Source organism: Lemur catta, chromosome 14, assembly GCF_020740605.2.
Source record: "Lemur catta isolate mLemCat1 chromosome 14, mLemCat1.pri, whole genome shotgun sequence".
Lineage (NCBI taxonomy): Eukaryota > Metazoa > Chordata > Mammalia > Primates > Lemuridae > Lemur > Lemur catta.
This window is the reverse complement of record NC_059141.1, coordinates 17007924-17152102: the sequence shown is the minus strand read 5'-3', so window position 1 is coordinate 17152102 and position 144179 is coordinate 17007924. Positions and strand designations below refer to the sequence as shown.

Here is a 144179-nt window from a genome sequence, read left to right as displayed (position 1 = left end):
CCCTCTTGACTTTGGCAGAGAAGATCAGAGTGATGGTATGTAGGTCCAGGAGGAAAATATCATCTCTGGTGCTAGCCCCAGACACTATGTAACCTGCTTTGACTCTTTGGATGAGGTGTGAGCAACGCCTTCCATTAGGAAATGGAATTGTGATCTGAAGGCTGAAGAAGGTGAGGTGTTTTATTAAACGTAAGGAGCCATGCTAAGACCCACCAACACAGTGGTCATAAAAAAAGTGGGATGGCTTGAAAAGAAACAGAACTATAATGGCCTTGGCAAGCTGTGTTTCCCTCCACCCATCTTCACTCTAACCCAACTAGATGACCCAGAATGATGCAGCCAGTCCACAGGAAAGGACTGGATCTGGCAAACAAAAATGTAAAGGAGAACAGGATATAGCATGTCTTTGTTCCTTATCTCTGTCTCTATCCTTATCTATCTCTATCTCTCTCCACTCCCCACCCAGATATGTCTTAATGCTACTGAGTTCACATGGTGGCAGAAGACAGTGGCCCCCAGCTCTAATATATCATTTTATAAGTACAAACACAGGCAAAGACTGGTTCTGTACAAATCTCTAAATTACAATTTCAAATTTCTAGGAGACAGAAAGTTGTTGATTCAAATCAAGTAGCAGTCAGTCCACTGTGACCAGAGGGGTCAGGGCCACAAACGTGGTTACCAGCCCCTCCTCTGGATCAGTGAACCAGTGCCCATGCGGGGGCCTGAAAAACAAGTGCTACAACCTGGGCCATGAACTGCAGCGAACCCACCCACCTTTCCCAATACCCAAAGGACTGTCAGAACTCCACACAAATGTTCCCACGTCCGCCTCCGGTCAGGTGAAATGGGGTCAAGGTGGCAGTGCTGGCTCAGAAAGGACTAACCTGGAGGTGGTTAGAGGAAGGACAATATCCAAGCCTGTGTTCCACTGACCGCTAGGTCAACGGAGACTCTTCCACCTCTCATCCCTTACTTGCATTCACCTCTTAAAGCGTTCTATTTTTAATTTGATTAGGAAGTTTCCTAATCAAAGGTCACACACAAATATCATGATCCAGACGACAATGCTGTAAATCTTAAAAACCATGCATCGATTGATAAATCTTTTCTCTCTATAATTTCTCCTTGAGAGTTTATCAGCCTTCCCATAAGTGAAATAATGAATGCAGGAATATTTCTCCACCCGTTAAAGCACACTGCCAGCTGACACTCTTTGCAGTATCCACCCCACCCAGTCACACAGATAAATTCTGCTGTCACTTTTACAGCAGCTCTTATATAAATCTGGATATTTTATTATTTGAGATTTTGCATTGACAAATTTCCAAAATTAGCTCATTTTATGTTCTTGCAAATCATCACACTGGGGTAATGAAGAATGAGTGTTCATGACAGGAAATGGCTTAACAGATGCCACAGAGTACATCAGTCATTTTTGTTTTGTACTCTTTGTGCCTGCCCTAACCCCCTCCTCCATTCAATGTCTTCCTTGAACTATGACAATATTATTAGACTGAGTTTCTAGAAGAAGGGTGGCAAATGGGGCACCTCTTGTGAACTGACTGTAGTTAACAGTGCTGTCCTGACACTGTGTGTTAAGAAGTCTGAGGCTGTGTCTGGGCTCAGCTGGAGAGAGTGCTGGGGTCCATTAGTGATGATGGCCCTTGGTACAGGAAGGAAGAAGTGTTGGCACATGTGCCAGATATTTCCTATCCCTGCATCTTTCGAAAGAAATCGGGGGCAAGTAAGAGTTTATCACACATACTATGGCTCAAATGTCATGAAGCCTGGCATCTAAGAGAGTGTCATTGCTATTATATTGGCATGAAATTACATGGAATATGGTTTGACCTTGACATTCTTCAGGGTTATATTAATAACTAGAGAGTTTTGCAAACCCACAGTCTTTGAAACAATCCTTAGTATTTATTAAACATGTAGTTTAATTCTAAGTATGTTTCTTTTTGGTTTCTACAATAGTCCTATGAACTAGGCACCATGATTATATCCCTTTTACAGAAGAGGAAACAGAGAAGTTAAGTAACACGCCCATGGTCACAGACCCAAGGAGGGTTGAGCTGGAAACCTAGGCCAAGTGGTCTATGCCCAGTGCTCTTAATCCCTGTGCTGCATGGGCCCCAGAGTTTGGGGAACAGACACTAACTGAGGCGTGCATGCAGAACTTCCAGGTAGGGATGCTCATTAGCTGCCTAATGTGTTCCTTCACACCAGCCTCACAGCTAACCCTTTTCAATGGCACTTTCCATGCACTGTCTCATCTAAGCTCAAAAAAAATTCTATGGGATTGCTGTGATTATTCCTGTACACACACCTTCAGGGTTGCAAGCAAGTGGTCAAAATTGTGAATACTGTTGACACAAGCTCCAACAGGCAACTAGTGCCAAGTAACTCTTACCACTACATTTAGAAGATCAGGTTATGAAGAAAAAAACTATAGAGACAAGTAGGAAAAAGAAACCCATGTGTAAGTCCCTATTCCTTCCCAATGATGAGGCCTTTTAATAAAAATGCAAAAATGTGGTGTGCTATAGGGAATTTGTATGTAGTAGTGAGCTAAACTTGTTTCTTTATGTTCGGATAGCATCCAATCCCCCATCAGTGCAGGAAAATATTTTATGGAACTCATTTGTATAATATTTATAATTATTTATGTATCTCTTTTTTTCTATTCAGTTATCTCTGGTTTATCTTAAAGTATATACCTTAGGAGCTCCATTCTGAAGGAGCTGGTTAATCAGGACATTGGCTCATAATAAAAAGATGAAAGCCTCTTTCTAGCAGTGGAGGAAATTGCTGAGAAAACATACACTGGACACTTTATGAAAAACTAGTTAAGTCATTTTAGACCAAGGAGAAAAACTGCATTCTTAGAAGGGGGTTTGAACTAAAGGTGATAGAGTCATTTAATTTGAGATTTTTTATTCAACCCCCCCAAAAAAGGTATGTGCTACAGCCTCTTTTTCCTATACCAAATCCTTAAACATTCATGAAATTATATTTTTAAAACTATAATTCTTGAATATAAGAAAAGAGGAACCTCAAAAGATTAGAAACCACCTGACATTCTAAAAAGATGGAAAGTAAAAAGGAAGGGATTAGAGAAGTAAACCGCAGCCCTTGTGGACTGCAGCAGAGGTGGGAGCTTCACCAACAGTTTTCCGTCCCTGGAGGTGGTGGATGCTGGAAGCACGAGGGACCCAGGAGTGTTAAACCTACTAAGCCTATTTCTTCTTATTGAGGTAAAATCCACATAACATAAAACTCACCATTTTAAAGGGAAAAATCCAGTGGCATTTAGTACATTCACAATGTAGTGCAGCCATCACCTCTAAGTAGTTGCAAAACATTCCATCACTCCAAAAGAAATTCCGTCCCCATTAAGTAGTCATTCCTCATTTCTCCCTCCCCATAATCCCTGGCAACCACCAACCTGCTTTCTATCTCTACAGACTTGCCTACTATGGATATTTCATGTAAGTGGAATCATTCAATGTGTGTATGATTTTTGTGTCTAGCTTCTTTCACTGAGCAAAATGTTTTTAAGGTTCATCACACTGTAGTAGGTATCACTACTTCATTCCTTTGCATAGCTGAGTAATATTCCATTGTAGATATCTACCACATTTTTTTAATCCATTCATTCATTGGTGGACATTTGGGTTGTTTCCACCTTGTGGCTGTTTGTTGTGAATAGTGGTGCTGTGAATATTAGCGTACAAATATTTGTTTGAGTACAGGTTTTCAATTCTTTTGGGTATATATCTAGTCATGTAATTGCTATATCATATGTTAACTCTATGCTTAACTTGTAGAGTAAATACCAAATTGTTTTTGCCAGTGAATATGCCATTTTACATTTACACCAAAAGTGTATGAGGGCTCCACTTTCTCCACATCCTCACCAACACATGTTATTTTACACTGTTTAATTATTATTATCATTATTATTATGGTCATCCTAGTGGGTACAAACCAGTATTTCATGGTCTTGATTTGCATATCCCTAATGACCAAGAATGTTGAGCATTTTTTCATGTGCTTGTTGGCCATTTGGTTATCTTCTTTGGAGAAATATTTATTCAAGTTCTTGGTTCATTTTTTAATTGGGCTATTGTCTTTTTGTTGTTGAGTTGTAAGTATTCTTTATATATTCTAGATACTAGAACCTTGACAGATATATGAGTTGCAAATACTTTCTCCCATTCTGTAGATTGTTTTTTTACTTTCTTATTAATGTTCTTTGATGGCAAATGTTGTTAATTTTTATTGGGTTCAATTTATTTATTTTTCTGTCTTCACTTGTGCTCTCAGTGTCTTGCTAAGCCTTTTGATGGCTGCGCATAGCTCAGTTGTCCCCATTTCTGTGTTTTCCTGACCTACCAGTCTTCTTGCCTTCTGCTCCCTCTTGAGCCTATTCAATACAGCTTCTCGTGGGCTGATCTACCCTCTACATCCTACCCTGGTGCCTTCCTATGATTATTTTCCCTTGTCCTTGCCTATCAGAAGTCCTTTCTTTTTTCCTTTTTCATCCTCACAATCTCCATATTTTCAAAATACCTTTCTTGATTCCCTAAGCTATAAATAAGTCCAAGATACTTACCTTCAGAAATCAGAAGCAAAGAAATTCCTCTGCAGATATTCTGCAGTCTTCTCTAAAGAGCTCCCTGCCTCTATTCCCCCTATCAATGAAACCCCGTGAGACACTTACATTGATGTTCTCCAGCTTCTCATCAGTTTGTGAGCGAGCCTTGGCCATACCACTGAAACTGCTCTAGAGAGGCCAGTTTGCCAAATTCCAAGGACAGTTTACAATTCTATTGTGGCTGTTCCCCTCTAAAGCATAAGACATAACTTGTCAATTCTTTCTTCTTCAGTTCTTTTTCTCCTTTTTGATTTCCACGATGCAAACTTCAGAAGGCAGCAACATCTGGAAAATAGCTGCAGGTCCCTACCATTTAGCGAGCACTCACCATAGCTACATTTCACCAGAACAAAAAAGGATGTTATCATTTTGAGCATTTATTTTATTCCCATTTTATAATCTGACTTATGGCTATGGCCCTGAGGTGTACAAATATAAAGCTTCTTTGACATGGTTTGATGTGAAAAATCAATCTGATATATAAATATTACAATGCTACAAGGAGTACTAAGGATTAAGGAAATGGGTGTTACATGTTTCAGTGAGTAAGTAGCTTTCCACGTCTCTTTCAGAAGGTGATTGATGGCTGCAAGATCGGGAGCACCACCTCCCAGAGCTCAGAGACGAGCAGGTCTTAGGAGTGGTACTTGCTCAAGCAGATGAAACACAAAATCTGCAAAGCTGTTACATTAAAGGTGGCTAACAATTTACAAAAGGATTCTCTGATTTATGATGGGATTTAACTACGAGGTTCTTTAAGTGGGCAGCTTTTCTCGTGTTGCTAAGTGTTTATTAATAGCGCATTAGCTAGAAAAGAATTGAGGAAGCTTGAAAGAGCTCGCAAATAAAGTATGATTATATTGATCCACTGAGATTCAATATAAAACAAAGAGGTAGTATTTCTAAAGTGGTCAATGAATGTCAAAAGAAGCAAATGCTTTGACTTAGAATTCAGCATACAACCCAACCATAAAGGGCTTAAGCATAATAAGACTTTATATTCTCATGGAAACAAAAATTCCACAGGTAATATTTATCTCCCTGGGTGGCTTGACTCAGTCTTAGCTCAGCTTGTTATTGTCCTCACAGTCTCTCTTCTCTGTGATGGCTCCTTTCCATCTTGTTGTGACAAGATGGCCACAGGAGTTCTAGCAACATCTCTCAAATCCAGGAGAAAGGAAATTGCATGTCTCTCCTGGCCACACCAACCAAGCCATAAGATTAGTTCTCATTGGTTCATATTAAGTTCTAGGACTATCCCTGCATCCCTTTTTTTGTTGTTGCTAAGGGAATGGAGTGTGCTAACTGGCTCAGGCCTACGGTCATGTGCCTACTTCTGCAGCAGGAGATGGAATCAGCCTCATCCAAGCCACACTCACTGATAGCAGGGCAACTTCAGCTCTCCAGAGGGAAATGGAGGTGTTTTTTTACAAAAGAAGGGAAAATAAGTTTGGGGGAGCTACAAAAAACAAAGAACAAGTATTCATTATACTCAACATATTCATAAACTTCCTGGGTTGCAGCTGTGATGAAAAAAGCTAGAACCAAGCAGGCTTCTCACACCAACACCAGGGACAGATGCTTTCATGCCTTCCACTAGCAGTGGAGTGTTCAGCCTCACTACAATACAGCTGCCAGAAACCTCTTCCATATACCAAATGCTTCCAATTGCCAGGGCATCTTCCTTCCACTGAGAATCCCAAGCAAATCCTTTATAGACTAAACCTGTATGTTCACACATACCTACCTAATATGCTACCTTACCACCCAGTGCCATCCCCTAGCAGTGCACATGAGCAATAGTGACCTAGTTACTATTAGGACATGGAAAGAGGAAGGGAAAAACCTTTATTTTTCCAATGTTCCAAGGGATAGGGGCAGGAAATAAGCTAGTCTTGTATGGGTTTTCCAAATAATCTGGGGTCTAGCATAAGAATAATTCAACTTGATAATTAATGCAACCAGAAAAAAATGTAATTCTATATTTTAGTCTTATTTAAAATCAATGAGGCCACCAATTCCCATTTCAGCAACAGTATTTTAAAAAACTAAGCTTTGTAGGTGAATCCTGCCACACACGTGAATTACCATAGAGGGATGGCTCAGGTTTCCAAGAGCAGAAGAATGGCCCTTTGAAACCAGATTAAAAAGACAAGTGGAGGCAGGTAAATCTCTGGCTCTTGTCTTACTTGCCTCCTTTTCACTTCTTCCTTCTCTTTGTGCAGAGTTTTGGCTGTTCTCACAAATCACAAATTCAGTCTTATCTCGGTTTATCATCATCTTCTGCCTAAAGTAGAGCCAGTCTACACACTTCCAGGCCAAAGTCTTTGATGGGGAGAAGAATCTCTGAAGGTCAAATGTCCCAGCATCTATACTGTTCTAGAATTAATTAGGTGCCTCTAAGACAGATAAAGAAATTTTTATCTAAGACTCCACAGTGCAGCATTGAGAAGCAGGATCTCAGGTCTTGCCTTGACTCCTCTTAGAAGTAACACAAATTTGTAAATTTTTCTCCTTGATCCACCCATCCCATTCATCTCTAGATATCCTATCTGTTACCATCTCTTCACATTTACCTATACTGCCCCCAACCTGGAAAATTCTTTTTTTCCCCAAGTGTCATTCTATTAATACATCCTATCCATATTATTTCCTTCTCACGTATATCATCTCCTTCCCAGATCATTCTCTTCTACACTGGTCACTTCATTCCTGAACTCCCATAGTTCTCCTGAACTCCCATAATATGGGCAATCATAAGTGTTACCATCATGATTACCCATATTAATACTTAATCATGTAGTTTCTTGTTTTGCTTCATGTTTCTTATGTTTTTTACCTATTTAGGGTCAAAATTACATACTCCAAAAGGACTGGGCCCATCATTTGATATCCTGGTTCACAGCAATACCTATTGCTAGAATGACTGCAATTCGTCTCTAAACTCTACAACAGTTCTCAGTTGTCATATGTCCCCAACCACTGATTTCTGGATCCATTTGTACAGTAATCCTCAAACTTCAGTGCCATCAAGGGCACTTGTTATGAAGGCCCATCTGTTTCAGCAGATCTTCAGAGGATTCAGAAATCTGCCTTTGTGAATAATTGCCGCTATGTGATTCTGAGGCAGGTGAGCCAAGGACCAAATTCTGAGAAATGCTTCTAAAAAAGCTTCTCAATTAATATCCATGGGACTCCTTGGGTATCAGGAAGTATCATCTCAAAAAACGGAAGCCTCTCTGCCCCTCCAGTCTGAATTTTTCTACTGCCACACTTGGCAATAGCCCCCAAAAGTCTACCATAAGAAATAGATAAAAGGACCACAACTGGAAAAAGAAGAGCTTTGTTGAGAATATGCAGTTTTGCAACAGCTGGCTGCTTCTGCTTCTGGGGACGATTGATTGGCCTTTGTTTCTGGAACAGGTAAAACTTCCAATGTGATGATTCAGCAGAGGTAAAAGCCACACATTTGGATGGCTAATCAATTGTGCAGGGCCCTCATCATGATATAAGAAGGGCATCAGTTGGAATCCCATGTCCATTGATTTGTCTAGTAAAACATGAAACGTGATTACCTTCATCTGATTGGGCAGGACATTGAGGCAGTTCAGTGGCTTGTGTAGAGCTCATCAACCCATGAGGCGGTCCTCATCAGTGGAGCCCATTAGATCTTTAGTTTGTGATGCTCCAGGAATTGGGAACAAAAAAAGGCACATGAGCCAAAGTGGATGTGGCAAATCGCAGGAGCCCATACTCAATGTCAGAAAGCCTAGATGCTTTTTCCTAGTCTGCAAGAAATATCAATAGCTAACATTTGTTAAGAATGCTGCCAAAAGATTTTTTACATTTTCTCACTGAATTCTCTCAACAATGCTAAGAAATAGACACTGCCAACATCATCATCTTCATTTTAAAGATAAAGAAATCAAGTCTTAAAAGTGTTATGCATTTCTTGTCCAATGCTGTACAACTTTAAGTGACCAAATGGGGATTTGAAGCCAAGGGGTTTGACCCTAGAAGTCCAGAAAGCACTGCACTACACTCCCCTGCCTGATGTGTGTTAGGGGACTTCTACATACAACTAAGATGTGTAAAAGGATGAATTAATGCCTTTTGCAGCAATTTGGAAGGAACTGGAGACCATTATCCTAAGTGAAGTATCTCAAGAATGGAAAAACAAACACCACATGTACTCCCTAATAAATTGGGACTAACCAATGGGCACACAAGTGCACAGAGGAAAGTAAAAGTCATTGAATTCAAGCAGGGGAGAGGGAGAGGAGGGGAAGGTCAAAAACCCACCTAACGGGTACAATGAATACTATTCGGGGGATGACCACATTTATAGCCCTGACTCAAGCCATATATCAAAAAAACCTGTACCCCCTAATATCTTGAAATAAAAAAAATAAAAGAAGTAGAATTATACCAGTTCTACCTATTGCATTAGATTGACCTAAGGGTTCATGTAAAAGGATAGATATATGAGTGCTTTAAAAGCACATGATACCAAAGGTGTTGTGGCAAATGCAAATGTCTGCAAAGGCCAGGTAGATGGTGTGGACAGTGTGAGTCCCACAGAGCTCAACCTCCTTATTGCTCTATAGCAAGGCCAAGAATGGCGAGATTTCCATTATTTCAAAAGAAGCCATAAATCCATAGTATTATGTGAAATATTTTAACTTTTTAAATATTGGCTTATATTTTAAAAGCCTTTGCAGATCAATAAAATAGGCCTAGAAGACCTTGGTTTGAGACATATGCATATATAAGTAGGAAGTCTTGTAGTTAAAAGGATGCCTTGTTAAAAGGACATAGGAGGTAGATACTATTTACATGCACTTGGGTAATTATAGTGACTTCCTGGTGCCTTAATGTCCTAATCAATAAAATGGTTCTGATGAAAGGAAGTCAGGATAGGTGTTGTCTTGACTCCCTTGCCTCTATCTCACTCCTATAACTAAAAATCTTGTATTCTCGTATTAAAAGTCATGGTCAGGGTTTTGAGCAGCTTGCATTATGTTTGAACAGATGGAAAGCACTTAGACGAAATATGTGAGATTCCATTTGATGCATCTTACAGACAAGAGTGTCTTTTGTCCATACTTGCCAAGAGAAGGCGTGACTGGAAGAGGGGAGTGCAAAGCTCCAGAGGTGGGTCAGCGCTCCAAGAACAGGATAGGTACAGCAGCTGGGACTCCAGCCGTACGGATACATTTGGCAAAGGTTCAGTAAGCAGGGGTTGAAATTTGGAGACTGGCATTTTGGTGTAGGATGTGAAATTTAAGAGAGTACTTTAGGGCATATAGGAGGTGTTTTCTAATATCTGAAGGTCTATCAAATGGCAAAAGGAGTTAAATTGGTTCTGCATGTCCCCAGAAGCATAATTAGCATAAATAGGCAAAAAAATACTAGAGACAGCTTTTGATTGATTACTAGAAGTATTCTGAGAGCTGCCAAATATGGACAAGGCTATTCCAAGTGGTAGTGAGCTTGCTGTCTCCAGAAGTATTTAAATAGATGCTAGATGTTGCAGAAGGGATGGGGTATCAAACGTTAGAGGTGGGATGAATGAGGAGAGGAAATTGAGGGTTTGAGGGGTCACGTAACTGGTGAGGGATAGGGTAGAACTTTGAACTCAGGTATGTATTACTCCAGAGGTCTTAACCACTATTCTGCTCACACAGTGTTTCTTGCTGACAGATAAGCTCCACTGTTAGGATCAGGAGTTCTGTGAAGGTGTGAAGCAGGTGTTCCAGGAAGTGAATCGTACCTGTTCCAGATCTTTGAGCTGCTATAAAGTGTTAAATAGAGAAGTTATAATTGACAGTCTCCTGCCTCACCCTCAGGCTCTGAAGTGGCTTCTGCTGTATATGAGTGTAATTAATTTAAAGGACAGGAAGAAAGAGGAGGGAGGGGAGGGGAGAGAAAAACCTGAAAAAAAAATATTTTTTCAGTGTTATGATACTTATCTGATAAATGCCCTGAGCTGCCCACCCACGTTTAATGAAAGTCTGACCTCAAAACCCCACACAGTTTTCTATAAGGAACTGGCTGGGCAGGAATGTGATAAATATGTAAAGCAAACCCAATAATACAAACGCAATCAGGGTGACCTGTTTCAGAGGAGGGGCAGTGCCCCGCGGTGTCGTAAATTTCAATTTCCGATGTCTCCCGCTGCAGAAAGGCAGAGTCGGCCCTTTGTGATGATCAGGCAGCTCTATTCACCTCTTTAGTTTATTTTTCCCTCCAGGATAGGACAATGGAAATGGGAAAGTCAATTTTCTTTTTATCCCAACAGATTGAATTTTGCTAAAGTAGAATAGGGTCTGGATAAGTAAAGGTCAGTCTAGCCTCGGATCTTTTTCTTCATTAACAAAAAATCAACACCAGTGTTGTTGCTTCCAGGTGTTTTACCAAACTGAGATTGTTGGAGATGCTATCAGCAGAGCCCTGAGAGTCACGATTACTTTGCCAAAATCGTAAATAACTGGGGCAAGAGCTAATTATTGCTGTATCAATGCATATTTATTTTTCATGTAAAAGCATGGTAAATATATTTCATCTTGCCAAACAAAACACTATTAGGACTAGAGAAAATGATCTGTCTGTAAAGAACAATGGGACCATTCTGCCGTCTAATTCTGCTTACTCAACTCTTTTGTATCCTTCAGGTCTAAGAGTATTATGATATTAATCATAAAGGAAGTCAGATGGCCTCCAAGACAGGCCATGCTACTTTTCTCTTTACCAAAGTCTTGAGCTATGTTGATATCCTTTTAGTGGTACAAAAATGTGTGCGATCTCTAGAGAGATTGCCTTAAAATTCTGTCAATAAATCTGTAGAGAGAAGAAGAGGAAGAGTCACGGAGATCAGTAAGAAGACTGCAATAACAGAGCAATAGAACTGGAAAGAGGTGAATGGGAAGGTTGCTTGTTTCAGAGGTAGATTTTGTGCCATGCACCATGCAAGCAACAAAAATAAGCAAACATTTTTTTTAAACCGTGAGGAGCATATTGAATAGAGACTCAACAAACGTTTTCTAAACCGAATAGAATTTGGCAGTTCATTGGATAAAGAAGAAGCTAAAGCTAATTTGAAGTTTAAGGTTTGTAGGACTGTAATATTAATGGTAAGAGACACAAGGGAAAGTTTGGACTTCAGGGTAGGTGGACATCAAAGCTTGGATGTAACTAATTGCGTTCATCGATAGTTGCTATTACTGCCACAAATCAAAGGAGAAAAATATATAAGAGATGGCAAGAAACTATAAACTGTGAGATGTCATTATAATATCAACCAGCTACTTCTGAGAAGATGTCATTATAACACGTACATATGGTCTCCATATTTAAGAAATTTAGAGGGGAAATTTTAATACACTAAACTCTTTTAAAAGTGTGAACTAAAAATCCGAGGGTGTAATCTAGTGGGTGGTAAGGTAGAAATAAAACCCAACTGTTATGTAGACTAATGGATTACCATTATTATCAATTTTTCCCAGCCCATGAAACTATATTCAAGGAGAATAAAATGATATTTTAGGATGGTACATCATTCAGAGCTCAGTTGGGAAAATAAAAACTGTATTGTTTCAACAGAATAAATTTAACAGAAGGAATTGGTAAGGTTATCACAAGGTCTCCAAGTAAGGGAAAGCTAGAAATCTCAGGCAGAAAGTAAAGCCACATCTTCCAGCAAGGGAGGCTTGGAGAGACCAGAATATTTAGATTCCCAGCTTTATCTGGGTCTATCCCAATGTCTCCATTCCAACATTCAGGCTCTTAGACTTTCCAAATCAATGCCCTGCCTTGACTTTGTGAGATTGTGAATGCAACTTAGTTTGTAATTCTACAACATGTAGCACAATTAAATTTGGGGTGTTATTTTCAATGAGGTTAGACCTATAGCTATAAGAAATAAAAGATCGTTTTAGGGCACTTGTGTGTGTATGTGTGTGTATGTGAATGTGTGTGTTTCTAGCAAATATTTGAACTTAAACTTAATCATATACATACTTACCCTAGGTTATTTCTACCTCTGATTTTTAGAAAATTGTTTTTATTAAATATAATGTGTTGCAATATAATAATTAATTATACAAAAAACCTATCAAACAAAAAAACTGTGTGAAAGTGGGAGTTTGTTGAAATTAGCTTGTAACAGGTTCTCCTTTTTCTAAAAGTATACATCATCGATCACACAAAATCTGTATTTCATGCAAGCTCTTGTTGACAAATAATTACACCAGGAATTGCTAAGTAGTCCTGAACAATCAGAGGGGAGAGCTCCCAGAGCTCAGATTCCCTTTAGGTTTGCTGCCACTAACCACTCCCCACATCTGCCTTTGCAGTCTCTTGATTTCCAAAATGATTCCAAGTGTGACTGCACAGTCCCTGCTCTCACGGAGCTTACAGCCCAGTAGGGGAGATAGAAATCAGCAAATACTCCAGTACTGAATGTATTTTCACAATTGCCATGTGTAATACGATGAAGCAGCTGGAGGCATTACGGGAGCTTGTGAAAGGGGGGGTTCACCCAGGCTGGGGAGTCAGGGAGGCTCACCATCAACCCCAGACACAGGAGCAGCCTCAAGAGTCACCACCTCCTGGCCACAGGGAACAGACACAAAGGCTCCTGCCACAAGGCAGCTGATGATGGGAAGCTCTTGGCCAGGCAAGATGGCAGGTTCCCAGCAGTGCATCTGCAACCAACTCCAGGCACAGCTTCCCTTTCTCCTGCGTGCAGCTGCGGCTGCCTGTGGGGCAAGGAATTTACTGGTAGCAAATAACTTACTGACCTATATACGTCTTTTCTGCTTTGCTCGGCCTACACTGACAAATGTAGAACTTGGTATCTTGACATATTCTTAAAAATAAAGGCAAGAGAAGAGTTAGGAGTTGGGAGTTAGCAGTTAGGAGAGCTGAATGTAGGAATGTAACAAAGCAGGCTTTGTGAGACTATTACAACTGCTTGGGATTTTTTAATAATGGTCTCTTCATTTCCCTCACAGTGAGCTGCAGAAAATGTGGCTCATTTTAGTAAAGATCCTGTTTATAGGGCAGCAACATTTCAAAATATTTTTTAAAAGAGAGAGAAGGAAAAAGAAACTAAAACATTTTTCTATTTTGAAGTAGAACCTACAAATACGTTTAAATTTTAGACATAAGCACAATAAGTCAGAAATGATCACTTTTGTTTTTCTTCTCTCATGTTTACTCTTCTTTCACCACAAATATTACAAAAGATAAACCCTCTGTCAGTGGAGAAGTGACCCCACTTTGCATGGTTTGTTAATAACTCTGCACTATGTATCACCTCTGATGTGTGTCCTGGATGTGATGTATTTACGACAACATGGCTGGAACATGCTTTTGTTTGCCTGTCACCCAGTGACACAGCAGGAGCTAACTGGCTTCAATTATCCTCCATTTTCCCTGGACATAATCTGGAATAGCACATTTACCACATCCAATATTTAGCATATTAATAGAAATGCCAACATCAACTGCATTTCAGGGGAAAAAAATGTTGACTCCAAAACAAAACTAACACTCACCATTTAAAATAAAGAATCATATGCATAAGAATGCACAGAACTGCTGTTAGGGAAAACTGGGAACACCCCCACCCCAAGATGATCATCTGAACTTATGTTAGTTGTTCAACACTTTTCTGAGCACCCTGGCTACTCAGAGAGTAAGGGAAGTCTTTGAGTTTCCTAAGGATTCACTCAGGCTTCTCTCCATTAGAAAATTGTCCTGAATTATAAAAGGAATTCAGTGTATATTAATAAAAACTAAACCACTCCCACTCTCACACATTTTAGCAAAGCTCCTCACTCCCTAACAGGGGACTGTGTAAAGTGACTCCCATCCAAAGAATCTAGCATAGAAAAGGGAAGGAAAAATAACTTTACAATAGAAAAACTTTACGACACATGGGAAAAACATCAGACAAATCCAACTGAGGGACATTCTATAAAATTCCTGACCAGTACTCCTCAAAACTTTCAAGATCATCAAAAACATGGCAAGTCTAAGAAACTGGCCAGCCAAAAGGAGCCCAAGGAAACATGACAACCAAAAACAATGTGGTATCCAGATGGGAGCCTGGAACAGAAAAAGGACATTAAGTCAAAAACTAAGGAAATCTGATTAAAGTTATGGCATATATTTAATAATAGTATATCAATATTGGTTCATTAAATGCAACAAATGTCCTATACTAAAGTAAGAGATTATTCATATGGAAAAGTGGGTATGAGATAAATGGAAATTCTCTGTACTGTATGTCTTCGCAATGTTTCCATAAGTCTAAAACTGGTCTAAAAAAATACAGTGTATTTTTAAAAATTATTTTAAAAACTTAACCACCTTTGACTTTGTAAGAATATGGCTGACTACTCTTGTGTAAAGAAAGCTAGAGAACTGGATGGATTGTAGTACCACCTGTGACCCAGTGGGGTCTCTTCTCCAAGAGAAGTCCCATAAATCTTTAAGCATTGTTTTATCCACAGGCCTGAGTGGTGTAAGGTCAATGGGTAGCTCCAGAAAGATGTCTTCCAATTCCCTTCTGGGGAGTCAATATTTTATAGCTGTTGTTCCACCTATGATGGCTCTTGACAGAGGGGAAATTAGTGAACAGAGCAAATACCATCAAAGACAGCCCTGAAGCCAGGACAACCCTTTTTCCCACCCACGAGTGTGTTGTCTGAGGCTTCTCGAGATTTATTTTCTTTGTTTGGCTGCCATTTCTTGAAAATGATGGAGAATATTCCTCATCAAAGATTGTGCAGCCATCAGATCAGCCCACCGTCCCTCTTGAAAGATGGCGTCCCTCTGCTGGGGGAGCCAGAGTGAAGGGGGTCAGCAGCAAGAGGTGTTTGCACAGCCCATCCTGCTGCTGCTTATAGAAGGTTAAACCTGTGCGTCCGACAATCCATCATTTTATCTCTAGTAACGGAAGTGAAGAGTCAATAGATCTTTCTGTTGCGTTTCCAAGGAAAGTTTCATTTCAGTTAATCCTATGATTTAAAATAACAGATCTTAGTCTTGCTGCTTTATTATGATTCTCTACAATTCAATCATGTGCCATATTTATTTAGGGCCACCACGCACTGGATTATGGGAGACACAACATGTAAGGAGCTTTGGTGGTCCAGAAACATCTGACCACACTCGGGATTCAGTTCATTCTTTTGGGTCCAGAGCCACGGCACCCGGCAGTGAATAAATTCTCTCTGCCCTGGAGTTAGAGGCAACTCCGTGTTCTGTGATCACTAGAGACTCTATTTGGGGTTGTCTCTCCCTTGGCATGGGGGCTTTGGGTCCACTTGCCTTGTCACCAGCTTGGTACCCACCCAGCCTCTTGTGTAGCAGTTGCACTTAGCATGTGTCTTAGTCTGCTCAGGCTGCCATGACAATATGCCACAGACTATGGGGCTGAGACAACAGTCATTTATGTCTTCACAGGTCTAGAGGCTAAAAGTCCAAGACCAAGGCGCCCTTGGGTTGGCATCTGGTGAGGCCTCTCTTCCTGCCTTCCAGACTACTGCCTTCTTGCTGTGTCTTCACATGGCCTTCCCTCTGAGTATGCAGGGGAGGGGGAGAGATGGAGAGAGAGAGATCCCTCTAGTATATATTCCTCTTATGAGGCCACCAGTCCTGTTGGATAAGGTCCCCACACTTATGATCTCATTTAACCTTACTTACCTCCTTAAAGGACCTATCTCCAAATAGAGTCATATTAGGGGTTAGGGCTTCAACATGTACATTTGTAGGGGACACAATTCAATCTATAACAACATAGAAATACAGGACAAGTAATTTAAATTATGTAGTAGGAAAATCATTAGTTTTAGAGTCAGAAAAACTGAGTTTGAAGCCACGCTTACTAGAGGGGTTATGAAGCATAAGCCATTTGCCTTCTCTAATCTCAGTTTCCTAATATAAAAAACAGAATACCTATACCTATAAATAAATACCTATAAATCAGATTTGTCACAAAGGTAAAATGTGGCAAAGCCTGTGAAAATGCATTGTCATTGTTAGCAGCCCTCAATCATAATAAATTATGGGCCCGCTGTTTCTGGAAGTAAATGCTACAAAAGTAAAGGATTCAGAAGAAAGTAGTAACAGACTCCAGTGGTATCTCAATCACAGGGCAGCCAGGACAACTCAGGCATCCCAGAGTGTGACAAGCTGTGCACTTCCCATATCTCTGCAGCTCCAAACGAAGGCAAGCCATTGCCCCTATCTGAACAGGTTCCTACTACAAAGCTCAATCAGGTAAAATCTGTACCCTGGGACATTTACTGCTGCTAATGAAAGGAATTTAGGAAATTAGGTTGAGGCAGTTGAGTGCTGTAATTGCCTGGATCCAAGCTAATAAAAACTGAGACCTCTGTTTAAAGACTTATCAGCAAATGGATTGAATCCCCCAGTGGGCAAGATTTTTGCTTTGTACAAATAAATCTCAACATGAAAGACAGAATTTCTTTGATCCAATCGACAGTCCTCTATTCCTAAAGCCGTACTGTCATCCTCATCCCAGGCAAAGACCTGGCCCAAGGCCTTCTGCTCCACAATTATCCAAGGTGTCTAACAGATAGTATTGAGCACTGGCTGTGCTAAGTTCCAAGAAGACAGCAGAGAACAGAGTCAGATATTATTCCGCCATGATGGAGCTTACACCCCATGATTAATCAAGTAATTAATCAAATATTACACATACTTAAGAAAATAAGATTATTATTTTCAGAGGTATGTGACATCATGAGAGGTCAAGGTGAGTGACGCTGAGGACATAACTGGCCATGTGAGCAGGATCTGGAAGATAAATACCAGTTAACTAGGCAGTGATTAGCACAAGGAGAAGTTAACCATGGCAGGGGGAGTAGGCTGAGTGTCAGGGCATGGAGCAGAGCAGCGTAGTGGCTCTGCTGGAGGCAAAGAGAATGACAGCGTGATATGAGATGAGGCTGGAGAGACAGAGAGTGGGAAAACTACACAGGTGCTTACAAGACATGGTACAAATTTTTATTTTCCTAGGAGCAATGAGAAACCATTAAAGTACATTAAGCTGGGGAAAGGAAGATGATATGATCATGTTTGCTATTTTGGATAGATGCCTTTGGTTATAATACGGAGAATTATTTAGATGAGGGAAGCGTATCAGGAGGCCCTGGAAGCTGTTCTGGCCAGACCCCATGGTAGCCTGGACTAGGACACTTGATGGAGCTTCATTCATCCATTCATAAAATATTTATTGAGTTCCTCTATATGCCAGATTCTGTGCCAGGGGCTGGAGATAGACAGAGGTAGAGAGATTTGAGCAACAGCAAAAGAGAAAATAAATATGACTTGCTCATGAATTGGACATGGAATGCAAGAAGAGGGAGCTGTGGCAAGTAATTTCTAAGTTTCCCAATCACCAGATACAGAATGGATAGTGGAGCTGGAAGGGTGTTTGGGGAAGAAAGTTGGTCATTTGGACCTGGATGTTTGGAGTTTGCAATGCCTTTGAGACATCCTGTGGAGCTCTCAGTGAGTCAGCAGGTTAAGGGAGTCCACAGCTCAGAGGGGAGGAGTGTGAAGTACTTACACCCAGACGGCAGTGGTAGCAGTGGGCCAGATGCCTTAGGACAAGTGCGAAGTGTGAGAAAAGATAAGGGCCTCCAGCTGCCTCTCAAAGGCCAACCAATACTTAATGGCTGAGCTTAGAGAAGGTCAAACCTGAAAAGGAGTCCTAAAAAAGAGGAGTAAGAGATAAAAGGATAACTAGGGCTATGCAGAGTCATGGAAACCAAGAACAGAAGAAGTTGGTCAATAGTGCAAGATTCTGCAAATAAAGCAAGGTAGAGCAGGACTAGAAAATATTCATTTGTTCCAGAACATGGAGGTCTTTCATTACATTAGTGAGAACAATTTGATTGAGAGGACAGTGAAGGGACGAACACTCTCTGGAGACGTTTGCTATGAAGAGGATGGGAAGATGCAGGGTGGGTACCTGGATAATTTTCCCACTACTATGCACAGCTTTGCCTTGGCTTGGACATCCTAGGATTTCTACCTCTATATTCCCTGCTTCACAAAAAAGCACAGAAACTAAGACGTCAATTTGTCACAGGGGGAATCCTGAGGCTCAGCTCAGAGCAGTCAACCTGGCTCTGAAATGCAGGTGAATATATTGCATTTGTCAAGTCATCTCAAGGGATAAGGTTCCGGGAAGGCCATGGCCTACAGTCAGGAAGCTGTTTGAAAGGGTTCCAAGGATGGGAGGGAAACAGTTGACAGCCAACATAAGGCCTATATCTTTATTAACAAAATCACTGCTCTGGGTGATGTTTCAATACGAGCAAATGTTTCTGTTAATGCAGTTGCATTCACAAGTAACAAATTCACCGCTTTACATGGCAAGCCATGGTGACAGATCTGCTCCTAAATACTTCATTTCCTTAACTGAAGCTGTCTGCTTCCTTAAGCATTAACTCACTGAATCCTGCCGCTTAGATAAACTGCCTGAAGCACAGATATATTCCTTATGATTCCACAAACCTTGCTTCTCTATAGTTCCTTTTGGTTTTATTGCACGAGCTTTATGGTGGTAAAAGGTTGCAAACTGTCATTTGTCACTTTTTGGTGGCAGTAATTTAGCATCTAATGAGCAAAACTCACAAGCCTGCCAGGAAGTACAGAAGCTCCAGAGAATGATGCTGGGGGTGCAAATGGGAGAGACTTTATAAAGCGAGTAATTGTGGCTCAGACGTGGCAATCAGGCTGAGAAAACAGGCTCCAGGGTGTGCTTGGGAAGAAAGCACAAGCAAGAAACTTTAAAGGCAGGTTATGGATGGATGTAGACTAGACTAAAGAGGACAGCTGGTGCCATGGTAGTAATAGGAATAAAGTAATAATCATATTGGTGATAGTAACCCTGATTTATTTATCAAGTGCTGTGTCCCGTGGGCTCATGCACTGTGCAAGGGTCTTGCCCATATGATCTCATTTGATTATGGCAGTGATCCCGTGGATTGTTTAAAGACTCCAACTACTCTGAACTTTCATTTACAAGTCCACAAAATAGGAATCATACTAAAGGACTCCAAAAGCACAGGCAACTAAAGCAAAAATAAACAAATGGGGCCACTCCAAATAAAAGTCTTCTGCACAGCAAAGGAAACAATCCACAGAGTGCCTTGCATCAGTTCTCCTTGTCCCCCATGTCCCACAGGGACAACGCAGAGCTGTGTTGAAGAGCTGCACGTTGAAGCTGTGCTTATAATGGGTCTGCGTCATAGCTGGAGAACCCCAAGTTTATGAAACCCCTATCTTTTATAAGGGGTCTATTAGTAAACCTGCCCAAATTTTGCCCCAGAGAGAAACATGATCTTTATTATCCTGGGCAGCAAACACACCTTCTGTCTGCCCTGGAGGGTGTGGCACTATATATTCCAAGGCTTTTTACTATATAAACATCCTTGAAAACATGTCCCAAACAAAAGCTGATACAAGGCATGCAGAAACACAAGAGACCCATGGATAATTATTGTCACTCAACCATATAAAATTATCTTAAATGCTTAAAGGGAAGTGTTAAGATAAGTCTTATAATCCCCTATAATCAGTAGGTAAAAGGGAAAGAGGCAAGCTGAGAGGAAGTGGAAGAGTACTGATTTCAGCATCAGTCATAATAAGGAGTCAATGGCACTGGCTAAAAGATTTTAAGAGTAAAGATAAAGAAACAGCACACGGAGGTACTGAAACATGAGAAATAAGGCATGCAGCATCATTTGTAAAAGCGAGATGACTATTTAACCTTGAAGTTTCAGCTGAAATGTCACTTCCTCGCAGAGGCTTTCCCCAAACACCCAGCCCAGGTTTGCTGTCCTTGGTATCACCTCCCATAACTACTGAGATCACATAACTAGCTAGTGGGGTAGCTGGAATTCAGGCCCAAAAAGCTGGTGCTGAAGTCTACACTCAGAATAGCTAAGCTCTGCTGGCCACTCACTGATGCATCTAATTATATTTTACTCACACCTAATAGTTCAGAGTTTGTTTTGTCCTCTAAGTTTTTATAAATACAAGTCTTAATTCTCCAATGTTCTTCTAAGGTATCCTGAAACATACGTTTCTTCAGCACGGCCCCCAGGACCTAGTACGAAACAGGTACCCATTGAAATCATTCAATGAATGATAACAAACATGCATGGACATTTGGGGAGTCCATGCAAGTGCAAATCATCTGTACTGCCATATAGTACACAAGGACCAGAGAGAAGGAGAAAAGCCAGGAATGACTCTAGGCCCTGGTACTAACCACTAGATCATTATCTGTCTCTAATGAATTATGTGTGAAATTTCTGAGGTTATAAGGGGAAGCCACACAGAGACCTTGAAATAGCTATAAAGGGTGAATAATGCATGCCCTATATTTAATGCATGAGAAAGCAAAATGCAGAAAATTGCACAAAAAAGAGGTCAAATTCCTGTTCCCTGCAAGGAGGATGCTATCTGTCTTCCTAATAAGTGAATCACTGGTTGTCATATATTTTTAAACATCTGAACAGCACCGCAGGGATACATAAAGCCTGTATTTCTCTGATCTCTTTGTTGCAAACCATTCTCCTGATCATGAGTATAATCACCTGCATAAAGTGATGCCATGGATTTTGCACCCTTCTAAAAAGTGGGTGTCACAGCCATATTTCCTACGAAACTGGCTGCAGTGTTGCAATTAGAGGAAAAATAAATCTCACTATCTCGATGATAGCCTGTGCAACTGAAACCAGCTCTAAGAAAATGGGATCTTTGACAGCATAATTTTAACACTGCCAAATTATTCACCTTTTTTCCTTAAAACTCAATGCTTTACACAGATATTACTTTGCCACCAAATATCACTTTGAAAAAGTTAATAATTCAGAAACTTTTTAGTATTTTTTAAATACTAAATACAACAAATGCATGAGATGCCATAATTAGATAGTTCTCCCATCTTGCAAGCTGGGTGTAATTGCTTCAGTCTCAAAGTAGGGTATCAGAGAGAAGGGAGTGCCATTAAAAAGGCACTCTCAGTCATCTGGAGGCCAGAGAGTCAGCAGCAGCATTGGAAATGATTTAGGAGGATGCTGTGACTTTTATTTGGAGTAGGCACTTTTCCTATCCAGCATTGATCTTTTACTTTAAAACTTTTCTAAAACTTAAATAAGAGATCTTGTTATTACTAAGAGTTAAGTCTTTTAGGTGAAGTTCACTGGTAAAGGAGCTTTCATAACATAGTGATGATGATGGTGGTGGTGCTAATGATGATGATAACGATAATTGAGTTGACTGAGAGTTCACCAGGCGGCAGGCACTGTCCTAGGTACTTTACACATGCTACCTAGTTTAATTCCCTGATGTACTCCATGGGATGGGTAATATTATCTCCCGTTTTACAGATGTGAAAACTGAGGCACAGAGTAACTTAGCTAAAGTCACACAACTAGTATGAGTCATAGCTGCTACAACCACCATACTTTGCTGCCTCCTAGCAACAGCTACCAGTTAAGTACATGCCAATGGGCCCTGTGGTAAGCATTTTCTCATTTGATCCTCACAAAAAAACCGAAGTAGATCTTTGTATTCTTATTTTATGCACGAGGCAACTGAGGATTAGAGAGATCAACAAGCATACCTTCTCACACAGTTTACCAAACCAGCCAACCCTACACCCTGCAAGCCAAGTACCTTTGGCAATAGAAGAGAATTGGCTTTAACTGCCAAAGTACTCTCTTCTAAATTCCCTCCCTGTCTGAGAAAAAGAGTTAAAAGGAATTGAAGAAAACCACTTCCTTCCTATCTTAGGATCTTCAGGGATGGGACTAATGAAGACCTTGCCTCTGCACACTACCTTTCGGGGCAAGACTGCCCAGTTTTCTTCGGGGAAATTTGAGATGAGAGGCCTCAGGGAATGATCATGAATGTTCAACTGTTCCATGAAAGGTTCCTCCTAGGAGGCTCAAAAAGGGATGAAACCTAGGCAGACCTCATTGATGTGCACTAATAGGAACAGAGCCCTGTCTGTAACAAACAGCGGAGCTGGAATTTTTCATGCTGTGTTTTTTTAAATGGCACTATATTTCAACAAACCACAAAGTGATGCAAAATCAATACTTTCTATATTTTTCTAATGTACACCATCTAGCCTAATCCAACTCATTGACCTACAGTGACACACACGAGCAACTTCTGTACGCAGGTCTTCACACCTGCTCCTGGCAGCCTTGGGATGCTTCTCTTCACCCCCGTTCACTGTCCATCCCCTAAGCCTGTGGTCCCCAACCCCTGGGCCATGGACTGACACCAGTCTGTAGCCTGTTAGGAACCAGGCTGCACAGCAGGAGGTGAGCGGTGGGCGAGTGAACAAAGCTTCATCTGTATTTACAGCCATTCCCCGTCGCTTACATCACTACATAAGCTCCACCTCCCGTCAGATCAGCAGGGGTATTAGATTCTCACAGTGCGAACCCTACTGTAAACTGCACATGCCAGGGATCTAGGTTGCGTGCTCCTCATGAGAATCTAATGCCTGATGATCTGAGGTGGAGCTGAGGCGGTGATGCTAGCACTGGGGAGTGGCTGCAAATACTGATTATCATTAGCAGAGAGGTCTGAATGTACAATAAATGTAATTCACTTGAATCATCCTGAAACCATCCCCCCCACAACGCCCAGTCCATGGAAGAATTGTCACTAACTTGACTCCCCACGTGGTCACCATTCTATGTTGTAAGTACCTGTAACTACCATGTCATGGAATAAACATTCACCTGGAAGTATTGACCTGCATAGCCCAATCTTTCATGTTTAGCTCTGTTGCTCTAAATGCATTAAACTTTTCCATTGACACTCCTGAAAAGGAGGTTGGTGCCTCCCAGGTGGTTGCCCTGGTTTGTGCTCTAAGAATGGTCATTAGCCAAGGAAAACAAACTATCTTCAGGAAAGTGAGACAATGAATCATTGGCCTTGACTAATTCACTGCCCTTCCCACTCTTGGGCCAGAAATTAAAGGTCCAGAAGTCAGAAGACCAAATTCTGCTCAGCCATACCCAGATGGATGACCAGGGGTAAGTTATTCAACCATCCTGGTGTCTCGACTTTCTTACTGAAAACAGAGAGCAAATACCTGCCCTCCCTTCTTCATGAGTATTAGGGGGAGAAAGTGAAAAGTGGAATAATAAAAGTGATAACAAACACAAACTGTTTAAAAAGCCTGAAGTTCTATGTAATTGCAAACTGTATTATGTATAAAATGAGTTACCGTGTAGATAGTACTAATCATTAATATATTCCAGACAACATCCTAAGCACCCTCATTAAAACATAAAAGCAAGGCACGGTTGTAAGTCCTTGACATGCATTACTCAATGAATCCACCTAACATCCTATGAGGTAGGTGTTATTATTATCGTCACTATTTTACATATGAGAAAAGAGACACAAAGAGATTAAGAAACTTGCTCAGTGTCACCGGCTAGTGAGTGGAATTGCTGAGACTCAAACCTTGGCCATCTGCTCTAGAGCTCATGGTACTAATCACTGCACATTACCACTGTTCTTGTGCAAGAAGGGATATGACAGGTGCAGGCATGATTGCACTCTTTGGTCAGTGCTACCCAAGTGGTTCATACATACGTGCTTCAGAGAAGGGAGATGGCTGACCAAAGAGGGCTTACCAAAGAGGAGGAAGGGCATAAAAGGATCTCTCTTTTCTCATTGTTATGTAGCATGTAGGCATTCACAGGCAGAAGTTGGGAGCTGAGGTCATCTGCAGCTCACGGGAATGACATGTGCAAAGTCATCAGGAGCAAAGAATAATAAGAGTTGCTAACCATTTCTAGGGTAGATACAGGCCCTCGGGCCTACAGCCTCTTACCTGATTCGCATGGCCACCTTTTCAAGGTAAGTTGTAGTTACCATGTTAATCATAAGTATTTCAGAGTTCATCTCCTAAAATTCATCTCTTAAATTTAAGGGCATTTCCTACATATCTAAAGCACCATTTTAAACTTATAATAGTTTATGATAGTTCCCTAATATCATCTAATATTAATATTCATACATCCCCATTGTCCAAGAAAAAAATCTCCAATTACTTTTTCTTTCAAACTAGAATTCAATCAAGTTCTACCCGTTGTATTTGGCTTTTATATTACCATGATTTTAATTTCTTTTTTCTTCTCCTTTCCCACATCCTTTGGATTGGTGGAATTTTCTTTATTTTTCCCTTTTACTCCAATCAATTGCAAAGTTATAACAGTGTTATATTCTGTGCTTTCAGAGGTTATTCTTCAATATTAGCATGCATGCCTGCCCTTGGAAAGTTAAAAGCTAATCACTAACCTCCTAACAAAATAAGGACCTTAAAAGACCTTCACTAAAATTATACCTCAATATCTCTCATTTTATTGGTGTCTAGTATTTTAAATTTAGCTTTTTTTAAATCTTCTATTTGTGGTAATACTAGCTCTAGAGAATATTATGGTTATAGTCAATACTTACTTAGATTTATCTATATAGTTATCATAATAGTTTCCTCATTTTTCACTCTGTCCTTTTTGGGTTACTATTTTCACACAGAAGTATACTCTTAATAGTTCTTTCAAGACTAATTAAGAACAAAAAAACACATGGAGGAGATCGTAGAACATTACGCTAAGTGAAATAAGCCAAACACAGAAAGACAAATATCACATGCTCTCACTTATATGTGGAATCTAAAACAATTGAACTCTTGGAGACAGAGTAGAAAAGTAGTCACCAGAGGTGAGGGTGGGGAAGAGTGAGGGGAATGGAGAGATGACCATCAAAGGGTACAAAGCCTCAGACAAAAGGAATACATTCGATTTTTTTCTTTTTATGAGATACATTACACACCCTGGTGAATACAGCTAATAATTGAGCGCTGTATATCTAAATTTCACCAAGAGAGTAAATTTCAAATGTTCTTATCACAAAATGGTTAAATATTTGAGGTGATGAATATGTTAATTAGCTTAATTTAACCGTCCCACATTATATGCAAAAATCATAACACCACTTTGTGTCCCATAAATATATACATCTATAACTTGTCAATAGAAAAAACAAAGCAGAGAGATAAATGTAAAATTACAAGAGCCACATATTACAAAAAAGAAGTGCATGGTGCTACGAGGGTGAAGAAAGGGAGACGCATCTGGGCAGGGTGTCAGGGAAGGCTTCCCTGAAGAGTGATGGCAGAGCTGAGCTCTGCAGGATGAGCAGGGTGGGAGTGGGGGACAAAACGCACTCAAAGCAGAGGGAAAGTGCAAACGCCCTGAGGAGGCAGAGCAAGGTCTCCTCCAGACACCACAAAGATCAGTGACAATGGAGCCAGAGGGGCTCCTGTGGGATGAGCAGGTAGAGGCAGGTGGTGGCAGATGACGCAGAGTGTTGTGGGCCACCGCAATGACATGGGATTTTATCGTAAGAGATATAGGCAGAGTTCAGGCCTTTCTCTGGACCACGGTGTGGAGAATGGGTTGGTGATGCAAGAATGGGTGAGAGACGTAGTTAGGGAGCTGTAGGAGTAATCCAGGCAGGAGCTGAGGGTGCCTTTGACGAGGGTGATGTGCAGGTGGGGGTCGGCAAACCCAGCAATGACAAGCTGAAGCTGGGGTGATGGAGGGGGCGGGCGGGGAGAGGAGGTAGGACAGGTGCTGGCTTTGTATTTGTCCAAACCTAACTCAAAACTGCACAAGGGCAGTTAGGCAGAATCCAACCAGATCGGCCTTCCCCTCAAATTCATTGCCTGCCTCTCTTTAAAATGGACTTAGAGGCCCATAAAACCAATTCTAATTAGGGCCCTTTATTCTTCTGCAATAAAACTGAAAACTTTCATTAGATCCAGTAAAATTCTTAACAACATCTTCTTAATTCCCACTTTAAAAGGTCATTTTTACATGTTCTAAATATAATAATTATTTGGTAATGACAAAGGTCTTCCTAATTAAACAATTATTTTATTATATATTATCAGCTTAAAAATGCTGTTAAAGTCTCAGATCTGTCAGGAAAATAAATTATTTTATTTACAAGAGTTGGACTGAGAAACCTGATCTTCCTGCACAAACAAGGCAGAACTGACCACGATGATGTGAGACAGGATTTATTAGGTTCTGTGGTGAGGTTCCCGTTTCCTCCAGTGACTCCTCTCCCTGTACTTACACATATGTATCTGTGTCTATGCAGGTAGATGTGTGCATGTGTGCGTATACACGAAAGAGAAGTGTCTGTGAGACATGAATCTTCTCCTCTCCGCATCACTAAAATATTCCTACAAAATCTCTATGTCAGAAAAGAGCCCGAAACCCCTAATGGTTAAAGGAAAATATTCCTCAGAGAGGTGAAATAGGACACTTCGGTCAGCTATAAATGGCTCGGGGACAACATATATATCAGATCTTTCATCTTCTCCAACAGCTGAGAATAAAGCATTGGAGCCATGGGGACTTTGATGGAGGGCACATTAAAGTCATAAATTGGAGACCTAGCGCTTGTAGGCACCACGATGGGAATATCTAGAGCACTGGGCACCAGCACTCAGTTGGTTGAAGGAATGGTAACCAAAGACCAAATTTCCAGTATCACAACTTTACAGAAACCAGCCCCAACTCCTAACCTAATCATCCATCAAAGCTGGGCTTGGTTTCTGTTCACATGGACAGGCTTCTCCAAGGCTTGTCTTGGCCCAACCTACTGCCCCACAAGTTCTCCATATGTTATGAGAATAAGGGGGTTCTAATCATGTGGGATGTGCACTCAGCTTTGTGAGTTTGTTTTCTAATAGCAGGAATGGACTTGTGTAGAACAAGGTGGGGAACCTGCAACTTCAAGGCCACACGTGGCCCCCCAGATCTCCAACTATCTATCTGGGTTTCCATTTTCTCCTTCAACACATAGAGTCAGTATCTTTTTTTCCCCTCCTCATAAAGGGTTTTGAGAAGAAAATGAAAAGCAAAATAGAAGTTACAATGAACACAGAATGTTTAAAAAGAATGAAGTACTAGGTAATTGTATAATGTAGATAGAAACTAGCCAATATTTATGAAGTTTTTATTTTGTGCCAGACATCATTCTAAGCACTTTATATAAAATAAAACCTATTGGCTAGTAAAAGCAATAAAGAAGCAAATTTAATAGAAATTTATCCACATGATCATTCACAATTTTCAAGTAAAATTCCAGTGCTTTTTCCCTTTCTCCATGCACCTGTCTATGCTAATCCCAGAAAGGCTGAAAGAGTGCAGTTGCTGAGCCTTGCGTGATCTACAAGAAAATCAGAGCAGACCGTTTTCCCCCTAAATGGCCTCCAGTGCAAGTCTCCTGGTCTTTGCGGTTCTCAGCTCAGTGGATGGAAAAATAGTCTCTCCCAGAGGGGAGGGAAGTAAAATTATAACTTCTCCTTCTGATACAATTCTCCCTGCCAGCATTAAGGTATTGACTGCAATTGTAAACCCTGTGGATGAAAAGACAACTTAAAATGCACATTTCATTCCACTTGTGGGCATTCTAAAGGACTTTGGGGTTTATCAGGGGACAGGAGGGCAGTAACATGATAGTTATTTAAAGAACAAGAGGATCGAATGGCTTTGTTCAGCTGCTCCTGGACTGACGTGTCCACAAATAAAAGATTAAAAATTTTGGCTCCCAAGTGCAAGAAATAAATGGATCCTGGCTTTTTTGTTGTTGGTGGTGGTGCTGCTGTGTTTGTTTTCCTTCTACAGAAAGTAATATCTGAAATGTAATAACCGAAAGTTTCTCCAAAACAAACCAAAAAGTCTCCAATGGAATGAAATATGGGTGGGCCCTAGAGAATGTGCAGTCTTGTTGGTCAGTGGTAGAAATATGGTAAGAAACAAAATTCTGCAGCTGATGAGCTAAATGGTTGTTGTCACAATCATTCATTTTGTTAATTGAGCACTTTTTTGTATATCAGATACTGTATCAGGTGCCAGGTGAGATTTTAAGGGGAATAATATATTTTCTGCCCTTGAAATGACCAAGGTGTCATTTTTTGAGTGCTACTATGTCCTGAGCATTGTTGTTAGTACCCTACGTATAATTATCAACAAATCCTCATAGCAATCCAAGCGATAGGTGCTATCATTATCATCACTATTTTACATATGAGAAAGAGATACAAAGAGATTAAGTAACTTGCTCAAGATCGCTGGCTAGTGAGTGGAATGGCTGGGATTCAAACCCTGGCCATCTGCTCTAGAGCTCATGATACTAACCACTGCACTTTACCACCCCTCCTGTGGGAGAGGGGATATGAGAGGTCCAGGCATGATTCCACTCTTTGGTCAGTGCTACCCAAATGTTTCATATATACATGCTTCAGAGAAAAGAGACGGATGATTAAAGAAGGGTTCATTGAGGAGGAAGTTCCTAAAAGAATCTCTCTTTGCTTATTCTTATGTAGCATGTAGGACTTCACAGGCAGGGATGGGCAGAGGCCATCTGCAGCTAATGGGAATGGCATGAGCAAAGTCATCCTAGTACAAGAAATATTTAATAACAAAAAGCTGTTTAGCGCAGTGCTTCTCAAACTTTGATACAAACACAAGTCACCGGTTTCTTGTTAAAAGGCAGCCCAAGCTCAACTTAAGGCTGCACAGGGGTGTTAGTGAGAACCCAGCCCGATCAGACTTTTCCCCATAAATTCATTTTCTGCTTCAATTTTAAATGAACACACTGGCCCATAAAACCAATTCCTATTAGGATCTCTATACTCTTAACAACCTCTTTTTTATTTCCCTCCTTTAAAATCTATTTTATATGTTCTAAGTAAGCTAATTACAGACTAGTGAGAATATTTCCCTAATTCCACAGTTATTTTCTTAAAATTACCAACTTAAAAATGCTTACAGTCTGAGATCTGCCCAGGAAATAAATTATTTAATGTGTATTATAATTTTCTCTCAAATAATTTTTTAGGAGTTGGAGAGAAAATGAGTTAGTCTGAAGAGCTCCACTGTGTTAATTTTAGGACTGATCTTCCTGGCAGAAATCAAGCTGTATTTAACACTATGAAATGAGGGAGGATTGATGAACCTCTGTGGCTGAGGCCCTGGTTTCCTGTAGTGCGTGTGCGTGTGTGTGTGTGTACACATGTGTGCATGCGTGTTCATATATATGCATTATGTGTGGGTCCAGGCAGGTGTGTATACTCATGGATCATCATAAAAGAGGAGTTGTCTTGGAACAAGAGGCTCATCTTCAGTCTCAGTGGCCAGAAGTTGAAATATAGTGTTCATGTGACAAATGCCCCCCCACCCCACTGAAAGATTCCTCTCCATATCACTAGGATAGCACCTTGAAATGCATGCTTTGAAGCTAACTCCATAGACAGGTGGCATAGGATACTCTAGTCAGCTATTAATGATTCAGTGGGAAGATAATTATCCAATTCTCTGTAGTGTCAAGTGAGAATAGATCCTTGGCTAATGGGAGCTTTGCTGGATGGCATGTTTGGATCATTAATTGGAAGGAACCTGGGCTATTCAGGACACCTGACGAACAAATACAGAGCCCTGAGCATCTTCTGTGTTGTCGTAGCATCCTGTCCTCCCTTTATCATAGTTTTTATTTTACATTTTACTTATCCTCTCATATGAGTTAGACAGATGTCACTAAGGGCTATATTTGGCCTTGAGATCAGGGACAACTAAGTTAAAGGTCCAAATCCTTTGGGCTAAGGAAGTCCAATCCTTCCACAGATGTCTGCTGAGAACTGAGGTGAGGAGAGGAGGGTGTTTCCAGAGCTCGTCATACATAACTTTATTCTTTATATGAAAGTTCAGCTGAGTCCTTTCCTGAACATGAGAAATGATCCTTGCCATACACTTCTGAAGCACTATTATTATCAACCCAACACCAAATAATGTTGTCATAAATGAGATAGAGGCTAAATGGAGATTGCCCATCCCTAGCTAAGCATAGAGTGAGAGGTCAGTTACTGTCTGCTGAGACCTCTCAGGGTGCCAGACATTGTGTAAATGATTTGTATACACTATCACAAGTGCTAAAAGGAACTTTATTCTCCCCTTTTTACAAATTAGGAGCGAGGCTTAGAGAGCTGAGGTGACTTGGCCAAAGCCACACTGCTCATACACACGAAAACTAGGAATAAGACTGGTTTATCTGACTCCAAGATGTCAAGCTCTTTCTCCTACACCACACTACTGCAAAAGTTTAATTAACCAGAACATGCAGGGACTGTTGTCATGGAAAAGGCTTTCAATCTGAAGCCTTAATTCTTCCCTAACTCTCTGTGTGACTTGGGTAAGTCACGTCATCTCTCTGGCTCTTATTGAACTCATCTGTAAAAAGGGCAGTTTGGGTTAGGGGATACATTATATCTATTGGAGATAAAAATAAACAGCTAGTGGTTACTCCAGGTGTCAGGGGGTACATGTCTGAAAGAGAGCATAATGGGGGTTGAGGTCTGGTAATATTCCATTTCTGGGTCTGACTGCTCTTGCAAAAAAGCATTTACTTCGTGAAACATCATCAATTTGCATGTTTATTATTGGTACACTTCCTATACGGATTCTGTTCTTTGAGAAGAAAGTTTACATTAGAAAAAAGCCAAAAAACATACTAACCATTTCAAATCCTAAAGGGAAAAAAGGCCAAGTATAAACATCAAGAAAAAATGTTTTTAAAAGTGTTTAAACCTCCAATAAATGCTCATCTCATTTGTAGGGAAAAAGTAACTATGAGAAGGAAAAAAAAAACACCTCAGCTCCAAATTACAATGGGCAACAAATCCTTACTTACTTGGCTGTGTAACATAGGTTTCCCTTCTGGAATACGGCTTAAATACTGCATAGCCAGATTTGTTCTAATACCCTCTATTCTGAAGCAGTGTGGCATTTAATAAATTGCAGTTAGCAGCCAGTAAGCTGAAACCTACTGTTACCAAAACCATATGATCTTAGCAGCAGTATGGTCACCCTATAGTGCTATGATCCTACAATGTAATGGGATAGTCAGGGTGTCAGGACACAACACAAGGAGACCAGGAGCATATGAAAAGGGTCACAGTCAGTCCTGCTAACACAGATCACATTTAGATGAAGGTAACTCTTTGCCACTAAAGGCAACTGATGGGGCTCAGAAAACAGTACCCCAAAATGAAGGCCTCAGAAGCAAAAGTTTTTCTCTGACCTTTTCCTGTCCTCCTGCCTCTCAGAACCATTCTCCCCCAAGGCTAGCCATAGAAACTAGAATCCCTCTTCTCCAGGGCAGGTCACAAAAGCCAGAACTTCTTTTCCCAAAACCCAGAAATAAAGCCTAAAATTATTCTATGTAAAAAAAAATGGCCATTAAAAAAAATTATCTGACCTACCTTGTTTAACTGTAGGTCATAAGACCCCCATTCCAGTGAGGATCCTGCCCCACACCCAGAAGGAAGAAATGCCTGCTCCAAGAGGTCAGGAAGAATCTAGACAGATAGGATTTACTAAGTTTCCGTATTCAGTCTATTAACATTAGATTATACACTTTTTGTCCAATCATATCTCTCACTGCTGTCCATAATTTGTTGAACCTAACTTTAAAAATGGACAACTTCCTCTGTATCTTCTGATCTTCATTCTGAAGGTCCACATTAAATACACATTAAATAAATTTGTATGCCTTTTCTCCTATTAATCAATCTGCCTCACATCAGTGATTTTTAAGCAAACTTTTAGGAGGCCAAAGGCCTTAGTCCTACACAAACTTCTATTTTAGTGGAACTTATGTTAACAATAAATGGACTGTAGACAGTTGAGGGTTAGGAGGGAGGAACTCCAATACTTCAGACACTGAGGAAGCATGGTGGCTTCAGCTCATTAAACAGCAGTGAAGAAATGATGATCTACTCAGGTCACTGTGGGCTATAGCCCCAGCCCTTGTGTCACCGAAAGTTCAGCACTTGTTCCTGAGGCCACATCAGAAGAATGAGGACAAGTGGTTTGAGGAGAAGGAAAGGAAAGTTTATTAATTTGCTGGCAAATGAGGAGAATGTCAGACTCATATCTTAAAGTACCATTTTCCTACCTATAGGCAGAGAGACAGAGTTTTTAAAGGGAGTTTTCAGCTTTGGGCTAATGCTGTCGAACTACAGCATCTCCAGTGAAGACAATCTCATGATCTTTGCTTGCACAATTCCGTTCAACCGTGTCCTTTGGTACAAAGAACAAAGGACACTCCCCTGCCCCTCTGATCACTGGCCTCAGGCAGGAATGCAGGTTTGAATTCTCAAGAAGAGTGGGGGAGGTTTTAAAGAGACAATTTTTAAAACATCTTACCCTTTTTCAGGCCATTCTTTCTGTTACACTTGAACAGACACCAGCACGTCTCAGAGGCCCTCTGGCAAGCTGGTGGCAGAAAGTATTCTCTGGCAGAAGTCAGCACCTAAAGGGGTAAACACTAGTGTTAGGGCCGGCGCAGTGGCTCACGCCTGTAATCCTAGCACTCTGGGAGGCCAAGGTGGGAGGATTGCTCAAGGTCAGGAGTTCAAGACCAGCCCGAGCAAGAGCAAGACCCCATCTCTACTAAAAAATAGAAAGAAATTGTGGGAGGCTGAGGCAGTAGGATTGCTTCAGCCCAGGAGTTTGAGGTTGCTGTGAGCTAGGCTGACGCCACAGCACCCACTCTAGCCCGCGCAACAAAGTGAGACTCTGTCTCAAAAAAAATAAATAAATAAAATAAGAAACAAAGAAATTAACCGGACAACTAAAAATATATAGAAAAAGCTAGCCGGGCATGGTGGTGCACGCCTGTAGTCCCAGCTACTCGGGAGGCTGAGGCAGTAGGACTGCTTTAGCCCAGGAGTTTGAGGTTGCTGTGAGCTAGGCTGACACCGCGGCACTCTAGCCTGGGCAACAGAGCAAGACTCTGTCTCAAAAAAAAAAAAAAAATACTAGTGTTAGAAAACTGAAGTTTTATAAATGCAGATCCTTGGGAGTATAAATCGGTACAACTGTATTGGACCATTACCCAGCCATCCTAGGAAAGTCGAGGGTATGCATCTCCTGTGACCCAGCAATCCCACCCCTCAGAAGCGCTCTGCAGAATCCTGCCTGCAGGTGCCCGTAGAGACATGAATAAGAATTCTCCTAGCAGGTTTGTGTGTAATTCCATCAACAGGAGAATGGATAAATAAATTATGATATATTCATATAATTAAACACCTTCCAGCAGACAAGATGCCAAACAAAAATGGTGTATTAACAACATACATTTATCTCACAAATATGCTTTCGATTATAGATTCGTGTTTCAGAAGAATACAACATGATAATATTTTGCAAATTTTAAAAACAGGCATAAATAATAATGTAGTTTTTGTTAGGGATCCATACATATGTAACAAAGGTAAAAAGAGTAAAGACAAAATTGATGAACAGCAAGTGCGTTGACTTCGCTGAAAAGAATGAAGGGAGATATGAACAGGGAGGGGCCTGGGCATTCATAATGCGAGGCAGGGCAGTGAGTTCACAGTTATTCATCGTGTTAGTCTTTATAACTTTTTGTATATCTCATATTTCATCACATTTTAAAAAATTTAATCTAAAAAATAAAATTAGAATTCATTCACTCATCCATCCATCCAAATGTTCATTCATTCAATACATATTTATGAGCATCTACTTTATGCCAGGCGCCCTTCTAGGAGGTAAAGAGGTAAATTAGAGAAGTAGAAGGGTAGTCAGTGACCTCAAAGGTTTACAGTCTGGCTGGGATAAAGAGGTGCACAGGGAGATTGAGACAATAGCGTGAGCAACTGACAGTGAAAGAATTTGTATCTGAAAGGAAGACACAGCTTGAGGCAAAGGCATACACAGAACCTGTCTCCCAGGCAGGTGGCTAAAGAGGAGGGAGGTCCCAGGAAGGAAGCAAACCCGACCCCACGGAAGCACAGGACATGAACCCCACTCAGGATTGCTCTTCCTTCCAGCCTGCTGTGCAATCCATTAACTTGGCAAGTGCTCCCACTCAGGCCTGGGCTGTTTCAAACACTTTTTATTTATATAATACAATGGCTGAAATTCTGCACAAAGGTTGATTTCATGCTGTGTTGTGCTCCTTTTTCAATATAAATGTCACAACTCTTCTAGGGGAGGTGTAACAACGATGGAGCTATATTCATCAGTCATTCTGATGCTTTGTGTTTGAAGAGCACTTGCAGCTTTTTCCCAGATTCTTAATATAAGAACATATTGGTGGAGACTAAAGCCTGTGATCTTCTCCCTCACAAAGGAATCAAAGCATGCATTACAGGAGGGTACAGTTGTTCTTGTTGACAACTATTTGTGTAGGACTGTGGAAGGGATGACACTGGTCATTGCGTGATACCAGAAATTGCAAAAGTGAGTGGGGCATGGCAGGCTCTTTGACTCTATCATACTCAAAGGAAGAAATACCTTGCAAATTTTTTTATAGCCTATACGATGCTAATGACAGCAATAATTAGTAAACTAAATAGGGAACGACATACATACACATTATTCGAGTCATAATTCCAAAGATGTTCATCATTATTAAATGGCATACAGAAAGCCCAAAAGTATTTTATGGTAGAAATAGTATTGCTTCTGCATTAAATACCTATTAGACATCTGGAACAAATGAATAGTAGCTAACATTACTAATGTTCCCCATATCCACGATTCTAAATGCTTTAATAATATGCATCGGTGTTAATTTATACTTCATAGCTTCACAGCTTGTTACAAGAGGACTAAATCTAACCCTCATGTCGTGCAGATGAGTAAACTAAGACCTAGATGGGTTAACCAGAAAAATCTAAGAGTCTGTGAAGGAGCTGGGATGAGAACCTCGCTCTCCCCTTGCCCAGGCACAGAGCTTCCAGTCTTCCTTCCATCAATGTACGTAACGATGCTGAATCATTGGCAATAGCTCAGAGAGGCAGTGGCTCTCCCTTAAACTTCCATTTGGGTTTAAAGTTTAGGGATTATTCTGAAATAAGCTGATATTTTGTCCATGGGCAGCCAGGGGCCCTGTTCAGAGAGGCCTGAAAAAACTAGAATGGTTGCTTTTCTCTCTCAGGAGAATGAGACATTGAGGAATAGCTGCCTGCTGCATGCAGGATTCATAGCCACGAGTTTCCTTGTTCAGAACTTGATAGAGATCATTCCTACCCTCTGTCAAGGGTAGCATCTGTGCTACAAAGAATCAGAGGAGTACATGCAAGAAATATGAAGTGTATCAAGCTCAGAATAAAGGAGCGAAGGTTTTAACTTGCCTTGAAATATATGATGGAATGGAGCACTGGGGTGTAGTCTGGGATGGGTCGGTTGATTGTTTGTTTTCAACTGTAGGGGAAATGGAGATGCAAGACAGCTCTTCCCCAGGCCTGGATCTGTGTCTGTAGACAAGCTTGATGTCACCATGAATTCTCCGGAATCCCATTACTCACCTAGGAAGCAGGTCATTCACCCTGTCATTGTGTCCTGTAAGCCTGAGCACTGGTGTTCATATCTGAATTGCTCTCGAGTCCAAGAGACATGCACTCAGTCGTAGAAATGCCTGCCACCTGCATATGTAACCCAAGTTCTTCTCCATGCGAGGGCCTTTAGGGGTCCCGCTTTGTCCCAGTCAGAGATCAGGGTCAGCTACGTGACTCTGACTGGCTGTAGGAACAGGTGGTTCTGCCCAGCAGGCAGTATTTATAGGGCTGACTCAACAACTTCTCAAAGTGGCTCCAGGTTTTGCCTGAGTACTCCCTGTTGCCTGGGATGTGCTAGTTTTCCCAATGCATTGACCCTCAAACTTTGGATACTCCTATTTGGACTGCTAAGAGCTGTATGTGTCTTCTTCCTTCGACTTGGTTCTCTGAACCCAAGCACCTTACCATCTGTTACTTATACTCTCCTAGGATTGGGTGAAATGTAGTGTTTCTCTTGCACTTACTAGTTTTACCAGAGATTAGCCCCATCACTGGAAGCATACAACTTCCAGAAAGCTACCTGGAGACTCTAATACTGCCCTGATCTGACATGCCATCAGCTTCAGCAGCAGGGCCTCTAAACTGGTGCCCACAGAGCCATCTGCTGTAAAGTGCCAAAGAGTTTAATGTGGAGGTGACCTCTGGTCCCACAGAACATGAAGCTACCAGGTAGGATAGGCAGCCGGGAGTCACAGATCCAGGTGCTGTTCTCAGGTCCCACGCCTTCATGACTTCTGCTCTTTCTGTCCCTCATTACATCACTGGCCTTAGAACAGTTAATTAACTTCTTTGAGGCTTAATTTCATAATTTGTAAAATGAGAATAATAACAACCCCACTCAGCGAGGATCACACTCAATACATTGCTTAGTTGGGCACGTAACAGTCTTTCAATAAACAATCGCTCTTATCATTATTGTCATGATTAATAGAACATGTGAAAATCCTGGAATATAATAGTTGCCAAACAAGCAAGCATTTGTGGAATAATGCTGGTTGTTTCAAGGCCTTTTTCTTTATCTCCTTGCAAATTTATAAGAAAGCAGGTGTCCATCAATATTTTCACCTACTCCTACATTTACTATGTCTCTTCTTTCCTATATCATGTAATTATCTCTATGGTTATCACAGGGTCTCAGAGGGCACCACAGGATAATGTCAATAGTGATGTGTGAGCATTTGTGTGGCAACAAAACTGTTCACATTCCTTATTGATTACACCCTTCAACAGCCAAGTAGGACATCTACACAGGTGTTACCCCATTGCTTAGATGAGGTCACTGAAGATCATCTAACCAGCTAAGTGTCAGAAAAAGGACCAAAGCCCAGATTTTGCGATTTCTCATACTAAGTTTTGATTCCATACTACAGGTGAGTCTATTACATGCTCGAAATCCCCCAAAAGTGAATCAGGTGGTCAAAAGCAACTATGCCACCTGTAACCCCTCTCTTCTGTTGTCTGTCTATATTGAGCAAAGACATCCTGCAGTGCATCAAACATCAACTATTAGTGCACTCCACCCTATGTAGGGGACAGTGCTGACTCTGGAGCACCCTCTCTATTGAGCTCCTGTGGTATCATTGGAGGGACAAGCGTAACTGTCATGATGAAAACAGCATAAGGCCAAGTATATCTTGTAGCCATAATGTAAAGGAAGGATCATTAGAAGATGTATTAGGGTCTGAGTCCATGTGGATTGGGTGCTTGATTTTATGTAATTCATTTGTCTACCTTGGGTTTAAAGTTACCTGCAAAAGGGTTTTTTGGTTATTCTTCTCCTAGAAAAGAACTAGAAATGGGTCAAGCAAAAATAACACTTGGACAAACAAAGATAATAGAATTATCTGCTTAAGACCTGCTTCAGGTTAGGAGAAAAGATTTCCATCACATGCATACACACGCGCGCGCGCGCGCGCGCGCACACACACACACACACACACACACACACTAAGTACCAGCACAATCAAGCTAGAAGCAAAAAGCAAAAGGCATTACATTATTTTTTAAATCTATCTGGGCCTGGAATGCATCTTTTTACTTGCTGCTACAACATCCCAGGAGCTGCCATTTGGTCTGTTAAGGTGCCTTGATTTCCTGATGAACATCTGTATGTCTGTAACATCTTGTAGATCAGAAAGAAATAAACCTCTGTGGAAATGTGGTTAAGACATTACAAGATGGAAACCCATTAGAGAAAGCCAACCCCCATAAAGGGGAATAAAATTTGAGAAGAATTGCTGAAGGCCACCTACGTCACTGGATAGCTTCACAAAATACGTTGTTGCACACAAAAGAGATGTTTGTAACACAAGAGCTCCTGAAATTGGAAAGTTCTAAATATATTCACAGCTGTCTCCCCTCAGGGTGGAGGTGTTACACCGGAGCCAGTTTAAGAGTCTCATTTCAACTGAAAGCTTTTACCCAATCTGAAATGCACTGAGATTCCATCAGGTAGAATCCATTGAGCAAAGTTGCTTCCTGCAATGATATATGATTCATTCGTTCACATCTCTGAGCTATGTAGAGGAAATTATCCATGGATTGTATCATTAGTTTAAAAGCCACTGCACTTGTTTTTCTGTCTGTATAATTTTAAGCCACGTAGGATCATTAGTTGGGAAAACATATTTGAAAAATGTATATAACTAGTTCTCTCACTGGAACAATATGATTTATGTTGGAGAAACACAGCATTGGAAATTAAACTGTGACGCATAAGTCATCCTTAGGAATGACACCTGAGCCTCTCCTCTCCTTTGCCATACCCAAGTGCAACCCAGAACAGGAATTCACAGATGGAAAGATGTCCAGAAAGTACAAGGATATTTCTAAGGGGCACAGAACACTACTGTAAAGACATCCCCTTAACAGCTGCAAAATTATTGTGATAATAAAATAAGTCTCTGTTGGCACACACAGCAAAAAAACCCAAGACATTCTAGAGCTTCATTATTCTAGTTGCCATTATTCTATTGGACCATAAGTGGCCCTAGATTTCTTTCTAGGTTTGGTGGGCTGTCATTCCTTGACCCTGAATTAGGAGGCAGATACGCCAATTATACCTTGCCCAGATTGCTGATGCTGCTGTCTTATTTTGAGTCTTGTCCTTGACTTTTAGATTACCTCTTCCTCTCTGCTACATATAAGAGTAAAATCCTATGTGGGATGAAATTCAATGTGAGATCCATAAATGTGATGTTGTGGTTATACCACTTAGAAACATCAGAAAAAGGTGTGCTCAGAATCTTACCTTTCATTCTTATTGTATTTCTTACTACCCAGCACCCCGGGAGCCATTCCAATCTTTCTTGAGGATAGAATATAGCCTGAAGTATCTCCATCTACTACTTAAACAGAGATGGAAAAGTCCAGGGTGAGTGAAGCCAACAATTTTAATAGAAGGAAAAGATTAGGGTTGGCTTGGCCATTCTTTGGGCTGCCCTCAGGACTTTGATTCCATGGCTTTCACACATTAGGAGTTACAGAAAGATCCAATTACGATGGTCCTAGGGAATCATGGCATCTGTTCCATAACTTTCCCCTGACTCACCTGTGATAGAAAGGGCTGGGAAACCAATCTCAACTTTGTCAACTTAAAACAGTTTTGTGATTTTGAGTAAATCATTCTGCCACTCTGAGCTTTATAATCTTCACATGTAAATTTGAAAACGTAAAAACTAACTAATAGAATTTTGAGAGCTAAATGAGATAATGTGGGCAAAGCACTTAGCCTCCTAGTGCCTAGTCTATATTAGGCAAGTAAAGAGTTGCCATTACGTTAGTATTATATTTCTTCCTGAGGACTTAATGATTCATTTTTAAAAGCAATGTCTCTCTCCAATGTACAAATAAAGGAGAAAAAGTATTCTCAAAATCCTAATTCATATGATTACATGATAATCAAAGCTTTTTCAGACACCCCACTCTTCCCAAACTACACATTTATAGGAGGTAAACCAATGTAGACCCAGTCGCATAACAGTGGTGGGATCTGGTGGATCGTCTACAGGGTTAGGATGGGCAAATTTTCAAGATGGGAATGAGGGTGCTGATTGCTGGAAATTTCAGAAAATAACTATGCGTACCTATTCCAAGATTTATAAATACCTACAATAATATCTTTTAGAGGCCCAAAGTACAAACTAGGATCATGTATTGCATTTAGACATCACGTCTCTTTGGTCTCTTTGCTGTTAGCAGGTCCTCAGTCTTTCCTTGTCTTTCATGACCTGGACACTTTTTAAGAGTACAAGCCAGTTACTTTAAAGACGGTCCCTTGCTTTAAGTCTTTCTGTGGTTCTGTCATGACTTTTGCATTTTTTACAAGAATCCCACCAAAGCGATGCCATGCTCTCTCAGTGCATTGTATAAGAAGGCACATGATATCCATGAATTCTGCAATGGGAGATGTTAACTTTATCATTTGACAAGGTGCCTAGCAGATGTCTACATTGTAGAGTTAATTAATAACTACGTTGTACTTATTTGAAGCTATGTCTCAGGAATTTTGGGTTCTGCATCATGAAAAGGCTTCCTGCTCAAGAGAAAAATTAGTGTTCCCTAATTCTCGAGAGATGGCTGATTGTCATAATTTCAAACAAACAGTGAGGATTGATTAAATAACTTAAATAAATTAACATAAGAGTATGATTTGTCTCATTCCCTTGTTGTCAAAACCAATGGATAGATGCTTATCCTCATTTTATTTGACATCTTAGTGGCATTTGAGATTTTGATCCTTCCCTATGTGAAATACTCCCTTGCTTTGTTTTCAGTGGTACCAATCTCTACTGTTTTTCTTCCTAAATGGCTGGCAAGACCTACTCCTCTGTATGTTTACATATATTTTTGGTTTTGTATGTATATAATGATATATAATAGTAAATGCATTTATAGATAAATTACCTTTTTGACAAAAAGAAGCAGCTTATTCTGGTTACATAATTTTAGGTAGACTTTTTCACTGACAGATTGAGAAAATTTTCCTGTACCTCTAAATATTCCCATAAATAATTTTAATGGTGGCTTGGCATTCCATAATAGAAATGCACTGTGATTTACCTATCTCATTTGGGGATATTTAGGTTGTTTGTTTTTCAAAGAAATGCAGTGATGCTATAGCAGGGGACAGGAAAAAAATACAGTAACAATAGAAGAAAAGGATTGCCCCTTCTAACAAAATTAGTGTAGATGCACATGCACAAACACACATTACTAGGTTTGGACATCTTTTGTCTGAAATCATGACTGGCCCAGAGAGGAGAGGTTGACTTGATAGGGGAAATGAAAGGGGTTAGTCCTATGGATCATCAATGGGAAATGGGCAGCTTTCTCTAGCAGATGGGGCAGAGACCCTCTTGGCTTTTAAAACTCATCAATGTTCCCTTCTCCTTCCAGACTGAGTCTGAAGAATAACCTGGCAACATGTTCCTGTTCTGCAATTTTGATCAACTTATATAGTGAATACCGATTTTATGATCACTTTATCTTTGAAATGAGCTATTTCTGAGAAACAGAGGAAAAAATTAAAGTCATGGCCTCTCCTCATGTAGCTTATAGCAGATGTTTGAATACTTGAAGCAGTGACAGCATGTGATTCCCCTGAAGTGCAGGTACAGAGCAGAAGTTCTGCGAGACCAGCGTTGTTCAGAACAGTGGAGAAGCCTTTAGTTGGGAGGTGGGCTATGAAAGATGGGAAGGATTTGGCCAGATGAAGAGGAATGGAGAGGAAATTTTCAAGGCAAGGAGGGCACAAGAGTGAAGTGTAGTCTGTAGAAAGAAGTTAGGCACACAGGAAGCCCAGCCTAGCTGGGTCAAAATACTCACATAGGTGCCTGCTCCAATTTTCTGAACCCTTTTGTCACCTTTCTCTTTTTGCACTCTGACAGCTCTCAGACTGTATTATTTATACTTTTCCTGTTTGTGTCCTATTTTATTAACTAGGCTGCAAACATTATAGAGGCGTGGTGTCACGTTCTGTACCACTAGAGTCTAAACCAATGCCCTTGAAATGAAGGCTTCTAGAATTCGGCAGCAGGAGGCTTTAAAATCCTTTTATGAAGCCACTAATAGTTTTTCTCCTTTCCTGACTTAAAAGAAAAATAACTAATTGCCCTGATGAAACTAGATGCATCCAAAATATGCCAACCTTGTTTGAAATAAATATACATTACAACTGACTGCCACCCAGTGCCAACTCCAAGACCCACATAGAACAGGGAGAGGAAGAAAGGAGACAGCGGTGGTATGAACTTTGGGTAGTGCAACCCCCAAACAAGCAGATGATGTAGGTTAGAGGACAAGTCAGTGGTCACTAGATTCAGATGCACTTGGGGTGGTCCTTCTATTGCCTGCAGAGTAGACAAGAAACTTTCTTCAGAAATAGGCTCACACGACCATCTCATTACGCTTGGAACAGGCATCCATTTTGTGAGGGACTCAGGAGTCTGGGGACCTTCTCTGTCCTCCATGCAAAGTATTAATAGTCACTTCAAATATGTGCTTTTCAACAACAAATACATCTGTATATTTCCCACTTTGATACTACTCCTATCTGGTGCACACTTCAAATGCAAGTTCAGTATCTTTATTAGTGGAGGTCAGTACATCATCTATCCCTTTGGGGGCCATATGGTTTCTGTCACAACTGTGCAACTACACAACTACTCAATTCTGCTGTTGTAGTGTGAAAGCAGCCAGAGGCAATACATAAGTGGATACATGTGTTCCATTAAACTTTATTTACCAAAACAGGTAGTACACTGGCTTTGGCCAGAGCACAATAGTTTGCCAATCCCTTTGTTAGATAACCCTGAAATAGAGTTTTTCAGCCTGTAGAATGAAGGTGTTGAGACCTCCAAGACCCCTGAAAATATGACCCTCTATGGTGCTGTGAGTCTCCCAACTTGCTAACGAGGGTGTGTCAGAGCTCACAGAGAGCACAAAAGGCCAAAGCTCACTAATGAACAAAACTCAAACAAGTAATATAATGGGTGTAAGCACTGAATTTTGACTACAAAAAATAAATGAGTTTCCAGTGTTCACTTATTGAAAAATCAGAAAATGCCACCTACCCCTACCCTCCCCATCTGTGAAATTGGGCAGCTGAAGTATTTATGCCCATTACATGGGATGCCAGCTTTTGATTAATTGGCATGCCTAAAAGAAGCAAGGAAAAATAAATCCAACCTCTACTCAGAGCATGTTAGCTCATAAACACAGAAATACAATTTATAAATTTTCTGGGGAGAGTCTCATTGGTCAGCCCATAATGGTCATGGGAAATTATTATTCCTGTCCAATAATTCAGTAAAATGGGCATGTTAATGGGTTTGAGAAAAAATATGTTGGTGTTATACTAAAGGAAAGGCATTTTTTTGCCTTAGCTACATTTATAATCTCAAAATAAGCAATCAATGCAATCTTCTCCCACTCAAATCTCTGAGCACCCGTCTGGTTCTCTAAAAGTATTAAATGCCTAAATGGCTTGACACTTGAGACTAAAAATCTTCCTAGTAAAGCTGATCTGAGTTCTAAAGGCTCCCTTTTCAAGATCTAATCAAAGACTTTGGACTTTGCAGGTTCTACTGCTGGTGAAACATTTGTGCTGCCACCATCAATAAAGCTTTACATCCACCTGGTACAAGCCGGACACCGGGAGATTAGTAGTAAGTGAGACAAACCAGGGTCCTGCTCTCAGAGTTCACCCTCTAATGATACCAAATAAATCATATAAAATTAATGCTGAGTTTATTGCAAATAGTCATAAAGGCTAAGAGGATGATAAGATAAGGAAATGGGGTAGAGAATGTAAGGGAGGATGTCTGAGAAGGCGGCATCATGAGGCTATATGATGAGAATCCATGTTTGTGAAGATCTTGGGAAGTTCTTTCCAGGGATTGGCAGGTGCAAAGGCCCTGAGATGAGAATGAACATGGCATACAAAAGGAACTGAAGCATGGGGACATTGGGGATGGCTTGCTGGAGGGGAGGCCAGGGGCCAGGCAAGGGCAAGATTGTGAGGACTTGCAGAGCATGGAGGTATCTGCATTACCCACATGCAGTGGGAAGCAGCAGAGAAGTTTTAAGCAGGGTCCTGGCCTAATCTGAAATCATGATCTTCACATTTTAACATAATTCCTGTGGTTTATGAGAATGACATTAAATACTAGATTTGGAAGGAACCTAAGAGATCCCTTAGCCCCAGATGCATCATTTTTAGGGATGAAAAATTAGAAACACAGAAAAGAGGATTTGCCCCAAATCCCCCATGAGGTTAAGAGAAGCAGCAGATCCAGGACTCAGACCTCTGGTCTCTTGGCCTCTAGGATCTCAGCAGCTGCCGATCGCCACACAGCCCTCAATGCCGCATTGGTTACAGAGGAACGAGATTGAACATATCCTGGGCTGTCGACTAGCACATCCTTTCTTTTTTTTTTTTTTTTTTGAGACAGAGTCTCACTCTTTTGCCCAAGGCTAGAGTGAGTGCCGTGGCGTCAGCCTAGCTCACAGCAACCTCAAACTCCTGGGCTCAAGTGATCCTCCTGCCTCAGCCTCCCGAGTAGCTGGGACTACAGCCATGCGCCACCATGCCCGGCTAATTTTTTGTTTCTATTTTTAGTTGACTGGCTAATTTTTTCTGTTTTATTTTTTAGTAGAGACGGGGGGTCTCACTCTTGCTCAGGCTGGTCTCGAACTCCTGAGCTCAAATGATCTACCCGCCTAGGCCTCCCAGAGTGCTAGGATTACAGGTGTGAGCCACCGCGCCCAGCCCACGTCTGTTCTAATCTTTCTCTTCTCGTGTCCTGTGCTCATGAAAACTCCAGAGTCTGTGCCTAAGATGTCATTCCCTAAGAAGCCAGTACTGCAGGCGCTGGTGGGGTTCCCTACAGAAAGGGGAAAATGGTCCCTTCTCAATTCCATGCTGCATTTGTTCTCCTAGGTCCCAAGGGGAAACCGCTTGAGCCTGGAATCTCACAGAGCTCCCATTGCAACAGTTCCCTCACTGTCTGCCCTCACCCTCGCTCTGCCAGAACAAAAACTAGACCAGGGATTTGGTGGGGGTATGGGGGGCTTTCCTTTCCCTCTGCCACCTACTCTCTCTCTCTCCCATCTCTCCTGAATCAGCCCACAAATCTTTTTGCCAAAAACTAATAACAACAGAACAAAAGTCATGCATTTCAATTCATGCAATGTAATTCATTCAAATTCAAGTCTGCTCTTACCCCAGCCAGGCCTCCCTGCTAACTGAGAGCTGAGGGCAGCAAGGTTGCCTGGACTGAAGTTGTACATCCTTCCACAAACACCGTGCCCCACACCCCAAGCCTTCCCTGCTGAGGCTTTAACAAGTGAAAATTGACTTTTAGGAAAGTGTCATTCCTGCAAAGGGTAGCCTTTTATTGCTCTGTGACTTGAGCCATGTCAGTAGTGCCCAGAGAATGGTGAGAGAGGAGATTTGCTGCTTAAACGGCTTCTCGATATCTCATTGGCCTCAGCAGAGATACACATCCATAATTTAGAGGAAGTGATTAATCACTAGAAAATACATCCTGCCCATTAAAGTGAGCATCGGCCTCCTGCCAGCCCATTTTGCTGAGCTGGAGGGTCTGGGCCAAGGGCACCTGAGACAGCCTCTCTCTGCCATTTCACAGGGCACAGACAGAAATTTTGTCATGGCCTCAGAAGGTCTCAGACCTGTGAAGGAGCTGGGTTTTGGAAACTAGATTCATATAGGGGCAATAGGAAGGGAAGAGCGGTCTATACTTCACCAGGTCTGGCTTAACGGGAGAAGCTCTCAACTATTCCTGCAGGTGATGGAGAAGCAAACTTGACATGAGATTTGGAGATCGAAGGCTGGGAGCCAAGATAGGGACATAGAGATGTGCAAGGAGCAACTGCTTGGCTATTCCACTTGCAGAATAAGAGGAGAGGGCAGCGTAGAGAGTGAGGGGCACACAGGAGAACAAGGGAAGAACAGAAGCAACCAAAGAAGAAAAAAGAGGTTAAGTGTTTACTAATCAAGAGCAAAGGGAGAAAGAGGAAGTTGAAACCTAGAATCATAATTGCCTGCAATCACTCAGCAGTCCAGCTAACTTGGCCCAAATTTAAGGTCATTCTCATTTTCAAGTGCTCAGGAGCTCTAAGAGATACCTGTGACCTGTCTCTTGTACGTTAGGAAAATAGACAAGCCCAGACATTCAGTGTCACACTGGCTCAAGCACCCGCTGGTTTTCCTGAGCACACAGAGGCAGCTCTGGGGCCACCAGGTTCTGACCTGCAGGTCCCATCTGTGAGTCCCTGCTCTCTGGAGAAGAAGGCTTTGGCCAATAGGAGCAACTGGGAGACATTCTGCTCCCCTGCTCCCCCCGAGGCATTGCTGAAAGGGCCTCTATGGACCTGAGTGAGAAGTAGCCCCCAGCCCAGTATTGCTCCTTTCACTCAGGGGTCTCATAAGGGAAAGCATTCACCCCTCCCCCAATGCAACCCGCTGATAGAGACATCATTTACACCCATATATGAGTGGGACTTCCTCCCTTGTGTGATTTCACATTTTAGTTGGGATCAAGCCCTAAGAATGAATTCTTAAGGGTGGAACTTAAGGCAATAAACAGTCTTAGGAGTGAACTGGACCCCAGCGAAATCACCCTTGAAGTGGCCCTTTAAGACCCCAGAGGATCTGGCCTCTGCCCAGATCTCTGACTTATATCCTACTACTTGGGGCACTTATCTTCCCCTTCAGACATACCACCATCCCATCATACAAGGGGCCTTTTTGCACGCTCTTCTTTCTATCTAGAACTTTCTTCTGCAGCTCTACACATAGTTCCCCATCCAGCTCAGCCTTCACTGCTCAGCCTTCCTACCTCCCCAGACAAGGTCAGATCTCCCTCCTAGAGCACCACACACTCCTCCACAGCACAGAGGTTCATTCCTTCTTTGTCCCGAAGGGCCTCGGGTCGGAACACACTTGACAGTTTCCACCCACCTAAAGAGGACCAGTGTGGCCGGGGTATAATGGGAAGGCGGATAAGTAGGTCAGAGAGGCAAACTGGCCAGATGGTTCAGGCCCATGAAAGCTTCTTTCAGGATTTTATTCTAAGCGCGATCAGAAGGGTTTTAAGCAGTGGTGTGACATGATCTGTATTGATCTATGCTTTAAATGATCACTCCAGCCACTGTGTTCAAATGGATTGAGGTAGAGGACAACTTCAGAAGCAGCTGGAAGGCTATTTTTGTACTAGGGATGTTTGGTGGAGGTGCAGAGGGGTAAATGGATTCAGCATAGGTTCCACACTGTACTCTGATAGATTAAATATGGTGTTGGAGGGAAAGAAAAGAACTAGTTTTTGGCTTGACTAGTAAGTGCAGCGAGGTTTATTGAGATTAAGAAGATTGGAAGGAGTAGGTCGAGGGGAGGGAATCAGTGATGTTGTGTTAATTTAGATTTGAGATGTCTTTTAGATATCCAAGTAGAAATGTCAAAAAAAAGTGATGGAATTACTAGGAAAGGTCAGAGCTTAAAAATTATACTGGGCAATTATTGACTTACGGAGAGGTTTTCCAGAGTCAGGGCTGACATCAGCGACGTTTACCAGGGAGTGAACGTAAAGAACCACAGGTCCTAAGGGGATGCGAAGGGAAAGAAGGACCAGAGAGCAGTGAGAATAGGAGGAGAGTAACGGGGGAGAGGATTGAAAGTCACAATGAGGCGGTGTAATTGCTAAAGTGGGAGACCTAGAGCAGGTGAGATGGAAGGGTAGGAGATGGTGCTCAGAGTGGATTTAAGGAGGCAGAGACCTCCTCTGCAGATGCACCTAGTTAGGCTGGCTTCCACGTCTCAAATCCCAAGCGCTTGCTAGGCTAGAAGTCTTCCTCTGCTCCAAAATATCCCTCCCCCCTTTTTAGGCACCAATCCATCCATGGATGTTATATACTCTGTGACTTTAAACCAGCCTGTGTGTCTGTGGCCTGCCCATGTGTTGACCATTAAATGGGGATTGAAAGGACTTCAAAACCATTTGTGAACACCTTCCCAAATCACTTCCTGCTTGCTGTTGTACTGCCTGGTTTCTGACCTGGTTGAACTCTGCTTGGCTCTTATACTCTTTGCTCTAGTCTAGATTCTTGGCTCCATCACCTGTGCAAGATCATCCCTTTGCTCTGGATTCTCTTGGATGGTAATCACTGCTCTACTTAGTTCCTTGGAGCTACACTTCTGGCCGACATGGCACCCAGCTGGCTCCACCTGCTTCTGCATGAGGGAGAGGACGAGAAAAGACTCACAACTTCCTTTGCGAGCTCCTCCACAGAACACCTTCTCTAGCAGATGCATCTCCATGCTGGTGGGGGACACTTCTCGTTTTCCCTGCATGCGTGAGAGTGTGTTCCCATCAGCTTTGTAAATGTGTTCCTTCTGGCACGCTTTAATTGTTTGTTGGAATGTTATTGTGCTCCTTATCCCTTTTTTATTTTTAACATATTTTTATAGAATTTGATATCAATATTTTTGTTGTTCATTTTTTCTATGAGATTTGGTTCTTTTCCTAAATTCATGGTTCTAGAGCTCCCTCTTCTGCTGTCTTTGTGAAGTGTTCATGACATGCTTTCTTCCTTTCTCCTCCCCTACTTTCACAGGGATTTTGTTTTTTCTTTGTTTCTATTAACTTCATGCTGCTCACTTTGGATCTTATTCCCAGCAGTTTCTACTCACTGTGGGGCTTTGTCTTAGATGGAACTTTGTCTGGAAAAGGAGTTTTCTCAGGCCCCTTCACATCTGACCACTTGCACACACCACGAGCGGAGTCTGCAAAGCTCCTCCCAGGTTAGCAATCGTTCTCAAGTTTGCCCGCTGAGGTATCCAGTGGACAGCTACGTGCTTGTCTGGGGGGCTGTGGCACACATCAGATGCCCCATCACTTCCTGTGCTTTCCCCAGCACAGCTGTTAATACAATTCGGGTCTTGTAGGGCTGGTGGTTTATCCCTACCTACTCATATTTACGTCACGAGGATACTTTGTCAATTGTTTGTTGCAAATGTTGACCACAGATTTTGGAGGGCTTGGGGTTTTTTTCCTACCTAATTGCTCTGTTTAACTTTATAATGATACTTGAAGAAATCAAAAAATTATGCCACCATTGCCATTTCCCTGGACCCCGCTGGGTTATCTGTTGAAGCCATTTAACTCTCTGAGATACTTACCATTGTTATTCTCATTATACAGATCAGAAACTAAAGCCTAACGAGATTAAGCAAACTGCCCAAGATCAAACGCTGTAAGTGGTAGAAGTCAGACACAAACCCAGGCATCTTGCCTATGAAGCACACACTACTCACTACTGTGCAAGGCTGCATCTAAGTGTCAGTAAGCTATTAGAAGGATGAGTAGAAATTAAACAAATGAAGAATAGAAATAAACCCATTCTGGGTTGAGGGAATAGGATAGACAAAGGCCCTGGAGCTTCTGTGCTTTAGAGAAATAGAAGCCAGTGCAGCTAGAGATTCATGAGACACAGGAACAAATCATGAAATGATGCATGAAAAGGCAGGAAGCCAAAGTAGATTATTCAAGACATTGCAAGCCAGGAAGCAATTTTGGATCTTATCCTATATGCAGTGCAAAGCCATCAAAACAGCTATATTGTGAATACAACGTTTCAAGAGAACTCAGAGGAGGTATCACATTGCTCCATTTAAAGGATTAAATTAGGTATCTTTGGAACTGATGAGTGATTGGACCACAAAGAAGATGGGTGAATGATGCGGTATAGTGCACTCATGACCATATCATCCACTCCAATGGCCAAGACAGGAGAGAAGATGGTATCTGCATGGGGGAGAGTCACGTGATAGGCTGGAGAGCGAAGCTACTGGGGACCAGCTTGAGAAGGCCCTGGACAGTCCATGCCTGGGGGGCTCCTGAGAGCCATGGCCTTTCTCCACATCAATTGCTACTGGGAGAAAAGTAGTGATAGAGTCATGGAGCCAGTGGCACAATCAGAACAAAAAAGAGCCACTCCTGCAGATTAAATAGAGCCGCACATTTTTTTGGGAGGCTGCATCCCCTTTTACAATTTTCAGAGCTCTACATCAAAAGGTCAGCCACATTCACTTGTCAAGACATTTTGGGCAGTAATGACTCCCCTTTCTTCCTATTCTTATCAGCTGCCTTTTGTTACAGTCACCGAGGTTTTGTGCTCTGGCTTTCTGATAAGTTTCCTGTATAATGTAATATGCGGCACTTATCCTATTCTCATTGAAACTTCAGCAAAAAGACCATGGAAAATGGAGGAAAGGATGATGCAGCAACTTGAGTATTATTTTTATCACACAGAGTAAATTTGCTTAAATGCTGTAGCGCTGCCTTTCTGGGATCTCATATATTCAATAAATATGTAAAGAGGAGTCACCTTTCCTCGCTTCACTGACCATTGAATTCCTAGAGCTGCTTTCAGTTTCCATTTAAAACTCTGCATTAATCTAAGTTTGAAATCATTGGGAATTATTTGTGGAAAGGCCACTGGATGATGGGACATTAGGCTGAAGGGAGGTCAGGCCAGGTGTAGCTGGCTACGTGCAAGCGTGTGGAAGAGAGGACAGGTGTGACCCGTTAGCAGCCAGCACCTGCAGCAGCTGGAGCATGAGTGCGTCCGCCTGGTCAAGGGAATCTGCAGGGCACCATTAGCATCTGCTCCATGGGGCTCAGGTGGGACCATATCCCTAATATTTCTCACAATGCTTCTGTCTAGTTACAAGGCTCTACTCAGTGATTCCTGTCTTTTCAGAAGCATTAACAACGACTGCAACTTTTATTTGCTCTGCAATTGTGTCTTAATGGCAGCGCTCTGAGTTTCGCTTCCGTCCTAAGGTTGTGGTTTAATGACCACACCTTTGAAACAGAAACAGTTTCGTTTTCCAACGCTGAAAGTCCCAGAATCTCTGGGATCTCTGTATCCATTTGAAACTGTTTGTACACCCACTTTCCTGGAGCTAATCTCTTTCTGATACTACTTTATCAAATGTCATGGGTAGCAACCAGATCACACTTTCAAATTCGGCTTTAAAACGGACTAACCTGATGCTCAAGTGCATTAAAAACACTTTCTGTTTTCCAGATTCCACAGGCAACAGTTTTACAAAATGTTTGCCAAGACATCACATGAGTTGCTATTCTCCCAACATCCTGTAACAGTTTCCCCACTGCCATCCATCCACCAAGAGGCCACGCAAAGATTGTAGATATTTAATTCTTTGGGAAAAAGAACCGGGACCAGTAATGTAATTAACATAGTCTATTGCCCAAGCTGGACCAAACGGAACCCTTTCCATGCGGATGGCAATTCTAAGTCCCCTCTGAATGGGGACCCAGATAGCTGCAGCACATTCCTTTCCACCACGCCACTAGCTGCAGAGAGAGCCAGTCTGCAGACACAGACAAATGAAACAGGTGAACAGAACAAAGCAGGTGCGTGACGGGCACGGAGAGCCTTCCCTGGATTCCTGACACTTTGCCCTTTTCTGGTCCCAGCTCCTTCCGGGGCTCAGCTGCTTTCCTTTGCCTCTTTGAGCCTCCCTTCCTCCATCTTTCTGATAAATTCCCATCTCCGTTTTACCAGAGCTCAGTTGGTTTCCTGTTACCTGAGATCAAATATTCTCAACTAATTCAGAAGAACATGCTATTCTTAAGACCAAAGCCATGCATTGTTCCCCGTATGGGCCAGCACCGCAGCCCCAGGCAGTCGATGCTAGACCAGATTTCCCTGGTGGTCTTTGGTTCTCAAGTTCTATGTGAGGTGCCGCCACATGTTCTCCCTGATGTGAGAAATCTTTGGCTTCTACAACTATAGCCCACAAAAGTTGAAATGACTAGTTAAGGTCATTTGGCTAGGCAATAGCAAAGCACAGATTAAAATCTATTCCAGTCCATCCTCCAGTCTGTTATCCTACCTAACAGCTGAACTTGAAGACACTCCAATTTTCTCTTGGTTGGCTTCCTGCTAAATTTTTAGTTTAAAAAATGGAGAAAGAAACTAATTCCTTTTCCCACTTCCTCTTGGCTCTAGATTATGCACTTAAGTTCTTAAATCAGAGGATAATAGAAGAGGCATGATTATGGATCTATTTCAGAGAGCAACAAGAACAAAGTAATTCCATGGAGCCCAAAAATATTTAAAAAGCAGTAATCTTTGCAGAGTCCAGTAAGGAAACACACAGCCATCTCAGATCACCCGTATGGCCCAGCATTCAGGAACACCCACCAGGGGGCCAATAACATGACCCAGAAGGGGGCTAATTAAGGCACGCAACAAAGAATAGAGCTGGGACAACTGCATCATCAATAACACCATCAGTAACAATTGTAGCATTGGTTGAATATTGAGAAAAGAAGAAAAAGTAAATCCCACAATTGTAGTCGATCCCAAGAAAGATGTGCTATGGTTTCTGATGTCAGGTGTGAAAATATAGTGCTGTTTGGTTAGGAGGTCAGTATTATGACCAAAGATGTCAGGACAGATTGGTGGGATGAGCCTGATGATTTTTACCTATGTGACTTGAATGCGGAGCAAGCCTATTTGCAGATGTCAGACTTGCATGGCAACCGTATCCAACCATGCACTGAGGCAGCCGAGACAGTGGCAGAAGATGGAGCCTGGTCTCCCTAATCAGACTGCAGAGACATGCTCGTGACACTGACCACCAGAAACATTAAGACCTCAGTGCCAGGTGAGTGAGTCAGGCAGTGAGGGCAGGAGGCCAAGTGAGAAGAGACCCTGGGTTGGGGGCGAAGGAGGACTTCACTTTGTAGGAGAGGTCCTGGCTCTCCCCCCCTTCCTGGTCACCTCCTCTTGGGCCCTCGTGTCTTAACCTTGGTGGCTCTGTTTGGGCCATTATAGCCCCAGCCACTACTGATTTCTTCATGTTCCTACTCAGAGCTTAAAGAAAAAAATCAGGAACATGAATTCCTGCTTCTGTGCCACCTCCTTGTGTCCCCAGCACTGGTCCAGGCTGTGTGGGAAGCTCCTCACCAAGCCAACCTTACCACCATGCGATGATGGCGGTGTCATGGTCCTGCTTAGACATTTTTCAGTTCTCAGGGCCCTTAACACTATTCACTGCCATTTCTCCAAATCTTCACGGCCCCTTCCTCTAACAAGGCTTCTGGAGCAGTCGCCATTCTCCCAAAATTACTAATTGATTCATTTATTTCAGTGACTCTGGCAATCAGTGGGCTTTCTACCTACAGGTTCCCTTCACTCACGTCCCTGGATGATTTGTGCTTATCTGTGTGACATCACTGGGTCTCCTCACTCTTCTTATCCACAGTTACCTTGGACTTAAATATCCCACTGAGCTACCCACTGTATAAGAAAAATAAAAAGAGTTTCTGAGAGCCTAATTGGTTCATTTATTTCAGTGACTCTGGCAATCAGTGGGCTTTCTACCTACAGGTTCCCTTCACTCATGTCCCTGGATGATTTGTGCTTATCTGTGTGACATCACTGGGTCTCCTCACTGTTCTTATCCACAATTACCTTGGACTTAAATATCCCACTGAGCTACCCACTGTATAAGAAAAATAAAAAGAGTTTCTGAGAGCCTCCTAACTTTCCCAAGACATATGCTATGGTTGTTATCCTTCAGTATTATTGTAAGCATTATTTAACAGTGCACCGGCTGCTATGAAGAAACAAAGAGAAACAAAGATGTTCTCAGTGAGTTAACAATTTAAATCAGAAAAAAATTATAAATATATATTCTAAGTCAGGAAAAGCACACAAAATACCCAGGAGACTGGGAATTGATTTCGAAGGAGGTTTTAACTGTATGAAGGGGTGTGCATTTTTTATCATATTTTGTGTTTAATAAACCCCGGAACCTACCGGAAGGTACTTGGGAGACCCTTAGAGTGTTGCTTTGAAGACTTATATTGGCAATGAATTAGTTTCCAGCTGGAAAAAGTTTCTTTTAATCTGATTAAACAGTAGATGTAAATTATTCTAATCACTCTGAATAATCACCGCAAGCCTCTGCATCCTGGGATCATTCTCGGGCCATGCTCAGCGGGGTCACACCCTGCTATAAACAGGCCTATTTCTGCACATGGACTATAACCTACACAGCCATTTTTCCTGCAGAAAGAGGCAAGTTTCCAGTGTGCATAGGCACTGCTAGCAGGCCATGGGGATACCGGTAAGCAAAGCAGACCAGGTGTCTGCCCTCCTGAAGTTTACAGTCCGGGGAAGTGCACCCCCTTACCGGTGCACCATGCGATCATGTGTTTAATTACACCTGCTCTGGAGACAAACTCCTGTGAGAGCTCATGACAGGGGCCTGACCTAGTCTGGGAGCGGAGGTAGTCAGAGAAGCTTCCTCTGAAGATGGGGTAATTAAGATAGCATGAGAGCTGAGTGGGTTTCAATCAGGGAAAGAGGAGGGAGTGAGGGGTCAGCAGAGTATGGAGGCCCCAAAGCAGAGAGAGGGCAACACATTTGAGGAAATGGATGGAGGCAAGTGTGACCAGAACACAGGCAAGACTGGGCAGATACAGGGCCAGAGAGCCCAACAAGGACCAGATCAGACGGGGTCCTGTGGCTCACACAGACGATTTTGAGCTTTATTCTAAGAGCGATGGCATTTCATTGAGGAGTGTTCAACAGTTGGGTTTGGGGCCCAGAATCAATGAAGAGCAAGGCTCAAGTGTTTAAAGTATGCACACCTTTCACTGACATGAACGAGTAGTTCTTTGAATGCCTCTCCAATTTGTGGATGTCTTTTTACAAGGGAACCCTAAGAGTGTCTTGTGTTACCTTTCTCCTTTCAGCATCCATGGGACTCTCTGCTCTCCACTGCCCCACAGGAGGTGGAGTGGGGATGAACCTGGTTGTTCTGGCTCTGGAGACAGTAGAGCCCCCTTGTGTGCTACATGTCTGTCCTCTTGTGTTTCCTTCAGACACCCACTACTCTGTAAGCAGAGCACATGGGAGTGTGAACTAGAGAGGACGGTAGGTTGGGTCTGCGGGAAAAGCAACGGCTAAGTCCCGATGAGGAAGAGAGTAACGCTGTCTCCCTCACCCTCACTGCCCAGTCCTCCCAGGCCTGATGTCAAACACTTGAGTTGCACAGGCTAACATGGATAGCTAAGGAGCTTTGAAATGGATTAAATATCCATTTGAAGTTAGCAACCTGAAAATTGACCAAATCCATAGAGATTACTGAAGTCAACGTCTTGAGGCACACGTCAGCTTAGAGAGAGCTCAAAATTAGGAAGGAAATTTGCTGTTGATCCTGGGCCGCTGCCTCTGCAGATCCATTCTGGGGCTCATTTCCCTCCAACTCGGCCTTTGCTTTCACACACCCCTAAGCAGCTGCTTCCTCTCCCTCCTCCCACAGCCAACAACTACTCCTCCCCTTCCTGGTCCACCTCCTGACTACTGACTTCTTTTCCCTTTTTTTATCCTTATTGATTTCTTTATGGGAGTAAAATTAAATAAAGGAAAATGTATGAAGAAACTGTACACAATAATATTATATCTCAAGCAGAACCTCCTAAGGGTCAGCTCCATTACATGGCAGAATGAATTCCTAAGAGAAATAAGAAAAGGCCAATCACCCAAGTTATTTAAAAATCAACTGGACAAAGTCACCAAGGGTGTGCTGACAGGAAGGCCCTAGTCTCAGCCTTTTAGAATGAAGAAAATGATCCTAATAGGATTTTTCTCTCCTCATCTCACTCTTTCTCTAGGCTGAATTCTTTAACTCATGCTGAAATCAGCTATATCCACAGACAGCAAGGTTCACTGCTTTTTGTGGCCAAATTCATCAGAAATGAGAACAAAAGCAGGGGAGTGGATATTAAAGAATCCCTCCTTCAACTATCAAGAAGCCCCCTAGTCCCATGGGAGAATAACAATGCAGGGCTCTCAGCTTCTATTCTAGGCCTGTTCTTTATTCTGTGATCAAAGGAAACATTCTCTGGAAACAGGAAAAATCACCATGTTATACATAGCTTTTGCAGTCACTGCATATAATTTTTATTCACCAGCAAGTGAAGTTTTATCCCTCAAACGGCACCTGTTTTCCCATTACATGTTTATGGCAATTTCTCTGAGGTCCATTTACTATTTTTTGTATACGTTTTTGCAGAGCATTGTAGAAATCTTATCAAACTCAACATATGTGAAATATAAGCATTACTACATTGGGGAAAATCAATATACTTATTGCCTAGCACTCTAGAGTCTAAGGAAGAGCATTGTAGTTTTCTATGTTAACATTGTCAGATAAAAATATCCCTTGATTTTACCCAAAACTTCAATGAAAAACTTTACCATGATTTGATAATCCAATAGTACTTTATACGTAGAGCACTTGTACTTTATAAGCTCTCTCACAAGTATCCACTCTTTTGATCTTCAACTTGGGTATTATTAAGTACATTTTACAAATGAAGGATCTGAAGCTCACAAAAGGGGAAATAATTTGCTCAGTGACACAGAGTTAGCAAGGGGCAGGCTGGAACACAGTCCCAGATCTGACTCCAAAACCCTACATTCTTCCCATTCTACCACCCTGCACTTCTCAGGGCTTTTGGGTGGGTGGGGAGGGCTCAGCCTAGAAACATGCAGATGATGGGTTTTATATGCTGAATATAATATAAATGTATATATTTATATGCACGTAATATATGCATCCTCTATACACTCCAGGCCAAAAAACTACACACTCAAAATAGAGACAATGTATTAATAAAAAGGATATTTTAATCAGTGGCCCAGATGGAATAGCTGCCTGTCTACTTTCAAGCATTTTTTTATTCACAGGGAAATAATCATGCAAATTAATTTGGACTTTGTCTCCAGTAGAATGAATTAAGGCTTCACCTGACCACTGGAAAATAAGATCCATTCTCCCTGCTCTCTTTGCAGAGCACTCTTCCCTGAACCTCCTTAACCGACCCCCTTCACCCCACCAGGCCAGGGTGCCTGAGGGTGTTTCCCTGGGCTTTGAGGAAGCAGCATGTTGGAGTATCGATAACATACCGTTAATTAGGTTTAACAGGAAGATCAAGCACTGTAAATCCTTACCATGTCTTGAGCAGGAGCTTTCTGTCTTCTGCAGCTGACTGGTTCTCTTTGGCAATTCCAAGACCTATCAAAAACTGCAAAATAAAATGGCCTTAAGGATGACAAAGAGTAAAGGAAGCAACATAGAATAAAGTGAACATGTGAACAAGGAATAATGCCCTACTAAAAGAGACCTCAGTAAAGAAATTATTAGGACCCCCCACCATGCCTCCAGGGTAGGCAGGACCTGATACTTGCTTCTAAACCATGGAATATAGCAAAGGTGATGGGACATCACTCCTATGACCAGGTTACATCATCAAAGCTGCTATCTCCCCAGCAGATGCTCCTGGCTGGCTTGGCGAAGTGAACAGCCATGTTGCAGAAGCCCATGTGGTAGGAAACTGCAGGTGGCCTCTCAGAACTGTGAGTGGCCTTTGTGAGCTGCAGCCACCCTCTAGCAGCTGAGAGCAACCTCTAAACAAGAGCCAGAAAGAAGCAGGGGCCCTCAGTCCTGCAACTGAAAGAAAGTAGATTTAGTCAATATAGCAATAGAAAACTAATACGTCATACAAAGGTACATTTTCACCTAGACAATTAAATAATACTTGAGTGAGTCAGTTAGACATTGAAAGGGTACACAGCTATGTTTTCAATAATCTTTTCTTAATAGCTAAACGGCCCTGGTTAAGTGCCTTTGCCTCTCAGTATCTTGGTTACTACATCTGTAAGTGGCATTAATATTAATAATACTTACCTCACAGAGTTGCTGGAAGACTTGGTGATATAGTATATGAAAATCATGTACATTTTCCTCCACAACCTGGGTTTCTTTTCTTCTTTCCTTTGGATTTTCAAGGCAGCTATGCCCCCAAAGGTCAGTAATGAGCAGATTTCCAAGTAATATCTTTGTTAACTAAGCCTATGCTGAATAGTCCTCTGAACTTCTTATTTCTGGGTATTAACACCTTGTCACATGTATAGTTTGGAAATATTTTATCCCATTCTGCAGGCTGTCTCTCCACTCTGTTAATAGTTTCTTTTGCTGTGCAAAAGCTTTTTAGTTTGATGTAATTCCATCTGTCTATTTTTGTTTTAGTTGCCTGTGCTTTTGAGGTATTATTTTCAAAATCATTGCCCACCCCAATTAGTGATTTTTGAGAACCAACTATGTGCTCAGTTCTATGAGTTCTTTCCTGTAGATGAATAAGTAAATAAACAAAGTCAGCTGTCCAATTATCCATTTACCTAACCAATACTGCTAAGAACCTTCTATATGGAAGAAACTTTAAGATAGAAGTATTAATAGAAGATATGGTTCTCACCCTCAAAGAGTTCACATTCAATACTATAATTGCAAGAGAGATTCACTGAATATCTATTAGGTACCTAGCGGAAGTCAGGAGATACGAGCTTGGGATTAGGAGTAAACCATAAGGATTTAGAATCAAGCACAGCCCCAGATTTAAATCCTACCTCTTTCACCTGTGACCACTTGCTGACTTTTGACCTTGAAGAATCTACTTAATTTAATTTTCACATTTCCTTAAACTTTAGTTAATACACGACTTCATATGGCAAAGATTCAGTTAAATGCATTAGGTTTGAGGGCTTAACACTGTGTCTTCTTAGTATTATTCAGTGAATGAATTAATATTGTTATCATTATTTACATGACAAATATAATATTCAGTTTAAACATCACACATAGTACCCTGAAACTTAACAGATAGCACAAAGCACTGTTTGGTAAGTGATGGATCTGTGGCCTTCAGAATTTGCAAGTTGTCAGCCTATGGGTTGAATCCAGTTGGCAAACAGGTTTTGTATAATCCACACAGTGTTTTTTAAAACATTCAAATTTTTTTCCAACTTCCACCATCTAACACTTAGAGCATTTTACATAAGAATCTAGATTTCTCTCTTCTCCTGACAAATCAGAAGATCTGACAGTCCTGGAGCTGTGCTTTAGCAGGGCGCCAGTTAGCTATGGGCAGAGTAGCATCTGCCCACTGGAGAAGGACCCACATCCCCCTGTGTCACAGACTCTATTCCCTTGTATTTTTTGTCCAGCCCTTGCAGGCTTTAGAGTTTTGAAACTCAGATCAACAATTAACAAAGATATTCTTAGATATTCTTCCACTCTAACCTAACACATTTTTTATATATGTATACATACACACAATGTCTTTTTGATCACATATATTGAGAAATGCTTCATAATAAATCCTCAGCCACCTGGAGCATCACAATTCACTTATGGTCCTAGGAACATTACAAGGAAAAAAATCTGTTCAGATTATTTTAACCCAAGGTTTCTCAAATATATTTGACAAAAGAAAATTTGACTAAAGAAGACTTGGTAACACTACATGCACAAGTGTTTTTGGAAGACAGCTGAGGATTATTGGAATAAATTTTAAAGAATATGTGTTCAGTAGAAGGTTCATAAGATGTAGCATATATCATGATTTCTGTCTGGTGTGTAGAAATATTCTCTAAACTAGGGCTTCAGAGTAAAGATAACAGATAATCTGGGACTGAAGGGAAATTGAGGAAATGATATATATGAGAGATACAAGACAAAGGAATATATTCTGGTCCCTCATTTAAAAAAAAAAAAAAAGAGGGCTTGGGGAATTATGCCAAATAAAATTTTGCTTCCATTCCCTGAAGAGAAGCAACACCATGATAATGACACCCAGGGAAAGCAAATGTCACTGCCAGCATTGGAACAGAATCTCAGCTTTGATCTGCTGTTTGTTTGGTGTGTCTTCACTCTTTCTCTGTATGCTACATTATGACAAGTGAATAACATATTTTCCTTTTTGTAGTAAATAGACTGGCGAATTTGAGAACTGATGGTCTACTTTTCTTCCACAAACTGCACTCAAATCAATCAGTAAACTTTCAGTTGCCTGGGCCAGCAGACAAGTCATTTGGTCCCTGGCTTCTGTCACTCAGAGAAGTTCTGCACTGCACCATGGGTTTGGCTTGGTGAGTCAAATTTTAGAAAGTGCCAATCATTTATGGATGGATTAATTCAGCAAGGCTTAAATTTTATTTGATGAGGTGGTTTTCTGTTTTGAGTATTGAATTAATAGATATTAATTGGAGAAAACTGGAAAGTACACATAGAAGAAAGACAATTTAAAAAATCAATTAGGCAGGAGGATTGCTTGAGGCCAGGAATTTGAGACTAGCCTGGGCAACACAGCAAGAACCCATCTCTAGCAAAAAAAAAAAAATTAGCCAGGCATGGTGGAATGTGCCTGTAATCCTAGCTACTCAGGAGGCTGAGTCAGGAAAATTGCTTGAGTCCCGCTCAAGGTTACAGTGAGCTATGATGGTACCACTACACTCCACTCTGTGCGACAGAGCAAGACCTTGTCTCTTAAAAAAAAACAATCAATTAGACATAGTATTAAAGGCTAATATTTTTATATAGTCCCTAGAAACTTCTTTCCAAAGAATATGTAATATGTACATGTGTACACATATTGTATATACACAATATATATGTATAGATATTATACAGATACTTGCGTGTAATGTGAATTTTTAACCCAAGAACTTAAAAGATTCTATAAAACATATTTTTAATTTATTCAAACTATCCAAATGCCCATCAACAGCCAAATATATAAATTGATTTGTTATAGTCATGTAATGAATACTATACACAATGAGAATGAAATATCTAAAATAACAAACCATGGATAGATTCCACAGGAACATAACATTAAGTAAGGAAAGCCAAACATGAGAGAGTACAAACTAATATCAAGTACAAACTAGACAAGACTAATTTATGCTGCTAGGCCAGGGTAGCGGTTTCTCCTTGAGGAGGGACACCTGGGAGGGAACACAGAGGACCTCCCGGGGGCCGACAGTGCTCCAGCGCTAGATCTGGTTGTGACTACACACGGGTGTCAGTGTGTGAAGATTCATTGATCTGAGAGGAATGTGTGCTTTTCTGTATATATTTACATATAATATTTTAATACAAAGCTTAATTTTTTTGAGTTGACAGAAGCCATTTTTCAGAACTTCTATGAGACACACACCCGCAGCTGACCACGGTCATGTCTTTCTGCTCCCCCTTCAAGAAGACTGAAGGCCGGGCGCGGTGGCTCAGGCCTGTAATCCTAGCACTCTGGGAGGCCGAGGTGGGAGGATTGTTTGAGCTCAGGAGATCAAGACCAGCCTGAGCAAGAGCGAGACCCCGTCTCTACTAAAAATAGAAAGACATTATAAGGACAGCTAAAAATATATATAGAAAAAAAAAATTAGCCGGGCATGGTGGTGCATGCCTGTAGTCCCAGCTACTTGGGAGACTGAGGCTGGAGAATCGCTTGAGCCCAGGAGTTTAAGGTTGCTGTGAGCTAGGCTGACGCCACGGCACTCACTCTAGCCCGGGCAACAGAGTGAGACTCTGTCTCAAAAAAAAAAAAAAAGGAAGACTGAATTGTGTTCCATGCTCTCTTACTTCTCTTCTTCCTTCCTTTTCCTCAGCCACAATTACCACCATGATCATTTAATGCAGGATATTTTTTACTTAGTCAATGGCTTTGGTCACAGATCAAATTTGATTGACAGGGTTTTTTTTTAATGTATTTTAATAGAGTTATTTTTAGTAGGATTCTGGACTACAGATGACAGTAAAAAACTCCCTATCCTGACCATAATTTTCAAATTCCTTTATCATATAATAAATAATTTCTGAATTATAGCCATGAATAAAATCCTCTATCTACAAAGGTAACATTGTCTAGAAGCTGTATATTTTTCTCTGGTCATTTTTAGACATACAGTTCTACATGTACTAGAGCCAGAGGTAAGTAATTTGGATCTCCTATTTTGCTTGCTTTCTGTGGGAAAAGAAATATGTTAATACCAAGAAGCCATTCTTTTTAGCAAGGAACCAGTTGAAAGCACTGCATCTGCAATGATCTCTAAATATGGATTAGTGTTACATTTGTTTCAAGCTGGCTTTGGGGACCTGTTTCACTCTGGTTTAATTATACTATGTACTGTTAAATGTAAATAAAGGAGATTTTGCTTCTGGCCATGATAGAATAGCTATAACTTATCCTATTTATCTTGTTCTATTTATAGCCAGCTTGACCTAATATATATTTCTAGACCATTCCACCAAAAACTGCAGAATGCACATTATTTTCCTTTCTTTTTTTTTTATTTTTTTATTTGTTTATTTATTTATTTGAGACTAGGTCTCGCTCTGTTGCCCAGGATAGAGTGCAGTGGCTTCATCATAGTTCATTGCAACTTCAAACTCCTGGACTCAAGTGATTCTCCTGTCTCAGCCTCCCAAATAGATGGGACTACAAGTAAGTGCTTCCATGCCCAGCTAAATTTTTTTTTATTCTGTGTAGAGATAGGGGTCTTGCCATGTTGCTCCGGCTGGTCTCAAACTCCTGGCATCAAGTGATCCTCCCGCCTTCAAGCCTCAGATTCTCTTTGTCCAGTTGGGAGATTATGAAAACATTTGCTACATGTACAGTTCATTACCAGATACTTTAATATACTTATCATTTCACTTGATCCTTGCCACAACTGTGTGAGAAATTTTCTTCTTGTATTGAGGAAGAAACTTACTCAACCAACATTTACTAAATGTCTCCCAAGTGCCTTCAGAAAGTTGAGCCAGGCAGAACTCCCATTTTTCAGACGCTTACAATCTGAGCTGGCTGTCCCCAGCACACAGAGCTTCCTGAATGGAATGCTGCCTAACCAACTGCCCTCCAACTGGGTGCTCACGGCGAATCATCTCTGCTATTCTTGATTTCAAGCTGCACCTCTTTGGACAAGCCATCTCTATAGGCTGGCAAATTGTAATACTTATGATCACACTAATAACATCACAAGAATAATCAAATGCTATTGAAACAAAAATGCACCAATTTAGGCTGGGCTTCAGCTACTGTAATGTGCATTTAAGTTTGTGCACATTTGTGATTTATGATAAAGATTATGCCCTTTATGACTCCCTGGAAGCTGTGATAGACTGCCCTCTGCAATCTGGTTTTGTTTGGCAATTTATTTCCCCTTTCCCCATCCTCAGTTTTGAAAGGGAGGGAAACCAACCCACTTGCTGCAATCTGAGCCTATGCAAACTAAGCCTGGGCTAAAGTCATGATGGACTTCTAATTGGTAATTCGTTCAACCCTCTCTTCTCTGGCAGGACCAGACTGGGCTTTTGTAAATCAGCTCCACACAACAATCAGTTCGGCAACTCAGTCCCTTTCCCACTTTCTGAGACTGGCCACATGCTATTACCGCATTCCCTGGCCCCACATCAAGGTCTCATTCTGGCCGCTCTGGTAACTTTCAGACTCTTGAAAGGACACAGCATCTGCCACTGATTTTCTCTACAGAAAGAAGCAATCTGGTTGGAAGTGGAGCCCGAAGACTTTTTTGAAGGGATCATATTTGTATGCTGAGGACATTGAGTTTATTAGATTATGTGTTTACCTGAGATGACGTGGAGAGAGCTGATGACAAGGTGTAATTAGACCCTTCACTACCACTAGTGGGAGACCACTCGCTGGGAGGACTGTGTTCTTCCATACCTGTTTTAAATCCCACAGTCCCAGGCAGAATTGCTCTCTCTATCTCTGTACTTACCTCGGCACTCTTCACCTATATCTGAGCCGTTTTTACAGCCTGCCGGGTACCAGGACTACTTAGATTTGTGTATCGTTTCTCCATTGCAGGGTGAGCTAGCTCTTAGAGGAGAGAATGCCACAGTTATCTCTGCCTCCCACATATATCTTAGAGGTTCGATAAAACCTGGGGAGCTTGTCAAAGATGAAAACGAGTTGAGTCAAAAGATTGATTTTACTCAGGCCATTGCAGTAAGGAGAGCACCCCCGATCTGAAGATCAGAAAGTCTCAACAGGGTGGTTTTGACTTAAACTTCTAGGGCAGGGGGTGGAGGGTACAGAAGTTGCAGAGGAGGTATTTTATCGCTGGGGTTGTTTCTAAAGCAGGGCAAGTCTGCGTCAGTTATCAGAGCAGGAAACAGTTTTCTCTGTGGTGAGCGGGTTTCAGGGGAACAAGCAGCACCAATTCAGCTAAACAATCATGAGGAAAGAACAGGAAGTTGGAGGGGCTGTGTCCAGCCTTGTCAGCAGGTTCAGAGGAAAGAGGAAAAGTCTGTGTTTGGCCTTGTCCCAGGTAAGCAAGGGAGCCACTCACAAGTCTGATGAGAGAAGAACTAGTGGACACGAGTCTTACCTGAGTCACAGAAGGAAAGATGTCCTTTGTGGTAAGCTACGTCCTGGAACACAGAAGGTGGTGGAGACTTCTGGACCATTACTGTTTTCTGCAAGCACAGGGCCTGGGTAAATGAAAGGGATGATGGAATTAGGAGAAAGGGCTTTAAAGCAGCCATCAGAGGAGATAAAAAGCATACTAAAAAGAGAAAAAAACTCAGTTAATCCTACAGAACACAGGACGAAGAAGAAAAGGAATAACGAATAGAAATAGAAAACAAATAGCAAGATGGCAGACACAAACCCGATTAAAGATAAATGGACTAAACACTCCAATTAAGAGGGGGAGTTTGTGTAAAAATAAAATTTCCCTTGAAATTAATTGCAAGGGAAATAGCAAGTGTCCAGCTGGACCAACTCATCAGGTTTGGAAAGTTAAGTAACGGGACATAGACTGGAAAGTTTGACTAAAGCCAAATTATGTTAGGTCATAGATGTCAAATCCTATACTTACTATAGGCACTTGTGCCTTCTATGTGCAAATAAATAGTCCAGCCTATGAAATGGGATGACCTTCTGGAAGAACAGGTATAAAGCTGACTTACTTCCCAGAATGTTTTATTTCACAAGAAAAGCAAATCTTCTTTTCTGCTATCTCCTGATTTTTACCTTTCTCACAAGGAACGGGCCAGCCATGACCATGCATTCCAGCTGCCCAGGCCCCCAGGGCATAAACGAGCCAGGTGACAAACAACACATTAACCTTTAAGCTACATACGATGAATCTTTTAAAAGTGAATATATACTTGGAAAACAGAAGAAAGTAGGATAATCTTCCCTTGTCGTTAAATCAATAAAGAAAATAAAGGCAACACTACTCAAAACTGTGGTTCTTGGAAGATATCTCCTTTTTTTATTACTGTCATTGTTATTATTGTTATTTCATTTTTCAATGGCCACCGAGTATGAAGGTTCCTAGAGTTAAAGGCATAGCAAGATACAGAAAAGATATTGCTCTTGCCTGAGTTTCATGAAGCTGATATCAATCTTTTATTTCATAAACTTCAGGCTGGTTATTGCTTTAAACGCAGACTTTGGTGCATTAAATGTGGCACTGACGGGAATACAAATAAGTGATACCAGTGATACTAACCAGGGAGGCTGGGGAAGGACTGACTTCCCGCCCACGCCTGGAGACCAGAATGCAGGAAAGGTCACAAAGCGCCAGCCTGGAGGTAAATCTGAGCTCGACTGACTCAGGGAATGACTCAGAGGAACAGTTTCTGCTGTTGTTTGTTTCCAACTAGAGGAAGAAAGGACAAAGGGTTTGACTGAGCCTCGGGACAAGGTCTGGCCATGGTGAGGCTGAAAGAGCCCAGACCTCAGAGTTGGAAGACTTGGAGTTTAGCCCTCACTCAGCCCCTAAATAGCCAACCCCTCTGGGCCTCTGTTAGATCTGGGAGATGACAGCATTTTGCCGCAGTTAATCTCTAAAAGACCTTTCTGGCTTGAAATTGTAAAGACCAAATACCTACCTATATGAAGCAATCAGAAAGATTTGGAAAATACTTTCCAAAACACCAATTGTCTTGATGCTAACTAATCACGACCTTAAGAGGAAAAAAGGGTATTTGAGTGAACTGAGGTTTCACTGAGCTGAAGGGCCTACAATTAGCTAACCAAATAAAAGGTCTAGTCCTATGCTACAGGGCTTCTGGCTTCAAATCGTGTGTGCTTTATCCTATCCCACACTGCCTTTTGACAAAGAGAATATAGGACTTATTTAAAGGAAACAGTCAAGCAAAATGGGGAAATGGTGCTTTTGAGTTCCTCGGGGAGGATTTGGATCTGGGACCAAACTGTAAAAGCAGAATGGGCTTTTCTATAAGGTCAGGATTAAGAATGGCATTTGCCCACGCCACGGTATATATACCCAAAAGAATTGAAAACAGGTACTCAAACAAATCATGGTACAAGAATGTCATTAGTGTCAGGGGATAAGAACAAATCTTTATGTTGCTTGACATTTGGATCATTTCTCCATGGACTACAGAATAAAGAGCAAAATCCTTAACTTCCAAAGTCCCCAGAAATCTGGCCTTCTCTTGTCTTTCCTGTCTAATCCTCACCACTTGCCTGCAGGTACCACACGCTCCAGTCAAACCAAAGGACAGCTCTTCCCTGTCCCTGCCACCACGTCCTTGCTCACACTGTCTCCTCAGCCCGTAATTGTGTTCTCTTCCTCCATCTGCACACAGCGCCACAGTTCCAGGAAACATTCTCTCGCTCTTCCAGCTAGACGTGTTCCCTTCTCTTTCTCCTCCAAACACCTTCCTCCTCCTCCTCCTCTGTATACTTTACTTCTCTCCTAAATTACCATCATTGCTGAACTAGCCTTATCTCCCCCTTTCATGGTATATTCTTTTAAGGCTAGAGGAGTATGGATTTTCACAGGATGTGGATAGATCTCTAGGGTGCCAGGACCCCCTAGTGGGCATCTCAAATTGGATATTAAACAGCTCAATACATAGGAAGTGCACAGTGATATTTGTTGAATGTCATTTGTTTACTTGTTCATTTGATTCCAAGGCCATTTCTAAAACTCGTATTCACTCCTCATTCACTTTTGGAGTAGTATTATCTAGTAACGAAACACATTTGTCAAAAACCTGAGGACGTCTATGAGAAGAATTTTTAGGAGATTTTCTTCTAAAAAAGGGATCACTAAAGACCAAGACTCAGGATCCCGCTGCTCAATTCTGATATCACCAGAACTTTAGCCTCAGAGACAGAATTTTCTTTGTGATACTGTTTTAAAGCCTCCAGATGAAAACATGCTGAATTGAAAGGATGTATTTTCATTTCATTGTTTCAAACCCATATTCAATGGATGACTAAAACATACATCTAATCATGGCACATATTTAAAACCATTAAATCTCTACAATCCACTACATAAGAGAGATAACGTATAGTATATTCATTCTACAGTTCAGTAAATCCTGGATATGAAGACTCAAATTGATGCTCTCAAGTTATCATGTCAATGTAAACAAAATTTCTTTAAAAAACAGTTCTTCATCTCCAGAATTTCATTTCCATGCGAAAAGACAGTGTTCAGTAGATACGTCTTAGATGACATAAATAAATCTAGGCTGTGACTCTTTCCTACAGCCATCAAAGTACATTCTGCCTCGCGGATGAATCATTTCTGAACAGGTGAGACCGTTCCTGCTGCTCCTAACATTTTAGAGCTACCCCATAAAAGGCTACGTCTAAGTACATATTTGCTAAATGAAATAAAAATTCTCAGTTGAATTTCACAGAGCTCTGAACAACTCCCCACTACTGTTTTGATGGCTCCTAGGACGTGCTGGCACATCCCTGCGTTTGTAATCCCGGGAAACCACAAGTACTCATAGCAGACACGAGTTAAAGTGGAACATGCCAAGAGCCTGTCTTTGGTGGAGACTGGAACCGTTTTACTCACATCTATATTTTATCCATTTGTCTCTTTAAATCGCAGTGCCTCTGCAACTTCCTCTTCTCCAGTGACACCACCCTGATCTTCTGTTTTGTTTTCCTTTCTCGCTTTGTGCAAGTGTCACTAGAACCAGTTAGTGGGTGCTCAATGAATACGTGTTGAATGAATAGAAAATTATTTATGAGACTTTGCTACCACGTGCCACGTATTACGCTAGGTGCTGGAGCGGACACTGCAGAAGAACAAACAGGGCCTCTTACACTGCGAAGTTACAAGAATACCATCAGCCAAATCATCACAAAATAAATGCTGGTGTACAGACATGATAAATGCCAAGACAGAGTGGCGTGCATTGTTCTGAGAGCATTTAGGGTCAGGGGCTCTGAGCCACTCAGGGAAGTCAGGGAGAGATGGCAAAGCTGTAGCTGAGATCTGAATTGTGAGTGGGAGGGCACCGGTGGGGACAGGTGAGCCTCCCAGGCAGAGCAAATGGCACAGGCAAAGGCCTATGGAAAGAAATCTTTTAAAAAATTATCCTTTAACACTTTCTAGAAGGCTAGAAGAACAATTAATTTAATAGGGTGGTATCAAGTGTTTTTACTGAACCTCAGACACATCTTGATTGGGGATGTAACTTGTGCTACGTGCCCAGCCCTTAGAGAGCCTAGCTTACGACAGCCCTCAGAGAAGGTCGCTGGTTGTCTCCATTTTATAGATGAAGAGCTTGACTCTAATTGCATCCTAGACTGGGTGAGCATTTATGATCTGCCAGACACGTAGGCTTGCTATTTCACTCCACCTCCTGCAGTCTTGTGAGGAGGAGAAAACTGAAGTTCAGATGACTTTCCCAAGGTCACTCGGTCAGCAATTAGGAGAGCCAGGATTTAAACCCACGTCACTCTGATGCCAAAGCCTGTGATCTTGGTCACTAGACCATGCTGAAGGCAGTTGAAGAAACCGAGATCTGGAGAGGTCCCACAGTTGGGACAGGAATTGTGCCTCAGGCCAACAAATATGTCAGGAAACAGACGTGACTGCTCCTAGGGTCCCCAGCTACTGCCAGCCAATCCTGCTACCCTTGCCTTCAAGTCCCTGCTGTGCGGAGCCTTCCCCATGACACACAAGGCTGAGCTCTCCCTGCCCCGCAGCCTCTCAGCACTCGCCAGTTCTCTGGGGCCCTGTCTTTAATCTGCACCTGTTTATGAGCCGTGCAGCTCTGAAAATGTTCTGAAGTCATTCTCGTGTGTGACTCAGCTTTATGTTCCCTTATGGCAGAGAAAGAGCCTTGTATGTTTTTTGCAGCACCAACCTGGCTTGGGCCCTTCACACAGTGGCGCTTAAAAGCTCCTGGCCCGGACATGCCGAGGAAGAAGGCCATGGCTAATGACAGCGGGCAGGAGACTGCCGTGAGAACAGTGGCAGGTGAGCTGTTTGTAAATAAATGATCTTCAGATTAAATGCAGGGCAGGAAGCAGAACGACCATTTGAAAGGTTCACACAAAGTTCTAGAGAATCATTCCTATTTGGGGCATAGGAAAAATCAGGGCAGGCTCCAAAGACAAGGTAACATTTCCTCTGGGCTTTGAAGGATGGTAGCAGTTGAGTACGTGGGAGGGAACAGGTGTTCCATATAAACAGGGAGGACAAAAGCCCTGAGGTGGGCAATCTCGGGAAGGACACGAGGGGGGAAGAACAAGTCCATTTCTCTGGATCACTGGGCACAGAAAGGGTGCAGCAGGGAAGTGAGCTGGGTGTGTAGGTGGGGTTCAGAAGGAGAGAGCAGGAATGGCAGGACTGGGGATTTGATCTCTAGTCTGTGGACAATAGGGAGCCATAGGAGGTTTCAGAGCAGAGGAGTAACATGATCTAAAATGTGCTTCAGAAAAATCCAGCTGTTACTAACATGGAAAATGGATTGGAAAGGGCAGAGACTTGTAGCAGGGACACTGGTAGGAGATTATTTCAGTAGCTCAGAAAGAAGTAACAATGATCTGAAACAACCAGGGCAGCAGCAGAGGCACAGGAGAAGAGAGGGTTGCGAGGATCCCGCAGAGACAGAATGGGCAACATTCCACACGGGGAGTGTGGGAAGCTGGGGCTGGGAACAACATGTGCCGGGTGTCTACTGGGTGCCAGGCACCATGCAGAGCACGTGATGCACATGTTAGCTCATGGATCCTCAGAAACACCCTGCGGAATAAGCATCATCATTTCACAGGTGTGCTCACCAAGGCACCGAGAAGTTCGATAACTTGCCCAGGTACACTCCACTGGCAAGTGACAGTGCCGGGATTTGAACCAGGACACCTGCCACCAGAGTTCATCCTCTTCACCAAAGCTGGGCTGAGTCACAGAAACCAGGGATCCAAGAATTCCAGCAAGTTTAGGGTGGGCAAAGGCTGAAGAGACAGAAGGAGCCTAGAAAGCTTCAGAGAGCAAGGAGGAGACTGTGGGAAGTCCCGGGTCAGGGAGAAGGGAGATTCCAGAAGGGAGCAATGGTGGGAAACGGCCCCATGTGCTGAGCACTCCCTCTGCCCCAGCAAGCACTGTGGGCGCTTCCCCTCTGGGAAGCAGCAGCCCCAGTGAGGCAGGGACTTTGTCCTCATTCCTCAGTTTGCAGGCAAAGAAACTGAAGTTCAGAGCTTGTGCAGTCATGAGACGCTGGGATTTGAACTCAGGTCTCTGTTGTCAAAATCTGAGCTCCTATTCAATACTTTGCCAAAACTGACACAAGGATCAGCACAAATGAGGGAAAAAAGAGGCCCCTTTGTATAGCTACTAAGAGGGGGTTGGGCAACCACATGCCTTAAAATCCAAACCAGAACACTTTCTGTCACCTGGGCTAGAGTGTAGTAATGTCATCATAGCTCACTGCAACCTCAAACTCCTGGCCTCAAGCGATCCTCCCGCCTCGGCCTCCCAAAGTGCTAGGATCACAGGCATAAGCCATGCCCGGCCCAAACCGGAATGCTTTAGAGAGTGAAACAGGTGCCCTCAATAATTATGCTTGGAGAACTTGTGTCAGATGTGACCTTCCCAGGCAACCTAGCACTGAAAGGCTACTGGCCATGTAAAATAAAATAACCGAATGGCAGTGAGCATGGGAGCCAGAGAACAGCGAGTGGAAGAGAAATGAGATGTGAGGAGCTGGAGAAAACGAAGATGGACTCAGCTTCCTCAGATGTAGCTCCAGAGGGAGCAAGACCGGCCCCGCAGCGAGCAGAGCAGCACCTTGCGCAGTGCCCAGCACGGACGCCCCGGAAATATCTGCTGACTCATTCACGGGGACCAGGGAACAGATTGTTTTTTTAGGAGAGAAAAATATACCGGTAGTCAAAAGGAGAGGACCCTTTGGGGGAGGGAAACGATAAATGATGCAAATGCAAGAGAAATTAATATTAATAAAATAAGGAGGGCTGCAGAGCCTCACAGGGGTAAGTGGGAGAAGAGTTTACCTTGAAAAGGAGAGAGGAACTTTCTTCTCGAAAAGGCAATGAAAGGAAGCAATTGTGAGCGAAGGACTTGCGGGCAGGAAGCAGACGGGCTGCTCAGCGGAGGAAGCTGAGGAGCCGCAGGGTGAGGACAGGGCATCGGCAACATCCACCCGCATTTCACCCAGCACCTGTGCACGCGGCATCTTCCTGCTGGAGCCGCCCGCAGCTGCGCGCTGACCCCGGGACTGGGCGGCCGGAAGCAGAGGGGAGTCCCTGAGCTGAGCCTCGGAGGCCAGGGATCGATTTCCAATCTGGCCACTGACTTGCTCTGTGACCTGGGACAAAGCATTTCCCCTCTCAGGGACTCAGTTCCCTCCTCTGTCAAGTGCGGAGGTTGAATTTTATCAGCGGGTCCCAAAGGACCAAAGGCCCAGGTTAGACAAGGAAGTGTGTTTCTGGCAATTCAAGTGTTGTACAGACGGAAGAGTACGTACTTCGTAAGTTTACAGTTCTCTGAATTTTCACAAGCCGAACATGCTAGGAAACCAACACCCAGATGAAGAAAGAACATAACTAGATAGCTAGTAGCTCAGAAACCCCCTCCTGCGCACTAACGCCCCACTCAGGGGAACTATATCCTGGCCGCTGACTGCATAGACTGGCTTCACCTGGGTCGGGCCGGTCTTTAAGGGGAGTCCTAGAGTGTGTGGTTTCTGTGTGTGGTTTCTTCCACTCAGCATCGTTCGTGACGCTGCTGTGTAATGAGGAAATCTGCAACGATACAGTCCCAAAACTGTGAAAAATAAAGACAATACCATGAATTTTTCATCAGGTTAAATGTGTTTAAGTTAAATGACTGTCCTTTATTCTGAGATAATGTTCTTCTACCTATTTGGTAATAAAATGTCTTTTTCAAAAATCTTCCTATAGTACTGGAACTTTGGTTGGTATTCTTTGTTGCTGATATGTATATTGTGTCCTTATTTAGCAAATTCAATCTCTAAATTAGGCCATCCCAAATGCAGGCCCTGCAGGTCTACATGGGCTCTGGGGTTCTGGGCACTGTGATTCTTGGGTCGAGCTTTGAGACTCTGAGCTTCCGGGTCAGAGCCTCCTCTGACGGCTGAATGTGAAAGAAGAGAAGCCCACAGGCTTGCAGCTGCGCCTGCAGAAGCCACAGAAATAAGACTCCTGACTTTTCTGGAGAGAAGAGAGAGAAGGAGGGAGGGGAGGCTTGAAGCCCCCACACACTGTCCACACAGAGATAGCAAACAGTAGTTTCAACTTCCCATTAAAACAGACCAGGTGAGGTTCTGGCAGGCAGCAAAGAAGTCTGGTCTAAGAGGGAAGGGGAGGAGTGGGATGGGCAGAAGGAAACATGTAACTCACAGAGGGGACAGGACCAGAGTACGGAGCAAGGCGGCATGGCCTGAGTCTAGCGTCTTCCACCCAGGGCCCCAGCGGGAAGACAAGAGGGGCTGCGCACTGTGTCCTCAGGGGTCCCTCAGAGCCAGAAGCAGGACCTTGGAGGGAATGCAGGGCCTGATGACAGGCACTCAGTTTTTAAAAAAAGAAAGAAAGAGACTCTTCCCACACTGGCCCCTCTGGCAAAGGGGTGGAGAGGTTAGGAAAGTCTATCTAGGAAATAAGCAAAAATGGCCTGTGCTGTTGCCAACAATACTAGTTGTGATGGAGTTTAAGTCTATCTGCAGTAGCCTCCATCCAAGGTGAGCACCCCATGGAAGAACCTAAAAAGAACAATTATTCAGGATTATTCCCTGCCCTAAAGGAGCCTTGCAGGACAGAATAAACATGAAATAAAAAAAAAAAAAACCATGGAACCCCAGTATGCCCAGTTCTTAAGGAATAATTGTCTGGTCAGATTATGGGTTCTGGGACGGAATCTTCCATCAAGATCTGTTCAAGGAGAGGTTCCTTCAAGAAATACTCAGATCTCCCTTCCCCAGGAGTACACAGTTACGTATGCAACTAAATCTCCTTTGGGGCAATCCATTATAGGACAATTCCACCTAAAACCAAATCAGTTTGAGGCTATGTTTACATCACTAATTTGCAAAAGGATGGACCAAGAGTTCCATTTAATAGGCAGTGTCCTGGTCCATGTGACATAGGATTCCTTGTAAACACAACTTTTTTAAAACTTTATATATATATTGCATAAAAATATATATATATCACTATCTGTCTATAGTTGGTTGTTTTGCCATTGTTTCTACTGTGGGAAGTTATGTTTTGTTTTGTTTATGGCTGGCTGTCCAGCACTCAACACCCCCCACTCCATCTCTGTTAGCACCTCCATCTCCTGTTTGGGTGAATTCCCCAACTTGTAAGGTCTTGGCAGAAGATAAGTCCCAGCCCTGCCACCATGCGCTGCCTCCCCTGCTAGGAGAAATGAAGGGGACCACACGATTTCTCCACCATCTGCGGTAGGCCAGTGCCCCAGGCCTGACCAGTCTCAAGTTTATTCCGGGGACTTTGAGCCTTGGCCTGGTGATGCTAAGTCAGAGGAAATGTGAAGAATGAATTCAGCACAGTGACTGCAGCCTTTTGACACCAACTGCTCCCGATGCCACACACCAATGCCACCAATAACTTTCCATAAATCCCTCCCCCTTTCACCTTTTTTTCTTCCTAAATATGAGCAGAGAGATGGTTTCTGATTCTTACAAATGAGAACAAGAAGGGAAACTAAGAAATTCAGTTTCTATCACACATATAGTGGGTCCATATGTCCACCCAACAAACTCTAGCCCAAGACATTGCAGGTTCTGCAACAAGAGAGACCACATTTTCCATTATCTCTTCCCATTCCACCAATGAAATAGATGCTCAACAAAAGAGTTGGATGACACTAACCAATCTGGATTAGATGACCTGACAAATCAAGGTGTTGAAACTTACCATGAAGTTCACTGAGAAGAGGCCAAACAGATGCATCCTAAAATATCCTAGAGTGGATTTGGTTTTAAATAATACACTAAGTTAATATACTAAAGTGCAAAAATATAAATAACTACACTTCATGTCTGCCTCATGAGATATTGTGTCTTAGGTATTTAATTTGAACGTCACACTGAACATTATGTTTTAATTAATGAACCTTACTTCACAAGGCAATGAGGAACATTTATGCCAATTAGTGTCGGATCTGTCTCTTAGACATCCTCTAATTCTGCACTTGCACACCAGGTGGGGGGGGGAGAATAATAAGCTCCCCTTCACTTTATGAGTTTTTCCACCCACACATTTTGTCATCTCCCTGCCAAAGGAATGTCTATGTCTGCATCTGTAGACGCCATTCCTTGACCTATGCTCATGGCAAATCCAATCTCCTTTATAACACACTCACCAAGAATGCCCCCCAACAGCTCCCCAAGCCTTCCCACCACATACAGATTATGCAAGGAATGTGCCCAAATCTGCAAACAGCAGCCACCTCCATGAGACTGGCATGAGGCCAGGGACAGCATTGCCTCTCAGATGCTGGTGCAGAGGGGTATGGTCCTAGAGTCTGGGTGGGGTTGGTTCTGAAGGTGAGAACAAAAGATTGTTTGGAGGCTGCAGAGGTGGGGATGCAGGAAGTAAAGTCATGGCGTCATGACAACGGGGCCAAGGTAAAAGGCATTGGCTGCCATCACGGAACAGAGGAAATCCACTGGATCGCCTGGGGTCCTGACAAAGATTCTTTGCTTGGCCAAACTTTAGTCAGGCTTCAGAACCTTCTCCTAGGCCCATCTGTGTACTTCTTTGTAAAATCCACTTTTAGTAAAGAACCTTGCTAAGTCAGTTTAACAAGAACCCCCAACCCTTGATATCTGATCACCTTCAATATCTGATCAGGCTCCTCATCCTCCACCATCTGGTCCCCCAGCCTGTCTTCCGGAAGAATCCTGTTAGGTCAGTTTAGCTAGAATCCCCCTCCCCTTCCCCTCCCCTTCTCCTCCTGCTGATGTCTCCTCTTAGCAATTTTCCCTCCACTGACCCCCCCCCTGCTCTTCGGCTATCAGTTCCCACTTGCCTGTGCTGTGTTCAGAGCTGAGCACAATCTCTCTCCCCCACTGCAAGACCCCATTGCAGTGGTTCTATACCTGTCCTGATGAAGTCTTCCTTACCATGCTTTAACAAGTTTCATTGAATAATTTTTTCTTTAAGTTTCAACAAAGGATTTTTATCTCACTGGTGCTAAGCTCCAAATCGCTGAACTAACCTGACTACCTGAGACTACACACAGAGCACAACACACAGAGAGAGCAGAAAAGGATTCTGGGGTCAGAGTGAACATAAACATCCGGTACTATCACAGCACAAAGCCTTTGTTTAAATAGGAACCGGCGCAATAGAAGGCAGCCCTTAGCCTTCTCCTTCCTGTTGCAGAGAATGGAGTCCACAGCAGGTTTCCTGTTTAAGACAAAATGGAACAAAGTCAGAGGAAGTCACAAAGTGGTGCAAAGAAAGGGTCCCAGAGGGAAAGGCTGGTGACGTTGTTGACAGTAAAGGTAAAAAGGCTGCGAGGCTGCGGTGACTGTCAGCATGATGATCCGCCTCACACAGAGGCCAGAGGTCGCCTGTTCTAACCAAATGGCCTCACACATAGCTGGGCGGTGGGGGGGTCTGAGCCAGACACAGAGGGGCCAGTGGGAGAGAGAGCACTGGAACCCAACCTGGGGACACCCTAGAGAGGTTCAACAGAAGCCTCCTGTCTGTCCACGTGCGTCATAACCTCTCCTGGGCTGCAGTCACGTTTGGACATGTCCTGTCTTGTTAAAGCACGTGCTTTGTGTGGGGCCTCCGGGGATGCATCTTTCTGTTCCCATCACACCAGCTGAGGGTCCGACAGAGCTGGCATTTCAGTCCATCTTTGCTAAGGGAACTCTACCTGTGTTCCTGCCTACAGCCATGGGCTGGGTACGGTGGCCTCCAAGAGGACACTGAGTGGCAGCCACACGCCAGCCTCCGCATCAGTACGACAGCTCAAGCTCCTCAGCATCCTCCCCAGGCCCTCCTCAGCCGGCTGTGCTCCCTCCAAAGGACCACACTGCCATCTGCTGGCAGAACACACCCGGGGGCGTCGGATGCCGCCGTGCCCACCTGCAGGGTGTGTGGAACTGCCCAAGGCCTGACCCCCAGAGTAACGCCCTCCTGACCCTTGGCATGCGACGCTGTCAGCCGTAGGAACCGCAGGCTCTGTTCCTTATGGCTTTTCAAGCATCTCCCTGGACTCATCCTCCTTTTCTTCAAAAATCTTTCTCTTGCTCAGAAACAGGTGCGCCCCACCATCCCACCTGGGCACGCTGCAGACTCCTCTAACCCTGGGGTGAAGGAGAGAGCAGGGAGTGGGGGGAGGGGGCCAGACCCCGCCCCCGCCGGGGCTCACCCCCTCCCCGAGGGCCTCACTGCAGATCCCAGCGCCGGATCGCAACACCCAAGGGAGCCTGATAGGTTTTCTGTAAAGAGATGTGTTCTATGTTTGTTTCACGTTTTAACAACTCAGAGAGGAGGGTGCATCTTAGAGTCATGAGGACTTTGTGTGAAAACCTCAGAAACCTTCTGGAGAGATCAAGAAAGCACCAGCATCAATGTGTCTGGCCTTAAAGAGGTGAACTGCAGGAGATGTGAATTAGATCTCAGTAAAGCTGCAATTGTTTTTAAACGGCGTCTTGCGTGGGGTTGGAGGACAGGCTCTACGGGAGCTTTCTCATTCAGTCCTCACGACCAAGCAACGGGAGACGCCACCAAGAACCTCAGGAGACAGAAAGGGCAGTGGGGGCTCAGAGAGGCCGTGTTCATGCTTAAGGACTTACAGCTGGTACACTGTGCCTCTCTGCTTTAGCACCCGTGTTCCTCGCCACGGTAATACTCTCCTTTCAGGTGTTCCTTCTATAAAGGAAAAAAAATTAAAATTTCCTTTGTAGGAAAAAAACAAACTTTCTCTTTTGATTAAAAAAAAATTATGGTAGGAAGCAACTGAGCTGGCCTTCCATAGGTGAATGTATAAACACTCTGGTGTTATCTATACAATGGAATATTATTCAGTGATGAAAATAAATGAGCTATGAAGCCATGAAAAGACAGGGATGAATCTCAAATACATATTTCTAAGTGAGAGAAGCCAGTCTGAAAAGTCTACATGCTGTATGATTCCAATTATATGATATCTGGAAAAGGCAAAACTATAGAGACAGTTTAAAAAGATCTGTGGTTGCCAGGAGCTTGCAGGGAAGCAGGGAGGTTTAAACAGGTGAAGCCCAGGGGATGTTTTTTTCAGGTGATGAAACCATTGTGTATGATTCTATAATTGTGAGTACATGACACTATGCATTTATCAAAACCTATTGAACCTGGCAGCACAAAGAGTGAACGTTAATGTATGCAAATTGAAAAAAATCATTTAGGAAGTCGAAAGAATCCCAGGATGGAATGCAGTATGTGACAAAATGATCTAACTATATTAAAATGTATGAAACAACCTCTCTGCAAGCAGTTGGTGGCGGGGAGTGACCTAAGTCACTTTGGAAATAAATGAGTGGAGCCTGTAAAACCAAAGCAAAAGGAGCTGTGCATAAACACTGCACTTGTGTTGACAGAGTTGTCCCCGCAGTGGTACAGGTTAACAGTCTTATTACTTCTATACTTGTACACCAGAGTTGAACAATTAAGTAGAATGGACGGTGGGTAGTGGGAGCCAGGTTTCTCACAGATGGAGTGGGAGGTTACAGATAAGCACAGGGAGGTGACCATGGATTAGAGTTGGGGACATCAGTATGAATTCATGTTTAGCTTAGTACAGTGACAGTCACATCAATAGTATCTACCCTTGATACAATGTGATGAACATGGCACTTTAGCTCTGTGATCTTCCTCCTGAAAGCCTAGAACCACAGTCTAATCATAAGAAAAACATGAGAAAAATCCCAACATAGGTATAGTCCACAAAGTATTTGACCAGTACTCCTCAAAACTGTCAAGGTCATCAAAAACAAAGAAAGTCTAAGAAACTGGCACAGCCTAAGGAGACGGGACAACTACATGTAACACATGCCCTGGATGGGATCCTGGAACAGAAAAGGGACATTAGGTAAAGACTAAGGAAATCTGAATGAAGTATGGTCTTTAGTGATTAACAATGTATCAGCATTGGTTCATTAATTGTGACAAATGTCCCATACTAACATAAGATGTTACTAATAGTGGAAACTGGGTGTGGGGCATAAAGAAATTCTCTGCACTGTCTTCGCAGTAAACCTAAAACTGCTCTAAACAATAAAGTTTGTTTTTTTTAAATAATGATATAGGAAAATTGGAAGGTGTTTGGGAAGGAAGCAATAGGGAACAATAATAAGAGAATTCAAAACAGAATGTCTACCTCTCCTTGCTTAAAAACATAGGTACCCCAGCATGGCAAACAGCCAGTGTTTACTGAGTGCTTACTTGGTGTCTGGCAGTTTGCTAAGTGATTTGTGCACATTATTTCTCTTAATCCTCACAAATAAACCAGGTGCAGTGGCTCATGCCTGTAATCCCAGCACTTTTTGAGACCAACACAGGAAGATAGCTTGAGGCCAGGAGCTTGAGACCAGCCTGGGCAACATAGACCCCATCTCTAAAAAATAAAAATTAAAAAATTAGCCAACCATAGGGGTGCACACCTATAGTCCCACCTACTTGGAAGGCTGAGGTGGGAGGATCGCTTGAACCCAGGAGTTCAAGGTTACAGTGAGCTATGATCATGCCACTGCACTCCAGCCTGGGTGACAGAGCAAGACTGTCTCTAAAAAAGGAAATTCAAAAGCAAAATTTTTAAATCCCCACAAATATGCTATCAGTAAATACCATTACTCCCCCGTTTGTAAAGGGCAAAACTCTAGGTCAGAGAAGATGGATAATCTTCCCTGCTTACCAGCTGGGAAGTGGTGGCACTAGATTCTGTTCTGCTCCCATCATCCACTCTGCTGTGAACTTGTTTGGAATGTCTTCATCCTATCAGTAAATACCAATTTATTGAGTATCTATTAAGTGCCCAGTCCCGAGAAATAGCTAGTGTTGGACCCCAGGGAAATACAAGTGTAATTGGAGAGACACAGGAAAAGTTAAATTTTAAAAAGGGAATATGAGTTACAGTTTGTGAAGAAAATAAATGCAAAAGAAACAGAGCAGGGGCTTCCAGCTAGAGCAATCGGTAAACACTTCATGGAGAGATTCATGGGATTTGCACTGGATTCTAAAGATGGGCAGGAGTTAGAAGGATGGAGGACAGGAGGGGGTCCTGCCGGCAGGAGGGGTTGGAGCCAGCGGCTGTTCCCACCCACGTCCAAGGCAGGCGTTGGGGAAGTAACACTGCCTGCTGCAAAGAGCCCTGGCCTGAGAGCCGCAGACCAGGACTCGGTGTGATGCTGGTCTTGGCCTTCAGACTGGACCTCATATGGTCCCTTCCAAGGCTCTTTTAAAAAAAAGGCCGGGGGGAGATATTTAGAGTCCACCCTAACAATTAGAACCCAGAGCATTCTGGGTTGAGAAAGAGAACCCCAACCAAGTGACCAAGTGTGTCTTTTGCACCTTCTCCTTTCAGAGTGTGCAATGGGAACATCTAATCCTTACGTGTCTGTGAGTGCTGCTCAGCGGCTGTCACCTCTTCAGAGTAGTCACCTGGCCACCAGGCTGCCAGGACAGGGGCGGCAGCTGCGTGCCTGTCCTCAAGGAGCTCCCAGTTGCAGTAAGAAGCCACCAATGCTGCCCAAGAACCAATTTCAGGTCACACATTTGTTTTTTTGGACCAGCACCATGATTTTGTTTTGTTTTGTATAATGTTAAATTGGCTGTGAACGTTTAAAAACTGGGATTTGCCACACACACACACACACACACACACAGTTTCAGCTCCTCTTTAAAAATCCCATTTCGCTCCTCCCCTATGAAAATGGCAAATGGGCTGGAGTTGGGACCTCCTGTCCCCTTTAATAGAGTCCTGCTCTCCCATCCATCACAGCCAATCCCACCAGCTCTAACTCATCACCCTGCCCCCGGGCCGCTGCCGGTCCTGTTTCTTTTTAAACTCTGTATTACCAAATTTAACACAGATGCAGAAAACCACATAAAACAAACGTGGGGCTTAATGAATTACAATGCACACCCTTGTAACCACAACCCCATGTCGTTCCATTTTCTTCTGACCTAAGCTGTTGCTGTGAGAAATTCTGATGACAATCTACCACTTTTTTCAATACAAGTTGCTGGATCTTTTGTCTGAATACTGGAGGACTTTTCTTTTCCTTTAAAGTACAATAATTTTATTATAATATGCCCTGTTGGCCGTTCTAGCTATATTTATTCCGTTGTAGGGATGTGCCTCTTCGAAGTGTAGTTTCAATTTTTTTTCTTTTATCTCAGGAATGTTTTCTTGAATTATAGTTTTTAATATTGTTCCCTTGCTTTAGTTTTCTTCATTGGAAAAACCTGTTATGTAAATGTTGAATGTTTTTGCCTGTCTTCTGTATTTGACGGTTTCTCTTAAATCCTTTTTATGCATTTTGTTTTGATTTTTTTCATTTTCCTCTTATTCATCTACTGAAGACATCATCTGTTGTATTTATTCATTCTTGTTTTCCTCCTACTTTAGTCTTCATTATTTAAAATGACTGGTGTTTTCTCATTCTTTACTGAGTTCTCTCAATTAATTTCTCAGCTTTTCTGTTGGATGTTGCTCTTGTATATGCTATTTTTAAAACCGTACATGTGTTTTGAACATTATGATTTTCATCTGCTTTGTGGGCATGTCTTTGTGAAGTGCTTTCATTGTGCATCTTATTTTCCTTTTTACGTTTGCATAGCATTTTACCTCAATCTTTTTTCTGTTTTTCTTTTTTTATGTGAAGTTAATTTTTCTAAACTTCTGGGAGACTTAAACTAGGAACGTTGCTTCTTATTTAGGGCTCTAGAGCTCCCTGTTTTTGTTGATTTTGTGAAGTGTTCAAAAAGATAGCACTGACTTTCTGAGACCTCCTGGCTCTGTTTCCCTCGGAATGAACCTGCTTTCTCCGTTGTCCCTGCTGTACCTGTCCCGCTCCTGTTTGGGTCCCATCCCTTACTGTGAGGCTTTGTCCTGGGATGCTGACTGCTCCCACCCCTGCGGCCTTTCCATACTCACCCATTGGGGTATAAACTGCTCCCCATTTTCATGGTTGTTCTCAACTTGGCTCACTGAGATTTTGAGCTCCTAATGGCTATTTTGGAGGTTCTCCTGTTCCCAGGTCCATAGGACACCCCATCACTTCCTTTGGCTCCCTCCTGCACAGATGCTGATGGCACGAGGGTTGGTCTTCACCTGCTCATATTAAGGATTTGTGGAGATGCTCCTCACCTATGTTTGGTATAGATCTCATCCATGAATTCTGGTTTTGCTATCCCAGTTTCACTGTGTTTTCATGGAATGATTTGGAAAGATTTAAACACTATGGCGCAACTGCCAACCACCTTGCCAGAACCTGCATTTTTCTTTTAAACCTTGATCCTGTGAATTTCCTCATCTCTTCACTCCAGCTAGTTTCAGGAACTAGCAACCACCTCACTGGCTTTCAAACTGCCAAGCCTCACCACCCCCCCCACCCCCCACCCCCCGGCCCTCCCAATACCCCGTCCCGCCCCCTACCAGCCAATGGTGCTTGAGCTGTAGCTTGAAAGGAGCCACAAGGTGCGTCACGCTGGGTCTTCATGCTATTGCCAGTATAAACCCCCAGCCGCAGGGAGACACCAAGGGCAACACCTCCCCCATGGCTTGTTAGTACAAACTGGGTTCCTTTCACAAGTGCCCACGAATCCAGAATGAGCCGGTTGAGGAACGAAGCCAGGCTCGGCCCTCAGGCTGGAGAAGCATGGAGGGCTGGGTGGCAGGGCCAGGCGCCTCTCCCGGCAGGTGTCACACATGCACGTCTTACCAGAGGGTGAACAAGCTTCCCAGAAGTCAGCCCCTGGGGTGTTCATGGCAGGGGCCCGCATCTGTCCCCTTCCTTGAATCCTCACTACCTTTTACATAAAACTTTGCCAGGGAATAAAGTGAGCGAGACAAAGAAACAAAATCAGCTTCCCTGGAGTTATGCTATAAATTTAGCATCATGCCCATTTTCCTACCCAACATTTTTTTTTTATCATTTATTTAAAAGTGAGGAAGAGTGATTTTTTTTAATCTACATTTTTATCTCCCCATCTTTCCCTTGAGCTCTGGCACATTAGGGTTTTATTCTGGTCCTCAATCTTTATGGGGCCATCTTGCCTCGTTTACGTCTCTTAGACTTAACGCCAAGGCGATGCAGGTCCAGGCAGGAAGCTCTGGGCACCAGCACCTGTTAACTTTCTTTTCCAGGCTCAAGCCAATTAAATCAAACTTTGCTCCGAGGCTGCCTTGGGAAGTAACAGGCTTAACAGCCCGATGAGCAGACAGTGGAGCTGCCCTCACACTTGAGTTATGGTCTGTTTAAACTGCAAATCAGCTGTGATTCACCACGCCCATTTCCTGAGACCAGGAAGCCTTTGGAATATCAAAGATGATGACAGGCTGAGTCCTAAGGGGGATCACCCAGCTTCCAGAGGATGACAGAGAAGAAACATGATTAATACATTCTATCATTTGGGGAGAAATTTCTCTTTCCAGTCCCATCGTATGGTACATATTAGAAATACGAGCAAGTATGGACAAAAAGCATTTAAGAATGAATCTCTGGTGGATCAAAATATATCCCATTATTGGGAGGCACGCTTCGATGCTTTCCTGACCTCCTTAGAAATATAACCTGAGAAGCAAGAGTGTATGTGTCTTGCTTCCTCCCGCGTAGCAAGTTGGAATCAATGATCCTTGAGAGAAAAATTGGGAGGAGAATAAAAACAAAAACAAATGTTGGCTGTTGGTTTTTAGGCTCTCTGTCAATTTAGGTTTACCTTACTTGCAACATTTTCTTTGCTGCCACCCCCGTTCTGAATGGCAAATACAGATTGGCTCATTTCACTTTCTGCTCCCCCCAGGTGGAGAAAGTTAATGGACACTGACAACCATGCTTTGGTAAATGGCCAAGATGCTTATATTTATTTTTCAAAGCCATCTGAATTAAAGATATGGTTTAAGATTTAATGAGAGGATTCTGGGAAGGTGGCAGAGTAGAAAGCACCAGGAATCTGTCTCCCCCAACCTAGACAACAAGTACATTGGCAGAATCTGCCTGATGTGCTATTTTGGAACTCTAAAGGCTTGCAACTTCCAGAGGAAATCTTGGACGGCAAATGGAGGTTAATTTCAGTCAATTTTAGCTCTTAGCACAGTAGCAGCTACCCATCCTCCACCCCCGACCCCTTGGCAGGCAGCTGTGCACATGTTCCCGGAGCAACCTGCACATAGCTTGCAGGAGCCGTAATGGGCAAAAGGGACCTTGCCCTTCAAATAACAGGGACCTGTGCTCTGATCACGGATTGCCGCTTCTGATCACAGAAATGCGGACAAAGAGGTGGACAGCCATTGTTGCACATCTCCCTGTTGTTGGAAGCCCCTCCTTCCCCTCCGTCTAAAGTGACTTCCAGGGGATTTGAAGGGCTAGTGCCCTTTTTCCTCCCTTCACTTTTCTTTTTCCCTTGTTGGGAGCCCAACATTAATGACTAAGACATTCAAAAACAACTGCATGTACAGGGAAAAATTAGAAAGTGATTGCACATGCCCAGGGAAAGGCTCAGGTCAGAGAAGACCTGAAGTTTACACCTCAGGCTGATCCTTGGCACAGAGACCACCTACAACAACAACAAATAATAATAACAATAAGAAAAAACAGCAAACTCTAGGGAAGGGAGAGAATCTGATATCCAGAGTTACCACCTTATTAGATTCAAATGTCCAATTTTCAACAAAAACTCACAAGGCATACAAAGAAACAGGGAAGTACGGCCCATTCAAAGGAAAAAATTAAACAGAAACTAACCCTGAAAAAGCCCTGATGACAGATCTACTAGACAAGGACTTTGAAACAACTTTCTTAAAGATGCTAAAAGAACTAAAGGAAGATGTGGAGAAAGTTAAGAAAACAATATTTGGTTAAAAAAAATAGGGAAATATCAATAAAGAGATAGAAAACCTAAAAAGAAACCAAAAAGAAATTCTGGAGCTGGAAAATATAGTAAGTGAAATGAAAAATTCACTAGAGGGATTCAAAGGCAGATTTGAGTAGGGAATCAATGAACTTGAAGATAGGACAATGGAAATTTCAAGTCTGAGAAACATAAAGAAAAAGATTGAAGAAAAGTGAAGAGAACCTGGGGAACCTGTGGGACACCATCAAGCAGACCAACATACACATCGTAGGAGTCCCAGAAGGAGAAAAAAGAAAGAAACATAGCGAATACTTGAAGAAATATATCTGGAAAATCCCCAAATTTGATGAAACACATGAATATCACATCGAAGAAGCCCAGTGAACTCCAAGTAAGAATAACTCCAAGAGATGCACACCAAAACATATTATAATCAAATTTTCAAAAGCCAAGAACAGAGAATCTTGAAAGCAGCAAGAGAAAAGCAATTTATCACATACAAGTGATCTTCAGTAAGATTATCTTCAGAATTCTCATTAGACTCTTTGGAAGTCAGAAGGTAGTAGGAAAACATATTCAAAATATTAAAAGGCGGGGGGTGGAAAAAAAAAAAAACCTGTCAACCAAGAATCCTGTATCCAGCAAAATTTTCCTTCAAAAGTATGGGAGAAATTAAGATATTCCCAGATAAACAAACTGAGGAAATTCATTACCACTAGACCTCTGCAAGAAATGCTTATGGGAGCTCTTCAAGGTGAAATGAAAGGATACTAGACTCACAGCCACATGAAGAAATAAAGATCTCAAGAAAAATATATAGGCAATTATAAAAGCTAGCATTATTGTAACAATAGTGTGTGACATTTTTTAAAGAAAACAATTAGTCTAAAGTTAGTATTGTTTGGAGACACAGTCTCACTCTGTCATCTGAGCACTCAGGACTACAGGGGCATGCCACCACACCTGGCTTTTTTTTTAGTGACAGGGTCTCACTGTATTGCTCAGAGTGGTCTCAAACTCCTGACCTCAAGCAATCCTCCTGCCTCGGCCTCCCAAAGTGATAGTATTACAGGTATAAGCCATTGCACTCAGCCTATTATAGTTTTTTAAAAAAGATTTAATTAGACTGGGTGCAGTGGGCTCATGCCTGTAACCCTAGTACTTTGGAAGGCTGAGAAGATTGTTTGAGGCCAGAAGTATGAGACCACCCTGAGTAAGAGTGAGACCCCATCTCTACAAAAAACAGAAAAATTAGCTGGGCATGGTGGCGCATGCCTGTAGTCCAGCTACTTGGAAGGCTGAGGCAGAAGGATTGCTTGAACCCAGGAGTCTGAGGTTGTAGTGAGCTATGACAGCACCACTGCACCCTAGCCAGGCAAACAGAGCAAAAACCTGTTTCAAAAAAAAAAAAAAGATTTAATGAGACTAGTTTTAAAAAGGCTATAGCCATACAATGGAATAGTTTAGTCATTAAAATAATTAGATCTATACATATTAATATGGAAAAATAATTCAGATATATTGTCAAGTTACAAAAGCAAATTGTATAATATGTACAAAATGATCTGTTTATATGATGTATATGTTCATGTATGCATATATATTCTATTATACATACACAAATATTCCTTCAATATTTTATTGAATCCTCAATACAAAGAAAGAAGTCAGTAAATATATATAGCAGATAATCCTAGTTATACCTAAGGAGGACGTCTTAGGTTAGGTTCCTAAAGAAGTAGACCCTAAAACAAGGATTTGTATGTAAATGTTTAATTGGGGATGGTACCAGGAAGCACTGATGGCAGAGGGGAAGTGGGACATGCACAAGAAAGAAAATAGAGGATGTGTTATTGAACAAGTGGGGAACTGGGGCTCAATTCCACTGGGAACCCCCAGGAGACAGTGTAGGACATATCTCAGATGTCCCAGCCTAGGGATGAGGCAGTCTATTTGCCCATCTCCAAACGGGATGATCTGAGGTCATGGCGACATTAACGCTCCCAGCCCCTGGGGCTTGCCCCACGTGTGCAAGTCAAAAGCAAAGCCTATAGAATGGGAGTCACAGACACTTGTCACAGGATGCTGTCTAGAAATAATGGAACAATGAGAGCTGTGGCAATATGGGTGAGATACCTGAGGCATCTACCATGGGTTAGACTATAGGAGACTGTCACTTTTGACATTATAATTTTTTTGTTCTTTTTGTGTATTGATAACACACTTTAAAATGTGAGGAAAAAAACTGAGATAAAAATACTCACCAAAATATTAGGTTTTCTAGAGAAAAGAAAAAAAGGCTTACAATTAAGCCAGAAAATGTGCAAGGAGGCTGGAGGTCTCTGCTCAAAGAGGGCCTTCCACCTAGATGTCTAGATGTCCGCCACAGAAGCCAGCAGCTCTGGCGATCAGCCTGCCTGACGTGCCAGGGGACAGCACCGTGAGGAAAGAGGCCGCTGAGACAAAGCACAGTTTTGACATTTTTATTCACTGATCATAAATATAGTCTCATGAACGTCAGGGTGATCATGAATGATGGACTAGCACCTGGAACATGACCGTCATGGAGCACTCATCGGTTCACCATCACTGGCCAAAGAACTCGGGGCGTCTCCCTCTCAATCAAGTGGACAGCTTTGTGGGGACCCTCCGTCTGGTGCAGCAACTTTATTCTTGGCTCGTTCTCAACAGTTACAAAACTCATAAAAGACTGTTTGCAAGAAAATATCAAAGAGGATAGAAGATTTTCCATTCTTCTTAAGAGTCTAAAGTAAAAAGGGGAAGTAGGGAGGAAGGAGAGGAAAGGGGAAAGATGTCAGGGGTCTGCCGTGTTTCTTCCTTTCCCCAGAGCATTTTGCAGTAACAAAAACCGGGGAGGTATTTATTAATGCTGTTTGGAGATGGGCTGCGTCTCTCTGATGAGCCACTCCAGAGCTTCCTGTCGGCCCTGCTTCTGCAGCTCCTTCCCAATCACGTCCCTGCAGGTCACGTGGTAATTGTTGAGCCAATCGCACTGCAGGAGGGAGAAGGACAGACACTATCACCATCACATCTTTACCAAAAGGCTACCCAGGCCAACAGGCAAGGGCCCCACGTGCTAAGATCACAAGCTGAGAGTAAAGGTGAACAAAACCCTTTTTCCCTGCTCATGGACAAGTGATTTCCTTGTGTTCTGTTTACCTGGAAATAGAAGGACCAGGCTACATTGCTTATGGTGAAAATGCTCCGGAGCAGTTTACTATTAGAGACAACAGTCTCCAACCAATAGCTGCTATATGCCTCTGTGTGGCTTCACTGCCTTACACCTGAGACATCTTGGGGACATGGTGATGGGGGGAGGGCACCAGAATAGCCCCTGGATTCTGCAAAGGCTCCTACTAAGAAATACACCTACAACTGTCCTGCCAATGTGCTGAGCTGCGTATCCTCTCTCCGCTGACAAAGCTGAATAAACTAGGATCAGCTGAGCCCCTGTGGGTCGCATGACTGTGGCCATCCCAATGAACCCAGAACCTTTGGTGGTCAAAGGCTATGGTGCTGCAGAATGGGGTTAGGAATAAGCTAGACTTTCAGACCCTCAACTCAATGTGCCACAACAGCAGGAGACAAAAAGGAGATTAAAAGGAAGGAGGTGCTGGTGGAACTTGGTCCCTTGGGTGTGGGGAGGGAGAGAGCTGATCCCCTAGACCTGAGGCGAAAGCTCGGTGGCAGGTGAAAGGATGAACTCTCCCCCTTGGTTGGGGTGGGGAGAGATGAAGGCTGGAGTGAAGCAAGTTGTACCAAGAGGACAACAGGCCACTTTCTTCATTGTCCATGGGGTAGCTGTAGCGAGGCTGAGCAGATTGACACTGCCATTGATGTGGTTGTCATAGATGAGCCAAATGCCATTCAGGGAGGCAGTGATGTTACAAAAGCAGTGGCTCCAGGGACAATGGTCCAGCCAAGTACCAAAGCCTAGCTGGGGGTCAGGATGGACACACAAGCCCACAGGGACTGTGAGCGGACAGATGGAGTGGTGCTGCCAGCTGCCTCTGACTGAGCTAGGGCTCCAGTCCCTGCTGATAAGAGCCTACGAGCTCCTGTTGGGAGTTCTGGGAGTTGGGGGAGTGGTGGGGAGCAGGGAGGCACATCGTATCAAAAGGTGAGCCGCCATGCGTCCGCAGCAAGCCCACAGGGCTGTGAGGCAGCCTGCTGTCCAGAGCAGCTCAACAGCGAAGGCGAAAGCAGCATCCTGGTGCCACCCTGGGGCTTCAGGGAAACTCCCAAGGCCCTCCTGGCTGGGAGGAGAAGGGAGGAGTTGGGGAACAGCCTCGGCAGGGCCTCAGCAACCCCCCCAGGCCCCACAGTCTGCAGCTGCCCATGTTCACAGCTGACTGAGAGCCTTTGCTGCCATCTGGTGACAAATGATGGGAATGCAGAACGAAACCAAAAACTCCCTTAAGTGCAGCAGATAGGCTAGATGGTAATGGGCTATCACCAGGTGTTTTAAAGCCCAACGGACAGAACCTCGATGTGGGGTATCACTGTGCGTTCAGACAGAATGAAACCCCAGAGTTATTAAGTGGTATACAGGAAAGAGACCTTTTGCTAAAACGGTAATAATGTCTTTAAGTCAAAGAGATAAGAAATGATACTATACTCTACTTGGAATGTTAAATACTGTTATCCACTGTTATTTGTGGAAACTTATGATCCCCAGGATAAGAAGATATTATCTGCCCTATAAAGGGTAACTGGCCAAAAGAATAGCTCCATGACTTGGGTGTGCAAAGCACAGCAGCGAACCACTGGATAAGACAGCTCCCACCGGTCTAGGTCCAAAACGTTTTCCTTCAAGGGAAAATGGTCTCATTTAACATTCCTCATACACTATTTCACTGGTAAAGCAGAATGTCATGGGAGAAATGTCTCCTGATTCGTACACTTTATGTGGACAGGAAGGACTGAATGACCCAGAATTACTTGGTAGGAAGCTACAGTCTTGGGCTTCCAAGAGCATGAAGTTACTTATTACAGGAAAATCCCTTGCTAAGACCCTGGAAGCTGTGCCCAAGGGCCATTACAAGAAACATTCGGAGAGAGCTTCTAAGCAGGGTGGCTCCCATGCCCATCTGTGATCCCGTTTCCTTTCACTTACAGGAGCATCACTTACAGGGGTGAAGAAGAGCCCCAAACCTCAGGAAGGACTCTTCCTGCTGAAGAGACACACCTGACACTGTGCGGACAGGCCGAGTTTCCTGTTCTGTATCCATCTACAAGCTGCGTAAACCAGTGTCAGCAGGGCCGGTCGGGGTCCTGAGAGTGGGCATGTCGGGCTGAACCAAGGGCACAGATGGTCAAGCAGGGGCCCCACGAGGAAGAAAGCTAGCAGGAGGGATGACCTTCCTCTGCCCCCATCTGTGAGCTGGGAAAAGCAGAGGGGGCTTCTATCTGGTAGAATCCCATCCCACAGCTCCTGTAGAAGGGAGCTCATTGGCCCTCAGAGGCCTTTTCCTTTACTGTCAAGAACAAGGCCCAGGCGGACCCCACTGAGGATATGCTCCTGCCTCAAGAGGCACTCAAAGTCCCCTGGGATGAGGCCAGTGGCTGCCTCAGGTAACAAACCTTCTCATTCCGAGAGTGGCTCGCCATGCTTATTCTGCCTTCGGCTCCCACCAGTCATTTGCTTTTTGCTGGGACTTCTAAGCCCCGCTTTGTTCTGGAATTTGTGCCCTGGCTTTCAGCTTCCAGGTTTGGGAACTGCTTTTTCTGCCCAGTGCTAACTGCTCCTGCCCCATTTTTGACCCTTGTCTCTGCTCTGACCTTGATCATCCGCCTGATCCCTCAAGCCTTACTCCAGGTCCCCAGGCCTGCCACCTCGCCTGGCCTCGCGAGCCCGGGGTCTGAAGGGGTTTCACGACCTAAAGCCCTCTGAGCTTGGTAAGTGAGCACTGTTGTGCCCCAGGCTTGGTGAAGGCCCCAGAGTAACCACAGCAGTGACAGAGAAGGACTGGTACCATCTTTCTCCTCCTCTGTATTAAAACTGGACATGTAATAGATTTTGCTTCTCATTTCCTTAATGTTTTACCCAACACAAGAAACCAAGCTGGTACGTGCAGTGGGAGGCCCCGCCATCCATCTGGCTTTCTGTAGGGAAGACACATGGACCCCTGTTCGCTAAACACGCCTCAGTGCAGCTATGAAGGAAGAGCACAGCCATCTCCTCCCAAAAAGTAATGGCACACTATTCCACCCACGAAGCCCTACAGCCCCACAATGGCTGGCGGGAGCAAGAATATCTCCACCTGGAGACCCAATAAATACAGGAAAATCTCCTATAGTCCTCAGGAGACCTAGGACCTACAGACTCAGTTGGTTTAGACCTGGTCTAAATTAAAAAGTGAGAATGGATTAGAAACTTAGGGCAGCTCTCTACCCCCCTACTAACACTTCTGTCCCTCAAGCCGTCCCCATTACCTCTTTGTCTGTAAGAGCTTCCACATCTATCATTTTGGTCTGAATCGGAACCAAAGTTAGAGGTTCAAAGGTGAGGCTTCCCCGGTTGTTGAAATTATACTGTGGGAGAAGAAAGAAAACAGAAGCTTTTACTACTCTTGACCATGATGAACCACCACGCGGTCATTCCACCAGACACGGCCACCCCTCAGAGCCGCGTGTAACTGGGAGGTGAGAAGAGGTGAGCTGGTCACCATTTTTAAAGGTACACAGGGAGCATGAGGAACACAGCTGCTGCCACTTGCCGAGAGCTCCTCCACTGGGCAAACCACAGCCTGTGGCATCAGGAAAAGCCAAACAAAGGGTGCTGAGGAGCTCCCGGCAGCAGGTCCAGAGGCCAACACCTACTGTGACAGAGGGGACGCAGGGGCAGGGTGTGGGGGTGTCTGGGCTCAGGGGCATCTCTGGTTTTGGTTCGCAAGACTCTGCTGGGGTGTAAGTCCCCAAAATCATTTTTTTAACAGTCAACTGTGTGGCCTGCCTTGACCCAGCCAGGCCCATCTGGTGTTAACACTGGGGCATACAGCAGCACACTGGCTCTCTGTTCACTGCAGGGCCTTTGGGAGTGAAATGGGAGGCCATTTCCAAGAACAGTGACTTCCACGTGGAAGAGAGCAGATTCCCACAGTCAACCTCCTTGTAGACTTCGGAAGCTACTTCCCTCCAACTGTTCATTTCCATAATCACCAATGGAGGAGGGGCAAACAGGCCTTTTAGGTAAAGCCTAGAACCTAAAACCCTGCTGCCTCTTGGTAACACCAATGGGGGAGCAGGTGAAACACCCATCTTGTATTGCCTGTGAGGCCAACCCATAGTTTAACTCAGGGTTCATGAAGTTTACCTGATAAAAATCTCCCAGGAAGTGTGATGAAATTTACAGCTTCCAGGCCCCTACCCTGCAGATTCTGAGTCAAGGTCTGGGAGGGACCTGGGAGCTGGCACCTTGAACAAGCACCCCCTAGCAGTGGAGACTTCATGACAATAAGCCACCTCTAATAAACTCAGAGCCCCAAATCATGTCAAACAGGGGCCAGCCTGCGGCTCCATGAATTCCAGTTCTGGGTCTCTGTTCATTAAGGATTTTCTTTCCGGCTTTGCAGAGCAGGCAAGTGGTTTCCAGTTAAGTCCCCGACATCAGAGGGAGGCTCCTTGCTGGTCCCATAATGGTACATTCTTGGCTTTAAAGACATAAGTTTTCATCTTCTCACCATAAAGAACAGGGAATATCTTTAATAAATAAACGCTCACCTTGGTTTTCACAGGAACCACCAGGACAACATTCTCAATGCGAATTCCAAAAGCCCCATCTTCATAATACCCTGGCTCTAAAACAAACCAAACCCCAAAATGAGAACCAGCCCACGATAATGTCCACAGAAAAGAGAAGCTTTCACTACTGGGACGACCACATCACCCCGAAAGAGAAGAATAAAGAGGTGAAGGGCCCACTCTCCCCTGGTGTAAGAGCCCGGAGATGCCACCTTCTTCCCCATAGCCACTTTTTTATAGGCACTTGAGGTACAGAACAAGCTTAGGAGTACAATAACAAGGGATCCACCAAATAAACCATGGTGCATATCCATAAGACACAATCACACGGGCATTAAAATATATTTACAAATATTTGGCAATGACACAGGAAAAGGCAATATATTAAGAAAGCAGAGGCCAGGGGTGGTGGCTCACGCCTGTAATCCTAGCACTCTGGGAGGCCAAGGCAGGCGGATCATTTGAGCTCAGGAGTTCTTCAAGAGCAGCCTGAGCAAGAGCGAGACCCCGTCTCTACTAAAAAAAATAGAAAGAAATTAGCTGGACAACTAAAAATATATATATAAAAAAAAAAAAATTAGCCAGGCATGGTGGCACATGCCTGTAGTCCCAGCTACTCGGAAGGCTGAGACAGAAGGATTGCTGGAGCCCAGGAGTTTGAGGTTGCTGTGAGCTAGGCTGACGCCACGGCACTCTAGTCCTGGCAACAGAGTGAGACTCTGTCTCAAAAAAAAAAAAAGAAAGCAGAACACAGAATACATCCAGTATGATCTCTGACTAAAAATAAGGTATCTACATATATAAAAGACCAAAAGCTAACACAGCAAATATTAACTCATGTTTCCCCTGGGTAGTTAGATTGCACATAATTTTCATTTTCTTTTTATACTGTTCCATAATTTCATTTTTTCTAAAATGAACATGTATTGCTTCTATAATCAGAAAAGTCTGTTGATGTTTTTAATTCAAGGTGACAGGAGGAGAAAATTATGGCCAATTTACTTTAAAATAATTTTAAAAAATAAGACACGACAAAGAGCTTCCAAAAAGGCTCAGGGATCCATGCGTGCTCCCTATGTGAAGGACACCTACCATCAGTGACAATCATGCCTGCCTCCAAGGGCTCATCGGAGAATGTTTTGTAACTGATGCCACAAGGACCCTCGTGGACATTTAAAAAAGACCCAACACCATGTCCTGTTCCGTGCAGGTAATCCAGCCCAGAATCCCATAAAGCTGAACGGGCAAAGGAGTCGAGAAGGTGGCCTGAAAGACACATAAAGAAGCACTTGACGATATTTGTACAGCACTTTAAAGATTAGATTTATTATGTTTGGCTCCAGAACACGAAACAGAAACCAACAGGTAAAAGTTACTGGAGGGTTCATATTTCAGCCCAGCACAAGGAAGAACTTTCTAATAACCAGAGCTCCTGAGGAGCCAGTCAGAGCTCAGTCCGAAGCTAGACAGTCACCGGTCTAGGCTGCTGGTAAGGGGGTGGACACCTACAGCAGATAAAGGCTGCGTTCGATGACATGGACACTCCCTTCCAGATCTGGGACCCCGAGGTTTCAGAATTACAAAGATGAGATTCTAACCATTCTGCAAGCAGGCAGGCAGGCATGGCAGGTGAGGCTCAGGGAGATGAGTGCATGCCCGATCTAACCAGATTCTAGGTCTGGGTCTTATAACTCCCAGTCCCATGCCCCACCTACCAGTCCTCAAGCAAAGAAATACATATCTAAAGTCCAGGATCCCAGTAAAAGAAATCCCAAGAATCCTGAAAAGAGTCACTCACTGGCCCAGCGCTAAAGGGCAGACAGGAAGCTGCATCAACTTCTGCTCGGCCCCTGAGGCCTTCATACCCAGTTTGTCCTCTCCTGAGAGCTGCCTGCAATGCCATGCAATACCACGAGTGGTCAGGACGGAGCTGCACAGCAGACACGGGACCATCCCAAGCCTCAGCTCCTGGGCTCGTCAGTGGGTCCAGGAGATCCCTCCATGCAGCACCCCACCTGCCCTGGCCGGGCCTGAGCTGGGATGAGGACCACACAGCACAAGAACGAACATGTTCTTCCACTCAAACTTTGACATATTTGATTCTTGAACGAGAAAAAGAGCCTGCCACATGACAGAAGGAACCACCTACCTTTGGTTCCAGTCGGGAAAATGGCTGCGCTCACAGCTATATGGCCCTTGAGGACGTATGTGAAGCATTCCTGCCAAAGAAAACCCAGGGGGCACGTTGCAGAATGAAGACAGATGTTTCCATCCTGTAGTTTTCTGACAGTTCAGAAAACCTTGCCTGTTAAAGTTTTTAGCAATACCACAGAGAAAATCAGAGTAAAAATAAAAAAATCTGATGGGAAAAAAAAAAAAAAGCCTTGCCATGGGACCAATTTTTCAGAAAATCTTGAAATTAAATTTAGTACAAGAGCACTGTCAAGAGAGCTGATCCCACAGGACTTTACCTTATAACAAACCTGACAAATTCTATGCCATGGAGCCTTAGAAAGACTGGGAAAGTAATAAAGTACTGAAAACCCCGATCCGCACTGTACATTCAATCCTACACTCCACGAGGGAGGCGCTATCAAAATCTTCACGTTACAGATTCAGTAGTGTGCCCAGATCACACAGCCCCTAAGTGGCAGCGTCTGGCCTCAGCACCTGCGGTCCTTACCACCACACTATCCTCAGGGGTTGTCCCCACTGCCCAGACAGGGAAAGTGCTGCTCAGAAGGTTAGGGGCTTATCAGTAGGGTGCAGAGGCAGGACTAAAACTCCATACTCCTCAACCTGGTCTGGGGCTCTTTCCAAGCACAAAAAGAGTCAGACGAAAGGAATCCCCAACCCAAGTTCCAAACTCTACTAAGGTGCGCTGGTGCCTGCAAACGGACAGGCAAGGGACCAAGACCAGGAAATCTGAATAAAACCCTTTCCTTGGCTACTCTTCCTCAGGGAGCTCCCGCGGACATAGAGGATCACTCAGAGACTCAGTCAGCATTCGCTGAGCAGTGACTGTGACCCAAGAACTCACTGGGCTCAGAGAAATTCACAACCAGCCTGGGAGGTGGGCACCTTTATCCCCATTTTCATGGGTGGTGCTTTGTTCAAGGTCATGGAGCTGTTAAACAGCGGAGAAGCTCAGAAGCCAGGTCCCAGAGCCCTGGCACACATCTCTCTACCCCACAGCTCTGTTCTCCCTTCCCATGCCAATCACATCACAAAGTGAACAGGGTCTGTCATTTCAGAGAATTCCTAGACAGCTGAGCCTGTAAATAAGAATGCTGAACTTGAAAAAAGAAGGGGAGCAGCTTTCAGAATCAAATCTAGACACTGCTTGTAAAGCATATATTTCACTACCCCAACCCCAACCCCAAAGACATTTCCTGACTCAAGAGAAGGTCAGAGCTATTTGAACTTGAACCTGAGCTGCACTGACCTTAACAGAATGCTTTTAAAATTTCTCCAAATGTCTTACCCTCCCATAATTAATTAAATGGAACTCATAAAGCAGATAAGCCTGACTCCACAGTAATGAGCAATTTTACTATCCCACATATAATTTTTCCTTCTTTATACAATCCTTTTTCACAAAAGCAAAGCTCTTCTTAAGAAAGCAGAGAGGGACTCTTGCATTTTTTTCCTCCACCTTACCTTCTCGTAGGCTGTAGGGGTCCCAAAATGCATGGTCCGGGTCACATCTGTGGTTCCATCCCTGTCCAAAAGAAAGGACAAATTAGTTTTCAGTTGAAATAAGCTTTCAATCAAACATGAGACAGGTGAGGATGTAGAGAAATTAGATCCCTCACAGATTGCTGGTGGGCATGTAAAATGGTACAGCCACTTTGGAGAGCAGTTTGCAGTTCCTTGAAAGGGTAAGTGCTTAGTCACCATTTGACCCTGCAATTCCATTCCTAGGTATATGTCTAAGAGAACTGAAAACATACGTCTGCACAGGAACAGGTACATAAATGTTCATAGCAGCATTATTCATACTAGACAAATGGTGGAAACAACCCAAATGTCCATCAGCTGATGAATAAACAAAATAGAGTATCAGCCATACAGCGGAATATTATTTGGCAATGAAAAGGAATGAAGTACTGATACATGCTACAACATGGATGAACCTTGAGGACATCATGCTAAGTGACAGAAGCCAAACACAGAAGGCCATATATTACATAATTCCACTCATATGGAATGTTCAGACTAGGCAAATCCATAGAGACAGAAATAGAGTAGCAGTTCTCTAGGGTGGAGGAAAAGGAGGAGTGACTGCCAATGGGTACGAGGTTTCTTTTTGGGGTGATGAAAATGTTCTAAAATTGACTGTGGTGACGGTTGCACAACTCTGAATATAAAAAAAACATTAATTGTACACTTTAAGTAGGTGAATTGTATGGCACATGAATCTTATCTCAATAAAGTTGTTATAAAAAATGAGACAAAGTATGGATGCAAGGATGGCTTAATAAAGTAGACTCAGCCCCTGACACATACACTCTTGGTCTGCTGTGTGAGGGCCGTTTCATCAGACACCATCGCCGGGGTTTTGAACAAAATGGAAGAGACCAAAGTAAATAGGAGCCTATCTCTAGCAAAAGAGAGCCAAAATCAATAATAACTCCTCTTGTCAAGATAGCAGCTTTCCTGGACAGAGACCCTAAAAAATATCCAAGTGTATCTCTTAACACACCCTAGCCCACATCCCTAAAGGATAACTTTCAGAATCTTGCCAAAATTTAGAAGTGAACATAAGTTTACACCATTACCAAGTGAGCCCTGTACCCTTAGCCCTAGGCTGATATTGTTTCTATCCCTGTGTCCCAAGGCTAGGTTACCATGTAATTGGCTAATAAGCTCATTCAATAATTAGGTCCCAACTGCCACGAAAGTGGCAAGACAAGAAGAAGGAAATTCAGAAATTTGGGGGTAGCCCTCATTTCTCATTCATTCACTCAAAATTAATCCCTTACATAAAGGGAGCCGGGCAGGCAGTTTATGGGCTGAGGCAGAAAATTTTCCAATAGTTCCAAAAGCCTGCTTTATTTCACAGTTATTTATTGAGTATTTAAACAACTTCCGGCCAAGGACTAAACATTTCTATCAGACAGTCTTTTGTGGGAACAGAGTCACAACTGGGCTATTTCAACTAGGGGTGAATTAAAGGACAAGACACAAGAGCGGTTCCATGCATGGCCAGCGCAGAATGTGATGGCCAGCTGAGCACTGTCAGCTGGAGCGTCGCCTGTCCACCTACAGCTGCCTAAACCCAGAGGCAAGTCCCACGCAGTCCCGGTTCACTTACTTGTACTGAGCACCCGAGTCAATGAGGTACACCTCATCCAAGGACAAGGTCCTATTCGTCTCAGGGACTGGCCTAACAAAGTTAACAAAAAATTAATTATTCCACAAATGCAAATACTTGGTGAATCTGGGAGGAGGGCATACAAGAGTTTCTGGTACTATTCTTGCAACTTATGTAAGTCTGAAATTATATCAAACTAAAAAGTTAGCCAGTAAATTATTTCAATTAATATTAAAAACTTCTTCTATTCAAAAACCCAGTCAATATATCTCCTCAACTAGATAAAGAGCTCAAGAAAAGGAAGAATAAGACATTTCTTTATGTCTACCTCTGTTTGTGTCTGGAACAAAGCACGTATTCAAGAGATAATTGTAAAAGCTACAAAAATGAGACTTAAGAGAAGCAACAGGACCAAGCCAGAGTCCTGGGAACTGTGATGAGAGCGGCCTGGAGTCATCAGGCCTCAGCCGGCCCCTGCCTCAGCCTCCAGGCCATACTTCAGCAGGGGCCCCCGACCTACTTCCCAGACCACCAGACAGGGAGGGGGTGAATGTCTCAATTTGGGAGAAAAACTAAAGGGATTTTGTTGGAGAAAGGGGTGGATCGTGACACTCTCAAGCTGGAGCACTTTTTTCAAATGAACATGAGGTATTTTCAAAAAGTGATCTGCTTTCCCCATGCTATTTTCTGGACACTGTATAGGGAAATGCCCAAAGAGATGAAGACATCCCAAGTTTCTACCCTGCAGCTCAAGGGAGGGAGTCCTTCATGTCCAGGTACCAGCCCCTCTTCAGCAATAAAGGCATTAGTTGGCACATGAGCTGAACAAAAAAAAGACAACCAGACCCAGGCCCAGCCTCCAGTGCGCTGCCTCTCAATAGGCCTCCAACAGCCCACGATGAAGAAATGCCCAAGGAGAAGCAAATTTCTCTCCCCCTGAAATGAAATTGCTTAATGTTTTAATTACATGCAAAATCCCAGGACAGTACCCGGCCAGGAAATTCATCATCTGATCATCTGAGTTAAACATAAGACAAAAAGTGAAGTCCTTTTGTTATTTTCGTGTTGGAACAGAAATATTAATGTGAGAGAACTGTACTGTGACATCTGTGACTGTCTCCCACACACAGCTTCAAAATCTGCCCCAAGACTAAAAATTCTACAAGCAATTATTAAAAGTGGGGGGAGATTTGTGCCCACATGCAGCACAGAGAGACAGACCAAGTGTTCTTCCCCTGACTGTGCATGTCCCAGATGGAAAGAAAGCATAGACCCAATATGCCCAACGTCCAGTGCAAAGCAAAACAGTGAGAACTGGGCAGAGCTGAGGCTAAGCCCAATGGCCATGCCGAATTATTAACACATCCCCATCAACCCCACAGGGAGCTGCCAGTCCTGAACATACCAGCGCCCCCACAGTCTCCGTTCACGGTTCAGGGAGGCTCAGCTCTTATAGGTCATGGCTTCTTACAGATCATGTGGTAAAAATCCCCACAGACCCGGACGCCAGGCTTCAAGCCCAGGGGGAGGGGAGAGAGGGGACTGATTATCCCTCTACTCAAAACAAGGTGCCCGCAACCTCGTGACAAGTCTTTTTGGTATAGAGCTGATGGAGCCGGTAAGATATAAGGACTGGGGCATTAAGAAGGCTGCTGTTACCAGGAAAGAAAAACACGCAAAAATTCCAGTCATCAAGATTCAAGGGCTATGAATACCGTCCCTGGAGCTTCGAAAAGGAAAGAGGGACATCTGACTACGCCGTGGAGAATGCCAGGCCGCACTGCGCCTGAGAGGAGCGCGGGAAAGGCAAGAGGCTTGTGAATTCAGAGAAAATAAGAAATAAGACCTCAGAGGTCCCTTCATTTTACAGTCTCCACAGACACACGGAGGTGGGCACAGGGGCCTCTGGCAAAACAGCGCCTCTGCTCTGCTCAGGCTCCCGGCAGAGGCGACAGCCAAGCCGGCGGCATGCTCCTCCGCGTGCCTTACGCGTAGTGAATGATGGCGCCGTTGGGTCCCGTACTGGAAATCGTCGGGAAGCTCAGGTCCACAAAGTCCACCTGCTGCCTGCAACAGAGAGACACAGAGCGCAGAGCAGCTGAAAGGTTGTGCTGTGCCAAGAATTAGGGCCCTTCTGGCCTCCTGTGACTCGCAAGGGAAGCGGCGGATTGTGGGCCCCCAAAGGGATCCTTACCTGCGAAACTCCTCAGCCTTGTCCGCAGCCGAGATCTCGGTCACGCCACCTTTGGGAACCTAGGAGAAAACTGCCCATAAATCATCTGGAGAGAGAAAGCCACGTGTGCCCCTTCCATGGTAGAGGGGGTCCATGAGAAGATTACTTTGCCCTCAATTTCCAAATCCCAACTGTCCAATCTACAAGACACAGCTTCAGGCTCATTTTCAACCAGGACAGAACGTCTAAAGGCTCTCACCAAAGCTAACTAAAGTAGAGGGTTTTTATTCATTTACTTTTTCACTCAACTACTTTGCCTTGGTATTTTATCCTAAAACCTCCCAAAACAATGCATCTAAGTTCCAAAATTCAAAAGTGTCTCCTCCTAGGAAATCATCCTAAGAAAATCATCATAAAGAAATAAAAAGATAAATGCAAAGATAGTATTGTGGGATTATTGATAATAGCAAAAAGTTAAAAAACAACCTAAACAGTTCAAAACAGGAAGAATAGGTAAGTAAATCAGTCTAGCCTCTAGATTTAGTTTCCACGTGGATCCTTTCCAAGGCCTCAAAGCACATGGAAAATAGTCACACTATGACTCTAAGTGAATAAAACAAACAAAATACAAAATTATACCTGTACACTGAGAGACATGTGAAAATGACTTACATTTTAAAAATGATTTATACAGATGAACAGCCAGAAGGAAACATGGGGAAAAAATAATTACACTGATAGGAATAAAGATATTTTCTTTTTCCAATTAAAGAGTTGTTTATATAATACTAAAAGAGAACATGACATTGTTTAATCACAGCACAAAGAAACCACCCTCTTGTCAACTACAGGGAGTGGAAGGGCAAGAAATTAATGGCTAAGAGTCAATTTAATGTGAAAAGTTTTATGGCTTAAAGTTCAAGATGTACACAAAGTTCTTTTTCTCCTAATACAATCAGCCTGCCTATAATAATAATATAAGGGTCATTTTTCCTTATAATGAAATTCTACTTAGTTATGATTCTCTAACCCAAAAAGGATCCACCTTGTTATGGAATTTCTTTCTTCCTCCTTCTTACTATTTTCCACAGTTGAAGAATTTTAAAATACACACACCAAATTTCCAAAATGAACTATTAAAATAGAACCTAAAATTAGATTGAGATCTTAGACCTCACAGTCAACAGAGCATGAAGGATGGCACAGTTAGAATCACATGTAGATATTTCTGAATAATTTCTAAGAACCAACCTCTTTCTCCAGCCAGTTAAAGAGTTCACAGAGGGCAACAGCATCTTTAATCTGTGCAAACAATAGAGACATTTTTTAAAGTTAATACTGAAAAGCAGACGGCCAGATTCAGAGCCTCGCCCTAATACGATACTGAGAGGGCTGCACCTACAGGGCCACAAACCAGCAGCAATCGGGGCTTTGCAGATGGACATTTCCTGGAAGCCAGTTTGCAGCAATTCCCATTATCCGGGAAAGGGCTCCTCTGCTATTCAGTAGTTCAGGCATAATCAGGAAGGGCCCTGCCTCAGAGGATGGACAGCTTCTCTGGAGGGGTAAACTCCTGCCCCACAGGGACCAAGAAAGACAGGCCCCAAAAGCCATCTCTGGGCCCCAAATCTTTCTAGACCCACCCATTGCCTTAAAACACAATCAGGCCATTTTATGAAGCTTCACCATCATCACTATCATCTACACTATCATCATCCATATCTCTTTTTGTGTTGTGTGTTATTCTTTGTAAAGATCTAACCCATCAAGTGTTTCATTTCATTCTCATTAACTCAGGAAGCCAGGAGGCTGTGGCTCAGACAGATTCCGACCTTGTGCCAGGCTCAAGGCCACAGGAGGTGCGGGAGCAGCAGCCAGGCCTTCTGACCACCTCACATCCCGTCTTCTGCACCAGCTGCTCTACTCACGTGAGCCCGCCTCATGCCTTCCAACTCGGCTGAATTCTTCACAGCTTTGGCGATGCAGATGGGGGTGTAAGGCATACAGCAGCGATGGTCCTAGAGGCAAAGGGCAGTAGGATGGGAAATCAAGCCTGCCCCACCCACCAAGACCAAGGCAACCACCTCTGCTCAGCCAAATGCACTTTAGACAAACCATCTGAAGAGCTCCCAGTCGGGACCCACACACAGCTGTCCCCTAGGGATCCAAAGACCTGCCCCTTTTGATTGATAACCCTGAGCTTGAACTCATCCAAAAAGAGTAAGTACATCAAACAAGTTCTCTCTCTTGCATCCTCCGACCCCTTCCCCTTAGCTCTTTGAGACTGCTGGCTGCCAGCCTTCAGCAAGATATTGCTTTCTAAGCCTCTGTGGTTGTGGTCAGAGTTCACTAACCACTCAAAGCCTGACTGAAATAACCCCCCTCTTGCTGCACAAAGGGGGCTTTTCCCCCATCTAGGGATGCACATGACCTGATGAGGGAGGTCTCCTGCTCCCTGCCCCTTTCCGCTCAGTGATCACATCTCAGCTACTGCTAATGGTCTGATCTTAAAGGGCTGGAGAAGACCCTTCCCAGTTTAAGAACAAGTTAGCATCTGGCCGTGTAATTTGGCGGGCTGGGGAGGTGGCCAGCATACCTAGTACCTGCAAGGAGCTTCTCAAATCGCTTTCACTTTCTTTACTCTTCTCTCTCCCTCTCTTTCTCTCTCATACATACCCCTCATGAAACAGGGGAGGCAGGAGTGAGCCCCACTTGGGTCAAGGAAGTAAAGCTCTGAGTGCCTTGCTAGAGGTCACGCACAGTGACAGTGGCAGGGGTACAAGGGCAAGCCAGGTCTAGAGAGCCAGGCCTGTGCCCCTACCAGGATGCCCCACTGCTCAGTGGAGAAGACAGAACCTCACTGGGCTTGCCAAAGGCCACTTGGCAGCCAGAGGCCCAGGGAAGGACAAAAAAGCCTTCATCAAAGAGGCCTGGATTCCAGTCCTGCCTCAGACCCTAACTAAAATGAGGCAACATTTGTCAGCTGCTGAGCACTGCCCACCAGGGGCTCAGTAAAGTGCAAGGCTAACGATATCATTTGACCTTTGACACAACCCCAACTCCCCAAGTCTCTCTGGGCCTCAAGTCTCCTTAGCTATAAAATGGGCAGGAGGGGTGTGTAGGAAGCATTTCCCAAACCTCAGGTGCTCTCATACCACCCGCACAGCTTTTACCCGAGTTTCCTATACACTGCACCCTAATTTACTGAGTACTTTTCTTTAAATCATCTTGAAATCAACTTAGTTTATTAAAGTTTGTCTTAAATAATTTTTATAGTGTCATGGACTCATATGCTGGTTATACTTTTTTTCTAGTATACATTAAATTCTGTTAAAACAGATACATTTAAATAAATCTAAGCATTAATGTGTACCCCTAAAATCATCATTCATGCCATACTTTGGAAAACACAGGACTCAGTGAGCTCTCAGGGGCCTCTGACTCCAGCTCCAGCTCTGACCCAGCAGCCAGGCGCAGGGAGCTGCCCAAACAGCCCCTGCTTTGAACACCGTGCTGCATGACGCCAGAAGTGGTTCGGGGTGGCAGGATTTAGGATGGGCCAAAGTGGGGCCACCAACCTTTGGGATAGCCTCGCTCACGGCGTAGCTGGCCTTGTCACTGACCCACACCTTCTCCCTTGGGGAGACGTCGGCACACAGGGTCTTCAGCTCACTCAGGATGGACTTGTAGGGAAGCACCTGGATTCTGTATTCGGCTTCCAGGCCCAAGTCAAGAAGCAGGTGCTCCTTCACACTAGGGGTGTCTATGCGGTCACCATCAATGAAGAGCCTGCAGAGGGCCCAGGTGGGTGACAGAAAAAGGAAACCACATGAGTGAGAGGGTGAGAACACAGACACACACACACACACACACACACACACACACACACACACACACACACATCAGGCTCTGTCTGCTGGCAACCAAAACCAAGCAGCTTTTCCCTCCTCCCCACCCCTTCCCCAAATCCTGCTCTTCAACCTGTGTTCTCTGTCCCTGTGTGTTGTCATCACCCACCTGATTCCGCAAGCCACAAACCTGAGCACTGCTCTCCTTGACACCCTTCTTCCCCGCCTTCCTTAAGTCCTTGGGACCAACAGCCTAATGTCCATCAAATCTGTGCAGCTTTATCTCCAGCCTTGCGCGGTCACCACCCGGGTTCAGGCCACCACCATCTCTCACTTGGATTAGTCCCACAGCCTCCAAGTCTTGTCCCATCCATCTAAGTTTTCACAGTCATAATATTCTTTATAATTTACAAGTCTGACATGTGGTTCCCTCTGAAAAATTCATTCAATCACTCCCAGATGTCCTCAGGACAAGAGCGTAAGCTCTGAACTCAGCCCACAAGGCCTTTCTTTCATGTGGCTCCTGCTCACCTTCTGACCTCACACTAGCTTCCAACCACACTGGACTACGTTGGATCCTACACACACACACACACACACACACACACACATGCACACACGCCATGCTCTTTCCTGCCCAGAGCCTGAAAATGCTGTTCCCTCTGCTGGGATCACAGTTTCCCACTCCTCACCCTGCCAGTCACCTGGCTAGCTCACATTTATCATTCATCTCTGCTTGGATATTACTTTCCCCAAGAGTGTCCTCTGACCCCCAAACCTAGGTCAGGCCCCTCTTACACCTGTACCGACCTTGTTGACAAGTTGTTCATGTATGTGCCCAAATCCCTCGGGAAGAGGAGATACTCATCTCCCCACCTCTAACCTGGGACCCCTTCTGTCTCATTCACCCTAGCACCTAACAGAGACCCCCATCACACAGCAGGCACTCAAGAAATGTGTTGTCTGAATGCAGAAAGTCATGCAAATAGAAGAGCAATGACAGGAAGGCCACAAGCAATGCTCTGAAAAGATAAACTGACAATTGAACAAAGCATTGTTCAGGGGGTTCTCCCATATTATTTCTGACCTTTGAAATAACTGGGTTTATTTGCACTGTGGACCCAGGATTATGGAACTGAGCCTATATACCCCTTTGCACCAGCTGCTAGAAAACTTGGAATTAAATGTGTGACCTGAATAAGACCTTGCAGCAGGAATTTTGTGAACAAACCTCACTCCAGCTTGGTCCTAACATCCTCACCTACTTATTCTTTCATCTCATAGTACTATAGATACCTTCACAGATTTCAAATCACTTGGGGGGTTAAAGGAGAGGCAGGATATAAATAAACACCTACTGTTAATGAAAACAAGAAGGGAAAGAGAAAAAAGAAGCCATCAGCAAATCATCAGGCAGTAACAGGTGGACCAGGACCAGAAAGGGGAGAATGGGGCACAAAGGCACTGCAGGGAAGGAAGTTCCAGGTGAGAAGCAAACACTCACATGATCGTCTCTAGTCCTATGATTGCGTAGGAGAAAAATACCGGATTGTGCTCCACATCTGATCCTCGAAGATTGAATAGCCCTAAAAAGAAATCAAAGTCCTATCACCTGCCTGACTTGGGATTTTACAGCGTCACCTATAGCGGGAGGGAAGAACTTTGGCTTGGAGTCCAGCTGCTGTGGAAGGATTCGGTGGCATTGCTCAGAAAAGCAGGGAACCTTACTCCTGGTTCCACCTCTGGGCTGCAATTGCTCGTGTCTGCCACATGATGGCACCAGAACTGTTTCTTATGCTGCCACATCCCTACTCAGAGAAGGGAATAAGAGTCATTAGTCAGAACACATGAGAAATGCCCCACAAAGAGTTCAAATGGTCCGCCTAGCGGTGACCTGCCAGGCAGGCCATGCCACAGATAAACCTCTGGGTACCCCCAAATAAAGAGGAAGGAGACAGCACTTTCTCCCTCCTGAAGCAAGTGGCCTAGGTTAAAAAAACTGAGACCCACCCACAAGGGAGGCCAGACAGGGCCCCCTCTGTAAGGGTCAGCAAGCCCCACGGAGGCGGAGCTTCCGGTCGGAGGCAGAAAGAAAAAGAGTGAGTCAGCAGGGCTGCAGCCCACGAATGAAACCGGAGCCTGGGGCCCACCCATGGGTCTGCTATGGCACCACAGCTGGGTGGGGACCCACTGTCGGCCAGTGTCAGGGGGTCTGGTAAGGTCACTGAACGTTTGACAAACTGGAGGGCCCAGTAAAGAGCACAGCTCTGGTCCCAGGGCTTCCAGCTCCCGAGAGTTTGCTCTCCTGAGGATCAGAGTGCAAAAAGGCCCTGGCATCAAAAGTATTGCCTCTATTTTAAAATAGCTGTTTCTCAAAGTAAAGTGATGAAGCAACGTTTTTTATCTACCGTACTAGCACTTTTTATAAACGATAGTATCTGGGGCTGGTTGAAAGTGTAGCAACATGGGTGTGTTCAAATGCCACCATGCAACCTTCCAGGCAAGTAAAGGGCAAGATGTTTCCAAAGCCTTACTATACACATACCTGCTAACCTGTAATACCACCCCTAAAAGTCAACCAGAAATAGGAGGAAGAAATTATCAGACATTAAGACTTGGATTTATGAACCAAGATTTTGATGGTAACATCACAATAAATTGTGGGAAAACTGGAAATAACCCAAAGGTCATCCTTAGGGTTAAGTAAATTATGGTATAACCATATGATATAACATTTAATACTCACTTAAAATTATGCTTCTAAGTGCTTATAGTATACTGAAATGTTGAAAAGTCAGGGCTGGGCGCGGTGGTTCACGCCTGTAATCCTAGCACTCTGGGAGGCCGAGGCGGGTGGATCTCTCAAGGTCAGGAGTTCGAGACCACCCTGAGCAAGAGTAAGACCCTGTCTCTACCAAAAATAGAAATAAATGATTTGGACAGCTAAAAATCTATATAGAAAAAATTAGCCGGGCATAGTGGCGCATGCCTGTAGTCCCAGCTACTCGGGAGGCTGAGGCAGTAGGATCGCTTAAGCCCAGGAGTTTGAGGTTGCTGTGAGCTAGGCTGATGCCACGGCACTCACTCTAGCCCGGGCGACAAAGCGAGACTCTGTCTCAAAAAAAAAAAAAAAAAAAGTCAGGCTACAAAATGTATACAATATTAACACATTATCTCTGGGTAACAGAATTAGGGGTGATTTTTTTTCATCTTTCCACTTCCTCTGCATTTTCCAGGTTTTCCATAATGGGAATGTGTTCTTGTTATAATCAAGGGGAGAAACTAGCTTTATATGTTTTTTTCTGATGTTGAGGCTATTAAGTTAATTAGGGATATAAGTCACTGATACCTTTAACAAAGTTTCGGGGATGGAAGAGGTGAGATGGGGACTGAAGAGCTAGGACACTGTGTAGCAGGGTCTCTTTCTCTAGTGAGAAAGCAACAAGAAAAGCAGTGCCTCTTCTCAACTGCCCTAGCTCAAATCCACTCAGAAAATAGGAGACAGGACAGGAAGGTTCAACCAGATTTCTTCAGGTGCTAGAAGATGAGAGAAGGGACTGAACAATTGTAGAGAAACTGCTACAGTATCAAAGGGCTTGGCAAGGAACTTTTAGTTCCTGAGTTTTCTGAGGTAGAAATGTTTCCAAAATATTCTCACTGCAAAGACCTTGGGAAATTATAGGAAAAATACAAGGGAAAAAATATCTCCTACGATCCCACTTTTAAACCTAGAGAGAGGCTGACGGACATGAACTGTTCCTCAGAGGTGCCACCATCCTGAGACTGGCCAGAGGCAGACGTCACTCTTGGATTCACCGTAAGTCCCTGGCTGTAACACTGCCCTGGGCAAGGCTACACTCCCTTCTCTTAGACCCTGTAATTCTTTCTCCTTCATCCTAACTGGCATCTCCTATGCCCATTTGGTGACATGGTCTTTTGCTTATTCCCTGGCTACTCAGAAAGCTGAATGGCAGGAACACACAGATTTTTGGAGACCCAAAGAGGAGATCGGGTAACATGCCCAACAGCGAAACCAGAGCACTCACATGCAATCTCATCCAGAGCAGTGACCACAAACCACATGACGTTCCTCTCAGCCATTTTCAATCGAAGGTCTGCAACCTTGTCTTTCCAGGAGATGCCTGCAAGAGATAAACGTGCTTGCGACTCAGGCCCTGGTCCCAGGAAGCCACGGGAGCGAAGTGAAAGAACCCATCCCAAACATTCTCAACCAGCACCAAACCTTACAGGGAGCATGTTGCTTGCACAGATAGAAGACCTAGATTCAAGCCCTAGACATTAAGAAGTGTGGCTCTGGCTCAAGCCACTTGACTGTCGTGAGCCCTGATTGCCTCACCAGCAAAATTAATCATTTATTCATCCCCCAGATGCCTATGAAGCATCTAAACTTGCCAGTATAGGTATGTGCCAGGCACTAAGCTGGTCACTGAGGTTACAGCTCTGTGCTAGGCCCAGTCTCTGTCCTCATGGGGCTTACAATCTAGAAAGGAAGACAATTAAACCTGCAATCAATTATAGTAGTCTAAGTATTGATATGACAGGGGACACACAGGGAGAGATGTGAACACACCACCCAACAGAGAGAACTCACTCAGTTTCGCAGGTCAAGGGAATAGCACCCACCGCTTACCATTCCTGGGGCTGCGAGACTCGCCTTTCAGTGCTAAGACCCAGGATTTCCCTGCGATCTGACTCACTGTGACTACCACTTCCAACTCACACCACCCTGTCCGACATGGCCAAGGCCTCCCTGCTGCTCCTCAGGAGGAAGCAGCGGCCCTGGAAGAGCTCACCCCACCATAGCAGCATTTGTAACTCAGGTAACAGCCACCTGTGAACAAGGTAGGCATCTGCCTTATCCACCCAGCACCCGGCACAGTGTCCTGCACAGAGTAGGCCCTCAAATGCTTGCTGAACAAAAGCTTTACAACATTTGCTCTCCTACGAGCCATAGCTCAGAGGTTCTGCTTCAGTGGAAAAAAATTCAAACCACACTGATGGAAAATATTTAGCTGACCCTGGGCCACTCAATGGACCCATCCTCCCCAATCTGCAATGCCCTCCGGTGAGGGCGTCACACAGGAAAGCAAGCTGGGGGCTGCCCCTGCACCAAGGGCTGCTTTGAAGATCAGCTCGGGAATGCTATTTAAAACTTGGCCCGGAGTCTGGGCTGTCATGCTTTCTTCCCAGGACCCCTCTGGGCAATCTGCCTACATTCCACAGCCATCCCCCATCCACCTCTGTTTCTACAGCAAGGCGCCCTCCCCTGCAGCCCCACCTCCCAGGCCACTCCCTCTGCCCTGTCACTGCTTCATAAATCCACACGACGGCTCACAGAACATGCTCCTCACCCAGCACTGTCACACAGGCCAAAGAAACACACCCACACTCCAAAGCTTCCAAAGCAGAAAGCACAAGATGGAGGCTGAGGGCCCTTGGAAGGTAAACGCACAAATGCTAACAGCACCCAAAAAGCCACCCAGAAGAGCTTTGCAAAAATAAACTAAGCCAAAGTAAGTGGCAAGTAGGTGGCAACAGTGGAAACAAATAAAGCTCCTGATTCCTCCTATGTCCCACTGGGCCAGCGTGGGGCAAAATCTCCCACCAGCTCAAACGTGACTTGGATTTAGAGGACTAGGATGGAGACCACGCCAAGAGGTGGGCGGATGACAGCTGGGACCCCTGCTGGGCGCTACCGTGGCTCTGACCTGCGTAATCCAGGCCCAGTGTGAGGAGGGGCTTGCACGGGCGCTCAGGACGGTCTGTCCAGATCTTGTCGACAAGGTTCTCCTTGACAGGAATGAGGTGGTGGCCAGCGCTTCTCAGAACCTTGGCCATCTTCTTCCAGTAATCTGAGGAGACACACACGTGGCCCAGCCGTGAACTAAACCCCTATTTCAGCCAAGGCAGGCAGCAGGGCCTAGAGAGCCCCGCACCTTCTGAAAGGTGATCCTCCCACGGCCCAGAGCTGCATGTGCAGGACGAGGAACAGTAAAAGGACATCTCCACCAACGGCCTTCCTCCGCCTCCATCCCACAACTCTTCTCCTCACCTTGCTCTCTATCGTGACATCAAGTCATGCTGAGCCCCCAAATGCTCCATATCCCACAAGGAGGACGGAGAGGAATCTAGAAGCCACTTCCATACCCAAGCAGGAAGGGACCAAGCTCACTCACCTGTAGGAATGATCATTGGGTCCACACCAACCCTGGATGCTTCAGGAAGCACACTCACCAGCCAGTCTTCCTGAGTTGGTGTGTCCTTCAGACCTGCAGAGGGAAGAACTGGTAAGAAACAATTCCCAGTGGGCCCACACTCATCATCCTACCCAGAAGGATGCAATTCATTGACATCATGACAGCAGGGTCTTTATCAAACCTTCTTTAAGCTGGATTGGCAGGACTTAGAAAATATGAGCCTCCCTTAATCCTGGAAAGCTACAGAAAGAGGGGAAGAAGTGTAAGGTGGTGTGTAAGAAAAGCCTAAGGCTAGGGTGAGAATGTAGGGGGGTGAAAAAAACACATGATTTTCACTGAACTCCTAGTAAAAACATTATCCCAGGGATCACTGTAACATAGGTACATGGTGTCATGGCAAAGTGGTCACTTCCCACTACTGGTCACTTGACGAGAGCTTGGGTGGTCATTTGGTGAAGTCTGGGTGCTGGGAGCCTTCCTGACATCACACATCAGGTGGGCAACAACATGCCACCAGTGCCTGCCTCTCATCTGCAGGGGGCTCACAACTGGCCACTGACTGGAAGGCTCAAGGCAAAGAAATCTTTCCAAAGACTGTAAGAGAGACACATGAGAACCTGCCGTTGTCTTTAAAATGCCCCCCGCCCCAGGCTTCCCAACTCCCAAGATCAGACAGCCCTTCTAAGATACTATTCATAGTACACTAAATAAGCTTCCAGAAAGGAACTAAGATTACTTTATAGTCCAGTTTTTCTATAATCTAAGCCAATATCTTCTATATCTAGCCAATATCTTTGGAATGTATACTTTTTTAACCAATTAGATTTTTGTTAAACATTTAACACATGCCTGTAATCCTAGCACTCTGGGAGGCCGAGGCGGGCAGATCGCTCGAGGTCAGGAGTTCGAGACCAGCCTGAGCAAGAGCGAGACGCTGTCTCTACTAAAAATAGAAAGAAATTATCTGGCCAACTAAAAATATATATAGAAAAAATTAGCTGGGCATGGTGGTGCATGCCTGTAGTCCCAGCTACTCTGGAGGCTGAGGCAGGAGGATCGCTTAAGCCCAGGAGTTTGAGATTGCTGTGAGCTAGGCTGACGCCACGGCACTCACTCTAGCCGGGCAACAGAGCGAGACTCTGTCTCAAACAAAAAAAAAAAATTTAACATCTTGGGGTCGGGCGTGGTGGCCCATGCCTATAATCCTAGCATTTTGTGAGGCTAAGGTGGGAGGATCACTTTAGGCCAGGAGTTTGAGAGCAGCCTGAGCAACATAGCAAGACCCCATCTCTACAAAAAATAGGAAAATTAGCCTGGCATGGTGTCATGCATCTGTAGTCCTAGCTACTCCGGAAGCTGAGGTGGGAGGATCCCTTGAGCCCAGGAGTTTGAGGCTGCAGTGAGCTAGGACAGTGCCACTGCACTCTAGCCCAGGCAACAGAGCAAGACCCTCAAAAAGAAAAAAAAAAAAATTAACATCTTGGCAAAATATTGTATATTTAGAGTAAAAGTCCACATATTCTAAAACAGTACTTATCCTTACTATTTTCTCTACCAACTACTGCTATAACCACACAACCACAGAAGGGAAGTTCAAAGTTTTGTAAAGAAATGAGCTCATGAGTACCAGTTCTAAAAAACTACCTGGAAGCTGGCACTGAGTTTTATTTTGCTATTTAATACTTTCCTGTTTTTTTACAAGCCACTAAAAACAAGCCACTTATTAATGAAATTTTTTAGTGTTCCCCAGTGTAACTTTCGCAAGTTGAAGATATGTCATTCCCTAGCAGACAGATCTTTGGCAAAACCCCAGGGATGAGTCACTCACTGGCCAACCAACCCAGGACTCTCCCTACTCAGGAGATTCGCCTAAGGAAACTAGAGAGGGGCTTGGGAGGAAGGACTTTACCCTCCACCCCCTTTCGGCCTGCTTTAAGGAACAGGCAGACAATATTCGCTCCGCTGACATTCCTACCCCCAAAGTGCAAGAAGACCTAACAGCTTGAATCTTTGGGCCCCAAAGAGAAACACCCACACCCCAAGGGTACACTTACTAACCCACTAGGTATACGAAGAAAGTATCAGAACTTCTATTTGTATTTATTTTTCTAAAAAAATTAAGAAATTTTTTTTTAGTAATATTTGGAATACAGATAGACAATAGCTCATATGAACATACAGATATGTTGAGGGTGCTGGACTCCAGCAACACAGACATGCAATCAAAAAGGCCACCAGCCTCTATGTTTATAACAGCCTCAAATGCCTCGGTGTGTGTGTGTATGTGTGAGAGAGAGAGAGAGAGAGAGAAGGGAGAAATCAAATACAGCAACATCTATAGATCTGGTGTTTTATATTTTGAAAAAGACTTTTGAGAAATAGAAATTTTAAGTTATCCCACTGCCAGGACAAAAATGTTCGTAGTCCCCCCTTACGACAAACAGCACGTATATACACATGTGGAGAGCGCACGGCACACATACGTGAGTGCACACAGCCCTCAGTCAGCTAGCTGCCTGGGTCTCAGTGTCACAGCCCAGCCTTCTGTCCCCTGTACTATGAGTCTGGTGACAACTTCCCTTCCTCATTAATTCCTACAACAAACAAGAAACATCAACTATTTCTCTTTTTTACTCGGCCCTAGCATCACCCCTTTTTTTCCTTCCTTATCATCTGTTCCCCAAATTCAAAATTCAGGAGGGAAAGACCTTTGTACAACTACTAAAACTATGTTTGTAAAGACTATTTTAATGACAAGAAAAAATACACATGGCACAAAATTAAATGAAAAGGCAGAGTACACACACACTTACTATTCAATAAACACTGAGCAATACACACACTTTCCATATATTACTTCTTTAATGCTCCCCACTCTATGCAGGACTTACTATGACTAACCCATTTTATAAACGAGGAAACTGAAGCACTGCAAGTGAAGTCACCAGCCCAAGAAAGTTCCAGACCCAAGCTCTTGCCCTACATACTGCTCTTCTCCAAAGCTGAGCTGCCAGAAACAAATCTAGGATCCCCAGAGAGAACCTCACAGGGAGAACTTTCTAGCTTCTGTTACCAGCAGTCCCTTGCTTTTCTCTCACCTGGAATCATGAGGCAGCAAAGAGTAGCAGAAAGGCTCCCACTGCACAAGTGAAATGTACGGCAAGCGATGTGATCTGCAGCGAATCACTTATCCTCTCTAGCCTCAGTTTCCTCTCAGTAAAACAAATATCTTGAACCAGGACCCTCCAAAATTGAATGAGCATTGGTATATATGTACAGGCATACCATTTTTTTGGTTTTCCTTGCATTCTCAAAAGGGTCCATGACCACATAAAAGGATTAAGATCCAGGGGTCCTGAGGATCTCTAGGGTCCTCTAGGGTCCCTGCCCAGATCGGGCCAACTATACTGGGGCCGGCCACGCCTCTACGCACCCATCTTCATGAGAGTCCAGTTGCTGTCCATCTGCTTGGCAGCCTGAAGAAAGTAGCGCCCATCAGTCCACATGGCCGCATGCTCTTCTGTGATGATGGCCGTGCCTGGATCGGGGAGCAAAGAGAAAGGTTTCCAACAACTGCCCAGAAGCTGCACAAAATGGCAGCAGGCCAGTGAGGGCAGTGAGAGGCACCAGCTCCTAGTGGGGAAGATGGGTCTTCAACTCCAGGGACACCTCTAGGCAAGAGAATATGACGCCACTGAGAACTGTGAGTCAAGCTTTGAAAGAAATAGTCCTGAGACCCAGGCTACCTGGCACTGGTCCCTGCACAGAAAGGACCCCACTTGTACAGTACAAGTCAAAGTCAGCAGAACAAAGAACCGTGGACCCACGGCCAAAGTGGTCTCATACTCAACAAGACAGAGGTAGGAATGGTTCCTACTCAGTGATCACAGCCATTCCTCTGCCCCATCAGACACCCTCAAGGAGCTGTTTCACCTTTCCTGGAGAGAGACCAAGTGGACCCTGTGAGTGTTCCTGCTCCCACCTCTATCTGCCCTCAGTTCCCACAGGCCTGGCAGACCTCTGGGCTTTCCGCAGAGGCATCAGCCAAAGCCAATCCTAACGTGCCAACCAATACAAGTACTTACGCCAAAGGAAGCAGAGTGCTGACTGCGGGGGGAGAGGAGCTCCCACCTAGTCCAGCTTGCTTAAGGGCTGGACACCTGAAGGGGGAAACCCACTCTAAAACTCAAGGGCACAACCATCTGGGAAAGATGTGGAAGGACACCAATGTGGCTCAACATTAACCTTTGTCTTTTAAGCCAAAATTGAAAATAGACAAACCAAAAGCCAAGCACTTGCAGAATTATTCAGGACCAATAAGCTAAGCCAGGAGGTTCTGGGATGCTATTAATGTGTCTTTTCTTACTTGGGGTGCCAATTAAACAAGTATATTCAGTTTAATTGATGCAAATTTTTTATGTACATTATATTTAATAAAAAGTTAAAAAAACATTTTAAATAAAAATTATTAAAAATAAATAAATAAAAATTATTAAAATTTTGAAAGCAAAGGTGCAGAGAAGAGCAAAGCATCACTAAAAGATGACCTTGGGGAGCTGGGAAAGGCTGGGAACCCACATCTTTCAGCAGAGGCTCAATGAGAAACATCTGGTTTGCTTTTCTTTCTTTTTTTTTTTTTGGTGTATCACAGGCTGAAACTTGGTTCACTTATTTTTAGGAGGCAAACAAAGGTACAGCAAGAACAGAGAGACTTTAGTGACTCACCCGCAGAGCCATCGAATCCAGAAACAAAGGCCCGCCGACAGTCACACGGTGCAATATACTCACTCTGGAAAACAAAGATGACAACAAATTGGACCTAAATCAGTCGTGAGCTCACTGCTTTCCCCGTGCTTAGCCCTGCGCTAGGCCCGGCAGACCACAAAGGTTGGGGAATCCTTGGCACATTCCCTCAAGCAGCTAACAGCCTAGCTGAAAACAAAAAATTAGCACATATTGCAGAAGACTCGAATTAATTAAGGACTAAGAGAGCTGTTCCCTTTAGCCTCTATTTCCTCATTTGGAGAATACAGTCAAGAGAAACAGATAAAAATTGCTATTTCTTCACTGAGATCTTACTCACAAAACAAACCAATAGCCTTCTCCCTTCCTTGCCACTGACATTTAGGCATCTGTTATTTTTCTGAAAAGTCAGTCTGAATTTCTGTTTTAAGCACCAATAATTCCCTGACTTAAGTCTCTTTAGACATTGGCTTGTTTCTGAACTTCCTGTTTATGTCCCCTCCAAGGTAGCATCATCAATCTCTCCCACGCAGACCCTGTCCCTTCCTGTTAGAGAATAAGAGGAAACACTTCCTCCAGCCCAAGAGGCTTCAGCAAAATAAAACGTATCTAAAACCAGGTCCTTCCCAGCTGATAATCCCCTTGCTTCTGAATGAATCCCCTTGCTTAGGAAGTGAAGAAAGAAAAAGGTTTTCATGCCTGGGCAGAGGGTACAAGCCAGGGTGTACAACTTCTGTTAAGAGATAGTGAGGCACAGAGAGTTCAAGTAACTTACCCAAAGTCACACAGCTAGTTAAGTAGCAGAAGCAGGATTCAAAACTAGGCAGTCAGCTCCAGAGCCTGGACTCTGAAGCCCTATGCCAGGGTGCCCCACCTGACACAATATCTCTCATACTTATAATGACTCTCCCAGATAAGACCAATAACAAATGAGAAAACTATGGTTTTCAAAGAGAGAATCTTTACATAACTTGCCCACTGACAGGTTAGTAGCAGGGCAGGATCCAAAGCCAGGTCTGTTTGAGTACAGAGCTGCTGCTCCTTCTATAGTTAGCAAGTTTCTCCCAAGCCAAAGGACAAAGGACCTGGCAGGGTTCAGAATGCTTAGCGTGGGAAATAGGGCTGCTGGCCACATCCGAAGGCATTTTTAGGACAGTCCATATGCCGTAGGGGGGAAAAGAGCCCACATTCCACTCCTGCATGTGGGTGAGACCTGCCCCTTTCACCAAGGCAGCCTCAATCACAGCCTCAAATCAGCTACCGGGCCTCCCTCCAGGGAGATTCAGGAAGAGCTAGCAGAGAGAACCACAATGGCAGGATGAGGGAGGTCTGGGCCACACCTGCCCTCTAGCCCAGGCCCAGCTGTGTGGTCTGCAACAAGTCCTGTCACCTCTGTCAGCCTCATTTCTTCATCTTTAAAACGGGTCATTTCAGATTGCTAAATGCAACAGCAGGCACATATTTTATTCCTAAAACATAAAGGAACATTCAGCAGACAGCCTAAGGAAATAAAAAGAAATGGTCACCAGCATCATTTATGAACTGCAGAATCCTCATTTGTTTATTAACCCAGTAATCATTAGGAGTAGGACTTTTTTAAAAAGTAGCAAGGGAGCAGGGGTGCAGGGGGCGCTGTCCCACCCCTCTCCTTGGACTCTTGTGAGGAACAGTAAGTTAAGGTTTCAAAAACCTCACCAGGAACTTGAAAGTGCTGCACATATGCAATGGAAGAGATATTATTAATCTCTTCTTCCTGAACAGCAAAAAAGCATCTAAGGGGCTGGGAAAACTAAGTTAACAAAAATAACTCGTGCTAAAAATCACTGTGCACAACAGAGAATACACAGCAAGGGCACTCTCAATCAACAACATGGTTGCACGGGCTTGGGGCTCTGCTACCCATGACACAGAGCAAGGATGCTGGCAACAATGAAGTACTGATCTCGGCCCAGCTGGGCTCTTCCACTCAGGGACACAGTTCTCTAGGGATGCCCCACCCCTCTCTGGACAAGCCTGGGAGGAGAGACAAGGGATACACAGGGTTTATCTGGAGTGTTCCATCAGCAATAGCGGGGGAAGGGTTCCTCCAAAGAGAGGTGAAATTATAGCAGATGGACATGTTTAGTTTGGGATTGAGATGAGGTCTGGAGTAAGAACATCCAAACATGACCTAAGTGGTCAACATGCCAGGAAGACATCGCTGAGTGAGGCTGGCCACGGCCTCACCTCCACACCGACAGGCTATGCAGAGACTAGACAAGCCCTAGGCATGGGCCTGCCACTCTTCTTCCCCCAGCCATGAAGCTGGCAATGCCCAGGGACATTCTCCTCAGAGAGAAGCATAGGGCCTAAAATAAGCCACAGCTGTAGCATGCTAGGAAAAAGCAAAAAGAAGCACAGCTGCTGGCTTTTTCTCCAAAACCCCCCACTTCTTTCCATCTCTAATAACAACACTCAGTCCAAGCCTCCATCATCTCTAGCTGGACCACTGCCCCTATAATCCACTCTGCACACACACTCAGAATGAGCTTTTCAAAATGTGTGTATATATTAATATACAATCATGTTAGCAAGCTCCTTAAAACCCTCCGATGGCTTCCTGTCGTATTTCAGATAAAATCCAAACCACAGCCCAGTCCCCATGGCACCACCTGATTGGACCCTGCTATCCTCTAGAGCTCTCCTCCCACTCTTGATGCTCCAGCCACACTGGCCACTTTTCTGCTCTTCACATACCCTGAGCTCATTCATTCCAACCTCAGGGCCTTTGCACATGCTCTTCCTTGTGCCTATAAAAGTCTCTCTCTCTTTCTGATTATGGCATGGCTAGCTCCTTCTCATCGTGATATTTCAGATCAAATGTCACCTCCAGAGAGGCCTGTCATCCACTACCCAGCTAAAATGGCCACCCAGCCACTTTTAACTCTCTGCATGGCACATTTTCTAGATGTTTCTCTTAATGAACTTTTCACATTTTTACTGTTATTTTTCCTCCTCCCCACCTCCTAAGAATATACGTTCCATGAGATCAAAGTGTTTGTCTTATTTGTCACTGTCCCTGTACACAACACAGGTGACACAAAGTAGGTCCTCGACCAACATCTGCATTATAAATGAACAAGCAGAAGGAGGTATGGACCTTCTTCCTTCTACCCAGTTAAAACCTCAACCCTCTCTGTGAAGCTGGAGGAAGGGGCCTGAGCCAAGGAATGCAGGTGGCCGCCAGGAGCTGGAAAAGGCAAGGAAATGGACTCTCCCCTGGAGCCTCTAGAAGTGACACAGCCCTGCTGACCCATTACAGACTTCAGCCCTCCAGAACCATAAGATAATAAATTTGTTTTAAGCCACTACCTTTGTGGAAATTTGTCACAGCAGTTATAGGAAACCTGTACATTACCTAATAGGAAAAAGATCACAAGGGATCCTTTAAGTGGGGTTTCAAACTCAAATACCTCAGGGTACAGGCAGGTGAGCCAAGCAAGAAAAGCAGGACAAGGGGTGTCCTTTGTAAAGAGAGCAGCTCTTACTCAGCTCTGATTTCCATCATGCTGGAATGCAGGCCACATCTTGCCAGACTTCAGTATTTCGGAGAAGCTAGAAATATATGTGTTCATGAGAAATTAAGTGTGTTCATGAGAAACGGCTATCTGTCCACAGGAAGTACCAGAGGTTGGATTGTGAATGGAGAATGTCCGCCTTGGAGGGTTGAGGTGTGACATAAAGCAATTAGCACGTGCTAAACACCTGATGAACTGCAGCACTTATTACTATGCACCAGACAATGAACTAAACTTTATAGGAAACATAAGAAAGTATCTTCTCAGAGTAGACAATACAGCCAGCAAAATAAGACAGATACTCCATGAAACAGCAGTAATAAACAGCCACATAAACTATGCTGAATAGGCAGTATGGTATTTGCTATAAAGGACTCTCACATCTGTCTTAAATCCATCAGGCCAAACTCAGAGGTTTCACCTGTGCCACCAAGGACAGGTGAGGAGGAGCAGAAGGACAATCCAGACGGGGAAAAGTGTGAGAAAGTCCATAAGCAAGAGGCAAGAGGTCTGTGGGGAGGCAGACAGTCAATCAGCCTAATGGCAGGAGCAGGAAGTTCAAGGGAGTGGCCACAGAGATTTCTGGAAAAGCAGTCTGAAGACAAATGGTCCAATACCTCAGACTTCCCACTACGAGGCTTGAACTTTATCCTGCAAGTTCTATAAAGACACTAAAAGTTGAAGAAAGCGTGGTGACATGACCACAGCTAGTCAACATGGCCACATGCAGACGGAAACGAGCAAGAAAGGCTGATGGCTGAGCGCCAAGATAAGCATGGCTAAAGTTACTAGAGCCCACGCAGGGATGACATCTTTCCACCTCCCTGACCCTCCACTCCCATAAACCTGGAGCCTGGCACAGTGCCTCAAGCATATCAGGTTCTCAGCAGAAATGAAACTGAATTAGTAAACGGCTCTCTGGCCACAGGAAGTACCAGAGGTTGGACTGTGAATAGAGATATGGGCTCCTTGTTCCCGAATACTAAGGTAACTGCCAGACTTGGGCATTTTTTCTTCTCTCCTAAATGAAACCAAGTCAAGATATATGGGGGAAACAGCTGTCCAAAGAGTCATGCTCCTCCCTTAGTGTAGAAGAGTTGCTAGAAAATGGCTGGAAATGAAGACTTCCCAGGTCCCCTTGCTTCACAGTGGGGTCACATGACTAGTTCTCACCAGTGGAATGTGGGTGGGAAGTGACATCTGGGTCAGGGCTGTTAGGAATGAGTGTGCCCTCTCCATTTTCCTTCCCCGTCCACCAGCTGGAATGGTGGCACACGGGATGGAAAAAGCTTGGATCCCTGAATCACTTTTCTTTTGGGTAGAGGAAAGTCTCCCACCAACCAGGAACGCTAGCTATGTACTGCTACATGAACAAGAATTAAGAAGTAAGCCTTCGTAATACCAGGCCACTGAAACTGTGAGAACTGTTACCACAGCTAGCATTACTCTAATTAACACAACAGATAAAATCACTCTGGGATAAAAATCACTACCCCTCACCCCAAGAGAAAGCCTGTTTAAGAAAACAAAACAAAACTAAAGAGGAAGCTGACTCCAGGAGGAATGGAGTAGAGTCCAAAGAGTTTGGGAAAATCTGATTCATGACTTCCAGCAAGTCATAAGAAAAGCCAAAAACTCACGTTGGCAGAGTCAGCCCCTGACAAAACATCACCGTTTAACTAAGCCAAGACCAAGAGCGTACTAGATGGGGGTCTTACAGACGGGAAGGGTGATTTTTCTAAGAGGCAGTACTGGCACAGCTCTGGCCCCAACCAATGATTCTCCTGCTGTGGGGCCAATGGTATCCACAAACCCCAATGTTTGACTGAGATGGTAACGAAAGCATCCAGATTGCCAGAAAGAATGGGCAATTCCTCACTGTAAGAGCTCCACTGAGCCCAAACTCATTAATACTGCAACCCTGTCTGAGGTGAAAATGAAGAAACCCTCAGAGTTGCGGAGGACAGAAAGAAGCAGACCACTGGAGTGCCACGTCCTTGTGCAATTAGGTATTTGAGGTACGTTTTCTCTCTAGCAGGGAACAGTGTGTGGGTGTGTGTATTTGTGTTTTGGAAAGTACACAAAGGACAGAATTCAAGATTTCTCTTCTCTTCTCAACACCCTCCCTTCCCCACCCATTGGAAAAATTCCATCAACTCTGAATCTAGCCTGGAAATGAAACAATTAGGAACAAGAGCTGCAGAGAACAGCAGCCTCTCTATTACTGAGGAGGCTGCTGTGGCAGGTCACACACAAAGCCAACCCTTCCTCCTTGTTCTCACAGCCCAGCAAGGACCCAGAGTCCCACTTAATAGAGTCACCACAACTATGGCCTTCCTCTCCATAGGAACTGAAACAAGGAACCCATTTCTTTCTGTTGACAGCACCACAAACACTCTCGGGCTGCAAACTTCCCATCTCCTCTGCCACCTGCCTGCAAGGTCCACGCCTAATCTCAGTTCTACTACTTCTCCTCCAAATCTTTCCCCTCTTCTCCTCCCCTAATTCCAGCACCCAAGTCCAGGCGCTCTTTACCTCAACTCTGGGATCCTGCAAAGGCCTCCTAGCAGGTTTCCCAATTTCCAGTGTCTCCCTTCTCCTATCCACACTGAACACTGCTCCCTCTTATCACGTCACTTTCTTGCTCAAAGACCCTTAATGGGTCCCTACTATCTAACAAAAACCTAAACTCTTAACTCTGGTCATGGGTAACTCATGGGTGGCATTTTTCTTTCTTCTTCAAACTTATCATTAAGCATGTTCTCCTACTTCCAGATTTGCTCATGGTATTTCTTGTACATCTCTCCCTATTTCTATGCATCCAAAGTCTACCGGTCCATGTTCCAATATAAATGCCACTTCCTCCATGAAGCCTTCCTTGATCCTGCCAGCTTAGTCCTTCTCACCTATGACTTCAGTCCACACTTTATATAAACTTGTGCTGTCCGTTATGGTAGCCACCAGCCACATGTGGCTACTGAGCACTCGAAATGTGGCTAATGTGACTAAGAAACAGAACATTTAATTTTATTTCACTTTGATTAAGTTAAACATAAATTTAAAAACTGATACTCAAAATTCAGTTATTGGAAAACTGTTAAGTATGTTTAGAACAACTTGGGTACATGAGTTCACTTTTTTAATTATAAATTTTATGAATCCAAATACAGATCAAATACAGATCAAATTTTCCAATGACAATTTCACATTCAAACTAAGATATTTTATAAATGTAAAATACATACCATATTTGAAGTCTTAGTATGAGAAAAAGGACTGTAAAGTATCTTATTAATAATTTTTATATTGATATGTTAACATAATATTTTAGACATTGGGTTAATTAAATATATTATTAAAATTAATTTCACTGCTTCTTTTACTTTTTTAATATGGCTATGAGAACACTTATAATTACATATGTACTTCACATATTTCTACTGAACAGTGCTGACTGAGTCCATCCTATGATATTTACCAGTTTCTATTTGTGTTAGCTTTTGTGACTACAGCTTATCTACTCTTCAGTCTCTTTAAGGGGAATCTCATTCATCTCTGTACTAGCAATAACAATAATAGCTAATATAATGAGACTTACCAGGTGACATATACATCTATGGTATTAACTCATTTACTCCTGACAACAGCCCTACAGGTAGATACTGTGACAATCCCCTTTTTGCATTTGGAGAAACTGAGACCTAAAGAGTTTAAATGATACTTAAAAATTTGAAATAACGTGCCTGAGGTCAAACAACTAGTAAGTGGCAAATCTGGCATCTGAATCCAAAGTCTTGAGAGCTCATATACTTACCTATGTGCTAACCACCTGCCCTCTGCTTGCCCAGTACCTGGCCCTGAGCAGGCAAGCATAAAACAGGCACCAAACAAAACACAACTGCTCACATACGCAGGATGGCTAAGCTACAGCAAGAAAGGACACTTAAAGATTTTAAAAGAAAAAGAGCAGAGGGGTGGTGAAGATCAAACGACAGCCAGAGTACAAGAATATACTGTAAGTCTGTGAAGACTGAACAGTGACTTCTGCAATAAGAGCAACAGCTAATATCGAGCAAGCCTGATGTTTTGCGTTTTCAGGGTGTTGCTGGAAAATACAATTGTCTAGGATTACAGCCTCAGTTCCCTCATGTGGAGAAGAGGCATCCAATTTTGATGTTCCAGGATCACCATCAGAAGATAAGGAGCTGAGGGAAAGCCTCGAATAATCCCTGTGGTTTGGCCAGCCTTATTGCCGCTCCAAAGAGGAATTGTTTTGGGTGTACTAGGGTCACACATAATGTCAAAAACAGAAAATTTTTAAAAATCAATCAGGGGATCCAAAAATCAGCTTTATGTTGACAAAAAGAAAGAGTTGGCTCAAGAATAGCACCCATGACCAAAAATATCAAGCCACAAGCTGGCTTGGCTACAACAATGTCCTCTACTAGTAAAGATTATATCCTAACTCCATCATACCAAAAAAAAAAAAAGTTGAAACTAAAATACAAAGATTACAAAGCTTCCAACACACCCTTCACCAGAAAACTTCAACTTTTAATTCAAATAACACTAACAAGTCAAACCTTTCTGTACAATGAGGCCTGCCCTGGAGGGGAAGGTTCACAAATAGAGGAGAATTGTGAAAGTCTTTAGCCAGGGCTCCATGACAGCCCATGAGAACTTTTTCAGAGGAGTGGCCCAACTGCAGACAACAGTCCCAGGGGACTTAAAGAACAGCCCCAACCAACAGCTACATAATGGACTCCAGTCGGAGGAACCACCATCCTGCTCAATACCAGGATAAGGTGACTGCAGTCAGTGGAGCTAAGACAACACTTGAAAGGTAGAAAATGATAAACACCATTGATGAATCCAGCAGAGAATCCCTGTGACATGAAGCACAAGTCAAAATGCCTGGGACTGACAGGAGGCGGGAAAGAGTTCATCAGAGTGTCCAGGGCAGAAGAAAATAGAAACTCCTTGAGGACAGGGCCAGGGTCTGCCCTTCTTAAGTGGGGGCTGGGGGAACCCAGCTCCTCTGCTACCTACAACTCCGACCATGACACAGGCCCAAGCTGTGCTGGCCAGCCTACTTACTCATCCAGTCCTTAGTCACGATGACACTTTGGTTCCTATGAAGCTAGTAAATCTTGCTTGCCCATTCTAGTGAACATAGGTGAGTGGACGGATTTCATTACCAAACTCAACCCTAAATCTAACCAGTTTACCCTCACCTCCCTACTGCCTACTAAATCTCAATCTAATATTAATGTACCTCCCTACTGCCTACTAAATCTAACATTAATGTACGCAGGCTCCACAGCCTCCTCACATGCCACTATCCCCACTTTCCAGCTTGATCTTCTACTTTTCCTATACTCAGAGCCAGGCTGAACAGCCAGTGGGCTGGTGTCTCAACACACCTCATGCTCTCTCATCCCCCCCTTCATCCACCTCTACACACAAGATCCATCATGGTATGACAAGTACTATTGTGGAACAGACAAAGTTATTCCATGGAACACTAGATTCCCCTACCCGACCTCTGAGATTACTATGGGAATTTCATGGACATTTAAGTCCAGAAAATGCTGAATACTTTATCCCCTCCTTTGAGGTGCAGAGTGCACATTGGCACATCAAAGGCCCCAAGAAGTCCTGCAGTTAAAAAACAGTCAAATGGGCAAAGGACTTAAACAGACATTTCTCCAAAGAAAATGGCCAAAAAGCACATGAAAAAATGCTCAACATCACTCACTAATAATCAGGAAATGCAAATCAAATCTACAACAAGATATCACCTCACATCCATTATGATGGCCACTATCAACAAAACAGAAAACAAGTGTTGGTGAGGATGTGGAAAAACTGGAACCGTTGTGCACTATTGGTGGGAATATAAAATAGTACAGCTGCTATGGAAAACAGTTTGGACAAGGTTCCTCAAAAAATTAAAAACAGAATTACCATATGATCCAGAAATCTCACTTCTAGGTATATATCCAAAAGAACTGAAAACAGGATCTTGAAGAGATATTTGTAAACCCACGTTCATTGCAGCATTATTCACAATAGCCAAGAGGTAGAAGCAACCTAAATATCCATTGACATATGAATGGATAAAGAAAGTGTAGTATCTACATACAGTGGAAAGTTATTCAGCCTTATAAAAGAAAGAAATCCTGTCATATACTACAACATGGATGAACCTTGAGGACACTGTGCTAAGTGAAAGAAGTCAGTCACAAAAAGACAAATAATGCATGACTCCGGTTATATGAGGTATCTAAAGTAGTCAAACTGTTAGAAACAGAAAGTAGAATGGTGGCTGCCAGAGCAGAGGGGAGGAGAGAAACCAGGATGAGTTGTTTAATGGGTATGGCGTTTTGGTTTTGCAAGATGAAAAAGTTCTAGAGACCTGTTGCACAACAATGCGTGCATATAGTTAACACTACAATATTGTACATTTGCAAATGACTAAGATGGTAAATTTCATGTTATATGTTTTTTACCACAATAAAAAAATTAACTGTTCAGCTCATTTCGCTATTTTCTTAACCACCAAATATATTTTTTGCAGAGCATCTTACAAGATACAACAGTAATGTTGTAGAACATTGTTTGGGGAACCCCATTTTAAACATGAAAGTATCCTAAACTTCATACTGTTACCTCAAGTCATTCATTCCCTTTGTTTATTCATTCCAGCCCTTCATTTGCTCCTGAGGCCAGGTAATTCCATGTCTCCAGGTAGGGGTCCAATCTTGAGGCTGTCCCCAGGTTAACACAAGCCTGACATTGTCACAACTATGTGGACTAGGACCTTTGGGAGAGGCAGAAAGGAAGCCAGCCAAAGTGGACATCTTTTCGGATCTTTGCTCAGTTTACAGTAATATCCTTGTCTGCCACCCCCTCTGTCACGATGGACTCTCGTAACTCATGTCTATACCACATGTCACATACACACACACACACAAACACACACAATCTCTCTCTCTCTAACCAGGACCAAGAAGGACCAAGCTGTTACACCAATCAAGTTCTCACTTGGATTTGGAATTAAGGTTCTAACTCAATCTGGTATCTTGAAAGTAAGAAATAAAGAGATATAAATGTAGGTGCTGCCAGGTTTATACCACCCTACCCTGTTGGCTGAAAAACAGAGAAACTGATGTGCAGCAAGAGCTGAAAACCCTCCCATCCCAGTTCTTCTTGAGGGCCAACTACATTCCTGCCCTCGGGTGCCACACGACATCCTATCTAACATGTTATATGACATGCATAACGCTGAGGGTACCATTCTCAACCTGGGGTTGTGCCAGTGCAGTAGCTCTGACCCTAAACTCTTATAAAACACTTTTATTGCTCAAGGTACCTGAAGGTAGTTTCTGAAGAATCCTAGAACACCAGCCTTATTCCCACTATTGCTTTTTACTTCCTTGGGCTCTTGCCAGGAAAACGTATCCCACTGTTTCTGAAAAGCACTCCAAGCTTCCCTGCTTCTCTGCCTTTGTTCCTACTAATCCTCCTACCTACAGAACTCCTTCCTTCCTCCTCCACCTCCTGCTTCTGTTTACCCAAACTCCACCCATCCTTCAAGGTCCAGTTCAAATGCCTCTCTTGCCCCAGGAAGCCCTCTGTTATCCTCCCCCCTGACTCTCAAACTTCCATAGGCCTCTGTCCTGATTTTGATAGCACTTACCACATTCTACCTTGCAATACAGATATGTACATGTACATCTTAACTCCATTACTAAACTGTATGCTTCTTAAGACCAGGAATTCTCACTTTTTTATCATGTCCAATACCTAAGGAAGGCAGTACATTGCACATAAGCAAAGGCTGGAAAAAACACATGTAGAGATGACACTATGGAAGAATAGAATAGCACTTTGTATATTGTTTCATCTCCCACAAAACCATAACCACAGTGAGGGCAGATATTCAACCTTAAATTGATCTTTGTAACCCTACAGTACCATGACCATGGTGTAAGCACTCAAAAACTTGCTGACTTAACAATCTCAGAGTGGATCCTAAAATCCTTTATCCTCCTGCCTGTCAGACCTATCACATGAAGTCTCTGCTTCTCCAAACCCAACTCTCCTCTACTCTAAAATTAGTGTTCTCAGAGGGAAAGGGCACTTATTGAGTTGCTTCCGTCAGATGTGATGGTTGGGGTCAGAGTATTCAGTATTGTCCCCAATACCTGCTAAGGAAGAGATCCATGATGACTTTCTGGTTACTCTTCTGGCCATACCAGAGGAATGGGGCAGTCTGGATGGGCAGAAGGGAAACAGGACAGACAATTCTCATAGGGACAAGATGTGGTGAAGGAGATGGGGTGGCTTATGTCAGCAACAGAAAGGTCCAGGACTTCTGCCCCTTAATTTGCCCATTAATTCTTTCACAATTTATTGAAAGCTGGCTAAATTCACTGGAAACAAGGAAGCCACAGCCAAATCTTACACATTCAATGAGACCTTATTCGACACAGGTCCCCGTGTCATGCCCTGGAAGACGTGCTTGGTTGTGGGTTGACAAGTAGAATCATACAGACACATGAGGGCTGGGGAGGAAAGCCTGAAGAGAAAGGAGAGATTGCAGAGTTCCATCACCGCCCACCTTCACTCAGTACCTGGTGAGCATCTCCTGACGGGATGATGTAGGCCTGGATCGGTTCTGTCACGTATTCAGAATTCCTCATGGCTTGTCTCAGCTGCCGAAGCAGCTCTGAAGTCACCTTTGGAGCCATTTTGCCGTCTGCAACAACAGAAGAGTTTGTTCCAAAACCAGCCTGCCCCCTACAATTCAACGAGCAGTTCAAAGCAAGCTGTAAAGAGAAGTGCCTTGCATGCTCTGTCCCACCCCCAGCTGTGTCTGCAAACTGACCACCCCACCACAGACCAAGCCCAAAACTGCCAGAAACACTAATGTTCACAGTTCCTAAATCTAATTCCAAATAGCTATTTGTGGCAAGAAAAGTTTAGCTGCTAATCATGTCCAAATTGGTTACCTCTTTCACTTATAGGACTTTATTCTAAAGAGATAATTAAACAAGTGCACAAAAACACAGGTGTTTATCCTTGTTTATAGTAGTAAAAAAAGAGGAGAGTGAAATACATGATGGGTTAAATAAACTATAACACATACTATAGGATACTGTGCAATCATTAAAAATGGCACAGACCTAGAAAAAAAATTGCATAGGCCTATATTTGAGTTGGAAAGATGCCCAGATAGCCGTGGCGGGTGATTAAAAACAGATTACAATAGAATATGTGTAGGCAGTTCTCACTTATTTAAAATTGTGCATGTGTATATGCAGAAAGAAGTTTCTAGACGGACAGTCACCCAAGTGTTATTAGTAATAGTGATTACTTTTGGGTAGGTAAATTTGGAGTGAGTATTTTCTTCCTCTGGTATTTTTCTGTGTAAATTTGACTGCTTTAAAAGAAGTATGTTTCATAAACTTTTTGTTACATAGACAACCACAGATTTGGAGAAGAAAGATCAATCCACTAGTAGTCACAAGTCTTCGGCATTATGCTCTAGTGAATACTTGCTGCCAAAACTGAGCCCCAAGAAGTCCCAGGGGTCCAGGGGAGTCTATCATCCCAATAAAACCAAAGCTGGAGTCACCAGCTTTAGAAAATACAAAATAGAAATATAAAAATCATTAAAAAAGAAATGTTAGAACATTAAATGTGGTCCTACTAGAAATTCTTAAACTTTTATAAATTTGTAAGTAGTGAAAATCACTTAAGAATTCATAATAGTTTAAGAGACTATTTCTATGTGATGAAGGCACAGATGACACAAACTGACTTCACCACTTTCGTTGGTTCTTCAAAAAGATTTTTTCTCAATAAATACTGATATCAGTTAATGTTCTGCAAAACATCACAGCTGTAGTCCCATGGCTATATAACAAGACAACATCACAAGAGGCCAACTACAGAATAGTAATCATGCATATTTTACTACATCCCATATACTGACATAAAACTGCACTATTAGAATTCAATGTAAAATAATGAGTTTTTCCAACTCATTTTTAACAGACTTTATTTTTAGAACAGTTATAGATTCATAGCAAAATTGACCACAGAGTTCCCACATAGCTCCTGCCCCAACATGCACACAGCCTCCCCCACTACCAATATCCCCCACCAGAGTGGTACATTTGTCACAATCGATGAACCTATATTAACACATCATTGTCACCTAAAGTTCATAGTTTACTCTTGGGTTCATTCTTGGTGTTGTACATTCTATGGGTTTTGACAAATGTATAATGACATATATCCACAATTATGGTATCATACATTATATTTTCACTGCCCTAAAAATCCTCTTTGTGCAGTCTCCTCATCCCTCCCTCCCCCACTCCTCCAACCCCTTAAAATAACTGATCTTTTCTATTATCTCCGTAGTTTTGCCTTTCTGGAATGTCATATAGTTACAATCATACAATATGTAGCCTTTTCAGATTGGCTTCTTTCACTTGGTAATAGGCATTTAAAGTTCCTCCATGTCTTTTCATAGTTCAATAGCTCATTTGTTTAGGCCTGAATAATATTCCATTGTCTGGATGTATCACAGTTTTATGTATCCATTCACCTAATGAAGAACATCTTGGTTGCTTCCAAATTCTAGTAATTATTTTAAAAACTGCTATAAATTAGTAATAAAGTGGAAGTTTTTGTGTGGACCTAAGATTTCAACTCATTTGGGTAAATATCAAGAGTGCTGAATCAGATGGTAAGAGTTTGTTTAGTTTTTCTAAGAAACCACCCAACTATCTTTCAATGTGGCTATACCATTTTGCATTTCCATCAGCAATGAATGAGCGTTCCTATTGCTCCATATCCTTGTCAGCATTCGGTGTCATCAGTGTTTTGGAGTTTGCCAACTTATTTTTTAAAAAAATAAAAAATATTTTACTTAACCAAAAACATTCCAACACACAATGCTGTATGTAATGCACAGTTACATCGAGGCAATCCCATTAGGTTATCTTCAAGGATTGACACCCTGACTCATGGTGGCTTATCCTCTGCTGGGTATGGATCCCTTCTGGTTCTTTTTCTTTAATATATTCAATTGCTTCTTCCCTTTCATCATCACTACCACCTTGGGCTTCTATACCTCAGTTGCTATGGTTATCTTCAATAGATTCCCCTATGAGATACCACATTGATCTTGAGAGTCACTGAAAAAGTGCCCCATTTATCTGTAGCAAGGGCAACTTCAGCAGCAGGCCTCAGGGCTCCACCTCCAAGTTTTGGAGGGACTGAAGTACTCAAAGGGAGAGTCACTGGAAACCATACTTGAACCACTTGAACCATGAACCACTCATGATTCAAGCATATCCATGTTCCTTGCATTACCACTGCTTCTGAATACTGTTCAGGGAGCCATTCTTCCCTCTTTATCTTTTTTTAAGAGAGATGAGGTCTTGCTATGTTGCCCAGGGTGGACTAGAACTCCTGGGCTCAAGTGATCCTCCCACCTCAGCCTCCCAAGTAGCTGGGATTAGAGGCGCACGCCGCTGCACCCGGCTATCCTTTCCTTTTGTCTAATCTACTAAGCTTATAATTTCTCACCTATCAGACAGAGAAAGAGGGCTCAGAAGTACTTGGTCCGATCAAAGTTTATATGTAAACACCTCCATTGGGTTCAAAATGAAGCCTATTGTGACCTCAGAAGCTTGCCAGCATCTGAAAATTTTACTCTGCTATCTTTCAGGAGCTTCAGAATAGATTTATCATGTTTGCAAACCACATTTCTGAGCAAGTTATCATTCTTTAAAAGAGCCAAGCAAAAATGAAGACTTCTTTAGCAGCAGTACTTCAACCTTGGCTGCACATTAGAACTACCTGGGGAACTTCTGATTTAATTGGTTTGGCATGCAGCCTAGGCCTCTAGAATTTTAAAAAGCAAAATATGATACAGTCAAATATACTTTCTTTCAAGATCATTAATTTTTTTAAAGAATCTGGCTTCTATTTCAGCACATTCTGACTTAAGGATTTTGGTGGCACTGACTAGGTGTTTAGCACTGACTGTAATATCAACATTATCAGTCACTAACTTCATCAATAAAGTCAACATTACCAATGGCAAGCACAAAATCTTCAATTACGAACTAAAAACTAAAGGCAAAGTGAGTCTAGTCAAAGACATCCTCTGCTTCCTGGTCACCGTAGCTTGCCTCCTCACCACCACTTTCTGACCTGCATCACCATCACTGGCTTCATCATCACGCTCCTCCTCCTGACCGGCATATAAGGCTTCCTCAGAACCATGAGCATAACCAGCCTCGCTCTACTAACATGGCATTTTCACACTTCCCTCCACAATGCCACCTGCCCCCACTACACACTCAACCCCTTCCCTCTCTTCCTCCTCATCCTCATGCCCATCGCATTGGTTGGTGTCCCTGGGCAAATGGCTGAGGCAACGGGCTGCAGCAGCGGAGACAGCTACCACCGAAGTAAATAAAGTGGGTGATGGTGACTAAGGGAGCTGCAGCCACAAGGACGATAGGCCTTGAAAGTGACAGAATCAGTGAGCACCTGGAGCTGAGGAGAGGACAAAATTGGTACAATTATAAGTCACAGACAATAAGGTGGCAGCGGCCGAAAAGGCAGCCAAGATGGAGGAAGTCAAAGTCCTGCCTGATGACCCCGTAGGGTAATGTTTATGAGGATTAAATAAGTTACTATATATAAAGCACTCAGAATCAGTGCCTGGCACACAGTAAATGTTATGTGTGTGCAGTTATTAGAATTAGAGACACAATTAACCATAAATACAACATGATAAATGGTGTAACAGGTGTGTACACCACTTCTCCTTAAGGCAGGGATCATGTCACCTCTGTATCCATGTATCCAGCATAGCACTTAACACATACACATGCCGACTCAAAGATGGCTAAATGAATGTCACAACACTGAGTGTATGATCTTTTCAGACCCAACATAATAAACAGTAACAAGTCTTCAGTGAAAAAAGAAAGCTAGGATCTTAGAAGATGCTGTATTATAATATCTGCTCTTTCCACATCCTATTACTTTTTAGAAATGTTAGAAACAGCCAAGAGCTAGGCAGAGTGTAAAGGAAGGTGGGAAGCCAAGAGCAACAGGCCTAGACCACGATGAAACATTAGCCCATACACTGCCCTATTTTTAAATTATGCCTTAAAGAGAATGACTCATTTAAAACTCTCTTGCATACATGGGTCTGCTTTTAGAAATAAGTTCCCAAACCTTTGGCCTTTATCACAAACAAGATTTGTCACTGATTTTACAGTAAAATCACACCATACTTACCTTAATGGGTGGCTAGGCAAATTAAGCATACCAAGTGTGAAAGCACCATGCGTAGCATCTAATACATTGTAGGAGCTCAAAAAATATCTGAACTTGGATCAGAAGCACCAGCTGGGATTCCTACACATCTTACTATAAGAATAGAAGAGGCTGGTTTACTCCAATTTCAGCATCTTAACACATGCACAGATGCTCTTCCAGCATCAATAGCTTTAGAGGTAGTAGTTTTGTTTCTCTGTTGCTCAGCTGAGGGAAGGCCGAGGGCTTTACATACATTAGTGGCTAATTCTCACAATAATCCTCCAAGGGAGGTTTCACTACTCCCTTCTTACCCATAAAGGAACAGGAGTTAAAAGGAGTTAAGTATTTTCCCAACTCAGCTGGATCATCAAGAACCAGCACCCAACGTCTACCCAATTCCCAAGTCCATGCTCTATTATACCACTTTGTCTAAGGGACATAACAGAGGCCTAAAACATTCTAAGACCAACAGAACCAAAACAAGTGAGCTCCGGTTTCCAGCTGGGATCTACAATGTCTCAGACAACTGAAGCTCCCTCATCTCTATTTCCTCATATACAATAAAAAGAAAGAGACGTTCTCTTCCAGCTGTAAATTTGATGATTCTATTACTTTCTCCCTTTCTTTACTTCTTTTTCCTATTCCTTTTTCCTCCTTCCTCTGCCACTTCCTAATATGACCCAAAATATGTTAAATACACCTATTTTTTTTAAAAAAAGGACCTAAAATTGCATGTAATTATAGCACTGATCTTCCAAATAGAGATTAGATAGGCATGGTTTCTTACGTGCTTAGTGGGATCAATTTTCAGTCAGCTAAAAGGAAATACTGTAGTTCTAGAAATACAGTAATACACCACTTTTCAGAATTTGGGTTTCTGACAACCCATCAGACAATTAACTAGTTCTGGAGAGAAGGGATGATCCCAGAAATTTTTCCCAGAAAGATATTCCTAAATGCACACTCAATTTATAAATCACAATAATATATTATAAACATTTTTCATTTCATAATGTTATGAAAGGTGAAAGCTATTTTCTAAGGCAATCAACCAATCTCCACCACCACCACAAGAATGGGAAATGCAGAAAACCTATAATTCTCTTAATACCTAAAAAAAGTGGTAAATATATAGAAACAGTAACCAACCAAAAAATAAAATGGTTTTTAATTTTCCAGATACTCACACCCAGCCATGATCTATTACTAATTCCTTACCCTCTCTTCTCCCCCAACTGCAGTTTGGAGTGGGAAGATCTAAAATCCTTTTTAGATGTTCTAATTTATAGATAAAATTATTACCTGTTTCCACACCTGCGTCTCCTGAGTGTGTCACTTCGTTAGGTTCAATTATTCTTAAATTTTTCAGCTGAAAATCCTGGTGATTCGCCCTAAAGAAGAGAAAGAACAGGATGTTGAAGACTTTGACCACAGTAATGTGGCAAGGCTAAGTCAGACAGGACATCAACTTGACTTAGCAGTTTTCTTATGTGACTCAAAGGGACTCTTACCCCAATATCGGTGGCAAAATAAATAAAAGTTTCAGATAAAACTTGCAGGTGTAAAACATCACCACAGCAGGCGAACCTTTTCAATCCTAGCTTCTAATTCACGAATTCTCTTCAGCTATGTCTGATCTTCTGTTTAACTAGCCTATGAAGATTTTATTTTTAATCACTATATTTCACTTGTATAAATTCTATTTGGTTCTTTTTCACATCTGCCTGTTCTTTCTTTATGGTGTCCTATTCTTTTCACTTTGGTTTCTATTCTTTCTCTTACTGCCTTAATCATTTTAGGCCCTTATGTTATAATTTCTTTCAGAGTTTCCATTAGAAGGTCTTGGGATAGTAATCCTCATGTTTGCTGGGTCTGCCACTTCCCTCTCTTGGTGGCTCATCCCTTCTGTGCCTTATAATATTTTATTTTATTTTATTTTTTGAGACAGAGTCTCACTCTGTTGCCCTGGCTAAAGTGCTGTGGCGTCAGCTTAGCTCACAGCAACCTCAAACTCCTGGGCTTAAGCAATCATTCTGCCTCAGCCTCCCGAGTAGCTGGGACTACAGGCATGTGCCACCATGCCTGGCTAACTTTTTCTATATATATTTTTAGTTGTCCAGATAATTTCTTTCTATTTTTAGTAGAGACAGGGTCTCGCTCTTGCTCAGGCTGGTCTCAAACTCCTGACCTTGAGCGATCCTCCGGCCTCGGCCTCCCAGAGTGCTAGGATTGTAGGTGTGAGCCACCATGCCCAGCCATAATTTTTTGTTAAGATTTTATTAAGGGCCAGGCGCAGTGGCTCACACCTGTAATCCTAGCACTCTGGGAGGCCGAGACGGGAAGATCCTTTGAGCTCAGGAGTTGGAGACCAGCCTGAGCAAGAGCGAGACCCCGTCTCTACTAAAAATAGAAAGAAATTATCTAGACAACTAAAAATATATATAGAAAAAATTAGCCGGGCATGGTGGCACATGCCTGTAGTCCCAGCTACTCAGGAGGCTGAGGCAGTAGGATCACTTAAGCCCAAGAGTTTGAGGCTGATGCCACGGCACTCACTCTAGCCCAGGCAACAAAGTGAGACTCTGTCTCAAAAAAAAAAAAAAAAAGATTTTATTAAGAGCATATCTTCAGGAGAGACTACCTATGAAAATGGAAGTGTCCTGGTTTGTACAAGCATTACTATCATTGTTTGCATCTAAGACTAATTTTCACATTAATTTCTTAGCTAGAAGATTTGCACACAAGTTTCCTGACCCCATATGGGGATAACACATAATATTCTGGCAGAAACCTAAAAAAACATGAGGAAGCAAGCTACGTGAATGGCTAGGAGAAGAACATTCCAGAAAAGGAGATTAGCAAGTGCAAACGCCACGAGGCAGGAGTATGCCTGGTGTACCTGAGGAAAAGCAAAGCCAGTGCAGTGTGTTTGTGTCAAGGATTGAGGAGGGAAGCGGTTAAGCGATAAGGTCAGAGAGGCACCAAGGACCTTATAGTAGGCTATAGAAAGGGTCTCGGATTTTACTCACTTATGAAATTAAGGTAATTAATTTATAGTTTAACCACATTTTTATGTGTTGGTAGAGGCAGAGAGGACCACATTAGCTCCGTCCACCACATGAGCAGAACCACTAGACCAGACATTTTCACCAATCACTCCAGGCCTGCCTCCATATAACTGCTACTTTAGTTTGAATGGACAGAATGAAATGTTCTTAACTGGAAAAGCCATATATTCTTTCATTAAAAAGTCAGACACCCTAATATCTCTTATAAATATAAATGCAAAAATCCTCAACAAAATACCAGCAAACTGAATCCAGCAACAATATAAAAAGGATCATACACCATCACCAACTAGGATTTATCCAAGAACACACAGTTGGTTCAACATATGAAAAATCAATTAACGTAATACACCATATCAATAGAATAAAGAACAAAAAGTATATGATTACCTCAACAGATGTGGGGGGAAAAAAGCATTTGACCAAATCCAATGCCCCTTCCATGATAAAAGTACTCAGCAAGCTAGAAGAGAAATTCCTCAAGCTGACAAAGGGTATTAGAAAACGCACAGCTAACATCATCCTTAATGTTGAAAGACCGAATTTTCCCCTATGATCAGGAATAAGACAGGGATTTCTACGCTTGCTGTTTCTATTCAACATTGTACCAGAGGTTCTATCCAGGGAAATTAGGCAAGAAAATGAAATAAAAGGCATCCATACTAGAAAACAAGTAAAACTATCTGTATTTGCAAATGACATGATCTTGATACATACAATGCTAAAGAATCCACAAAAAAAAACTAGAACTAATGAGTTCAGAAATGCAGGACACAAAATCAACATAACCCATTTTATTTCTATACACTTGCAATGAACAATCCAAAAATGAAATTAAGAAAAGTCCATTTACAATAGCATCAAAAATATTTAGAAATAAATTTTACAAAAGCAGTACAAAATGTACACTATGAAAACTACAAAAGATTGCTGAAAGTAACTAGAGAAGACCTAAATAAATGAAGATATTCCAGGTTCATAGATTGGAAGATTTAATATTGGTAAGATGGTAATACTTCTCAAATTGATCTACAGACTTAACACATTGCCCACCAAAATTCCAGCTGGCTTCTACGCAGAAATTGACAAGAAGATGCTAAAATCCCTATGGAAACAAAAGGGACCCAGAATAGTCAAAATAATCTTGAAAAAGAACAAAATCTTGAAAAGAACTCACCCTTCCCAATTTCAAAACTAAATACAAGACTACAGTAATCAAGATAGTATAGTACTGGCATAAGGATAGGCTTAGAAATCAAAAAAGTAGAATTGAAAGTCCAGAAATAGAGCCTCACATGCCTCACATTTACTGTCAACTGATTTTTGAGAAAGGTGACAAGACCATTCAACAGGGAAAGAACAGTCTCTTCAACAAATAGTGTTGGGACAACTGGATATCTACATAGAAAAAGCTGAACCAATCTCACACCATATACAAAAATCAACTCAAAATGGATCACACACATAAATACAGGAGCTAAACTATAAAACTCTTAAAAGCAGGCATAAATCTGCCTGACCTTGGATTAGACAATGATTTAAGACACAAAAGCAAAAAAATATAAGAAAAAATAAATATACTGGACTTTATCAAAATTAAAACCCTTTGTGTTTCAAAGGATACCATCAAAAAAGTGGAATGACAACCCACAGAATGGGAGAAAATATTTGCAAATCTGGCAAGAGTCTAGTATCCAGAATATAACGAACTATTTCAACTCAACCATAAAAAGACAACCCAATTTTAAAACCGGCTAGGGATCTGTATAGAGAGTTCTCCAATAAAGGTATAGAAATGGCCAAGAAATACATGAAAAGATGCTCACACCATCATTAGTCATTAGGTAAATGCAAATCAAAACCACAATGAGATACTACTTCACACCCACTAGGAAGGTTATAAGCAAAAAGACTAGCAATAACAAGTATGGGTGAGGACGTGGAAAAATTAGAATCCTAAAACATTGCTGGTGGGAATGTAAAACGGTGCAGCGGCTTTGGAAAACAGTCTGGCAGTTCCTTAAAAGGTTAAACACAGAGTTACCATATGCTAGCAAGTCCACTCCTAGGTATATACTTGAGAAAAATCAAAAACATATATCCTCATAAAAACATGTACACAAATGTTCACAGCTGTATTATTTTAATAGCCAAAAAGTGGAAAAAACCCAAATGTCTATCAACTGATGAATGGATAAATAAAAGTAGTCTATCCATACAATAGAATATTATTTGGCAGTAAAAAGGAATCACACCTGCAACACAGGTGAACCTTGAAAACATTACACGAAGGGAAAAAAGCCTGATACAAAAGACCACACAGTGTATGATTCCATTTATTAATATGTGAAATGTCCAGAATAGACAAATCCATAGAGACAGAAAGTAGATTAGTGGTTTTCAAGGGCTGGGGTAAAGTTGGAGAAAATGAGGAGTGACTGCTAATGGGTATAGGATTTCTTTTGGGGGTGATGAAATGCCCTAAAATTGATTGTGCTAATGGCTGTACAACTCTGTGACTATACTAACTAGTGAATTGTACACTTTAATAGATGAGTTGTACATAAGTGAATTATATTCCAATAGAGCTGTTATAAATTTTGCAAAGTAAGACATTTCTTTTTCTTGGACAGGGATGCAAGTCACATTCTCACCCAATTTCCCATGACTTCATATGTCAGTTTATCAGACAGTGAGTGAAGAAAATCAGTTTCTCTTTCTGTATATATAAAGCTCACTGAACCAGTAACTGATTCAGATACATGACTAGAGAGGTGAAGGAGGTTATCCTGAGGTAGTCCTAGTCATTCATTTTACAGAAAAACAAAGATAATTTACCACAGGCCATATACCTCAGTAGCTGCAAACCCAAGACCAGAAACCAGGTGTGACAGGTGAGCTTAGGCTCTCTGTGTGAGCATCAACACTTCCACCTTTTTGTCCAGATCCAGTAGGTGAACACTACAGTTGCCCTGCTCAGGGGGCCAGTGACACAATGTAACATGTCTGACTATGGATCAGAAGATACAGTTGCCCTGCTCTTGTCATACCCTGGTCTCTGTAGCGTCCAAGATCCATCCATCCTTCACTTACTTGGAGAGATACATTCTCAAGCTCTCTGCTAAAGCAGAACTATCATTAAGCGTTAGAGCTAGAAGAATGTATTACCTCAGGGACCACCTAACAACTCCCTCCTCTAGACAAAGAAACAGAGAAACAGAGACCAAATGACTTGCTCAAGGCCTCACAGCTATTGAGTGACAAAGCTAGAACCAGAGTACAGGCCTCTCAACTTCCAGCTCAGCGCTCTTCCCCTTCCCAGGACTTCTTCAGTCTATACCTTCTCAACATCATGATGAGCCACAAGGTGGGTAAAGGGAAAGAGGCCTGTGGAGCACTTCCTGTTCAATCTTTGTATAAGGTGGTTATGGCAGCACTACTAAAAACTACACATTTTTCTCTCTCTTTTTAAAAGAAATCCCAGCAGGGTTCTGGATACCTCACCCCTCAACCCCACCACCAGCACCCCCAGTCTATGATGAGAATCATACACATCTAGCCCTCAGGATGGAGCAAAACAAGGAACAAGATGCCCAATCATGCCTAGTGAGATGAGACACTAGGAACAAGTTCTAGGGTTGGGAAGTAACCGATGTTGTCTTTGCCTACCCAGAATGCATCCCTCTTTCTTTGGATCGGCGCTTTCCTTTTGAGAATGTGCCTTCTCCATTTCAGTCCAAGGGGTTTGGATCAGTCTCCCCAATCACCCACCAGGTTCTGGGACTCAGGCCTGGTCAACCCATCCCTCTAGCCATAATGATTGGCTCCGAGATGGACATAAGAATTAAGTCAGCCTGGTGAGAATCAGATCTGGGACTTCTCCATTAGGAAAGAGGACCCTATTTCTGCTGTGACTGTCAGCCTAGAATTGTCATAACCTCCCATAAGGAGAGAGTCTGCCTGAGAATAAAGCCAACACTGAAGAAATCAGAGCCAAGAGATACAAGAGAGAAGCCAAGTCTGATGCCAGGGTTGGTGCTCCTGGATTCAGCTGTACTAGAAACCAGCTCAACTTCATTTTACCTAAATCAATTTGAGTTCAGTTTCCATCACCTGAACTGAAAGAAGTCCTCACGTTTACACCTGATGGCACTTACATTCTACCATTAGGGGAGGCACCTGGAGCAAACAGCCTCCTCTCTCCCAGCCTTTCAGTGAACTATTGTGTGAGGTAAAAAGGCTCTACCAGCTCATACTGAAAGACCCTTCTGCCCCTAAAAGGTTGTGATTCTATAAATCTAACAAACACCACCTTGTTCCTCAAAGGCTGCCTTTCAGCCTACAGCCTAACTCATTATTATCCATTTGCCTGGCTCCATTTCCAGCACTTAACTTACAGGAAGCTCCCCCCACGCGGAGGTTTACCACCTCTCACCAAATCCTTCCATAGGGTGGGTCTGGTTCTCTGCTCACCTCTAACATGCTGTGGCAAGGTCAAGTTCAGGTCAAGGTGGCTTTGAGCTCTGTTTACTCATAGAAGCATAAGCCATGGTCTGTGTTCAGCAAGTAGGCCTGGCCACCCTGCCAAGTGAATTTATTAAGTCTCAACTGGTTAGAGGGTGGGTGACCCCTTGTGGACTGCCAGGGAGTTTGGCTTCTGGCCTTTGTGAACTCTGAACGTATAGCTCTCCGTCTCCTACTTTGTTAGCTGCTCTGGTAGGTATACCCTGGGCGTAGAGGGAGAATAAACTAAAACATGTTTAATTTGAGGCCAGGGGATTATCCTTCTCATCTCCCTGTGCCCCAGGAGAGCCCTGAGCAGGCTACTGGTGGGATTTTCCTGAAGGTTATACCAAAATATTCCCTTACACAGCCTCTGAAACCATGTGGGTGAGGAAGGGCCTGCCTTTGTGGTGGTGACTGATCAGCAGAGCGAATTGCAGGTGTCAGTATTGTCAGGACTGTAACTTGAAGATTAGATCCCTGGGAAAGACCACCTCCCCGACCCGGGGAGGAGCTAAGAGGGGCCGACTTCCTGCAACAGCCGGGCCTTCCTGGGGCAGGGGGGGCGGTGACGGCCACCGCCCCCTCGGGCCGAGCGCGGCAGTTCCGCGGTCACACTAGTCCAGACACCGGGCTCGGGCTGTCCCCGGGTGCCCATGGCCCCGCCAGAAGCCAGCCGGATCTTGCCCGGATGCACGGCGCCCACCCCCTGCTCCCGCTCGGGGGCTCCGGCAAGCGGCGGCCTTCGCCCGACTGCCTGCGGCTCCTCACCCGCTCGTCTCGGACCTCATGGGTGCAACACGCCCGGCCGGGAAGGCTGGCCACGCGCTGCCCCGACGCCGGCTCCCCGGCACAGTCCCCTCACCTTACTCGCGGTGGCCTTCTGGAGGCTGCCATTCGGCGGTGACGTGCCCGGGCCCACGTCAGGGGAGCGCAGACCAGCTGATCACCGCCAGGGAAACAGGGAGGACCGCGCGAGAGCGGGCAGGCGCGCGCCGGGCCGGCCACGCCCCCCTCTGTGGCGTGCGCTCGCCCGCGGCCCCGCCCACCCGCAGGCCCCGCCCACCGGGCTCGGCTCACTGGCCGCGGCGCCACGCCCCCTGGCGGGGAGGGGCTTAGCGTTTCCACTCTGGCCTTCGCCCCCCGCTTCAGCGAACCGGGGAAAGGGCGCTATGCCGCTGCGCGTCATCATTTTTGTTCATTTTTCTCGCTGTTCCCCAAAGAGGAAAGAGAGGGGCTTTGCCGAACGAAAGGATTGCTGTCCCAGGGATTCTTCCGGCCTTTAGGAGGGCTGAGGGTAGGGGGACCAATGCTGGAAGAACCTCGACAGGGTCTCCTAGGCTTTAGAGCAGGGCGTCACTTCCTGAACCTTTCAAGATGCGCCCAAAATTATTTCCCCAGACAGCTTCAAAATCCAGCTGTCCACTCACTTGGATAGCTAATAGGCCCTTCAAATTGAACATGTCCAAACAGAACTCCTGGCCCAAGGCACCAAAACAAAACAAAATAAAACCCTTCTCCACCCCGCGGTCTTCTTCACTATCTCAATCAATGGCTACTCCATTCTTTCAGGACGATCCCCTTGGAATCGTCCCCTGCCTCTTCTCTTTCACACCCCACATCCAATCTGCCAGAAAAATCACGTTGGCCCTGTCTCCAAAATAGATCGCTAATCCGACCACTTGTCACCACCTCCACCTGTCACCTCTCTCGTGTGCACCATCACTACCACCTCCCCCGTGGGATTACACTGATCTCCGGGCTACCACCCTGCACCCGCACAGCCTGGACGCAGCAGCCAGACCTCTGTGCTCAGCACTTTGCAGTAGTTCCTCATTTCACTCGGGGTGAAAGCTCTGCTTGATCTGCCCAACCTCATTTCCTACTCTCCTCACCTTGCTCACTCTGCTCCAACTAAACCAGCCTCCTTGCTCCCCTTGGAAAAGCTGGGCACGCTCATGCCCCAGGGCCTTTGGACTTGCTCTGTCCTAAATACAGAGATTCCCTTCCTCATTTTCTTTAAAGTCTTTGCTCGGGTATCACCTCAATGAGACCAACCCGGACCATCCTATTTAAAAGTGTAAATCCTTTCAAAATCCCTAACCCTCTTTACCCTGCTCTATTTTTTCCATAGCACTTTATCACCTTTGAACATGATTTTTAAAATTATTTATGTGTATTGTATTCTGTCCCTTTTCCTGCCACTCACACACACAACATAACCATCAGTGCAGGGATTGTTTCTGTTTTGTTTAGTGATGAACAATAACTGGCACGTAGTAAGTTCTCATGATATATTTTCTACATGAATGAATGTCCCCGAATGGGCTCTCATCCAGAGCGGGGATGGTGGCTCTCTTGTTCATTGTTATGTCCCTGGTGCTTGAAACAACACCTGGCACTAAATTAAAGTGACCACATTTTTAAAACGTGATCTGAACCTCCTTCTGCTTTGACCATGATGAAGGCCTAACACACCTGTATCAAATAGGTTCTGCTGCCCGCAAGAACTCAAAGTTCTAGTTATTATCCAATAGGCATATAGACAAGCCAAATTAGACTGTGTAGGAAAAGCATGAAAGAACTAAAGATGTGGCGCCTTGGAAAGTAGCAGATGTCTGTTCCACTTCCCTAAATTTATAGAGCCAAAAAGAGAGAGATTGTAAATTAAATGACTGGTTCCAGCCCACAGCTGAAAGATGGTGAGCAAGATCAAATTGTAAGAAAGAAAAAGAGATACCAGAGAGAGAGAAGTGGGACCTAAAGGGGAAAGACATTTCATAATCACATTGCCTTAGGAAAAAGGAGTTGGCTCAGAATTTATGGCACCTGGCTTTAGGAGAAAGAGAGAAATACTTAGTGGTCCTGCAATCGTATTTTGAATTCCTGTTTGCAGGATAGCAAAGTGCCCTTCTGCCTCTTAAAGTTCTTTCAAGAGAACCTCAAGAGAAGAAGTTGAGCTGAATTATCACCAGAAAATAAGAACACTGGGGGTTATGTAGGTTATTCCTCTGGCTCTAAGTGCTCACATCTTTGAAGAGGTAGAGCAGTCACACTGACTGACATTTACTTGGTGCCGTATGTCTAGCCCACAACAACCCAATGGGTGAAGGACTATTATCCTCATTTTACTGGTTGAGGAGACTAAGATTTTTCAGAGGTTAAGTCCCTCGGGTACAATCCTCTAGCTAGTAAGTGGTGGGACTGTGATGTACATTCAGGCAGCAGGATGGATTCCTGGCCCCCACACACTTAATCACAAAGTTAGGCAGAAGGGACCCAAGAGATGGCCTCATCCAACCCCCTATCCCATGCAGCAGAAAGAGGGAGGCAGCTGGTTTGAGCACTCAAACTCAGACTGGGTGGGTCTCAGATGTAGCCAGAAACATCAAATGCATGGAAACATGGTAGAGATATGTTGAGTTGAATCATGTCCCCCCCAAAATTCATATGTTGAAGCCCTAACCCCCACTACCTCAGAATGTGATCTTATTTGACAATAGGGTGGTTGTAGGTGTAATTAATTAAAATGAGGTCATATTGGAGTAGGATGGGTGTCTTTATTTATAAAAAGAAATTTGGGCACACCACGCACACAGGGAGAGTGCCATGTGAACATGAAGGCAGAATAAAGGCGATGCATCTACAAGCCAAGGAACGCTAAAGATTACCAATAAACCACCAAAAGCTAGGAAAGAGGCATGGAACAGTTTCTCCCTCATGGCCCTTGGAAGGAGCCAACCCTGTGGATATCTTATCTGGGACTTCCAGCCTCCAGAACTATGAGACAATAAATTTCTGTTTTTCAGCCACCCAGCTTGTGGTGCTGTGTTATGAAAGCCCTAGAAAATTAATATAAAACAAGTTCTAAATGTCTAAGCATATGAATTGTGGACCTGTTATTTTGGCCACCCAACATTCATTCATTCTCCTTCTGATAACCATCTTTCTCTCTGGGGCTCACCTCTCCTTCCTCCCCTCCCTTACTCATTCTCAGTCTGTTATCCTAGCGAAACACTTGGATTCCAGGAGTGTATCATGTAACCTAGGCACAAGCCACAGTGATAGGATCAGAGATTGGTATGGGACCAGGGCAATGCAATGAGATTTTCATGGTAAGTACTAGATCAGAGCTTTGCTCTCTGCCAGGCGAGACCTTGGATGTATATACTCTGGAACTGTTGCCTCTACATGCACTATGTGAATGGCACCAAGGCAGCAGAAGGCAGAGCTAACAAATTAGGAAGAAACAGACCTCATAACATTATTTGAGCCCTGAATCTGCCAAACCTTAAACCAGACGTCCCACTGGACTTTTCAGACATTGGCCAAAAAATTTCCTTTTGTGATTAAATCAGTTTAACATGAGTTTTCTGTGGCTTTCAATCAAAAGACTCCTCACTGAATCTTTTTAGTAATCATCTATACAATTAAATTTTATGCATGTGTAGATATAATTTTATTAATTAGAGAATCATGAACTTACAAATGAAAATAGTAGATGATAAACCAATATAATATCTCATTTTTATAATATATATCTATATATTGATTATAGACATATAGATACTTTTTTAGAGTTAAAAGGAAAGTGATCCACAAAATCTCAACAGTGCTTATCTTGAGGTGGCAGAATTTAGAGTGATTTTAATTTTGCCCTGTTTGGTTTTTTTTGTTTTGTTTTGTTTTTGTTTTTGTTTTGTTTTTTTTGAGACAGATTCTCGGTTTGTTGCCCAGGCTAGAATGAGTGCCGTGGCGTCGGCCTAGCTCACAGCAACCTCAAACTCCTGGGTTTAAGCAATCCTACTGCCTCAGCCTCCCGAGTAGCTGGGACTACAGGCATGCGCCACCATGCCCGGCTAATATTTTTTCTATATATAATTTTAGTTGGCCAGATAATTTCTTTCTATTTTTAGTAGAGACGGGGTCTCACTCTTGCTCAGGCTGGGCTTGACCTCCTGACCTCAAGCAATCCACCTGCCTCGGCCTCCCAGAGTGCTAGGATTTACAGGGGTGAGCCACCGCGCCTGGCCTGTTTTCTTTTTTTTTTAGATTGTTTTTTATTAAAAAGAAACTCAAAGTACTTACCAATCATTTCTCTGACCCCTTCTCCTTGGAAGACAGAATGAA

General features: G+C 43.4%; 1 protein-coding gene across 2 annotated transcripts; it reads right to left on the bottom strand.

Moving 5' to 3' along the window:
• Positions 1-86963: 86963 nt before the first annotated feature.
• On the bottom strand, positions 86964-140039 carry XPNPEP1 (X-prolyl aminopeptidase 1). Of its 2 annotated transcripts, none has more exons than XM_045569151.1 (21): positions 139915-140039; positions 132781-132869; positions 126756-126880; positions 114542-114605; positions 113250-113354; positions 109796-109888; positions 109328-109471; positions 107645-107740; positions 105103-105184; positions 103329-103539; positions 101679-101768; positions 101002-101052; positions 99772-99830; positions 99567-99644; positions 97578-97649; positions 95921-95981; positions 94410-94479; positions 93353-93526; positions 92240-92316; positions 90953-91051; positions 86964-87509 (listed from the first exon to the last, which is right to left on the bottom strand). In XM_045569151.1, the coding sequence occupies exons 1-21, from the start codon at positions 139944-139946 to the stop codon at positions 87381-87383; spliced, it is 2001 nt and encodes a 666-aa protein (XP_045425107.1). In that variant the 5' UTR covers positions 139947-140039; the 3' UTR covers positions 86964-87380. The 2 variants fall into 2 exon arrangements, with proteins under 2 accessions (XP_045425107.1, XP_045425108.1); XM_045569152.1 differs by lacking the exon at positions 139915-140039 and adding an exon at positions 139821-139896.
• Positions 140040-144179: the final 4140 nt, after the last annotated feature.

Coding starts and splice junctions, on each gene's coding strand:
- XPNPEP1 (XM_045569151.1), bottom strand. CDS start 139,946: ATGGCAGCCTCCAGAAGGCCACCGCGAGTAAG. Junction 126,881..132,780: donor AGACGCAGGTGTGGAAACAG/GTAATAATTTTA, acceptor CTGTTGTTGCAG/ACGGCAAAATGGCTCCAAAG. Junction 113,355..114,541: donor TGGATTCGATGGCTCTGCGG/GTGAGTCACTAA, acceptor TCCCCGATCCAG/GCACGGCCATCATCACAGAA.